Source organism: Falco cherrug, chromosome 10 (assembly GCF_023634085.1).
Source record: "Falco cherrug isolate bFalChe1 chromosome 10, bFalChe1.pri, whole genome shotgun sequence".
NCBI classification, from domain to species: Eukaryota; Metazoa; Chordata; class Aves; order Falconiformes; family Falconidae; genus Falco; species Falco cherrug.
The window spans coordinates 38,559,533-38,699,201 of record NC_073706.1 but is presented as its reverse complement, the minus strand read 5'-3'; the positions used below and the strand labels follow the sequence as shown (position 1 = coordinate 38,699,201).

The following is a 139,669-nucleotide window of genomic DNA, read 5'->3' as shown; positions in this document are numbered from 1 at the left end:
GTTAGGCCAAGCTGACTCTCTAAAGCTGTTAGAAGTGACAAATTAAGGGACCTCTCATCCAGGGAGTCAGCCTTGGGAATGATGGGGAACAAAGAATGGATGGGGAAAAGATCTCCGTTCTCTTCAGTGATGCAGAAAGAGCCTCTGGGTGAGGACGTTGTGGCCACAGGAGGAGACAAGCCGATAGAGTGCTGCGATCCGCAGAATGTTGGTTGGAAGTCGGGCAGAGGTAATTGTTGTGGGGGGAGATCGCGACCTCTGACTCAGATAGCCCCCCGAGAGAGGGCAAGGCCCCGCTTGGGGAGCATGGGGAGCTAGTAAAAAACCTCAGCAGTGCTGTCTGAGGGTGTGTGCTCGTTTGTATTAAAGCAAGCAACTTGTAACCCATCCTGTGCCTGACTGAAAATGCATGTGTAATGCGCTATGAGTGTGCAAGTGCTCTGCTGTCCATAGTGCGTGCCCTCGAGTAACTGGGTGAGCACGCTCAGAGGAAACATTCCCCCGTGCTCCCAGCACTGCCATAAAGAATGCCTGCCTTCTGAAACTTGCAAGCAAGGCTTAGAGGGTTTCTCTCCATGACCGACTTTATGGCATCATTCCCACCATACTGGAGAAAGCAAATCTTTTATTGTTTGGTGGTGAAAGCAGCTTGGGCAGTGTCACTGATGTGCAGCACTTTTTTAACCTCAGGTCTAAAGTGCCACCGGTCCCACCGTGGGGTACATCCTTCCTCAGGCTTTCACCAAACGGAAAGGATGCATCAAACCCACCCCACAAACACGTCCTGCACTTTTTTTATCTTTCCTGGAACGTGGGGACATGACCCTGCTGGGCCATCAGTGCCACCTGCCTGGGAGCCAAGATGGTGCCTTTGCATTCCAGTCTAAGAACTTACCTTCTTTTTTTCCTTTTCAGTGACTTTAGAGCCATCCTTAGGGAGGCTGGTTAAGCTGGTTTACTGCACAGCTGGTCGCCAGTGGAGGGAAATGGTATGCTCCGCTGTTGCCTTTGGTGTTTACTTGTTACTGTGTCGCTCATTTGAGGGATCTTCTCATGCCCCGGCAAGCAGAAGCTATCACTCCACTTTAGGCCTTGGTCTAATAGTCATGCAAAGCAATATTGAAAGTCATTCTGAGGTCTGGAACAGGCCCCAATATGCATTTTATAAAAGTGCTTCTTGGCTGCTGTTTCTCTTTGTATGGGTTTTTTTCCCATTTCCCCAGACTGCTGAAGCTCTGAAAGGCGCCGATGAGCTGCTCTCCCTCAGTTTGCTCCTTTGCCTTTGGGGAGTGCGGTTCATGTTTTCTTCATGGCTTTGCAGGGGAGAAAATCCATGAGTACACCACCTTGGTTTTTTCACCTAAGCTAATTTCAGAAACTGCCTCCTTTAACTTAAACATGAAACTCTTCTTCACCTCTTTGTGCACTTGTAGAAAAGCAGGGTGGGGTGGGGGGTGGGGGTGTCTTCAGGAAGTGCCTGCAAAAGAGCCTTTGGGAGATCCTGTCCCTTGACTCACATGTGGGGTAGTGAAGAGTCTGAGAAAGTCATGGGTGTTTTGGTGTTCACCTAAGCAGGTTTTCGTTTTGGTTTTTTTCTTTTTTCTTTTTTATCTTATGTAGCTTATGTCACCAGGTAGTGACAGCCTGGGGATGACAGGAGGGGACAGCAGGCAGTGGCAGTGTGGAGTGTGACCAGAGGGGACTGTAGGCAGGGACAGGCCTGGGGGTTACCGGAGGGGACAGCAGGCAGTGACAGCCTGGGTGGTGACAGGAGGGGACAGCAGGCCATGACAGCCTGGGAGGTGACAGGAGGGGACAGCAGGCCGTGAAAACCTGGGGATGACAGGAGGGGACAGCAGATTGGGACAGCATGGGGGTGACAGGAGGGGACAGCAGGCCATGACAGCCTGCGTAGTGACAGGAGGGGACAGCAGGCAGTGGCAGCATCGAGGGTGACAGGAGGGGACAGCAGGCCGTGACAGCCTGGGGGGTGACAGGGCACGGGGCGGTGACAGGCTGGGGGACAGCAGGGACACCGGCGGCCCAGGCGGGGCTGATGAAGGCCCCTCCCCCAGGGGCGCTGAGTGGCCCCCTGAGCCCCTCTGTCACAATGCGGAGCCGCCTGGGTTGCCATAGCGAGCAGCTTGGCCTGGCAGCGCTGGTGTGAGGAGGGAGCGGAGGCCGAGCCAGGGCCTGTCCCCATCGTCCTCCCACCGGGGCTGCGAGGAGGAGCCGGCGGGCTCAGCCCGCGCTGCTGGCCCCAGCCCCTCGGTGGGCCCTGACCTGCTGTGGGGGCCGCGAGGCCAGCTGCTGCGTGAGGTGCCATCGCGGAGCGGGCACCGCCTGGCCCCGGCCATGTCGTGTGTCCACTACAAGTTCTCCTCCAGGCTGAACTCCGATGTGGTCACCTTTCACGGCCCCCACATCTCCCTGCGCGACCTCAGGCGCCAGATCATGGGCCGCGAGAGGCTGAAGGCGACCCACTGCGACCTGCAGGTCACCAACGCCCAGACCATGGAAGGTGCGTGGGGGCGGCGGGTGCGGGGACCGGGGACCGGCCGGCTGGCGATGGCGCAGGCGGCCAGTGAGGCGGTTGGGCCACGGCCGGCAGCGGTGACTTGTGCTGGGGCCTCAGAGCTGCTCTTCCGTGGTTGTGCGCTGGCAGCTGCCGTCAGGGCTGTGTGCGCAGCCAGGCACAGCAGCGTACGGGGTCCGTGTGCGACACCGCACGTGGAAGAGGTTTGGTTTCTGGGAACCCTTCTAGGTAAAACGATAAGGGAATGTGGGACAATGCCTTGTCATCACAGACCTGCCAGATTTCTTTGAAAGCCGGCAGAGAAGGCTGAACGTGATAGAAAAGGAGTGGGTGGCTAATTTAAAGGGGAAAAAAAAGTGGGTTTGGTGACTGAAATTTGTCTTCAGCTACTTTTACTCCACCGCGTTGGAAAAGCGGTGCTTGGCTGCTGCAGAAACTGCTCAGTAGCAACGTTTTGGATCAAGAGTGTATCTGTGAGTGAGAATCTATGCAGACCCTGGAAAGCCATCTTGTAGACGAGTGTTCTGTCTAAAGTATACTTGGCATTTCTTGCTAATACAGCTTCTTTGCTGCACCATGCTACACATTCATTCAGATGCTATTGAGCATCATTTCTTCATTTCTTTCAAACGGTGCATTTTTGTCGTGGTACTGCGTGTTAAACGGTGTCAGGGCAGTACTGAAGTTTTATGGCAGATCAGTTATGGTGAATATACCTAGAAATGTTCTTAGAGAAACCCTAAGTTCTTTTGAATCTGAGAAATGGTGCTTGATTCTCAGAGACGGTAATGGTTTTGTATTACTTAGTGTGCTGTTTCAGTTTGGTAATCTACCGTCTGGCAAAGCTTGCATGTGATTAAAGACTTTGGAATATGACTTGTCAGAAATACAAAGACTTGGAAACCATCTCCATTCCTTAAACATTCAAATTTTATCGGTTGGGGTTTTTTTTCTTTTTTCCTGTGGTTCTGTGACATTCCCACAACAGTCTTGTCGTTACAATGTGTACTCATAGGATTTTTTCCTCTCCCTGTTTGATGTATTAAAACTTAAAACAGAATAACATGCCTGCTGCGGTAACTGTAACTTTGGCCCCAGCCTTTCAAGTGGTTGGACCTAAACACGCTGTTTACCTACAGATAGGTAAAGTAGGTTCAGGACAGTATCTGTGAGCAGACTTAACAGCACGGTGTTAGGGGTCTTGGGGGTGTTACGGGATCGCGTGTCATATACAGCAGTAGAGACAGACATGCAGGTAGAGGCAGACGTACAGGTTGTGACACAGATGCTTACTGGAACTTTTGTAAGGGTGTTTTCCCCGTGAAAATGCAAAAATTCCCCAGCGGTTGTCAGAGCAAAGCTAAGGAATACATTTCGGTGTCATTTATGTGTATGCCAGATTTTGGGGTTTTATACATAACCGTGACTTTCCGTTTTTATTGGACAGCATCTACGTGTTTAAAGTCACCTTCAGAAGATGAAGGAAAGAACTAGGCCTGGATGTCCTGCCTAAAGGGGGTTCTTGGAGATCCTCCCTGTGGAGATATGGTAGTGGGTTTTATAACTTTGTGCAGGAGTCCTGACTAAATGTTGGCATGATCTTGGAAAGACCCTTCAGTGAACCTTGAGTGAAGATGGCCAACTTGTTCAGAGTTTTCCGAGCCGCGTGATCACGGAAATCTCGTAATAGAAGCAATGCTAATAGAAGCTAAAAGTAAACAGGATTTTACACATCACTGGGGGGAAAAAAAAGAGATGGTGGACTCTTTTTGAAGATGGTGGGAAGGCAAAATGGATGGTTGGGATGTGTTTTAAAAGGTGGGAGGCGGGGTGGGGGTGTCCTCTTCCGTGCTCGCTATTATAGAGACATGTTCTAGGGTTTTGTAAGCTAACAGGAGCAAAAGCAATGAAAGTTAGATCAGGAAAGAGCCTCATGTTTTAGCAGACTCTGCTTTAGTGACTTTAGAGACCATTTTGCTGTTGGCATTGAAACGATTCAAAACAAATGGAAAAGATTTTGCTGCTTGTGTTTGACTATCAGACCTGAAGATTTCTGGAAAGGTACCGTGAGTGTGTGGACATGATAAAAGCATGACGCTGTGTGTAAAATGTTGCTTTTCTATCCGTAAAGGGTTCCCTGAAGTGCTATGTCATGACATATTAATATCACTCTTACGAACTGACTGATGCTTTCTCTGTATTGATGTTGTTTTCAGAATACACAGATGACAATGCCCTGATTCCAAGGCACTCATCGGTAACTGTTAGGAGAGTCCCTGTTAGAGGAGTTAAAGCTACCGGCAAGACAGACCTTGGGTAAGTAGCCGTAACGCGTTGTGTTCTTTGGGAGGGGTTTCAGTGTGTTCACCTTCTTTGTGCCTGTTGGGTTACGGAGGCATTCCGGTTGTCTCTTTCTTGTTAAAGCTGCTGTTAAATTGTGTTGTGACAGGGCAGATTTGAATGTATCTGTCCCAAAGCAGACTTAGATTTTTCAGCCCGCTGGGACGTGGCATTCAAAGTCCAACAGTGGTAGCTGTTCAGACGTTTGAATTGGGTTTGTTCTTGGGGTTGGTTTTTCTGAGAGTCAAGTTCTCCATCCTGTTTCCTCTATGCAGAGAGATTCCTTATTTTATGCTTTTGCTTGTATTGCTTTTAGAGTAAACGGAGAGACACATTGCAGTGTGAACTGGTAATTGGTTCCCATCTGCCAGCAGTCCGAGTCCCAGTGTTTGACTGCTTCCTTTGTTTGGGGGCGGGGGGGCAGGGTATTCTTACACCCCAGAGGGGTGGGGGTGGCGGGGCTGCATGCTGTCTCCAGAGGAAAGACTGAGAGTGGCCAGCTGGCAAACCGTGCGAACAAGAAGTTTCATTCTTAAGTGATTCCTATTAGTTTCCTAAAGACAATGCCTGTGTCGGGCAAGAGAAAAAGAGCAACGTCCTAAAGCGTATTGCCTTTTGTGCCAGGACGGTGAAGGAGCAGTTGATCTTTTCCAAACCTGAAGCTCAGAAAGCAGTTGGGCACATTCCCAAATGTTGGTAGTTACCTTTCTAAGTTTGATTTCACCCTAAGCTGCTCTCTGTGCTCCAGGTATTACTGCTGTATTCCTCAGATTTATGGAGGACAGAGATCTGATTACAATTGCAGATATTCAAATGTAAGCCTGACTACAGCATTGTTGCTGTCATCGATGTATTTGTCCAGTCCAGTTCTGTATCAGCTGCGTCAGCATGGTTTGAATGGTCATGTTTTCCAGCCTTCTTCAAGACAGACCTCTCCTCCACCATTAGTAGATATTATTGACTTGTGGTTATGCCGTGTCTTTCTAATGTTAGTTCTCAATAAATAAAGTATACCGGCGAGTTTCAGCGTGTCTCAAACAAACAGTACAGCAGCATCCTAGTACCCATGAAGCATCTGCAAGCAAACCCCCCTGAATTTATGTGGCTCTCCTGTAAGCTTTGGGCATATTAGTGCTTTCAGGCACTACCAAGAGTTTCTGGATGCCACAGCGCTGTGCTGCTAAGCATGGCCTTGTTTGGGGGGTTAATTTAGATCGGGATGCTTAGTGCTGTCTTGTCAATATAGCCTCCATTTCTGGTTGGATGACACCCTCTCCTGGTGTTGGAATGCTGCCCTAAAATGAGAAGCTAGGTGCCACTAGCATCAAAGATCCAAGAAGCACCTGCACGTGGGGATAAGGGATGAATGCCGCTGCTCTGCTAAAGTTGCAAATGGATCAGGCAGGTCAGCTTTCTATTCCTTCAGCTGGAACCATTGTGGAAACAACTGGTAGAGTTGTTAATGTTTGGGAATGGTGAATGCATGCTGTCATGGTGGAGAGGCCTTCAGGAATGCGTTAGTCACCTTGTAGTATCTTCCTCAAGGCAAGTGGATGAAGAAACCATGGTGTGGTAATCTAAAGCTTTTCCTCGCGCTTCCTCATCTTCAGGAGGTACGTGGCTGTACTTGCGAGCCTGGTGGTGGTGTAGCAGTGGCAGGAAGTATGAGCCTTTCTATTTGTGCAGGACTTGCACAGCAGCCTTTGGGTTGCCTCTGCTCGTGGGACGCTTTGGATGAGGTATGAATTGTTTGTTAACTAGATGGGCGGTTGCATGTTTGATTCATGAGTAGCATGCAGGTACAGACCAATGAGTATGTGGAATCTCGGCAAGGGCTTGCGTGTCATAAGTGTTCCCTAAAATATTGTAGCATGTTCAAGATGATCTTAAAGGAAGTTCTGGTAATCAAGACTTTTTTTCTTATTTTTTTAACACAGGCCTCCTCGATCTCAGAAAATCCTAGGAACTGCTTTCAGGTGATGTTTCTACTGCTATTTGTAGTCACTTTAGGCTAAGTATGGTAGGTACCTGAACACAGTGCTTGGGCTTCCACCAAGAAACACTTTTCTACAGACAACTGTTCTCGTTTTGTCAGAGGAGTGTAGAAACCAAAGTGCTCTATCTGGTACCTATTTGTGGTAGTGGGGCTATACAGATTGCCTGAAGGTGCCTTCGTATTTGGATGGCTGACTATTTAAGAACAGAAAAATGTAGCACAGTCTTCACAGTTTTGGTACTTAGAGAGCAGAAAGAAAATATCTGAGGACTTCTTCTTGCACTGCTGTATTCTGTATCTTAGAGTCATTGGGGGCAAAGAAGGAATGGGATTTTGGGTTTTATTTCAATTGCACTGAATGCACCAGGAGAGCACACTTTATGTATAGAAATAAATTTCCGTATTCATAAGACTACCAGTACACAATGTTTTGATGTTCAGGTTGTATAAACTGTTTTCCCTGCTTTATGTTGGTTACGAGTGCTTTATTTTAAGTTCTGATCATCTTTCTTTCTTCTTCTAGAAGTCGAACTGGGCCAGCGAGTAGAACATCAAAAGAGGTATGTAAAAACACAAGCTGAAACTTTTTTCTACATGCTGCACCTAAGTCTAAGAAATGTAGCCTTGTACTAATTTTTTAATATATATAAAATATATAAAATATATATGTTTTATATATAATATTTATAATATATATATCTCAAACATATTTTCCAGTGAAACATAGTGTATGCTGTAAATCCAATGTACTTGATTCAGCATAGTGAAAACTGAGCAATGCCAACATTTGCGCGGTTCTAATGTGAATAATGGTATTTGTGCCTAGTAACGCATTGCATTTCGTACTGAATAGGCTAGAATATTTCTTGTGTGACTGTGTGTTGTACCGATAATGTATGCTCATTTTTAGAGCTTGTAGGTTCAAGGTTTGCACCACTGAACTTGGTGCCACTCTTCAGTACGCCACCACTTTGAATTTACATTTGGAAAAGGGGCAGCATTTTTCTTCCGGTCAGAAAACACTGTTGTTCTGCTGCTAAGACATGAATAAGTAACTCGAGGAGACACTTGACTAGTAATGGCCTAGATCTCCACTTGGCCCTTGGGGGGTATGCTACGTGCAACGATGCATTTCAAAATAGCCCTCATAGTACAAACATTACTTTGTGGTGGTGGTTGGTTTTCATCTGTAAGTATAACTGCTTGTTCTTCACTAGAATGGAGTGAGGCATTACATGAGCTCTAGGTCACTGGATCTGATCACTTTGTAAGCTCTTAGGATAACTTAATCTAGAAATTCGTGAACTTGGGGTCTAATGAAAGTAAATGAAAGACAGCGCAAAAACTATACTGCATTCATGAATCATACTTGTGTGCATTTAGTAAATGATGAGCTATTAACTGATTAATTTATAAACTGCACTGACAATGTTTCCTGTAGTGACACTTCCTACTCAAATAAACGGAAATAATTTTTTTAGATCCTTTCGAGCTGCAAATGGACAGCTTCCTTAACCCTCCGTCTTTTAAGCAGTTGTGAGCATTTGACAAGGGTCCCCCTCTGAGGTATTCTGAGCAATAGGTTGATCTCAGGAGGGGTTGGTTGCTTTAGTTTCTTCTCATTAACAACGTAGGCATACTTAAGCTGTTTAAGGTTTGGACTTTGTTTTGAACAAGTATAAATTCCACTGGCTTGGAGGTGGCTCTTCCAGTGACACTCAGAGGATATAGCGCAGGCTTTCATACAGCAGTAGGGGTGAACTATTGCTCTGTTTTGATTGTAGAACTTGAGTATGTGTTTAATTTTTCTGAATAGATTGGCGACCCTTCCGCACCTCTTTCTCTGGCCCAGCTTATTAAGGTATGCTTAGATGTACTTGCTTGTGAAATCGTGTTAAAAAGAAAGGGGTGGGTGTGGGTGTGTATCCTTGTATTTTCAAACCTTACACTGTGCTCTCTAGCTGGATAACTGCTGTAATATGAGCAAAACATTAATTGTTAATAATTCAGAGTGTTTCTCCTAACTTTAAAATATTACTTTGATACTATCCTGTAGAGAGTAGTTCCCAGCTTGGGAAGATGGAAGGGGAGCACCTTATTGGCCTCAGTGTAATGCTGCAGTGTTACTCATCTGCAAGACACAAAGAAGCAGCACTTCAGAAGCTGTTTACCATTTTTCATACGTCCCGCTCATTGTTCATTGGAAACTAACACCATTTTTACAGCAGGATTTAATTGGCTGTAAGTCATGGACATTTCTAGGGCCTTTGCAACAGCCGGAACAGACGTGTTTCTGGAACATGGACAATTGCATGGCTGTTTTTGAATTTTTAGTCATTACAGTTACAGATCCATTCTTTGAATGGTGCGGGACTGCTTGAATTGTGGCATACAGATAGAGGACGACGCAACCTAATTTGTTTACATGCAGACTGTGAAAAGTGTGCAAGTGCACCTAATTGTTGATAGGACTGTGCCAGTGTTTATGCGAGGCACATCAGCAGACGTGACCGCCTGAAAGCATATTTTGTAATGGAACTGCTTGTATTTTGTGCTCAGCAACGTGTAACGTTGTCTCGGGAAACACTAGTGATTGCACTTGGTGAAGAGGCGTAGTGCTAGCCACAGAAGTGATTAAAAGCATAGTCTTTAAAGTTACAAAGACTAGAGAAGGCAGGGCCTAACGCAGAGGAGCTAGTTCTTTCCTCTGAAAATGAAGGCCAGAGCTCATGTCCAAGAGAAAGAAATCCTTCCCACTGGGAACGTCTTCCCTCGCTCGCTGCATTTATTTATTTTCTTAATAAATTTAATTGTGTTAATTAACATTTTGCGGCAGGGTGGGGGTGGGGGTGGAGGTGTGTGCAGAATTAGTTTGGGAAGCAGCCACCAAAAGACATTGGTCTCCCTCAGGGCTGTCCCTTGGTTCTGTAAAGTCATGTGAAATTTACTCTAAAATGTGGAAAACTGTCCAAGCTTTTGAGAAATTCAAAGATTTCAGAAATACGGAGATAGGTAACAAAGCAGCTCCGAACTGTTACCCTAGCCTCTTTAGTGCAGGCTGGCACAGGAGGCAATGTGTAGTAAGAACTTTTCTGCTTTGTTATGACTATGTATTGAATGCCATATTTGAATGGTGGTCTGTTCCTAGAAATGTGTTGTGGGTTTTGGATGTGTTTTGTAAACCATTTGGGTTCAGACAAATCAGTCAAGTGTCTATAAAAGTTCTCTGCAAATGTTACTGGAAATGATTTCATAGATGGAGATCTGGATTATGTTCCTGCGTATATGGAACAGCTAGATGAAATAACATGTGGAAACTAGTTGGTTGCTTTCGTGAGTGAATGCATGTAAAAAGGAAAACATGAGCAGTTGGTCTGTAGGATAGGTGCTTGAAGTTCCAAATAATTTACAGTCACCCCCTTTGACCCTGCTTGTATCTGGACTAGTGTGTAATAGAAACATTTGAAGAAGTACTGTGTAAAAAAACCCATCTGGCTTCCATAGTTCGAAGATCTAGTTCTGCGTAAGGTTTATATTACAATTTGCGTGTTAAAAGGACAGTGACAACTGGAAAAAAATTGTAGTTCAGTCACTTCCTATGAAGAAGCGAGTGGCGGTGGGGGAGGGGGCGGAACCATGCGGTTTGGACTGCCTACAGCACATGATGGTCAGATGTCTGCTGAAAAGAATCTTTTCTCTTGCTGAGGGATTATAGAAAGCTTGATTCCTTTTAATGCTTCTGGGTCTGAAGCTGAATTTCAGCAAGCAAAACCAACTGCCACGACTCTGAAGTTGTGTGTCCTTTTGACACTGCAGAATGTAAATACTGCTACTTGCACACATCTTTCTCAGTTAAATGTACCATGGCTAGCTTCTTTGACTAGTCTGGAGCTTAAAGACCAGCTTCAAAATGCTGGCTGGTGGGCTTTTTTCTACACATAGCTTCAGTCCGCTTGGACAAAACTTGGATTGGCTTCACAAGTCTTTATGTAAGGTACAAAGAGAGCCTATTTGTAGCCTAATGTGTGTGTCAAATAACCATTACCTGTTAAACAGACTGCCAACCTGGCTGAAGCCAATGCTTCCGAAGAGGATAAGATAAAGGCGATGATGATACAGTCCTGCCATGAATACGATCCATCCAAGTAAGTATCAAATGTGATCTTCAAAGGTTATGGAAAAAGTATGGAGATGTTTCTTTTAAGAAGAGAGACACATGCATAGCTTTTCCTTTTTTTCCCCAAACCTTCTAGTTACTTGAGGGAACCCTTGGATCTGCCTCCACCATCATCCAGTTGCTTTTGCTGTGGAAAACCTGGCCACTATGCCAAGAACTGCCCGGTAAATAGGGTAAGATTGGGGCAGGCCTCTGGTGTTACCGAGCTTTTAGGGTTTTTTACCTTGGCATTTATGTGACAAAGACATGAACACTCCCAGTAAGAATTGTTTCTCTCGGGGCGAAATGTTACATGGCAATGTTGCAAAGCCCTCCCAAATTCAAGGGAAACTTGGAATTCTAAATGTGAAACTTTTTTTTTCTCTAGGTCACAGACATTAAAGATGTCCATAGATCTTTCTCAGTGAACTTTCATAGATATTTGTATCTATTTCAATAGTACTGGAAATGTTCCTGGTTCTAACTCTTTCTAATGACAGTTCAAAGTTGTTGGTATTTCCTCTAAAAACAAGAGGTTTCTGTCGACCCCGTCTATTGAGTATCTGTCAGTTTTAACTACAGAAGCCTCTGGCTGAATATTCATGCCGTTTAACATCAGTCCCTGAATGTACGTGCAGGAGGGATGAATTCAGCCTTCCTATATAGATGTGAATGTAAGTTTCCATGGGGGCTGATTTGGAGACCCTGAATTAAGCTCTCACACGTTGCCCAGGGGCTTTGGAGGGGGAACAGGTTTGTGTCTCTGCTCTGAGCGGACGGTGAGCAAAGGGCTGTTTCACCCTGAAGGGTCCTGAAGTTAAGCCAAAGAATGACGACTGGGTTCAAAACTCTGCTCAAACCTGTGGTACGTCCTGGCTATGCTCGTCGGGGAAAGCAGGAGTTTGAGTCGAGCAGCCATTATGTTAGGTAAAAGGAGGGGATTAAAGGCTTTCGCTGCTTAAAATTATCTCTGAAACGTCATTTTAAGTGTGCGTCTGAAGAGGAGAGATGTCTGCATTTCTGTTCTCAACAGGACAAAAATGTGGAGCCTGTTTGCAGAATTAAAAGGAGCACCGGAATTCCAAGGAGTTTCCTGGTGGAGGTGAAGGATCCCAACACAAAAGGTGCCATGCTGACAAAGGCTGGGAAATACGCAATACCAACTATTAATGCGTAAGTATGGAATTAATCGGACCGACCAAAATGCGAATGAGAGCAACCATGCGTAAATGTCTGAGTGGCAATGCAGCCGAGGTGGCCAGCCTCTAATTACGAGGGAGGAAGCACTACCGTCGTATCTTAACCTTAAAATCTGCAATACTTTCCCATATTGAAATAGAGTAGTCCTACTGTTCATGCCCCGGGAAGCTGGCTGACCTTGGGGTATGCTAAGAACCTGTATTTCTGCAAGGCATTTCAGTAGTGTTTCCAGCTGGCATCATTCTCTCTGAATGCTCATTTTGCTTCTGGTTTATGTTTCAAAGGCTTCTTGCAAAATTTAACAAATAGCCCTTGGACTGAGATTTCCTCCTCCTCTGACTTTTAACAAATCTCATGTGTGAAACGGGCTGAAGTGTTCCTGTTGCTATAAACTAAGAAATTACTGCTGTGTGCTGACAGGAGTGGCTGTTGGAAAGTGCACTCGGTAGCACTTCCCTTTTTCTGTCATGGATCTCCTGTTGTAGAAGCTGTAGCACAGACTTCTTTCATTTACAAAATGAAATTACTTGGGGACGAACTTTACCCTGATCCAGCAATTTGCACTTACCCTCTGGCAAAGGAGAGGTGGGATTCCTTTCCCCTGCTCTCTAGCTGTCAAGCAATTATTTTTCTAGTCTGAGCTCATTTCGTAGTTGATCCAACGGATGGGAGAGTTCTGCAGAAGGAAAAATGTTCCCCCCTCCTTCTTCTTCTGATAGTGTGGCTCTAGAGAAGTCATTTAGCGTAAATGCCTACGTTGTAGAAAGCCTACGTGGAGTGAGAAGACTTCCATCTATTACCTTTGTTTGATAAAATCCAAAGCTTGGAAAATTTTTCCTTTCCCATCTTTCACTTTTTTCTTTTTCCTTCCCCACCTGCCCTCCAGGGAAGCTTATGCTAGAGAGAAAAAGGAAAAGCCACCCTTTTTACCAGAGGAGCCCTCCTCCTCCTCCGCAGACAGGCCTGTTCCAAACGAGTTGTTATGTCCCATTTGTAAAGATCCAGTGACGGATGCAGCGCTTATTCCATGCTGTGGAGCAAGTTATTGTGACGAATGTAAGTGCGTAATGTAATGTAAGGAGTAAACTCCCCTCCCGTGTTTTTTAATCCAAAACACCACATCAGATCTTCTGAAAGCAGGAATAGGAGATCACCTGTGCTACCAGGTCTATTTCATACTTCAGTACGCCCGGAGTAGGAAAGGCCTCTTCTCCGTAATGGGGGGGAAAAAAAAAAACAAACCCAAAGGCCAAAGAGCTTTTTTCCCTTTCTGTGTATCTAGTCAAATCTTCTTCACATGCGGAAGGTCGAGTACGAGAAGAGTGCATAATTGTGCAGGTGAATACAGTATTAGATATGGAATGCACGTAGTTTGTCCACAGCTCTTTCTCTCATACACAACTATAGAGCCAGCTCTGGTGACTGACTCTGGTCCGCCACAAACAGGCAGTCGGGCATTTAATCTACATTCTTTGCCACAGGAGTTGGTTAAACCTTCAAAACTCGAACCGACTCATGGCTTTTTGAGATGTGCTTTGTTCATTAGCCTTGATGTTGGTGGCTTCTTGCTGTACTCGGTAGTAGAAAAAAGACTAGTCCAAACATCAGGACACAGCCCACTCTATGGTCTTCAGCTGTTACAACAGGGAAATGTCAAAACTGTATAGCGATTTGCTGCATACTGGGCATTTTTTACACTTATGAACATTTATAGCTTCATGCTCTCCATTCAAGACCATATCCAGCCATTAATCGTCTGTGTGTTCTTATAATTGATGAGAACCCCAAAGATTTCCCTACTTTGGCTGAAACCTATTTTGACGCTTCTAATTACACACAGGTATTAGAACAGCTTTACTGGAATCGGAGGAACATACTTGCCCGGCGTGTCATCAGACAGGTGTTTCTCCTGACGCTTTAGTTGCCAACAACTTCCTGCGCCAGGTAACGTGGTGACTTTTTCATCAACTGTTTGTAAGGAAAGTCTGTTTGTAAAAAGCTGAAAGGGAGGAAATTATTGACATCTCCTTAAAGAAGGATAAACTGAATAAGGCTGCATTTACTTTTCAAATGCATTGTCTGTTGTTACAGAAGCTGACAACTCTTTAGAGATAATCAGGCAAACTCAGGTCAAACTTTTGTCTAAACACGCTTGCCTGCCTCTCAGATTCGCTGTTAACACTGAAGTCCTTTAACTACAGATACTCTGAGCTACCAGTCCTTAATAGCAGTGTTTCATGTGATGTGTTCCTATCTCTGTGTGCTGCTTTACTCTAGGCTTGATAGCATGTACAGGACTATACAAGTCATTTTACCCTGTGGAGGCTTTTCTTCATCTATTGTCATCATAATCTGACACTTTGATCTTTTTGTCCATGTTCTTCTGCCTCTAGGCTGTGAACAACTTCCACAATGGAACCGGCTACACAACAGGGCTCCATAAGGAGATTCAGCAGCAGCAGCGACAGCCGCCGTCACCGCCTGCACGACCACTTGTGACTGTGACACCTGCTGCTCAGGTGACTGCCACCAAACTTTCTAAATCTTCCTCTCTGTCAGTCAGCGGTCTGTTAAGTTTTATTTCAACATATGCTTTTGAAATACAGTATTTATTAGAGCTTATTTTCCAACTGTTTGCATTTATTCACAAGGGCTTTCCGGTTCCTGTAGCAAGACAACCGGCAGTACCATGTCTTCTGGGCCCCCAAGAGCAAAAAATACCCACACCTGGTGAGTGACCGTAACTTTAGAATTTCTTCTAAAAAAATTATCTTCAGATGAACTGAATGGGATTTATTTCTTTTTCCTCTCCCCACTCCAAAAGGTCATCCGATGAGAGCCAGTGCGGTTCGCTCAGCAGGTGGCAGACCAGGCTGGGGACTGTAAGTATTTCACAGAAATTCAGTCTCTGACGACTTGTAACCTGTTAAACCAGGCTGTAACACCTACATTACTTCTACAGTAGCTGATTTATAATGAAATGCGTATGCACAGATAGCTGTGGAGAATACAAGTGGCAATTCATTTTTAAGTGGCTCAGCTTGAGTTGGCTCTAACAAAGGGGATCTGTGCTTGCAGTAAAACGATTACAAATAAAACTCCAGTATGTGACCCAAAAGTAGACTCTGAAAAAGAAACGCTTTTGGAGGAAACCGTAAGTATATATCAAAATTAAACATAACGACAGGATGAGGTGCAAAGCCACCCTTTCGAATTACTTACTGGCTGGATAGGGCTGAAGAAACTGATTTCCCAATTGAAGTCAGCCTCCAACATTTGATTCTTAATGACTTAGTGATGGAGCAAATTGTTGGAAGAGTCAGTGCTGTTTTTTTATGACCATTTTGAATTTCTTTAGTCTAGTCATCTCAAATAGCCAAGCTGCTTTCTCTCCGTTGGAGAGAGAGGAATCTGTTTTTGCTGTTATTGCCCTACCAGTTAGTTCTTCCTTTTGGTATGTATTTGTTATGGATAGATTATAAGTGTGCATCGTGTTTATAAAATCTTAAAGATAAATCAAAAGAAAACACAGCAATCCGTCCCAGAGATACCTAAAATTCTCAGGTTCAGTAAGCAAGGAAAGAACAGTTCAGGGACAAGACCAGGCCAAACAGATCATCACGAGGCAACAACCTAGGAAGTTTGTGGGGAAGAACTGAAAGGAAGTTGGAGAGAAGCTTGGTTAATATCTGTGCAGTACTTTGAAGCTCGGAAGTGTGAAGTAGGAAGTGTATCGAGGAGTGGCAGAGGAGCCGTGGGCACCTGGCACCTGGGAGATAGGAGTCTCCTTTAAGCATGGGCAGCCTCTGCCCACAGTCACAAAGCTGAATGTAGGGGGAGAAGCCTGAGGCAACTACTTGGGGTGAGGATGTGGAAGGCAAGTGTGAGGATCCAGAAATGAGGGTAGGCTCAAATGGACAGGAAGCTGCCAGAAAAATGCTCAGGTTGAGAACAAGAAGGGCTCGCCACCGTGCTCCCGCTTCATTCACATTCCTCTTTAAAATCAGGGCAGAGTGTGACAGTGACACGCGAGTTTGGGTTTCTCTGGGAGTTCAAATGGAGGACATCCACGTAGCACACGTACCCAGAGGACTCAGGCCCCGACACTGCCATCATCAACAGCAGCCTCTGTACCTGTGCCGCCACCTCCCTTGCATCCTCCCCCACCCCAGGCGCTTCCTTTCCCGCTGGCGGTACCACCACCACCACTACCTCCTCAGTTTCCACCTGGTCAGCCTCCATCTGCTGGGTATACCCCCGCCCCGCTCCAGAATATCCCCCAGCTCCTGCAAACATGTCATCAGCCAACAGCACGGCCAGCGACTCATTCAAATACCCTCCCAGCGACACCAGCACTTTCTTTATAGAATCACAGGGTCATTTAGGTTTAGTTGGAAAAGACCTTTAAGATCATTGAGTCCAGCAGTTAACCTAAACCTACAAAGTCTGCCATTACAGCAGGTCCCTAAGCGCCACCTCTACATTTCTTTTAATACACCCAGGGATGGTGACCCAACCGCTTCCTTGGGCAGCCTGTTCCAACGCTTGACAAACCTTTTGGTGAAGGAATTTTCCCGAATATCCCATCTCAAGCTCCTGTGGCGCAACTTGAGGCCATTTCCTTTCCTCCTATCAATTGTTACCTGGGAAAAAAAGAGACCGACCCCCACCTCACTACAGCTGCCTCTCAGGTAGTTGCAGGGAGCAGTGAGGTCTCCCCTCAGCCTCCTTTTCCCCAGGTTAACCAACCCCAGTTCCCTCAGCTGCTCCTCACAGGACTTGTGCTCCAGAGCCTTCAGCAGCTTTGTTGCTCTTCTCTGGACACACTGCAGCACCTCAGTGTCTTTCTTGTAGTGAGGGGCCCAAAACCGAACCCAGTGTTGGAGGTGCAGCCTCACCAGGGCTGAGTACAGAGGGACAATCCCTTCCCTGGTCCTGCTGGCCACCGTATTTCAGGCAGAAGCCAGGATGCCGTTGGCCTCCCTTGTCTAGGGAGGAGTTTTACGGGAACAATGGAGACTTCAAAAGGAGTAAGTGTTTGGCTCCAGGAAGTTGCACGGGTTTGCGCTTTGGTATTTCGTTAGCACCTTGGACTGCAGTTACACTAAAGTGCATCTGGCAGAAGCAAAAATGGCATCGTGTTTTATCCAACAGACCTTTTCATTGCAGATGGTAAATGTGCAAAACTCAAGCAAGACAAATGGAGTTGTAGAACTTTCCCTGAATCCTGGGGGAATTCTAAACTCGTTTTGCTTGACTAGGATGTTCGTGTTTGGCATTACATGCAGTAAACATTTTCTCATCTTGGCCGTGTTTTGTATTTTGGTGTCTGTTTGGAATAAATATCCAACTATAATTGTAATAATGGTCAAACTGATTTTAACAGGGAAGAGAAAAAGCCCAGACCCGAAGTGTTCACAAACACTTCTTCTATGGAATTGGTGGCACGTGAGGAGTTTCAGGAGGAGCGCAGGCATTCATTTCCCAGGTAATTGCGTTGCATGTCCCTAACGGAGAAGCAGATTGTCTAGAAGAATCAGGAGGAGTTCCAGTCCACCTCTCTATCCTGAGGTGGGTTGGATGGTTCAAGGGACGAGCAGTGATGGGAGCTCCACATGTAGGTCACTAGCTCAAAGATGGCAGGGATTACAGGTGACTGATAGTTATAACTGGGCAGCAGTTGAGAAGGAACGGGTGTCTCTTTTGCCAAAGCTTCTCTGTAGTGACATCCTTCGCCTCCTGACAGCCCTGAGGAGGCTAGAAACTGGACAGGTGTGGATTCCTGTGCCTCCGTGCTCTGACTGTAACTGTTACCTCAAAGCACTTTGGAGGAGATACGTGAGAGGAATTGCCTTTGTTGCCTCTGTCGTCTAATCTCGCACAGACGGATTGCAACCTGGACTGCAAACTGGCGCCTTTTGCTCAGATTCTGCTGACATCCTTAAATTTTTCTTACAAATTAAAAGATCAGACTTGCGTAAGGAAATCTTAAGTTGGAGGAGGAATGAACATACGTGGAATAACTCGTGAAGAAAAATCTAAAGATAGCTGCTGTCTTCTGTCCTTAAAAAGCCCTTGGGCAGGAATCTGAAGAGCTCTCTGTAGTAATGCTGTCAGTATCTTTCCCAGAGTAGTGGCATTCCGTCAGCTTACTGGAGACTGAGTTTAGAAGCTTTTAGCTAGGATTTTTCTTGAAATGCAGTCACCGGCCTTGGTTGGAGCTAGAGGTATGTGCAGAATTTGGCTACCACTGGCTAGAAGTGGGGCATTTTGCATGCTGTACAAATTGCCAAATACGTAGTGAAGTTAAATAGACTAAGCTGGCATTTTCAAATGGAGCTTTACTGCCTCCAGGCTAAACCCTGCTTTCCTGACAGTTGATACTGCGCTGTAGCCATTAAGACTCACTTGTTTTGCATCTTACGGCAACAAGAGTGATGTGCGCTGCAGGTGGATGCTGGGTAGTGAGACATCTGCATGTCCATGTACCAGCAGAGACCAGTAGACACCCCTGAAATCCATCCATAGCTAGGGCAGTCCATGCGATAGAAGTGAGTAGGAACAGACTTACCCTTCCTGCGTGTTTTTACACTACCACAGCAGCAGCCGTTCTGGCTCGTAAGCAGAAACCTTTACACGCTGCCATGCTCTTCGGTTTGCAGCAGCAGTATATCAGCAGCTGAAAGAAGCTTTGACATAAGCGTATGGAGAGGAAAAAACCCCAAACCCAAACAAATTTGGGAGAAAAAAAAATGGTGTGAGTGACTGTTTTGAATTAACTTCATTCATTTCCTTTGTGTTGCGTTTTGTTCTTTAAGGTCCAGGTCTCCCTATGCCAGTTCTTCTCGCTCTAGAAGTTCGCATACCTACTGCAAGTCAAGATCAGGTCCTTCCCACCCTCGCTGCTGCTCTCAATCATCTAGTCATGCCCCCTCTCATTCCTACCCACGATCAGCACCATATCCAAGAAGAGGCAGAGAGAAGAGTCGGGGCTGTCATTCTAGGTCAAGGTCACGTGGTTATCCCCGCTCAAGGTCAAGGTCACATGGCTCTCCCCGCTCGTGCTAGTGGACTCACCCTTTCTCTCGTCTTCCCTTAACTGAACATTTTTGGAAAAAATACTGCAGATACAGAATTTAAATAAAAGCTATTTTATGAAGCATTACAAAAGATGACAGTGTGCACCGCGCCCGTTGCGACTGGACTGCGCCCTTTTTTCCTCTTGGCACTGGTTCTACCAGAGGAAGCCCCGTCAGACAGAGTGAATAAAAGCCAGTTACAAAAGGAACCATCATTAATACCATGCAGGAGTACAACAAGGACAACACTGCGACACCCTGAGATGTCCCCTTCCTGCGCTGTCCCTGCGGTGCAGGCAGCCAAGTGCCACTCGGCAGAGCCCCAGCATCTCCCCCAGGCTGCCTTGGGACAGGAGGGGACAGCAGGTGGGGACAGCCTGGGGGTGACAAGAGGGGACAGCTGGTAGTAACAGGCCTGGGGGGTGAAGGGAGAGACAGCTGGTGGGGACAGCCTGGTGGGTGACAGGAGGGGACAACTGTTGGGGACAGCCTGGGGGTGACGGGAAGGGTCAGCGGCTGGGGACAGCTTGGGGGTGACAGGAGGGGACAGCAGGCAGTAGCAGCATGGGAGTTGACAGGAGGGGACAGCAGGCCATGACAGCCTGGGGGGTGACAGGAGGGGACAGCAGGCTTTGACAGCCTGGGGGGTGACAGGAGGGGACAGCAAGCCGTGACAGCCTGGGGGGTGACAGGAGGGGACAGCAGGCCATGACAGCCTGCGTGGTGACAGGAGGGGACAGCAGGCAGTGGCAGCATCGAGGGTGACAGGAGGGGACAGCAGGCCGTGACAGCCTGGGGGGTGACAGGGCACGGGGCGGTGACAGGCTGGGGGACAGCAGGGACACCGGCGGCCCAGGCGGGGCTGATGAAGGCCCCTCCCCCAGGGGCGCTGAGTGGCCCCCTGAGCCCCTCTGTCACAATGCGGAGCCGCCTGGGTTGCCATAGCGAGCAGCTTGGCCTGGCAGCGCTGGTGCGAGGAGGGAGCGGAGGCCGAGCCAGGGCCTGTCCCCATCGTCCTCCCACCGGGGCTGCGAGGAGGAGCCGGCGGGCTCAGCCCGCGCTGCTGGCCCCAGCCCCTCGGTGGGCCCTGACCTGCTGTGGGGGCCGCGAGGCCAGCTGCTGCGTGAGGTGCCATCGCGGAGCGGGCACCGCCTGGCCCCGGCCATGTCGTGTGTCCACTACAAGTTCTCCTCCAGGCTGAACTCCGATGTGGTCACCTTTCACGGCCCCCACATCTCCCTGCGCGACCTCAGGCGCCAGATCATGGGCCGCGAGAGGCTGAAGGCGACCCACTGCGACCTGCAGGTCACCAACGCCCAGACCATGGAAGGTGCGTGGGGGCGGCGGGCGCGGGGACCGGGGACCGGCCGGCTGGCGATGGCGCAGGCGGCCAGTGGGGCGGTTGGGCCACGGCCGGCAGCGGTGACTTGTGCTGGGGCCTCAGAGCTGCTCTTCCGTGGTTGTGCGCTGGCAGCTGCCGTCAGGGCTGTGTGCGCAGCCAGGCACAGCAGCGTACGGGGTCCGTGTGCGACACCGCACGTGGAAGAGGTTTGGTTTCTGGGAACCCTTCTAGGTAAAACGATAAGGGAATGTGGGACAATGCCTTGTCATCACAGACCTGCCAGATTTCTTTGAAAGCCGGCAGAGAAGGCTGAACATGATAGAAAAGGAGTGGGTGGCTAATTTAAAGGGGAAAAAAAAGTGGGTTTGGTGACTGAAATTTGTCTTCAGCTACTTTTACTCCACCGCATTGGAAAAGCGGTGCTTGGCTGCTGCAGAAACTGCTCAGTAGCAACGTTTTGGATCAAGGGTGTATCTGTGACTGAGAATCTATGCAGACCCTGGAAAGCCATCTTGTAGACGAGTGTTCTGTCTAAAGTATACTTGGCATTTCTTGCTAATACAGCTTCTTTGCTGCACCATGCTACACATTCATTCAGATGCTATTGAGCATCATTTCTTCATTTCTTTCAAACGGTGCATTTTTGTCGTGGTACTGCGTGTTAAACGGTGTCAGGGCAGTACTGAAGTTTTATGGCAGATCAGTTATGGTGAATATACCTAGAAATGTTCTTAGAGAAACCCTAAGTTCTTTTGAATCTGAGAAATGGTGCTTGATTCTCAGAGACGGTAATGGTTTTGTATTACTTAGTGTGCTGTTTCAGTTTGGTAATCTACCGTCTGGCAAAGCTTGCATGTGATTAAAGACTTTGGAATATGACTTGTCAGAAATACAAAGACTTGGAAACCATCTCCATTCCTTAAACATTCAAATTTTATCGGTTGGGGTTTTTTTTCTTTTTTCCTGTGGTTCTGTGACATTCCCACAACAGTCTTGTCTTTACGATGTGTACTCATAGGATTTTTTCCTCTTCCTCTTTGATGTATTAAAACTTAAACAGAATAACATGCCTGCTGCGGTAACTGTAACTTTGGCCCCAGCCTTTCAAGTGGTTGGACCTAAAGACACTGTTTACCTACAGATAGGTAAAGTAGGTTCAGGAGAGTATCTGTGAGCAGACTTAACAGCACGGTGTTAGGGGTCTTGGGGGTGTTACGGGATCGCGTGTCATATACAGCAGTAGAGACAGACACGCAGGTAGAGGCAGACGTACAGGTTGTGACACAGATGCTTACTGGAACTTTTGTAAGGGTGTTTTCCCCGTGAAAATGCAAAAAATTCCCCAGCGGTTGTCAGAGCAAAGCTAAGGAATACATTTCGGTGTCATTTATGTGTATGCCAGATTTTGGGGTTTTATACATAACTGTGACTTTCCGTTTTTATTGGACAGCATCTACGTGCTTAAAGTCACCTTCAGAAGATGAAGGAAAGAACTAGGCCTGGATGCTCTGCCTAAAGGGGGTTCTTGGAGATCCTCCCTGTGGAGATATGGTAGTGGGTTTTATAACTTTGTGCAGGAGTCCTGACTAAATGTTGGCATGATCTTGGAAAGACCCTTCAGTGAACCTTGAGTGAAGATGGCCAACTTGTTCAGAGTTTTCCGAGCCGCGTGATCACGGAAATCTCGTAATAGAAGCAATGCTAATAGAAGCTAAAAGTAAACAGGATTTTACACATCACTGGGGGGAAAAAAAAGAGATGGTGGACTCTTTTTGAAGATGGTGGGAAGGCAAAATGGATGGTTGGGATGTGTTTTAAAAGGTGGGAGGCGGGGTGGGGGTGTCCTCTTCCGTGCTCGCTATTATAGAGACATGTTCTAGGGTTTTGTAAGCTAACAGGAGCAAAAGCAATGAAAGTTAGATCAGGAAAGAGCCTCATGTTTTAGCAGACTCTGCTTTAGTGACTTTAGAGACCATTTTGCTGTTGGCATTGAAACGATTCAAAACAAATGGAAAAGATTTTGCTGCTTGTGTTTGACTATCAGACCTGAAGATTTCTGGAAAGGTACCGTGAGTGTGTGGACATGATAAAAGCATGACGCTGTGTGTAAAATGTTGCTTTTCTATCCGTAAAGGGTTCCCTGAAGTGCTATGTCATGACATATTAATATCACCCTTACGAACTGACTGATGCTTTCTCTGTATTGATGTTGTTTTCAGAATACACAGATGACAATGCCCTGATTCCAAGGCACTCATCGGTAACTGTTAGGAGAGTCCCTGTTAGAGGAGTTAAAGCTACCGGCAAGACAGACCTTGGGTAAGTAGCCATAACGCGTTGTGTTCTTTGGGAGGGGTTTCAGTGTGTTCACCTTCTTTGTGGCTGTTGGTTTACGGAGGCATTCCGGTTGTCTCTTTCTTGTTAAAGCTGCTGTTAAATTGTGTTGTGACAGGGCAGATTTGAATGTATCTGTCCCAAAGCAGACTTAGATTTTTCAGCCCGCTGGGACGTGGCATTCAAAGTCCAACAGTGGTAGCTGTTCAGACGTTTGAATTGGGTTTGTTCTTGGGGTTGGTTTTTCTGAGAGTCAAGTTCTCCATCCTGTTTCCTCTATGCAGAGAGATTCCTTATTTTATGCTTTTGCTTGTATTGCTTTTAGAGTAAACGGAGAGACACATTGCAGTGTGAACTGGTAATTGGTTCCCATCTGCCAGCAGTCCGAGTCCCAGTGTTTGACTGCTTCCTTTGTTTGGGGGCGGGGGGGCAGGGTATTCTTACACCCCAGAGGGGTGGGGGTGGCGGGGCTGCATGCTGTCTCCAGAGGAAAGACTGAGAGTGGCCAGCTGGCAAACCGTGCGAACAAGAAGTTTCATTCTTAAGTGATTCCTATTAGTTTCCTAAAGACAATGCCTGTGTCGGGCAAGAGAAAAAGAGCAACGTCCTAAAGCGTATTGCCTTTTGTGCCAGGACGGTGAAGGAGCAGTTGATCTTTTCCAAACCTGAAGCTCAGAAAGCAGTTGGGCACATTCCCAAATGTTGGTAGTTACCTTTCTAAGTTTGATTTCACCCTAAGCTGCTCTCTGTGCTCCAGGTATTACTGCTGTATTCCTCAGATTTATGGAGGACAGAGATCTGATTACAATTGCAGATATTCAAATGTAAGCCTGACTACAGCATTGTTGCTGTCATCGATGTATTTGTCCAGTCCAGTTCTGTATCAGCTGCGTCAGCATGGTTTGAATGGTCATGTTTTCCAGCCTTCTTCAAGACAGACCTCTCCTCCACCATTAGTAGATATTATTGACTTGTGGTTATGCCGTGTCTTTCTAATGTTAGTTCTCAATAAATAAAGTATACTGGCGAGTTACAGCGTGTCTCTAAGACTTATCTCTAAGACTTAACCTTGAGACATAACCATAAGTCTTAACCTAAAGACCTAACCTTAAGACTTAACCCTAAGACTCAACCCTAAGACCTAATGGGTAGAAGCTCCTGATCTGGCTCCGGTCAATCTGGGATCATCACTGGGAACCACGGAACTTGGCCAGCACAAGGTCTGTGAGGTAGCAGGTTAAATGAGGCAGAGGAGAAGCCCACCACTCTGATGAGCTGGGTTCTTGGCACCAAGGTACCTCTGTGACATTTTCACTGTGCTGCAGTGTAAAGACGGCCTGTGATTTTCAAAAACTGAAGATCAGTCTTTAAAATGCAATTCCTTGGACAATAATAACATTGTGTCAGGTAAATACATACACCCCTCACCAATGGAGTTTTGGTTTTTTTCTTTGTACCTTTGCTGCTTCTGCAGAAGCCAGTAGTGCAGAGGGCTGAGGGTACAGCTACACAGAGTGGCTTCTGTTTTGTGAGCTCTAACTAGACGTGCAATGGACAGCCATTAAGATTGGGAAAGCTCACAAAAAGCTTAAAAACAGATAAACCACAACATTTCTTTCTTTTTTATAGAACTCCTTAGACTACTCCTTTTTTTATAAAAATGAGAAATCAGGGGTTAGTCATGCTTTGTATGCTATCTAAAGGCTTTAATCAGCAGTGCCTCCCCTGTCCATGCAGAGGAGGTCATGTCCATCTTTTTTCAGATTTTCTGTAGCTGGAAGAAGTGTTTTTGCCAGCCACCACAGACAAGTTTTCCTAAAAGGCATAATCTGTCCATTTAAGTGTTCCTTCAGCCTGATAATGATTTAAAAACTGTGCCTGCTGGTCTGAACCTGGATTTCATGTTCTAGTTCCCTCCTAACCAAATAAATAGAATGTTCTTTGCTGTAGATGCCCCATTGCAACGGGGTCTTCAGGAAGGGATTCTGCATCCAGCCCATCATAAATAATCACGCAGAATTCCAGAGAATATTTTAAGACCAACACGCTCTGCACTGATACACGTCTTCACCACTGTCATCTACAGTGGTGAAGATGACAATGAGGAGTACAATGAAGAGGAAGAGAACTGTAAACAGTTTTTTTCTCTTTTTTTGCAAGGAAGAAGAATGAGGGGCTTTTCAACGCTTGCAATGCACTGCGTGAACGATTTCTTAGAAAGAGCATTACAATTCTAGGAAAGACTTGTCAACAAGTTTTTTGAAATAGTTTCCTAATCTTCAAAATATTGGAGCTGGTAGTCACCAGCTGTGGCTGATGCACCATTTTCTGACTCCTGTGAAATGCCTAACTGTCTGTTTCCATAGTGGTATCATTCCCATACCTCCTTTTCCTTAAATAGAGTTTAAAATGGGGTCCACAAATCAGATGATGCGGTCCACAATTCAGATGGCCATCAAAGAGTCTTCAAAATTTCTCAAAATTCAGGTACTTCTTTTCTGGGAAACATACTCTTTGCGACTTTAACAGAACGTGTATGTGTATGTATGTGTAGGTATTTACAAAGAGGCATTTTGTAAAACATTAGTTAAAACGTTGACTGTCTCTCACTTAGAGGTGAGAGATTCCGGGGGAAGGAATGGATTGCACATTCCCAGCGAGTGAAAGCGAGAGAACACCCTGCTCCCGCGCGTTCCCTCCGTAAATGCCTGTGCTAGTTCTCAGGCGGCCCCAAGCTGCTTTTCACATCCCCCCTGCCCTTCAGGCTGGCTGGCAGGGCTGCCGGTTAGCGCTCCCTCACCGCCTTTCAGGCTGAGCACGCCTGTCAACAAGACAAACAGGAGGGCTTTGCTAACCTTAGTATCCTCAACGGAGACGGGGAAGGAGCACTCGCGTCACCAGCTCTGCTGGCAGGCATCACAGGGCAGCAGGTCTGCGCAGAGGTTTTGTGTCGAGCCCTCCCTGGGGACACGTTGATCCCAAAGGTTTCCTTTTGGGTGTCAAAGGGCGATTGTTTTGAAAAGGAGTGCTGAGGATGGTTTTGGAATCATTTAAGATCAACAAAGAGCAGCTTCTGAGTACGTGTTGGACCTGCAGTTCCACTGCACTTGGCAATAGCTGCTGTTAAGGACTCCTTTTCCTGGCCAGAAGCAGAGCTTGTGGGCAGACAAAAACCAACAGAAAATCCAGTACCAACAGAAAATTCTTAAATCCCTTGCTAAGGGATTATCAAAAGCTTGATTCCTTTTAGTGCTTCTGGGTCTGAAGCTGAATTTCAGCAAGCAAAAGCATCTGCCACAACTCTTAAGTTGTGTGTCCTTTTAATGCTGCAAAACATAACTAATGCTACTTGCATGCATCCCAGTTAAATGTACCGTGGCTAGCTTCTTCAACCAGTCTGGAGCTTAAAGGCCAGCTTCAAAATGCTGGTGGTGTGCTTTTTTCTACACATAGCTTCAGTCCGCTTGGAAGAAAACTGGATTGGTTAAACAAGTCTTTATGTAAGGTACAAAGAGAGCCTATTTGTAGCCTAACATGAGTGTCAAATAATCAGTACCTGTTAAACAGACTGACAACCTGGCTGAAGACAATGCTACCAAAGAGGATAAGGTACAGGCTATGATGGTACAGTCTTGCTGTGAATACAACCCAGTCAAGGAAGTGTCAGGTATGTTCCTTGAAGGTTATGGGAACATTGTAGAGATGTTTGTTTTAAGAAGAGAGATGCATGCATACCTTTTCCTTTTTTTTTTTTTCTTTTTCAAAAAACTTCTAGTTACATGAAAGACCCCTGGGATCCACCTCCACCATCTAACATTTGCTTTCGTTTTGGAAAACCTGGCCACCATAAGGTTAAGTCTTAGGTTGAAGTCTCATTGTTGAGACCTAGGCATAAGTCTTGGAGCTAAGTCTTAATGTTAGAGTCTTAGGGTTAAGTCCTAAGTTTAAGTCTCAGGGTTAATTCTTAAGTTTAAGCCTTACGGATTGAGTCCTAGGGTTAAGTCTTAAGTTTAAGTCTTAAGTTTAGGTCTAAGGGTTAAGCCTTAGGGTCGAGTCTTGGGGATAAGTCTCAGGGTTATGTCTTAGAGTTAAGTCTCAGTGTTAAGTCTTATGGATAAGACTTAGGGTTAATTTGTAGGGTTAAGTTTTAGTGTTAAGCCTTAGGGTTAAATCTTATTGTTAAGCCTTAAGGTTAATTCTTAGGGTTAAGTCTCAGGGTTAAGATTTAGGGTTAAGTCTTAAAGGTTAAATCTCACGGTTAAGTCTCAAGGTTAATTCTTAAGGTTAAATCTTATGGTTAAGTCTTAGGGTTAAGTATTAAGGTTAAAACTTAAGGTTAAATCTTAGGGTTAAGTTTAGGGTTAAGTCTTAGGGATAACTGTTAGGGTTAAGTCTTAGGGCTAAGTCTTAGGGTTAACTATTAGGGTTAAGACACAGGGTTAAGTCCCATGGTTATATCTTAGTGTTAAGTCTTAGGGTTAAATCTTACCTTTAAGTCTCAGGGTTAAGTCTTAAGGTTAAATCTTAATTTAAGTCTTAGTGTAAAGTCTCAGGGTTGAGTCTTAAGGTTAAGTCATAAGGTTAAATCTTAAGGTTAAGTCTTTGGTTTAAGTTTTACGGTTAAGTCATAGGGTTAAGTCTTATACTTTAAATCTCACGGTTAATTCTCAAGGTTAACTTATAAGGTTAAGTCTTAGGGTTAATTCTTGTAGTTAAGTCTGGGGATAAGTCTAAGGGTTAAGTCTCAAGGTTAAGTCAGGTTTAAGTCTCAGTGTTAAGTCTTAGGTTTAAGTTTTAGGGTTAAATATTAAGGTGAAGTCTTAAATGTAAGTGTTAGTGTTAAGTCTAAGGGTTAAGTCTTAAGGTTAAGTTTTAAATTTAACTCTTAAGGTTAAGTCTTAAGGTTAAATCTTAAGGTTAAGTCTTAGGGTTAAGTCTCAGGGTTAAGTCTTAAGGTTAAATCTTTAAGGTTAACTATTCAGGTTAATACTTACGGTTAAATCTTAAGGTAAAATCTTAAGGACAAGTTTTAGGGTTAAATCTTAGGGTTAACTCTCAGAGTTAAGACTTAACATTAAGTCTTAAGTTTGAGCCTTATGAATAAGTCTTAGGGCTAAGTCTGAACGGTGAGCCTTAGGGTTAAGTCTTAGGGTTCAGTATTAAGATTAAGTCTGAAGGTTAAGTCTTAGGGTTCACTCTTATGGTTCAGTCTTAGGGTTAAGTCTGAAGGCAAAATCTTAAAGGTTAAATCTCAGGGTTAAGTTTTGCGGTTAAGTCATAGGATTACATCTTATGGTAAAGTCTCACGGTTAAGTCTCATGGTTAACTCTTAAGGTTAAGTTTTAGGATTAAGTCTTAGGGATAAGTCTTAGGGTTAAGTCTCAGAGTTAAGTCTCAAGGATAAGTTCCAGGGTTATGTCTTAGGGTTAAGTCTCAGGGTTAAGTCTTAAGATTAAGTCCTAGGCTTAAGTCTTAAGTTTATGTCTTAAGGTTAAGTCTTGGGTTAAGTCATAGGGTTCAGACGTAGGGTTGAGTCTTAAGTTTCATCCTTTAAGGTTAACCCTTCACCTTAATTCTTAAGGTTAAATCTTAAGGTTAAGTTTTAGGGTTAAGTCTTAGGGTTAATTCTCAGGCTTAAGTCTTAAAGTTAAGTCTTAAGGTTGAGCCATAAGTATAAATCATAGGGTTAAGTCTTAAGGTTAAGTCTATAGGGTTAAGTCTTTAGTGTATATCTTATGGATTGAGACTCAGGGTTAAGTCTTTAGGTTAAGTCTTAAGTTTAAGTCTTATGGATGAGTCTTAGGGTTAAGTCAAAAGTTTAATTCTTAAGTTTAAGTGTTAGGGTTAACTCTTAGAGTTAAGTCTTGGGGATAAGTCTTAGGGTTAAGTCTTAAAGTTAAGTCTTAAGGTTGAGTCCTAGGGTTAAAACTTAATGTTAAGTCTTGGGTTCAGTATTAGGGTTAAGTTTTATGGTTAAGTCTTAGGGTTAAGTAGTCTTAAAGGTTATATCTCAGGGTTAAGTCTTAGGGTTAAGTTTTAAGGTTAGATCTTAGGGTTAAATCTTAGGATAGAGCCTTAAGGTTGAGTCTTAAGGTTAAATCTTAAAGATAAGCCTTAGGGTTAATTCTCAGGGTTAAGTCTAAACGTTATATCTTTAAGTTTGAGCCTTAAGGTTAGGTCTTAGGGTTAAATCTTAGGTTTAAGTCTTAAAGGTTGAGTCTTAGGGTTAAGTCTTAGGCATATAGTCTTAGGTCTCAGTCTTAAGGTTAAGTCTTAAATTAAAGTCTTAAGGTTACGTCCTAGGGTTAAGTCTTAGTGTTAAGTCTTAGGGTAAAGTCTTAACATTAAGTTTTAAATTTAAGTCTTAAGGTTAAGTCTCAGGGTTAAGTCTTAGGTTAATACTTAGTGGTAAGTCTTAGGGTTATGTTTTAAGGTTAAGTCTTAGGGTGAAGTCTCGGTGTTGAGTCTTAGGGTTAAGTCCTAAATTTAAGTCTTAGGGTTAAGACTTAGGGTTAAGTCTTAAGGTTGAGTCTTAGGGTTAAGTCTTAGGGTTACTATTATTACCGGGAACAGAGGTGTATTTCTCAAGTTCTTGCAACTTAGTCTTCTGCAAGATTGATCGATAGATAGATAGTCAGACGGACAGAAAAATTACGCAAGAGCTGCCGTAAATGGTTCAGAGATTTGTTTCCATCAGGGTAGGGCGCAGAACTTCCTACAGTGGTTATCTACTTCCTCAAGCGGCCAAGAACTCCATCGTGTTTGCCATCACTGCTACCAGTTGCTCTGTTCCTTGCTTCTTTGGGCAACTTTGGAGCCTTTGCTGTGGAAACAGGCTGGTGTGATGAAATTTAGCACATAGGAATACTTCATGGTTTGCTGGCTCTTCAGCAGGGGTTTCCTTCCTCCACTCCCTGCCCAGCTCCACCCCTGTTCTCTTCATTCCTCTGTCCCTCTCCTGTCCCTCTCCTGCCACCACACCGCCCCATCTCACCCCCCTCTGCTGCTCGAAATATTAAGGGAACTAGACCTGTATTGAAAAAAGTGGGGTTTCTCTTTCCTCTCCTGAGGATTTACCACCCAGAGCAGGCTCAGGTTCTGATCCTGCCAACTGCTCCCCAGCGCCTGGATGCTTGCTCTGGGAAACAAGGACAGCTGCTCTAATTCTTTTGCAGGCACAATCTTTCTTTAAATTCTAGTTGAAATGAAATAAAGAGCTGTCATCAGTCCCACCTGTGGCACAGAGAGACACCTGTGTTTCATGCACATGTCTGCACAGAAACACACACACAGGGAAAAAAGCCCAGAACCGCTTTGTGCAAGGAAGTACGTAAACTCTCCCTATCAGCATTGCTGCTTTGAGCAATTGAATTGTTCTACAGTCAACTGACAAGCCGACACGCTGCCCATCAAATGAGAACCAGAATGTATGCCATTTGCAAGATGGGGCAGCAATAAGCCTTCGACCACTTTCCAGCAAGATCATGTCAAGCAAGGCGGTGTATTCATGGATTTTCTCCTCTGCAAAGCCATGAAGAAAACATGAACCGCACTCCCCAAAGGCAAAGGAGCAAACTGAGGGAGAGCAGCTCATCGGCGCCTTTCAGAGCTTCAGCAGTCTGGGGAAATGGGAAAAAAACCCATACAAAGAGAAACAGCAGCCAAGAAGCACTTTTATAAAATGCATATTGGGGCCTGTTCCAGACCTCAGAATGACTTTCAATGTTGCTTTGCATGACTATTAGACCAAGGCCTAAAGTGGAGAGTGATAGCTTCTGCTTGCCGGGGCATGAGAAGATCACTCAAATGAGCGACACAGTAACAAGTAAACACCAAAGGCAACAGCGGAGCTTACCATTTCCCTCCACTGGCGACCAGCTGTGCAGTAAACCAGCTTAACCAGCCTCCCTAAGGATGGCTCTAAAGTCACTGAAAAGGAAAAAAAGAAGGTAAGTTCCTAGCCTGGAATGCAAAGGCACCATCTTGGCTCCCAGGCAGGTGGCACTGATGGCCCAGCAGGGTCATGTCCCCACGTTCCAGGAAAGATAAAAAAAGTGCAGTGTTGCCTTCACAGGCACACGGTGACCTGGGTCAGGAACGGCACGGCGGCCGACCCCTGGCCGCGCGGTCCATTAGCTCACAGACACCAATGTGGTGGATGGCAAATGGCGTTTATTGCTGAACGGCGTGACACTATATAGCCTAGGTTTACACTGTCACTTCCGTTTGCTTACATCATAAACTAAAGCTGTTGGCTACATGGAGGGGGGCCCTGTGTTTCCGTACAGCGCGAGATCTACCGGTCGCCAGGCCCTACCTAGCAACAGTGCAGGACGTGTTTGTGGGGTGGGTTTGATGCATCCTTTCCGTTTGGTGAAAGCCTGAGGAAGGATGTACCCCACGGTGGGACCGGTGGCACTTTAGACCTGAGGTTAAAAAAGTGCTGCACATCAGTGACACTGCCCAAGCTGCTTTCACCACCAAACAATAAAAGATTTGCTTTCTCCAGTATGGTGGGAATGATGCCATAAAGTCGGTCATGGAGAGAAACCCTCTAAGCCTTGCTTGCAAGTTTCAGAAGGCAGGCATTCTTTATGGCAGTGCTGGGAGCACGGGGGAATGTTTCCTCTGAGCGTGCTCACCCAGTTACTCGAGGGCACGCACTATGGACAGCAGAGCACTTGCACACTCATAGCGCATTACACATGCATTTTCAGTCAGGCACAGGATGGGTTACAAGTTTCTTGCTTTAATACAAATGAGCACACACCCTCAGACAGCACTGCTGAGGTTTTTTACTAGCTCCCCATGCTCCCCAAGCGGGGCCTTGCCCTCTCTCGGGGGGCTATCTGAGTCAGAGGTCGCGATCTCCCCCCACAACAATTACCTCTGCCCGACTTCCAACCAACATTCTGCGGATCGCAGCACTCTATCGGCTTGTCTCCTCCTGTGGCCACAACGTCCTCACCCAGAGGCTCTTTCTGCATCACTGAAGAGAACGGAGATCTTTTCCCCATCCATTCTTTGTTCCCCATCCTTCCCAAGGCTGACTCCCTGGATGAGAGGTCCCTTAATTTGTCACTTCTAACAGCTTTAGAGAGTCAGCTTGGCCTAACCTTTGTGCGCAGGTGTGTTTAACGTAGAGCTAAACACCAAATCAGTGTGGTAACTGGGGAGCTCAGACATCTTGTCCCTTTGCCGAGCCAGCAGCCTTCCCTTAACAGAATCCCTGGACATAAACGTATATACAGTGGAATCTATACGGTGGCATCAAACGTCCGCCCAGACACCACATCCGTCCCTAAAATCCTTCCCCCCAAACAACCCTGAAAGATTTCCCTTGACCCCCTCCTCCACCCTGGCTGTTCCTGAAGTCATCCCCCACCTCCACCTCCCCGCCCTGTCCCTAAAACCTTTTCCCCCAGACCCTGGTCCAGTCCTCCCCCGCCCTCGGTCCGTCCCTAAAATCCTTCCCCCAACCCCCCGGTTCTTCCCTAAAGGCCTCCATTAACCCCCCGTCCGTCCCTAAAACCCTTCCCCCAGGCCCCCCAATCTGTTCTCTAAATAACACACACCCTCAACCCCCCCCACGCCCCCACCCCCGGTTTATCAATACACACACACCCACCTCCCCCCACCCCCCACCCCCCCCACACCCACTCCCACAAACACACATCCTTGCCCCACCCCCACACACCCCGCTCCATCCCTAAACACCTTCATCCATTCCCACCCGTCCGTCCCTAAACCCCTTCCCCCCGCCCCCTCCCCTGCCCCCGTCCCTCTGTCCCTGGCACGGCCCAACTGCCCAGCACCACCAGACCACTCTGGCCCAAGCACCGTAAGGCAATGGTTCCCACCTGCCAATAGCAAGTCGAGGAACATTTTTTCTTCTTAAATAGAGAGAGTTTTACTTCATACGATGCCGACTACGCCAAATTATGTTTTGCTGACTGACTGGATACACAGCAAAGCTGAACTCTACATCAAATATAATCAAATCTATCAAATATATCAAATGATGGAATATATCAAACGCAGTTTCTTATATTACAATAAAAGAAAATAGCATGCAATATGATAAAAGGAACCAGTAGCAGTTACTGTGAGCAATATGATAAAAGAGCAACAGAAGCGAAGCATCCAATTGTTATTCCAAAGTGTTAACGTGCCTAAGGAAAGGAGACATCACCAATTCCCACCCCAATTCCCTTCGGCTGGGAGCCCCCTTGCAGCTGGTGCCAGGAGTCTCTCGGGAACTGGGAAATTCCCCTGGAGAAGGTGCCAGGAAGGAATTCTCTTGCTGCTTCCCACCGTGCATGGTAGCCATGTGAGGCACAGCGCAAGGGTTCTGCTCCCTGCTTTCTGTGGTGAGAAAATTGACACAGCACTTTAGAACTCATACAGAAGCAAAAAACATGGCTTGGGAAAGTGCAGGGCTGCTCCCCTGGAGAGGGTTCCAGGCAGGAATTCTCTTGCTGCTTCTCACCCTGCCCTGGCAGCCATTGAGGCACAGCACAAATGTGCTGCTCCCTGCTTTCTGTGCTGAGAAAACTGACCTCTTTTCAGTGGCAATAATGCACAGCCCAAAAAACTCACCTTGACAAAGTGCAGCAGTGCTCCCTGGAGAAGGTGCCAGGCAGGAATTCTCTTGCTGCTTCTCACCGTGCCCGGGCAGCCATGTGAGGCACAAAAGAAAATTTCTGCTCCCTGCTTTCTGTGGTCAGAAAACAGAACCATCACTTTTGAAATGGTGCAGAACCAAAAAAAAGTCACCTTGTCCAAGTGCAGCACAGCTCCCCTGGAGAAGGTGTGAGGAAGGAATTCTCTTGCTGCTTCTCACCCTGCCCTGGCAGCCATGTGAGGCACAGCACAAGAGTTCTGCTCCCTGCTTCCTGTGGTGAGAAAATCGACCAAAACCTTGTGCACTCATGCAGAACCAGAGCTCACCCTGTCAAAGTGCAGCACTGCTCCCCTGGAGAAGGGGCCATGAAGGAATTCTCTTGCTGTTTCTCACCGTGCCCGGGCAGCCATGTGAGGCGAAACACAAAAGTTTTGCTCCCTGCGTTCTGTGGTGAGAAAATGGACCTCTCACATTTGCAATCATGAAGAGCCAAAAAAACCCTCACTATGGGTAAGTGCAGCACGGCTCCCCTGGAGAAGGTGCCAGGCAGGAATTCTCTTGCTGCTTCTCGCCCTGCCCTGGCAGCCATGTGAGGCACAGCACAAATGTTCTGCTCCCTAATTTCTGTGGTGAGAAAATTAACCCCTCACCTTTTCAATCATATAGAGCCAAAAAACCCTCACCTTGACAAGTGCAGCACGGCTCCCCTGGAGAAGTGACAGGAAGGAATTCTCTTGCTGCTTCTCACCCTGCCCTGGCAGCCATGTGAGGCACAGCATAAAAGTGCTGCTCCCTGCTTTCTAAAGTCAGCAAAATTGACCGTTCACAGTTGTACTCATGTTGAGACAAGACTTTCTTACTCAAAAGCAAAACCCAAGAAGCCACGTAGCCTTGGGAACCCCCTTGTCCTTCCGTGTGTCTGGTGACTTCCCATGGCTCTTCCACAAGGCAGGACAGGTAATCATGAATTTGGAAGCCCACGTAAATTCAAGTACACTTAGTCCTCTGACAGTCACTACTTATGGGCCAGCGGTCCTCTCACCCCTCCACAGATCTGCCTGTTAGTCCTCTAGCAGTCATTCTCCATGGAGGGACCACAAGTCCTCCACACCTACCCACCAGCTCACCAGAAATGAGTCAGACCACGCCAGAAGTGACACTGCCTGACCTGCAGGAGATCTATTAGACCACTAACGATGGTTTCAAGACAGAAAAAACACCACCATCCACCAGCACAGCAGAAAAACAACGAGAAGAAACATCATACACAAACCAAAGGCACCCATCCAAACCCCACAAAGGCAAAACAGCTGAAAAAAGGCACTCTCCACAAAAAAACCCCACCACACAGATCACAAGATAAGATAAAAATGCCATAACCCCAGGAACACAGGGCCAACAAACACAGATTCTGTCCATAACAGTAACACACTTTGACACTAACTCGCTTGACCTCTGACATACTTGACCTTGTTGCCCCCAAACCACAGCACATCGTACCCCTAAGGCAAGACAAAACGGAGCACAAAGTCCCTGAAGATCTCCGCCAGGGCAAAAGCAAAGCACAGAGCCACACAGGAGGGTGGGGTTGGAAGGGACCCGTGGAGGTCCTCTGGGCCAAGCCCTCTGCTCCAGCACGCTCGCCTCGAGCAGGTTGCTGAGAACTGTGTGCCCTTGGCCTTTGAAGATCCCCAAGGACAGAGACTGCACAACCTCCTTGGGCAACCTCTGCCAGCATTTGATCGCCCCGAGGGGGAAAATTTGCCATTTCAGTCTCTCCTTTCACTGTACCACATTCCAGAACAGCCATGAGATGACAAGCTCAGGCTTGAAAGCCAGTGCTGTGGCTGGCCTGAAATTCTGTCCCCCTTTTTTTCATCCACTAGTAGCTAAAGGAGGACAAAGAAGGATTTCTTTCAAAGGAGAACTTCTCTTTTCCTCTGTCCTTCTTCTCTACCAGTGATCTGGATTCTGAGTGCTGTGCCACTGTCCTAATGGCTGGGATGGGGATACTTCTTGTAGGACAGGGAGGAGGTGACAGTGGAGATGATCAGGCTGGGGAAGCTGAAGGAAAACGCAAGCAACTGGAGTTGCCTGGAGCAAGAGTGGCCAGCTTCCGAGCTAGGTCACCTCGTGTCCTCAGCTCCCATGCAGGAGCTGAACCACACACATGGACTGCAAAGCAGTGTGACCCATAGAAAAAAGTTTGCTTGGCTCGGGATCGCCCAGGGGCATTTAACTGCAATTCCGCCCTTGTCAGCAGGAAGGAAACATGCCCTGCAAGCACACACTGAGGCACGACACCTTGCCCGGGGCTAAAGGGTACCTCAGGAGACCTACATGGGACCCCCCAGCACCTGGATTGCTGGCTGGAGGATGGGTAGGTCAAAGGACCCTGATGGGAGCCCTGCAGGCTCTCGTACATTGGACCAACGGGCACCTTCCCTTGTCATACAGAGCATCCTCTCGGATGCTCTGGACAGTTACTGGTAGATCTCTGGAGAAGAGCTTCTCCCCAGGCCTCTCCCATGGGCTTGCTCACCCCCGGAGCCCTTCCCAAGCACAGCCCCAGCAGGTGGATGCAACCGGCGTTGCAGGGAAGAACAAGCAGCAGGCACCACAGTCAGCACTGCGGGAAAGCTGGGACCCCAGACACCCACCCAGGCTCTCCAATCCCAGCCTGGCCCACAAGAGTGCCTTTATCTCCCTTTCCCAGAAGTGCTGAATTCCCCTTCCAGCATTAGCCACTGGACCCACGCTGCTTCTTGCTGCAGTGTACAACAGCCACAAGAGAATTTGCTAGATGTCTCTGATTTCCTGCATTTTTCCTGAACAGGGCGGGTGTGTAACTCTCTGAATCACTTCTATTTGAAGCAAGGCATTGCTTAGGGTCAACAGTGAAACGAGACACGGGCCATCAAAAGCTGACTACTTTTCCCCTTCTTTGCCATGGTCACGGCCTACCCCACAGACTCGCCCCTGGCCGTGTCGGCCACCGGCTGGGTGAAGGTCATGGCTAACAGGGCAGGGGCTCCTGTGTGGCGCTCATCCAGCCCTGATTGCCAAGGGTGAAGCCCTAGCACCCAGGTGGAATAAAGCCTTCCCAAGCAAGGGTGGTGCTCCAGGGGCACCACAATTCCTGCCGAAGCTCACCACACATTTCATTTCCCTGTGGCGCCTGGCAGGACACGAGCGGCTCTTGACTGCTGCTAGTCCCCCCGTCTTTTGGTAAAAATGGAAGTTTTTCCTCCTGCTGGGCCTGCTCCAGTTCCAGCGCCTTGGGGCCTGAGGCCTGGCACGGCCTGTGTGCCAGAGGCCTTCCGACCGCTAGGCCGGCCTCCACCAAGAGGAGTCTGCCTCAGGCCACAACGGTCATCTCTAGGAAAAACGGCTTCTTTTATCGAGCAGGACCCTGTCCAAACCCCAGGGCAAAGCGCTGGCCGCAGGCGCAGGGAGGTGGCCCTTGCCCCCTGCCCTGTCCTGCGCGGGGCTCCCCGGGGCGAGGCAGGCCCGGCCATACTGGAGAGGGCCCCAGCCCCGCCCCGCAGGCCCCGCCCACTTTCCGTTGGGCTCAGACCGTTGGTCACGGGGAGCCCACGGCCACCACAGGCAGCAGGGCAGAGCCGTGCTGGCACGCAGCGGCGCTGGCAGGAGGCAGCCTCTGGCCCAGCAGCGCTGCCACAGCACCAGCACCCCGCTTCCCAGCCTCGCCGTCGCCGGCTGGGCCCCCTCCTCGCTGCACGGCCAGGGCCCTCCTCTCCCGGGCAGGATGGGCCAGGCCAGCTGCTGCTGCGGCTCCAGGTGGGCTCCCCCCGGGCTCGGGGACACGCGGGCACAGCTGGGCCACGCAGCACTGGCGTTGCTCACGCCCGCCGCTCTCTGCTCTGCAGGGAGGCTCTCAGCGACGCCGAGCCGGTGCTGAGCGCGGACGTGCGGCTGACGCGGGGCCGCAAGAGGAGCGAGAGGCGCCTTCTGCTCCTCCACGAGGAACTGGTGGTCGCCAAGTTGCGGTAAGACCCTCAGAGCCCAGATCCTTGCCCCCAGCCCCGGCCCAGGGACACCCTGGCACCAGCCCCAGGCCCCGGCCCCTCGGTGCTGGAGGCACCAATGTCCGTCCCAAGGGCAGGTGGGGGACAGGGCTCTGCGCGTGGGGACCCAGCCCAAGGAGCCCCCCTCCAGCTCAGTGCCCGCCTCTGCTCTCTGCAGACACGGCACCAGCCTGCGCCCACAGCTCCGCCTGGCGCTGGACCAGCTGTGGGTGCTCAGCAGCGGGAAGGAGGCTGCGGGGCAGGATGGACAGGAGGAGGAGGAAGGCACCGATGAGGACAGCACCTCTGTCATCCTCGCCTGGCCCACCGGCTCCTGCATCGCCACTTTTGGGTGAGTCGTGGTCGGGCAGCAGAGGTTCCCAGCCGTGCCCACGCCATCCCATGAACACAGGCCTCTGCCTTGCGTGCAGAGCTGGGCAGGGAGCAGGCAGCCCGGTGGCAGGGAGGGAGGGATGTGGGATGTTTCCCCATCCTGCATCCCCTGGTCACCTTTTGGTCCCCAGAAGGGAAGGGCAAATGCAGCCGCTCAGGCAGGACAGAGCGACCCAGGGCTTGGACAGCACCTCTATCCTGCCCCACAGCACAGGGCTGTGCAGGCACCCACCTTTGCCCAGGGCTGGGGGCAGCAGGGCCTGACGCTCTCTCTCCTCTCTATCTGCAGATCCCAGGCACTGAAGGAGCTGTGGGTGGCCACGCTGCTGGGGTAAGCCGGGGGGATGCTCCAGGAGAAGCTGGATGGACGGGGGAACACAGCCCCCAGCTGGGGAAGGTGCCCCCGTGGCTGCAAGCAGCTCTCGGGCACAGCTGCCTGACAAGAGACAAGAGACGGCTTGGGGCTCACCCAGCTCTCTCCCTCTCCCTTCCCGGTGCACAGGACACCAGAAGGATGCAAGGGAGCCCGCGTCACCCATCTGACATCCATCAAGCTCCTGGAGAGGGAGCTGAGCCGCCGCCACGCCGTGAGTGTCTCTCTGCTCTGGGCCCTGTCCCCAAGCACTGCTCCTGCAGCCGAGCAGCAGAGCCATGGCTGCTCACCTTCTTCCCCTCCTTCTCTCCTGCCCAGTGGAGGACACTGCGCGCCAGGAGCCTGGAGAGGCTGATGGAGGCACAGGCAGAGGTGAGAATGGCTGCCTTGCACCTGCCTCTGGCTGCGCCGGGATGCGCAGGGACTGGGGTGAGCTTGTGCGGGAGGGACAGAGGGTCTGATGGTGCCACTCAGGGAGCAGAGAGTTTTGGGAAGCCAGCAGCACGCCAGCACGTTCTGACTGGTGACACTGGGAGGAACCCTGCCACATGGGGAAGAGAGCCCGGGAGGGCAGAGGGTCCCAGCTCTGCCGCGCTCAGGCTGCTGGTGGCCCTTTCTGCTGCGGGGCTGCTCTCCAAGCACAGCCCGATTCTTGGTTCTTGCAGGCTCATCCCAAGCAAGGGCCTGCGACGGCCCCATCTGCAAACGCAGGGGGACTTTGCCCCGCACCAGGTGAGTTTGGGAAAGCAAGGCAACCTCCTGCAATGCTGTGCTCACTTGTCCCGAGTGTCGCCATGCAGGTTGGGCAGCCCACGGAAGGATGTCACCTGGACGGACAAGGACAACTGCTGGGCAGTGCCTGCTGGATATGCTTCTGCGGGGACACGGAGCCTCTGCTGCTGCCCGCAGCTTGCAGGAGGGCAGGGCGAAGGCTGGCACAGGCTGACCCCGTGGCACGATGGCTCTCAAGAGCCTCTAAGTCAACACCGCCGAGCCACAGCCGTGGTTCCAGCTGCTGCCTCCCTGCCCATCCTGCCGCACCACACAGCACCGTGCTGCCGGCAGGGCAGCGCAGGGCAGGGCAGGCGCTGGGACCGCTGGCCTGGGGTCTCCATTGGTGGTGTCTTACTCTGTTTTCCTCTGCAGCAGGAGGGAGCAGCAGCGGGAGCAGCACCAGCAGGAGGAGGATGGGGCTGCCCTGGCCCTTCGCCCTGCGGCGCACCCCGGCCGCTGCCCAGGCGCCAGGGCAGGTGGGCTCCAGCTGCAGCAGGGTGCTCTTTGGGCAGCCCCTGGCAGCCCTCTGTGGGGAGGACAACACGCTGCCCCGGCCCATCCAGGTAAGCCAGCCTGGACAGACGGGGTCCCCAGCCCTCCCTCCGGCTGCTCTGGAGAGGGCCTGCGTGTCCCCAGCAGCTGCGGGGACAGGGCACTGGGCTCTGCACCCCCAGAACCTGCTTCTGGTCCCAGACCCTTTGTGGTGCTTAGGCAACCACGTCTGGGGCAGAGCTCTGGTCCTTGCCACCGCTTGGTTCTTCAGCCAAGCAAGTGGCCTCCTGCCTCTCCTGCAGGAGCTGCTGGCTGTCCTGCGCCAGCAAGGACCAGCAACGGAGGGGATATTCCGCAGAGCTGCCGGTGGGACAGAACTTCGGCAGCTGCGCGAGGCCCTGGACCGCGGCAAGGACATCGACGTAGGAAGCCAGCCTGCGCTGCTGCTGGCCGTCATCTTGAAGGTGAGCACTTCTGACGTGCAGCTGGAGGAGCTCCTGGCTGGCCTGCAGCGTTCAAAGGCTCACCTGCAGCCCTTGGCATTGCAGGACTTCCTGCGAAGCATCCCCACCAAGCTCCTCGTCGTCGACCTCTACGAGGACTGGATGGCAGCCATGGAGAGGGCCAGCAAGCAGGCCAAGGTGGAGGAGCTGAAAGTGTAAGTGTGGGCAGCAGCCTGCCTGGTGAGCAGGGACCGGGAGAGTTCTGGGACCTGCCTGCAAAGGCACGGGCTCCTCAGAAAGCTGTCTTTTCGGGCAGCTGCAAAGCTGTGCAACACGGCCGCTGGCTCCCACCCGCCTGGGGCCAGCTGCGGGGACGGCTGTGGGCACCCTCTGCTTCATCAGCCTTGTCTTCCTCTTCCCTCAGGGTGGCCAACAAGTTGCCTGCGGCCAACCTCCTCCTCCTGAAGCGGCTGATGGCCCTGCTGTTGCACTTCGGCCACAACGCAGCCACCAGCAGAATGAGCTGCAGCAACCTGGCCATCTGCGTCGGGCCCAACCTGCTGAGCCCACCCAACGAAGACCTGCTCCCGCTGCAGGCCATGCTGGCGGTGACCGAGAAGGTACGCCCTACCCAGCAGCCAGTGCTGCCTTCCCGGCCCATCGGAGCTTGGCTGTTGCGAGGTCCCTGGCTGCCTCCTCCCTTGGGCCAGTGCTGGTGGGCTGGGTGCCTGGAAGAGCAACCCCCAGCCGCAGCCGCCTGCGCAGACGAAGGGTCAGCAGTGGGAAAGGCTGCTTGACACGTCTGCAGGCACCTGGCTTGAGACCAAGGCTTTGATGTCTGCAGGTGAACGTGCTGGTGGAGTTCCTCATTGAAAACTGCGGGGACATCTTTGGGGAGGAGGTGGCCGGCCTCTCCCCTCCATCAGCCGAGGAGGTGCCAGCACCCATGGACCGGGGCACAGGTAGGAGGCGGGACTGAGGCTTGTCACAGACACTGGGGCTTGGGATGCCAGAAACCTCAACGCTGACGAGACAAGTGGTGTAGGGCTCGGCTGGGCTTTGCTTAGGTGTTCTTGACTTCCAAGAAGTCGCGCTGCTGCACGTGCTTTTGCTTTCCAGAGCTGCGGTGCGAAGAGCAAAGTGGCCCTGCAGGCACAGCAGAGACCCAGCGTCCGGCAAAAGCCTTTCTGGATGCAGCCGCCTCTCTGCTGGGCATCGACAGCGGAGCTGGGGGAGACACAGGGGCAGGGCCCAAAGCGGCAGAGGTACGGCAGCTCCACAGACGCTGGGGCAACATGTCTCAAGTGGGACAGTAATTTCCCAGGAGGCCAAGCAGCCGCTGGGCCTCCTCCTGGCAGCCGCTCTCTTGTGCCTTTGGGGTCCCTCCTCTTCCCCCAGAGTGGTGCGTGCTAAGGAAAACTGGAAAGGCTGTTTCTGGAATGCACTTCATTAAGTGTGATCTGCTTCATCAAACAAAACATACCTACAAAATACCCACAAAAGGACAGAAAGGAGTAGCTGCCACCTTGAGAGGGCTTTTGCTCAAATCCTACTCCGTCGCAGCTTCATCATCTAGGCTGCGTTGGCTGGACTGTGCAAAATGTGCACGATGCAAACCAGCATCTCCTCTGTAGAGCTCATACAGCAATTTGGCAGTCAGGCCCTCACTACCCCAGGCTGTCACTTGCCACCCGTTACCTCCCAAGTTTCTGGTTTAGGCACCTCCAGATTTGCCTCCAGGCACCCCCGAGGGCACGGCAGAGTCCCTGGCACGCCTGCCCCAACTGACCAGCCTGCCCCAGGAAACCAGGTAGGAAGAGCTCCCCTTGCCTGACCTGAGAGCTCGCTGCAGGGGCTTGGGGCTTTCCCCATCTCATCACGCTGTGGGATGGAAAGGTTTGCAGGCTCCCAGCAGGAGAAGGAAAAGTCAAGGAAAAGGAAGAGAAAAGAAGCCTGGGCAGAGGAGAGGGACAGCCAAGCACAAATAAAAAGGAGAAGAGAGGAAGCGATTTTGTGGACCCAAACCTGAGAAAATGCAGGAAGGTGCAGCACGTCAGGAAGGCCAGGTGCGTACCACGCGCTGCTGCCCATCTTTCCCAGCCCTGAACACGGCCCTAAGTCAGCCCAGCTGGCTGGCAAGGGCCGGCGAGGGCTGGTGCTGAGCAGGGTTTGGGATGAGCCCCACGGCAGCTCCCCGGGGGCTCCCCGTCGAGCCCTGCTGCGCGGCACAGGGGCACTGTCAGCATCCCTGCGCACGCACAGCTCCCTAGGGACATCACCCCTGGGGAGAAGGCACCGGAGCCGGCCTCGAGTGGAGGCCAGCAAGAGCTGTCCCTTCTGGGCCATGAGGAATTCCTCGGAAACAGCGTCCCCCAAAGAGGGGGGAACCAAATCCTGCCTCTTCCTGCCTCTGGGGGCTTATCAGAGCTTTCTGACTCTGTCGTTGCAGGTGCCGACTGATTTTCACCGGCTGAACAGCTGTGACTCCTGGGCCCCTGCAGCTGCTGTTGACAATAAAAGAATCTTTTCCCTCTCCTGACTGTGTCTGCCATAGGGTCTTGTGGAGTGGGGAGCGCTTGTGCTGGGGTGGACCCTCGGGGAGGAGATTGGGATGGTCCCTTGCCCCAGCACCCTTTCCAGCGGGCATCGGGGCTGAGCTGAGGGGCTTTAGGAGGAAAAGCAAAGCACAGAGCCACACAGGAGGGGGGGGTTGGAAGGGACCCGTGGAGGTCCTCTGGGCCAAGCCCTCTGCTCCAGCACGCTCACCTCGAGCAGGTTGCTGAGAACTGTGTGCCCTTGGCCTTTGAAGATCCCCAAGGACAGAGACTGCACAACCTCCTTGGGCAACCTCTGCCAGCATTTGATCGCCCCGAGGGGGAAAATTTGCCATTTCAGTCTCTCCTTTCACTGTACCACATTCCAGAACAGCCATGAGATGACCAGCTCAGGCTTGAAACCAAGTGCTGTGGCCAGCCTTCAGGGCCAGCAGGGACCGGGGGCGAGGGGAAGTGTTTTAGGGACGGGCCGTGGGGGCCGGAGGGAGGGATTTGAGGGACGGACGCCGAGGAAGGCCTCATCCCTGCAGAGATGGCTCAGGCCCAGGGCAGGGCTCTTCTCTGGGTGCCACGGGGTCGATTGCAAAGGACCAGGCCGCCCCACGCAGGGAGCAGGTGCGTGCCGGGGTGCCAGGGGCCCTGCCTGGCTGTTCCCAGCCCAGCCCCGGCTGGGGCCAGCCCTGCGCTGCAGCCCTGGGGCCGAGGCGCAAGGAGCCGGGCATTGCTGAGGGTGCTGCACCCTGCCGGGCCCCGCCGCCGGCTGCCGGCTGCCCTGGGCTGCCCCTCGCTCTCCCCAGCTCTGCCTGCTGCCAGCGCCGGGGGCACCGCCACGGGGCTTGCCCCCTGCCCACAGCTGCCCTGACCCACAGCTGCAGCTGTACGTGGTGCCCACATCGCACAGCTGGGGCGGGGGTGGCAGGTCTCTCTGGGGGCAGCCTGGGACTGGGGGCAAAGCCAAGCCCATCCCTCGCTTGTGATCTTTGTCCCCAGGGAGAGCCAGTGCAGACGTGTGCTGCGCTGGGGAGTGTCCCGCGGGGAGGTGACGGCCGACTGCAGAGCAGCACTGAGACCCGCGCGACAGCAACGGCAGCTGGTGGCCGCAGAGCAGCCCAGGGGAGCTGGTTCCCTCGACGGGCCCCAAAGCAGCCTTCCTCAGCCCCTGCTTTTGGTGACGTGTGGAGCAGCGCAGGGATGTCTCTCAGGCTTCCAGGCCTGAGGAGGCTTTCCTCCTCAGGGGCACTGTCAGAAATCCTGCTCCCAGGATTAAAGCACCCCTCCCCCCATGGATCCGAGGCTGTGTGTCCAGCCCCCTGGAGCTGGGTACAGGTGCCCTGAGCGGTCTCTCAGGGAGGATGGGGCCACCTGCCTGGTGGCTCTGACACAGAAATGATGAGCTGAAGCCCTGTGGTGGTGGAGGGCTGGCTCAAAGCCTCCGAGTGCCTCAGCCTCTCTGCCCAGGAGCGTTTATCTCAGGCCCTTTTCCAGGGTGTGAAGACGCATGGCGGTGTTGTCCTGGTGCCTCCATCTTGTTCTCTCTTGAAGGTTGTGATACTTGAAGTCAGGGAGCACCTGAAAGCCCTGGCGGAGATCTCCAGGGACTTTGTGTTCCATTTTGTGTTGCCTTAGGGCTACAGTGTGCTGGGGTTTGGTGGCAACAAGGTTATGGTATGCCAGAGGTCAAGCGAGTTAGTGTCAAAGTGTGCTATTGTTATGGACAGAATCTGTGTTTATTGGCCCTGCGTTCCTGGGGTTATGGCATTTTTATCTTATCTTGTGATCTGTGTGGTGGGGTTTTTTGTGGAGAGTGCCTTTTTCAGCTTTTTTTTCCTTTGTACAGTACGGATGGGTGCCTTTGGTTTGTGTACGAAGTTTCTTCTGGTGGTTTTTCTGCTGTGCTGGTGGATGGTGGTGTTTTTTCTGTCTTGAAACCATCGTTAGTGGTCTAATAGATCTCCTGCAGGTCAGGCAGTGTCACTTCTGGCGTGGTCTGACTCATTTCTGGTGAGCTGGTGGGTAGGTGTGGAGGACTTGTGGTCCCTCCATGGGGAATGACTGCTAGAGGACTAACAGGCAGATCTGTGGAGGGGTGAGAGGACCGCTGGCCCATAAGTAGTGACTGTCAGAGGACTAAGTGTACTTGAATTTACGCGGGCTTCCAAATTCGTGGTTATCTGTCCTGCCTTGTGGAAGAGCCATGGGAAGTCACCAGCCACACGGAAGGACAAGGGGGTTCCCAGGGGTACGTGGTTTCTTGGGTTTTGCTTTTGAGTAAGAAAGTCTTATCTCTACATCAGTGCAACTGTGGACAGTCAATTTTGCTGACTTTAGAAAGCAGGGAGTAGCACTTTTGTGCTGTGCCTCACATGGCTGCCCGGGCAGGGTGAGAAGCAGCAAGAGAATTCCTGCCTGGCACCTTCTCCAGGGGAGCTGTGCTGCACTTTGCTGAGGTGAGCCCTGGTTCTGCACGAGTGCAGAAGGTTTTGGTCAATGTTCTCACCACAGAAAGCAGGGAGCAGAACTTTAGTGCTGACTCACATGGCTGCCCGGGCAGGGTGAGAAGCAGCAAGAGAATTCCTTTCTGGCATGTTCTCCAGGGGGGCAGGGCTGCACTTTCCCAAGATGATTTTTATTGGCTCTTAACGACTGCAACTCTGAAGGGTCAATGTTCTCACCACAGAAAGCAGGGCGCAGCACTTTTCTGCTGTGCCTCACATGGCTGCCCGGGCAGGGTGAGAAGCAGCAAGAGAATTCCTGCCTGACACCTTCTCCAGGGGAGCAGCGCTGCACTTTGCTGAGGTGAGCTCTGGTTCTGCATGAGTGCAAAATGCTTGGGTCAAATTTCTTACCACTGAAAGCGGGGAGCAGAACTTTTGTGCTGTGCCTCACATGGCTGCCCGGGCAGGGTGAGAAGAGCAAGAGAATTCCTGCCTGGCACCTTCTCCAGGGGAGCTGTGCTGCACTTTCCCAAGATATATTTTTTCTTTTGGCTCTGCATGAGTGCAAAAACTTTGGGTCCATTTTCTCATCACAGAAAGCAGGGAGAAGAACTTTTGTGCTGTTCCTCACATGGCTGCAAGTGCAGGGTAGAGAACAGCAAGAGAATTTTTTCCTGGTACCTTCTTTATGGGAGGAGTGCTGTACTTTCCCAAGGTGATTTTTTGGGCTTTTAACCATTGCAACTCTGAAGGATCAATTTTATCACCACAGAAAGCAGAGATCAGAACTTTTGTGCTGTGCCTCACATGGCTGCCAGGGCAGGGTGAGAAGCAGCAAGAGAATTCCTGCCTGGCATCTTCTCCAGGTAAGCAGCGCTGCGCTTTAAGGTGATTATTTTTTTTCTGTGCATGATTGCCAATGAAAAGAGGTCAGTTTTCTTACCACAGGAAGCAGGGAGCAGAACTTTTGTGCTGTGCCTCACATGGCTGCCAGGGCAGGGCGAGAAGCAGCAAGAGAATTCCTGCCTGGCACCTTCTCCAGGGGAGCTGTGCTGCACTTTCCCAAGATATATTTTTTTCTTTTGGCTCTACAGGAGTGCACAAACTTTGGTTCCATTTTCTCACCACAGAAAGCAGGGAGCAGAACTTTTGTGCTGTGCCTCGCATGGCTGCCAGGGCAGGGTGAGAACAGCAAGAAAATTTTGTCCTGGTACCTTCTTTATGGGAGGAGTGCTGCACTTTCCCAAGGTGCCTTTTTTGGGCTCTTAACGGTTGCAGCTTTGAAGGGTCAGTTTTGCTCACCACAGGAAGCAGGGAGCAGAACTTTTGTGCTGTGCCTCACATGGCTGCCAGGGCAGGGTGAGAAGCAGCAAAAGAATTCTTTCCCGGCACCTTCTCCAGGGGGGAACAGTGCTGCACTTACGTCAAGGTCAGCTTTGGTTCTGCATGAGTGCAAAATTTTTGGGTCAATTTTATCACCACGCAAAGCAGGGAGCAGAACTTTAGTGCTGTGCCTCACATGGCTGCCAGGGCAGGGTGAGAAGCAGCAAGAGAATTCCTGCCTGGCACCTTCTCCAGGGGGACAGTGCAGCACTTTGCCAAGGTGACTCTTTGGGGCTCTGCATGATTGCCAATGTAAAGGCGTCCAATTTCTCACCACAGAGAGAAGGGTGCCGAACTTTTCTGCTGTGCCTGACGTGGCTGCAAGGACATGGTGAGAAGATCCCAGGTAGGAATTCTCTTGCTGTTTCCCACCGTGCCCTGGCAGCCATGTGAGGTACAGCACAAAAGTTCTGCTCCCTGCTTTCTGTGGTGAGAAAACAGACCCCTCACATTTGAAATCATGCAGAGCCAAAAAACCTCACCTTGGCAAAGTGCAGCGCTGCTCCCCTGGAGAAGGTGCCAGGCAGGAATTCTCTTGCTGCTTCTCACCCTGCCCTGGCAGCCATGTGAGGCACAGCACAAAAGCAGAGCAGTACATAGTAGTAGGTACTGGAGTAAAGGGAGCGTGGGGGAGGGGGCTGGAGCTTGGCACCCTGCTCTGGCACATGTGGGTTTCCTGAGACACGTCAGGAATTGTACCCCAGCCCTGGGTATATTTCCTCATTGCTTTTCTGAGGTGATGGTAGCTGTTGTGTCCTGGCGCAGCTGGTTCCCCTGCCCAGGGTTGGGGCGTTCATGCTCTGAACCCACAGTCGAGGTGCCCGAGCCGTCTGTGCCCTGAGCCTGGAGCAGAGGGGCAGTTGCAGTCTGTCCTTAATTTCTGGGGGGGGTGAAGGGCTCTCTGAGGTGGGGAAGATGGAGCTCCCCGTGCAGCAGCCAGGGGTGGTGGCTGGAGGTGGGCTGTGTTGCGGTTGCTGTTTTGTCCTGCCCCCACAGGAGAATGTGGCTGCTTTCTTAGTTCTGCTGCTTTCCTCCTAATGCAGGAGGCTGGTCCCTGCAGGCTCCAGGGAAGTGGGGCTGTGGAAGTGCCTAACTCTGGGGCTAGAGGGTAGGGGAAGCTGCTGGACTGGTATGGGGGCATGCAGACTGGAAGCCCTCTGGAAATAACTGGTGTGGGCATGATGAGCAGGATTAGTTTCAAGTGAAGTGAAATTACAGTTAGAAAATTGAAACAAATAATCCAGTTACTCTCAAGACCCAGTAATAAAGCACTGATACCCAGATTAGTGTTGTATCATCCCCATTAGATTTCTCTCTTAACGAATAGTTATTTCTGGCTTTCAATCCGAGCTCCAGCTGCAGCATGCCCTTGTGTCCGTAGGACCGTGCTGTTCTTTCATGTTCCCGGCAAGGACAAAAGGAAATGGCAACCCTGTTGTTCCCTGAAACTATGAAGGGCCTGGTACCGTGAACATGCGCAATGCTGTAGCTGTTTCGGGAGTAATGAGCTGAAAGTATTGCCTCGTTTGCAGGATGTGGGTCAAACTTGAGGGGAAGGGAATGGTGGTCTTTGCATAGAATGGTGTCTAGCTGTGTACAGCAAGTCCACATGAAGAAAAATGATGTGGAACAGGAGGAAGCAGGAGGGGGTAGGATCTGTGATTTTTTACTTATTGTCAGGATGTAAAATAATTTTAGGGTAGAGCTGGGTTTGAGGCCACTGGTCTTTCAAGTCCCAGAAAAAAAAAGAGGCGGGGACATCCATCTGTTCCTTGGTCCAGTTAGCCAGAAAGGGAGGGGAAACGATTTCTCGTCCAAAGTAGTGCTTAGTAAATGCTGTACATACTCACCTTTGACTTTTGTCGGTGCTTGAGACCCACTTTCTGGGGGTGTTTTCTTTCCCTTTCTTGCACACCCACTTTTTGAGAGACAGATGGGGAGGTTGTCAGCAGGCTGGTGATAGAAGAAGGATGGCCCATGGACCTGTCAAGCCATGCTGCCTGCAGGATAAGGATGCTTGAGAGGAACTGCCATTAGGATAGCCTGAAGTGGCCAAGCTGTCACATCTGTTGTATTTCTATTTGAGCTAATTGCTCATGCGACTTTAATGGTTTCATGCTTTTATTTCTGCTGCTACAGCTTTTCATGCCTGTAGGGAGCCTAGAGTTTGGGTGTTAGTAAGTGAAAAAAATAAGGCCCTCATTCTCCATGGAGAAAGGCTCTTGGGCATGGTAATTTCATGCCTGGAAGGAGTCATATTTGCTGGATAAGTTTTGTAACCTAACCAAATTAGCTTTGAGAAACCATAGTTGTTAATCAGAGTGTTGAACTCTATGGTCCCTTAGTTAAAAACATCACCAACCTCCTTGCACAAAGGATGGGCGTTTGGTTTGCAAAGTAGGAGAGCAGTCTGATTTTGATGCTTGGGGCAGCAGCGATCCCTGGGTTTAAGGTTGTTCATAATAGTCTGAGCACTTAGTAGGGTCAGGCACAAAGTCACATCGGGTCAGCTGTTTTTGCAAAATGAAGCAGTGAAGTGACATTGTTCCCACCAAAAAACTTTTAAAGAGTAATAAAGGACAGTTTGGGTATTAATAGAGATTTGGATAATAATTCCAGCAAATAGTTCCAAAATACATGGAAGAGGGGGAGAAGATGAGAAGTGGCCGCAGTCTTTGATGTGTGTTTGTGGCTTGTGGGACTGCGCCCACAGCAAAAGGCTGTTTTGGAGTGTTTGTTCTGGGCTTTTACTTCTATCAGTCTTAACTCTGCCACTGAAATATGGTCTAGTTATGAAACAGGGTGGGGATGCCGGCTGCTCTCCAGTTATGAAGGAGCCACAGCCCGGAGACACAGCTGTCTCCTTTGGGTCTGCCATGGAAGGGGATGCTGGGTTTTCCAAGTCCCGTTGCTGTTCCTTGCAGGTCAACTGAGGCATGGCCACTGGAAAGCCCCGCTGGTTCACGGGGTCCTCCAGGATGGCTGGTAGATTCCCGAGCCAAGTGGTAGTGCCTCGTAAGCCGAAGCTAGCCAGAGGGACAGAGAAGCCTGCAACTGTAAGTACCTGCTGCGGCCAGGTAGGAGCTGTGTAAGGCTGGAAACTGCCCCCGCGTCCTTCCTCTACCTGCCCCTCCTGTTGTCTGGCAGCACTGTGAAGCTGGACACCACCTCCCCGTCTCTCTGCTGCCATGCTTCTGTCGGAGGTGGTGACCATGGTGCGGTAGGGGATGGACTGTGTGCTGCTTCAGGGGAAGTCCAGAGTTGTGTCTGGATGTGCCACTGGAGCCATTTAAATGAACGTACCGGGCATTGCACCGGAATAGCTGAAGCGTGAGCGTGTGCTTCTCTCCGCCCCCTTTGTGTGGGCAGTAACGTTTTGTCACCTCGGGATGCTGGCCAGCGCTGCTCTGACCATACCTGCCCTCCAGGCAGCTGGGCACGTGGTGGGCTGCTCAAACTCTGCCTGAAGGTTTCGAGAGGTATGGCTGGTCCCAGATGGAACAGGTTCCAAAACAGTTGTTCTGTCCCGTATCCCGTGTGGAGCACAGATCCAGCGCTGCAGACAGCAGCGGAGTCAGGGCAATTCCTCCTCCCCATCCTCAGACAGCCCTTTGCTGACCAGAGCTCACTTGGCTGAAGATGACCTGGTGCTGAAGCTCTGTCGAGGAGATACCTTTGCATACTTCTGTGGAGGGGTCTCGGAGGCCCAAACAGAGAAAACAAGTGCTAATTCAAAAGAGATAACTAAAACTTGGAGCCATTCCTCTCCACCTCAGTCTTGGCACAACACTGATTTTCTGCTTTCCTGACTCACCCAGCAGTGACATCTCCACATGTGTGGTGGTTGTGAGCGTTGTGCAAGGGTGGAGTTAAGGGATTTCTGGTAACTCCTCCCAACCTTTTTCAAAGGTCACTGGCTCACTCCGGCCAAACTGGAAAGGAAACAAATGCCCGAAGAGCAAAACCCCCAACATGTCACATCAAATCACGAAGGAGAAGCTAACGGGACAAAGCTACTTGTTTGGAGCATGTGTATTGCGCTCTCTATCATTAATTTACTAATGGTAAATATTTCAACAGGTAGTTATGGGACTTCCAGGACTATCCTAGCGGCTATGATCACAAATTATTCATCGGTGGCTCTTGAAGAAGAAAAGCCTTTCTGAATAAAGGCAGTTCTGTAGCTCTTGCTGGTGTTTTGCATTTCAGCTGACTCCCTCTGCCCTCCTGAAGGAGATGTCTCTTACCACCAAGCAGAGGCTGGCCAGCACTCGGGAGATGCGGCGACCCCAGATTATCCAGATTCTAGACATGAGCGAAGCCTCCCATCGTAAGGTAGCCTTTTCTTGCCCTTTTCCTTGCTGTTTGATGTGACGTTTGAAGAGAGCGCGTGCTTGTGACAGGCTTGCCTCCAGCTTATCTAAATGCCTTGGTGACTAAGTCCTGTTGTTGTTTCAGACTGCTGCTGGTGTGGAGTTCCTTCTGCTGGGGGGAAAGGTAAAACATTTTTCCCCAGTGAGATGTTGAAGTCCTGACCTGCGCTAAGCCCATATAAACAACCTCTGTTGAAGTTGGTGGCTTTTGCTGGAGATGAGCTACTGCGGCTAAAGCATGATACTGGGGGAAGGCTGGGGCGGGCCACAAGGATGCAAGCTTGCAATTTCCCACCTTCCTGCTGAAATAGCCAGCCCTTGGTTTGGTGTAGTCTCTGTCGAACACTTGGGGTCATAGGATGCCCTCAGTGGTGGCAGCGTTGGCCTTTGAGGGCTGAGGGCCTACGGTAACTACTCAAGGTGTAGCTAAAGCAATTGCATGAATGCTTTGGGTTGGAACAACGAGTGGGACCCGTACAGGGTGTTAGATTTTTCAGGCTGCCAGGTACACAGGGGAATGGCCCTGGGCAGAGGGGAGTGGGTGTGCTTTATCTGGATCAATGTTTATTTACACGTGTGTTTAAAGCTGCTTTTCTTACAGATCTGCTTAGTATAACACACGTTCCAAAGGGGTAGATGACTGAGGTAGGCTGTTGAGTGGAAAACTGCCAGCGAGAGACCTGTAGCAAATTGGTTAAGGATTGCCCTAGACAGCGCGTGAGGTTGGGAACGCCTCGGACGAGCGCACACAGAACTGGCCGTGTGCTGTGGCCGCTGGCTTCAGCACGACCCTGACTCCTGTGGAGAAGCAGGAGACGTGCCTGTGTCTTGTGAGTGTGAAGAGTTCAGCTGGAAGGGGGGAGGCAGAGCAGGGAGGAGTTTTCTCAAAGTAACGCCTCGGCGCTGTAAGCATTTGCTGTTTCTGTATGTTTTCAGACCTGCTTCTGTAGTGGTATTAAAGAAAATGGCAATAATAGAATATAATGAAGCATCCATTTAAAGCTCGTGGGAAAAGGAGATGCCAAGTCCAGCTTTACTCAGATTGCCCAGTGATGCTGGGAAAGTACCTGGAACTTACCACCTCATCTGTCGCTTTCTTAACGGCGGTGTTCCTTTCTGGCCTGTCTTCTCTTCTTCCTGGTTTCTGGGCTGTGTGTCAAAAAAGAGATTTGAGGATGTGTTGGGCTCGGTCTCTGTGTCTCAATGTAAAGATGATCCCCAAATTGTTTCCCATGGGGTCTCCTGTAAATTCTTGGCTTTCCCTTGCTCCACGAGTGCTTACAGCTCTTGCAGTGAGTGCTCTGGAGCTGTGTGACCGTGTTAGCCCAGGGCTCTGCCGGAGGTAAGTGCTGCCTTGCCTGTTGGAGAAGGAGACCTGGAGAAACACCTGCCAAAAGAGCTGCTCGCTTGAGCCTGCTCTAGTGTGGCCCAGAAACTTTTGATCTGCTCAGAACACAGGTGGGTGAGCTTCTGTTCCCCTAGCGTGAGCTGGGCAGGCGTACTCACCAAGGGACTGTCCTTCGCTGGAGGCCAGTGTTGTATTCTCTCACCGATGAGTCTTTCTCCCCGCGGCTGAAACTCTCTGCTCTCTTTTGCATCTCCAGTTCTCGGCAGTTGCCCTGGAACAGAGCTTGTTCCGGCCTTTCCCATCAGAGGTGGTATTTCAGAGCTACGTCCCCGATGAGGTCTATGAAGTGCCACTGATTCTGAGGAACGTGGACAAGGTAAGTGCTGGGATGTGGAAGTTTAACCCTGTGCTGGAACTGGAGAGCAGTGTCATCCGTGCGGTGCACAGCACAGCCAGTCGCCTGCTGCAGCACAGCGCATCCAGAATAAAACGTCTCACCGCCTTTATTTTGCAAGACGGTGGAAATCTTGCCATGCTGAGGTTTCTCCCCCTGGTTTTGGCTGTGTGTTGGTGGTACCTAGCTGAAAGGAGCTTTTCTGGTCAGCACCTTTCCCCGTGGAAGCCCTGCACGGGTGGGAATGTTGGGGGCTGTACAGTTCTTCCCTGCCCTCGTGCTTTCCCTCGAGTGTGCACCGCGTCCTGGTGGCTCCGTGGTTAATCTCAGTTTCCACAGGGCACCTCTGCCTCTGGGTGAGCTGCACAGAGAGCTGAACGGGCTGTCAGAGCTCGGGGTGGGGTCTTCTCCACTTTATGCTGGAGTAAGTTATAATTAGTGGTAACAGCGCTTCAGGAAAGGTGTTTTGAAACAGCAGTGGAAGCAGGCTGATTTAGCAGCAGCAGCGGGAGGCCTTTAGGTGCCCCTTCAGGCTCCTGCTAAGCTTAATTGGGTTCTGCTCAGGTTTTCCTGAGACAACGTGATGCTCTGCTTCCCCTTTGGAGAGCCACGGCCTGTTTGGAGTAAAGTGCCCTCAAAGGTCTCCACCTTTACTTGAAAAAAACGATCATTTTGAGACTTCCCAAGAAAGTTGAGAATGGAAAAGTTGAAAAATGTCAGCAGTTTTGTTCCATTGTCAGGAGGGAAATTGGGACCTTTTGAACTTCAGCTGGGGAAACGTTTGCTGGAATGAGGCATGTGCCAAGGGCAAGCTGGTGGGAAAAGGCAGGAGGGAGGAAAGGAGCTGAGCTTGGTGTTCTCTCCCTGCGCACTTTCATACACGCAGGGGTTTCTCTTGATACATAGCAGTAAGTGCACGGGCAGTAGAGACAGGTCAGAAAGAGGGGTGTAATTAAGGATACTCTTCTGTAATGAAGAGGAAGGGGTATGCGTGAGGGCAGGGTGGGATGGGAAGATGGAAGTGTGCACAAGAGACGGTGAATTCGCCTCGTTTCCAAATTTCCCTGTTGGGGAGGGCAAACAGGTGGACAACAAAAAAAAGCTGTCGAGGCATATTGCAGGTGGAAGAACAGCAAGTCCAAGTATCTCCTGAGATAACAGGTTGTGACAGGGATATGGGTGAAAATGGAAGACCCTTTGGCAAGGAAGGATGCGGGTGTGCTCCCTCAGTTATTCCGGGAGAGTACTGCACCATTCCTGGTCTGGCATTTAACTTGGGAACATTGATAAGATGCAGCATGTGTGCCTGCACCCGGGGGATGCCACTGGTGTGATCTGCGCTGAATTTTGGGCAGTCTTTGCTGTAGGTATCCTCGTCCCTGATTAAAATGTGCCTCAGTCCTCACTTTCTCTCTTCCTACTCTCTGCTTCATTCCCACTGAGTCTTTGGCTTCACCTGCTCCATTATCCATGCAGCACTTCAAAATGTTTATCTTTGCCAAGTACCAGCCAACAGGCAAACAGTTAATTTGCTCTATTCATGCTTCCTCAAGTGGAAAAGATCATCTGCATTAACATTTCTGCCATTCCCAGTAAATGATAATAAACTTGTACTGTGTAAAGCTGCACCTTGGGATTTACGTGCCCTGTGAAGGGGGAGGCAATGTGTGAACTGTGGTTTTTTTCCCAAAACAATGTCGTTTTGAAGCTAGTTAGAGCTCAACCACTGGAGAGCATGGGTGTAAAAGTAAGATAAGCTCCAGGAAAATCTTTGGTATGTTTTAAATACAGAAAGACAGAGAGGATAATCCTGCGAGGGTGTTATATTCTAAATTGGTTGGCTTTTGGCGATGTCCTGGAGAAAAGCAACGTTGTGCTCCGTCTCAAGTTTTTCGTGCCAGTTTCCCACATTCCTCTGAATCATACCGAGTTACACTGCATGGTAGCCTGAAGTTGTCTGCCCCATAAAAATCCAGCTGACAGCAAAATATGTTCCGCATAGAGGCTCTGTAATCATGCAACTACAGAAGTGCTGTACTATATACTTCCTGCTCTTACCTGTGTTGTAAAAATTGCTTTTCTATTTTCAGGCTGTTCCTCAGCACCCTCAGATGTTCTGGGTGGCTTTTGCTGAAGGTCTGAGCCACACGTGCTCCCCTTCTAAGGGACATGGTGACCAAAATGCTTGTCTGCACTGTGAAGTTGGCTCCTGGAACTCGCTGCCCCAGGACATTGCTGGGTTCCAAGGGCGTTTGGAGAGTTCAGGACTGCCTTGGCCACGGGTTACCAGGCTCGGGTGGGTGGCGCAGAGTGAGCCTCCATTTTTTCCAAGCCTCATGTGGGGTTGTTGTTGATCCGTGAAGCTGCCCACCAGTCCAAATCACCTGCTTCAGACTTTGAGATTTGGCGCTCAGGGGTTGCTCTCTATGTGCTAGGAAAATGCCTGTGTGCTGTCTGTGTGCTGGTGGTGCCCCAGAGGGCAGAACCGTGCAGCAGGGTGCCTGCAGGGACTGCTGGGGGTGGGCAGGGGTCCCCAGGGATCTGGCTTGCCCGCGCTGGCAGCTGCCTGGCTACAGTCACAGGCAGCAGGAGCCTCCGGAGAGCAGAGGTTGGCTTTTAATAATGAAACCACCACCAGGCAGTGCCAGTCATGTATCTCGGGGCAGAAAATGCCTTTGAAGCCCCTAGTTGATAGGCACAGCCTGGGGGGTCGCCTGGCTTTCCATCACTTGGCCAGGTTGCTGGCTCTCATCCTCTGCATCAGCCTTTCCTTGTAGCATATTGTGCTTCTCCCTTGCTTCTTTCCAGCTCCCTTTGGATTTTCCCAGCCATCTCTCTGTTTCTGGGGTTGTCTCTTTGTCTTCCTGTGTTTCCTCCTTTTGCTCTTCATTTGCTGCTTTTATTCCCAGTAAGGCCACAGTATCTGTGGTCCCCTCTTGCTGGTCTGCCTACATGACTGTAGCACCGCAGCTTGACTGCCCCGCTCAAACCCAGCACGTTAAAGTGAATTTCTTCCTTCCGCCAGGATTGACACGTACTGTTTGGCGTTCAGATAATACATGCCCCTTCTAGGGGCATGTCTGCCTGGATGTGTACGGGCAGAAGCCAGCAGATTCTCTGGGCTTATTGAATACACGGGTGACTTGATTCAGATATTATACCGCCGTGCTGCTGGTGTCTTCCCTGCTTGGCCCTTCCTTCCTTGCCCTGCTGCCTCTGGCCTCGAGCTGTTTTGCCCAGGCAGAAGGGATTAATGTTCACTCTTATGTGTTACGTGCATGTACCTCCAGAGCTAAAAGTGCTTTGTGAAGGTGGTATCACCAGGCCTCTTCTCCTCCTGTTTCCACAAGCTGCAAGATCATACTTTCCTCTCTTTTCTGCAGGTTCCTGGGCTGGTGAAGGTCATCTTGGAGAGCTCACCTTATTTCAAGCTGATCAGCCACCATGCTGTGTGCCGCAAGGTACTGCCTGGCATGCTTGCGACTTTCCGCATCGTTTTCTCCCCTGATGAGAACAAGGTGAGATGGAGGTCCCGAGAGGTGTGTGCCTTCAGTGGGAGGTGAACCTGCGGGGCTGGGTTCAGAACAGGGCATCTGCTGTGGGTTTTGAGGCACTGTCCTGGTTTCGGTGGCATTGCACTGGATCTGCAGCTGGGGGAAACTTTTCCTGTGGTGAAGATGATGCTGTCATAGGCTGGAGGCTCTTCTATGCTTCAGACTGTGATTATCCTTTGGTGCTGGAACGTTTAATGCCATGTCTGTTGGCTTCAGGGATAAGAGTGCACTGTGTGGTGGGGTGGCCTCTCATGGTGTTGGTTTCTAGTATCTGACTATTGCTGCATAATTACGGGTTTGCTCTGATAATTATAAATACAAAAGCCTGTTTGCATAAATACAAACCTGTTGTTTGGAGGACCCAAAGCTGAGCCTGATCAGAGTGAGGACCACCACCTTTGAAAACTGGAGTTGCTTCTTGAATGCATATCGTGTTGGCCGCAGTAGTGAGACGGCGGAACGTTCTGTCTGAAGCCGGCACTTTTCTTGCACACCGGTCATAGCCCATGCCGTGCTGCGAGGTTTGCTCTAGGCTGTGGTCAGGCAGCCTGCAGCTGGTCACATCCTGGCTGGCAGCACCATGCGATGCCACCGCAGCAGGGACTGACGAGCTGTGCGTTCCCTCCCTGTGCTTTCCTGGGCGTTTTCAGGGGAAGGCGCACGTGGGACAGTAGGGAAATGGCAGGGAGGGGTGCTGGTAAGGTGTTTAGCCATCGCACCTCTCTACTCGATGTTAGGGGCTTAATTATGATGGAAAACGCTAGGGGAATGGCTAGATCCAGAGAGCTTTCCCCTTTCCCATCTGGCAACCAGTTCCCTGCCTCACCCTGGGCTGGAGCGAAGGTGATGCTTTTTCATACCCTCTGTGTTCCAGCCTTGCCGCTGTGCTGCCCCTGAGGATACTTGCCCACCTGTGCTCCAGCTGTGATTCTAGGGGAGAAGATGCGCTGTGCTCGTGGCAGGGAGCCAGCCTGGCCCAGACACGCTGAGCTCCAGATGTCTTTAACCAGCAGGAGGCTGGTGTGCTGCAGAGGACTGAGGCATCTGGAGCGCACACAGGAGTGAAGGGGCAGGTAGCATCTGCAGGCAGAGTGTTAGCCTGGAGCCTTTGGGCAGTCACGCTGGTGTGGCTGTGCCTGCGTGCATGGGGCTGTGGTTGCTGTGTCAGCTGGCACCTATTCCCTGCCCCGTGTGCCATGCTTTTGCTCGGAGGTTGGAACATCGGTGCTGTGGCCCTGGCAAGTCTGGCACTGTGCCGTGATGTGAAGGGGCGGCGGTGTTACCTGGAGGCTTGTTAACGCAAAAGGGTTTAGTACCTGGCATGGAAGGGAGGAAGCCCTGCAGGGGAACACAGACAGACAGGCTGACTCTTTACACCAGCACTCTGCTGCCTCTTGGCACAGTTCTTTGCGTGACTTTGTGGGTGATGCAAGGTGAGGGGGTCGCTCTGAGCCAGCTGGTGTTTCTGTGCCAGGCCAGAGGTGCAGGCTCTCTTTGGGCACAGCTGTTCTCTCATCTTCTGTTTGCTGCTTAGATGTAGTTGAACACCCTGTCCTATCCTCAAACAGCATGGCTGTAGCAAACTAGAGAGGAAATGCCCTGTGGTGCCTGGCTCCCCATGCTTGTGAAATGATCTGTTGCTTTGCGGAGGGACTGAGAAATTGTTTTACGTCATTCGTATGGAAGGTTAAAATGATGTTGGCTTAGGGCAGTTCTCCATACTGCCCAAGTGACATAAGAGCTTAATCTCACCGAGGTAGGCTTTGCAGGGGACACTGCTTCCTTTAAAATGTGATTGACTAGTATTCATGAGCATTCATTTTTGGGATGGAAGTAAATCGGTTCCCATGAAGGGCAAAGAGCTGCTCTTCAACTACAGAGAAGCAGCAGAGCAACACATGAACATCACCCCAAATAGAAGTAGGGTGAGGTAACTCCCAGGAACACTCATGTCCAGTACTTTGTCCCTTGTCTTGCCCTTGAACTGGTGAGTGTGTGGCATTAGGGAGCTGTGCCAGCGAGGTCCTCTGCACAGCTTGAGCGACACCCTGGCGGTTTCTGCCGACCTGGGTTTTGTGCTCCTTGCAGGGCATTGGGAGAGGGATGTGGGCTGCTTGGTGAGGAGCACATGGGGACTCTACAGCAGAACCAGAATGTTGTATAAATCGAACTTTTTGTCTCGTACTTGATGGAGTGTGAGTCAGGAAAGTGCCGGAGTGCTGTCGCTCAGCTAGAAATGCATCAGTAGCATGGTCAGGATGTGCAGAGCACCTTGAAAAGCCCTTAGCCAAGAGGCAGGCTTTGGGAGATGGTTCTGTAAAGCCACCTGTGTTGGGCTTGCAGTTGCTTGCCTGCAGAGTATCTGTGTGTTAGTTGTGGAAGGCTCAGGAGTGCTGCCTTTGAATAACTCCTACATCTCTGATACTGCATGATCCACAGGGACTGTGGGTAACCCAGTGAAGTGGGGTCTGGGTCTTCCTGATGAGGAGCCGGTTTGTGTCATTCTCTTGCTTTGAATCTGTTCTTCCCTGGCGTAAGTCTGACTTCAGTGAAGTCACTCCTGATTGAAAGGAGTAAAATTGTGCCTCAGCCCTAAGTAATAGGGCCATGTGAGTTGTTAGTGGCTGAAATGCCACGTAGCCCTTTCTTGGAAAATGAGCAGTTTCCTACTGTCTCGCAGTCATTTGGGAATGTGCCACGTGGTCAGACTGTCAGAAAAGGAATAGCTGACGCGCCTCTTGGTTTATTGGCACTCGTGTTATAAATGAACTGCTAATTTTTCTGCTGGGCAACATTTCCAGTTTGTTACTCTTGCTGCTTCTGATTTGCACGTTTCTGTTTTATGGCTCCATTGTACAGCGTGGGTGTTCTCGTGCCAGCCCCTGTTCCCGTGTGTTCTTGCGTTATGGTCTGACGGCCTCTGCTGAACTGGAAACCATTGTGGCACTGACCGGCAGATAAACAACAGACAGAAATACTTCCATTTGTGCGTCCTTCAGGCTTATTAGTAGTTTATTGTAAAGGAAGAAGGAAGCAAGAAGCACATAAAACCATAGCAGAGCTTATTCTGTGTTGTCCTCTTGCTCTTTTCACTGTAGCAGTGCACTGTTTTCAGGCAGTGCAAGTTCAGTCTGTGAGGTTTGTGAAATTCATTGCTGATGCTCAGTGGAGACTGAATTAATGCACATTGATTACTCTGAAATATGACAGGACAGTGAGTTATTGCATGACTGAAATGAAGTCCTTTAAAATTCAGCCCAGCCCTGCTAGATGTTTTGTTGTGCACAGAAGCTATTCCAAGAATACTTTTAAGATGACTCTTGTGAGGAGGAAAGGGGCAGAAGACCAAGGCAAATGGCGCGGCGCCACAGGAACCTGAAGCCAAGTGACTCATTTCAAAGACTCCTGCGAACCGGCGGCTGAGGGGGGCAGGCGCAGGGGCACCCCCTCTGCTGCGAACGGATCTTCATCCTCTGGTCTCTCCTCTGTTGTCACGGCCCTTATTTTCCAGCCTTTTTTTATATCAGGGTTTCAGCAGGAGCTTTCCCTGCTTGGCTTGCTGTGTTACCTCATGCTACAAGGATCTTTTCTTTGCAAGTTGGCTGCTGCAAGGAATTCAGTGAAGCATTTGGGATAGGTTATGCAGGGAAACTGACATCTGAGTTTGGGGTTCTGGGCAGTTAGGCTTGATATTGCTGCGACAGTAATTACTGTTAGCCTGAGTTTACAAAGAGCCTGAAACAACACCCAAGACGAGCAGCTGCTTCAGTCTCAGTGGGTGCCAGTTCAGACGCCAGTGGTGATACCTGGAAGGCCAGAGCTTGTAATTTACTGCTTGTCACAGGGGAGCACGAGAAGGGGAGCCATCGTACAACTGTCTGTATCTTCCGTGAAACTGAGAGGGGAGTTGTATGCAGGATGAAGTCGTATTTTCATGAAAACCTATAGCCTGAAGCTGTGTCTAAGCACAGCAAACTTTAAAGCATAGATGGGATGCAACCCCTCTGTCATCCAGGCACGTTTATTTAGAAACCTGGTCTTAAACAGTCTGCTAAGGGTTTGCAGTTGCGAAGCAGAACAACATTTTGAACTGGTCTCAACTGTGCCCCTAGGCTGCAAGCAAGTGCGTAGCAGGGTTAGTGCCCTGGTAACACGAGGCAGTGCTGAAGTAGAGACTTTGCAACCTGTTGCCCCCAAGGGAGGGCAATTCGGCTTTCAAAAGCTTAAGGGACCATGGGTTCACAGTGGCACAAACAGCCAGCTTCTGCCTAGCACCCCTCTTGCCTTGGGTTTCCCCCTGTTTGGGCTGGCGCTGCATTCAGCCTGGTGCAAGGTCCCACGTTGGTGGGGTGGTAGAGCGTGGCTGAAGGGTCAGCCCGCTCTGAAGTGCTGAGTCAAGCCTTGCACGGGATGCCATGTCCCACGGTGTCCCTGGAGAGGGGGCTTGGAGCATAATGTGCATCTGCATGAATGGCGAGAGGCATCTTTCTCTCTCAAGGTCGTGGTTGTCTCTGTGAAACCAAATCCTTGTTGCTTTAGCCTTGCCCTCAGGTCCCTGGAGAAATCCCTTGTGCATTGCTGTGCAGGTGGTCCCAGCGCCCCTCACCAGCAACGGAGCTGGGAAGGCTGCCTGTGCTTGCTTTTGGGGGAGGGGGGGATTTATTTCTTGGGCTCTTAATTGCATTGCTGTTGATCCATTTGCTCCTTAGCAATGACAACACCTTGACAATTACTTCCTTTTACTTGCTCCAAGTAGCTCCAGTTGTTGAAGTTCCTTTTTTCTTTATCCTCCTGCTGATCTGAACTTGCATCCTCCTCTGCCTACCTGGCACCTGGAAGAGGGAGCTAAGCAAATATGGCATGCCAAGACTTAATAAGGCAGGTAGCTTTCAATTGGCTTTGCAATGCCTTTGTTACAGTAGTGTGGCCAAAAGAACAACAACAACAAAAGCAAATAACATTCTTCATTTGCTAATGAGTTTCTGAGGATCGAAACAGTGCAGGACGTGAAGTAGCCAGGTAATAGGTGCTTTAAATTCATATGGGCTGCCCATAGCTTTTATTTTAGAGGGCTTAGGCTGCAAGATTGAGTACAAAATTGCTAACTCAGAACGACTTGCTGAAGATGAAACGCTTTCCTGAAATGCGGTATTAAATCATGCAGGTTGCTTGCTGCAGTTCCCTTCCTAGTATTTTACCTTCCAAATAGGAAAAGCAAAAGCCCTTCTGCAGTTTCTAGGGTGAATATTTGAGATGTCTAGAAAAGGAGATTATTCTTTTTGTCTTGGATGGGGCAGCATCTGTACTGACAAGCTTAAACCCCAGCTGAGCAGGTGGTAGGCGAGGTGCTGGGTGGTGGGTGAGGCGCTGGCTGTCAGCGCTTGCGTTAGAGCAATAGGTACGTGTCTGTGCCTGGGCTGGCTGCCTTAGGGCCCTTCCAGGAGGGGATGGGGACAGGAGCAGGAAATCCCAGCTGTGGGGGAGTCTGGATCGGTTCTGCTGAAGGGAGTTTGCTGCTGTATGCAATTCCTAAATCATTAAAATCCTAAAGCGCTTGCTGCTTCAACAGTGATAAAAATATCAAATTAATTAAAAGCACTGAGGAAAAAATCAGGGCAGCCAGTGAGTGACGAGAAGCAGAGTTTTTATCAGCTCATCCATAAGAGCGCTGCTGGGGGTAATGGCTCCTGGCCCTATGGCAGCAGATTTACCACTGATTTCAGTGGGGGCAAGGTGATAGTTCCAGCGCAGCGATGCCACGCCATACATCTGGAGACTGCTCTGCTCATCTCTACAGTAACATGATTTTGGTAATTTGATTTGCCTTCCTGCTGCTAAACGCCAGACAGCCGGGGCGCGGGGGGGATTGCCTGGCTCTGTTCTGCAGAAGGCAGTGGCTGGGACTGCACAGCCGGCTTTGCTCTGGTGGGGTGTCTGAGTGTCCCCCGTGTGCAGCTCCCGATGCCGCCTGCCTGGGGTGGGTGTGCTAACCAGGCACGCCGTCACTTGCTCCTCTAGAACAGACCTTACAGAGGGGTGTGATTACGGCATCAGCCAGAGCTGTCTCCTGTGCCCCCTGAGGCTGGGTGAGATGTAAAGGGAAACGGAGTTCAGACACAGGAAGAACTAACACCCTTTAATTCTAGCGCAGAGGTGGCATAGGCTGCTGAGGGCAGGGGTGGAACTGTTAGCACTTCTAGGTACTTGTGAAACCTCTCGCAAAAACAGTTTGGGTCTGGAGCTGAGCCAGCTCTGGTGTGGGGAGATGGATCAGGTGGCTTTTGAAGGGTGCGTGTCCCCAGCCTTGGCCCTATAACGCTGTGAGAAGGGGCAGGAAATACAGCCGTACCCTGCACTGCCCTGACGCTGCCGCAATTACCGTGTCCAGCTTGTGAAGTATTTCACCGAAGACTGACCATTGACTATGCATGTGGTGAAGTCCTTTTGAAAGTGTACCTGAGCATCCCCTGCCAAGCTTCAACGAGGTCGCCGCGTTGCTGGCACTGGAGTTAGTGCTGTGGCACAGCTGGGTTCTCAGTGGTGCTTCCAATAGTCTGCAGTGGCGATCGAAGCAGGTTGCGTTAGTGCTGTGATCCCTTGCATGAAGAGACTGTTCTGGTGTCTCAGAATCAAAGCATCAGATAATTGTGGTGCTGCCAGCTTGCTGCAAAAGCAGGTGAATCAATGGGGTTGTTTCTCCTTTGCAAGTTAACGACCCTGTGCAAGTCATGCTACTGGAATGAAAGCTCATGAAGGTAAAAAGTACTGTTGCGTTACTGAATGATACTGCTACAGCCATAGAAAACAGCAGTTTTCCTTCTGCCGTGGGGAAAGTACTAAAAGCATTGTGCTGAGATTGTTTCTTTCCCCGCAGGATTATTTCCACGAGCTCATCTGCATCACAGAAAGGGGAGAAGTTTGTTGTGCCTCTCCGAGCTATAGGTGCCCGAGCTATCCTGGACTTCCCCGACCAGGTGAACTTCTCAGCCTGTCCAGTCAAGTACAGCACCCAGAAAACACTGCTGGTTCGCAACATCGGTAACGGGGCGGCCCGCTACTGCATCAGCCCTCAGAGGTAGGGAGCTCATCTCTTTTTGTGCAAAACACTGTTGTGTGATAATACAGTTGGTAAACAGCGACAAAAAGGAGCCAGAGCGTGTGAGCTGCTGTACTGCTGCCGTGGCTGGAAATGGGCAGGGCACGTGGGGTTTGCTGTTGATTATAGTGTTTGAAGCATGGCGCAGCCTCTGCTAAAACCCTGCAAACTGCAGAGTGGAGTTTTATAGTGCAACGGTGTCTTCAGTGCACAGTCGTGCAAGACTGATTCTGTTAGATTGAACGAGCAAATGTAGGAAGGCAGCTGGACTGCCCTCGGGCTGTGTAAGATCCTGCGTGGCAGACGACAGCTCTAGGAGCTCAGTTCCTGAGGACCAAAGGCAGTGTTAAGAAATGGGCAAGCTCTGAGCTGGTGGAAGAGACATTTAAGAATTTATCATCAGCTTTACCAGCAGTTTGTCTATAGTAGCAAGTGCAATCAGAGATGATAGATCAAAGCAACTGGTATTGAGACCCTGACAAAAACCCTGTGGGGTCCAGAACCTGGTTTTCCAGTAGGTTTGATCTGGTCCCTGGGATCCACTGTTCTTCATTAGAATGAGCTCTTAAGTGGAGATGAGCTGGCAGCGGCTTCAAACCTGCACTTTAGCCCCAAAGCAGAATGCCGATGGGCGCACAGGCAAAAGGTGCAGCAAATGCCTGGTGCGTGGGTTGGGAGCCTTTTCTAGAGCTTTGTCTCTCTCAGATCTCCTGGAAAGTGCTCTAGCATGCTGTAGTAGCTACCAGCAACCCCCTTGATCTTCAGTACCTTCTGAAATGGTTGTGTGGCCCTATTGGCCAAATATACCCATTCCCTGGGAGGCCACAAGCACGTGGCATTTCGGCAGTCTCCTGGTCAAGCGCCTGATGTGTGCTGTGTCGTGGACAGCCTGTACTGTTCCTCTTGGTCTGAGAAGACAGTCACTGGTTTTCCAGTTTGCTGAACTGGAGAGGGTAATGCGTTTTGGAAACTGCACCTGCAAGGAAACCACTTCAGCTGGCTGGTAGTTAGCTCCGTGTTGCTTGGTCCCAGAGGTTTTGGTGTAGGAGCTGAGGTCCAGAATGCAGCAAAGACGTGCCATCTGCCTTAGTGCACCTGAGTTGCTTCGGTTTCTTCCCCAGGAAAACAGGGGTCAAGAGAAGGCTCTTTGCTCTTTCTCCTGGGAAATGCGAAGGTCCAAGAGGCTTCTACCAAAGCCTGGCAAGGCTGTCGAAGCAGGCTTCCAGGATGCTGTTCAAGCAGGCTGCTTCTTTTCACTGTGGAAATACGTAGGCAGGAACTTGTAAATCCCTGTACAGCTTCCCTCTGGGATTTCCAGATCTACTTGTCACCACCAAAACAAGTACCCAGTCGTGTGTAGCATCTCTTGGCAATGTCCTTGCCAACTGTTCTATCGCGTGATACGGCGTACGTTGAATCCTGCTTGATATGGATTTTATGCTGAACTTCACCAATTGAATGTTTCAGTCCTGACTTGCAACAAAGGGATGGGAAGCGTTACGAAAGCTTTATTTCAAACTACACAAGAAAGTACAATTCTGAATAACTGGATTGCGTGTGCGCAGAGATCAAAAGCTGGTAAGATTTCCCATGTCAGCCAAAGGCATCAGTCATCTCTTCCATTTCGTTATGAACTTTTGAAAGCCAGTCTGAAATTTCAAACTGATGATCTTTGAATATAAGCAGCGTTTTATTCTAATTAGGTCGCCCCCACTTTCATTCAGATTTCTTTTTTAAATACTCTGAGGTTCCTGTCTTTCTGCTCTTTTATTTTTTTTTGCTTTAAGTGTTCAGCGAAATGTCATAATGAATTCCTCATTGGGAACTTTCTTAAAGGTTGAGTTCCTCTAATGCCTGTGTGTCTACCATCTGCCTATATATATGCACAGATGTATAAGAAATAATATGAGAAATTTGGGGAACACGTGAAATGGAATTGGGCTGCTGGAGAAGATAAAATCCTAGAATAACTTTGGAAGAGACCTCTGGAGATCATGTGAGCAAACACAGTGCTCAAAGCAAGACCAGTGTCAAAGTTTGATCAGGTGTGCACTCAACACGAAAAGTAAGACCAAGTGATACCAGCCTTCGTCTTTCCTTCTCAAGGCTGTGCAAAGCCATTTATCCCAGCATCTCCCTGTATGTGCTGTGCTCCAGCCCCTAAGCTCCTCTTCTGTAGAAAGGCTTTCGTGCCCACCAGCCTGCACTGCCAGGGATTCTTCCATCCCAAATACAGGTTTTTGCATTTTCCATCCCTCGGCTGCATGCGGTTCTGCTGTGTCCCCTGAATAGCAGCCCAGCCCTCCAGTATCTCGACTGTACTCCCCCAAGCTTGTATCCTCCACTCAAAATCCGAGTGCTCCCCACTCTTGACCAGGTCACCACGTCCCCTTGCAGCCTGGGAGCAGAACAACCACGTTCTCCCTGTGCGATGAGGCCATGGTGTGCCAGGAGTGGTTTCTCCAGCCAGTGCTGGGGACTGCGCTGGGTGACAGTGGGTTCCCTGCTGCTTGTGCTGTGAGAAGTTGCTCAGGTGCCTGCCCCGAGGTCCCAGGTGAGCTCAGTGGCTCCAGCAGCCCCAGCAGAAAAGAACTGGCCTCCCAGCTGGCATGACAAGTTGGCTGGAGAGTCTCACCAATACACTGCTCCACAGGCGAGTAGGTCATTAGCTGTTAATTGTCTTTGAACAACTCTACTTACAGAGGCTTTCGCGGGAGAGACCGTTTTCCTCCTCATGTCAGGGGATTAATTTCCCTGCGTTAGAGGCTGTGACCAAGGCTGCATCATTATTAACGACAGGGGAAGTTTTTAGTTTAATGTCATTGCATTCTTTTGAATGACTCCCGTAATGATTGTTCAGCATCACAAACACTTAAACCTGTGCTTTGGACATTAATGCGTGATGTTTCCTGTCCTGGAGAGCTTAATGTGTAGATACGAGACGCAGTATTTAAGAGTTATGGCATAGGTGGTAGGAGTGCCAGCCTTACAGACTTACATTCAGGACTGTTTTAGTCTCTTCCTATTTAGTGGAGAACTGAAGCAGCTTTAGTGTGTGCTTAACTTTTGCTGAGTACGGATGTAGTGTTGTGTTAAAGCCAACATCAATATCACGTAATAGTTTTGTGTGCCGCTATGTGTAAGCATGCGTGCACGTGAGAGGGGGAGGAGGCTTAGTGGAGTAGAAGGGAATGAGAGATCAAAGTTTGCGGACCATCAGCTGGCCTCTGTGTCCTTCATTCTCTCTCTGCACAACTGAGACTTCTTAGTTGCTGCAACTTCTGTCTTCTGGCCTGGGCGAATTCAGGCTCTTGCCCCTTTGCAAGGCAGCTGCAGGCGCCACAGTTTCCTAGTCCAATGCGCCGCTCGTATCACTTCTCTCTGCCTCCTTTCTCAAAATTCCCTTGGCATCAAGTGTAACCTACCAGCTTTCACCTTCAGTGCATTTTTCAGCCCATCTCCAATGCTAACCTTTCCTCTCGGTCAGTACTGCGAGCTCTGCTCTTGCAGCGGGTCACTTCATAAGGACATTCCTTGCCTCTTACAACTTTATCTAAGGACTTGTATGGTGTATTTTACTCCACGGCAGAGCTCTCAAATGAATCCACGGGGCCAGTTCAGCATCCTTCTGCTGTTGCTTGTTCAGAACTCTCCCTTGCCGTGGTATCTACCAGAAAACATGGACACGTTTTGACTCCTCTTTCGTAAAGGGGGTGTGTGTGTGTGTGTGTGGGAACCCTGACACCAAAGCACTCCCCATTATGCAGCTTGGCTCTGTGCCTGTCCTCCCCCTGCATGTCCATACCCAGCTGTTCACTGCATAGTGTAGTAATAAAAAAAAATAACAATAGTATAAATATAAAAAGTCTTTTCCTGCCGTTCTCATTGTTAAGGCTGGTTAGTGAGTTTCTTCTCCACGGCATTCACGGAGATAAATGTCATTCCAGTACATTTCAGTTGAAAATGGTGCCTGGAAGCAGATCTCAGTGCAGCACTGCCTTTTCCTGACGTTACACTGTGCTGTGCTGTGCTATGGGTTAGAGAGGATCTGTCTGAGAAGGTCCATTTAGGAATGTCCCATTAAGCTCTGGAAGCTCAGGAAATGATCCTACATGGCACAGTGCCAGGAGCCGCCTTGCATCCCTCCCTGCAGTACCCATTATACTACATGGAGGTGTGGGGCTGGAGAGTTACCATGGGATGTACAGGGATGTGACAACAGAGCCTACGTGCAGGGAAAGAGGGAAAGAGAGAGCTTGTGAGATGCTGGCTCTGTGCAGGATTTTTTCAGTATGGAGATGGAGTCTTGGATGCTTTGACCTAACAGACTGTGTTTACTGGAGTGGTTACAGTGCTCGACTTTGGCTTTTATACCATTACCAAAAAATTACGTATGCCAAGATTAAGTGATCTTTGGGGTTTTTTTCCTGCGATAGGTCTTAGTTGACAGAGGGGGCAATTCAATCACCAGTAATTTTACTGTCGGTCTTGGGGTTGGAGGCAGCTTTTAATGAAATCAATTCTCACAAACTCAGATGATTTTATAATGCAAATTAAGGCACCAGAGGAGTAAAGGGGTTTTGGCTGTAGAAGAGAAACATACCATGGGACGAAGTATGTTGCAGCCTCGTTGCACGCTGCACTGACTAAACGTATGGTTCCAGGAGGAAAGGCAGCGCGGTAGTCGGGAAAGCCTGAGCCACAGAACTGTCAGCGTTGTTCACTTGTCAGTTGGTTGCTAAATTGTCAGGAGTATTTTGCCCGTGGTATCCTCATGGGATTTAACTTTTGCCCAGCTTGGGGAGCTGATGCCTGGTGAAAGCAAGCAAGATGTAAACGCCAAGGCAGATCACAATGAAATTGCTTACTAATCTGGTGTTGTTCCCTTTCTGAAGGGCAATTACGGGCAAGATCTCAGCAGGTTCTGCTGGGAAGGTCTCCCTCAGATTGGTGCGGCTAGATGAGTTTATACAAGCTGGGGATTGCAAGGCACCGTTGGGAGATCTGGACCTGTGAAAGTTTAGATGTTGTACAACAAAGCAAACGTACAAATGGACGTAGTTGAAAAGCATGTCAGAAGAAGAGCTATTAATAAACCTCCAAACCTTATCTTTCCTGTTTTGTCAGGAGCAGTAGTTATTCATTACAAGGGTAGATCTAACAGGACAAGAATTACCGTAAAGAACAGCTCACAATTAATGGCTAAAAGGCCAAAGTTGAGCCTGCCAGCTTCATCTGTTGGCAGTGGTTTTCATGTGGCTATTAGTGTGTCAGGGACGTTTCCTTAGCATCTCTTATCTGTAGGCTGCAGGGAACAGCTTAGTGATGTGGACTGAAGTTCAGAGTTCAGGTGAAGCACGGACCTTACATCCCTCTGGGTCTTGGAGAAGCAGGTCTACGTGAGGGATACCAAGCTCCTGCTACATCAGGAACCAAGTTGTCCTGTGGGTACAGCGTGGGGTGGGAGGCAGGAGGTGCGGTGTCTGACTTGTGCTCTGTTTCTCCGTCCTGAGAATGAGTCCTGACCTCGGTGGGATCCTCCTCTCTGGTAATTTGAAGATGTGAAGGTATCTACTTTCTCGGGCATCCCCTGAAGTCATCCTCAGGAGTGTCATTCCCATCCCAGCTATCTGAGGGCAGGGGTATGCAGACATGGGGATGGAGTAGGAAGGGCATGGGATGGGAGGTAGTGCTGAAGTGTGGCCCTTAACCGGCAGCTTTTCTGTTCTGGCAATGTTTCTGGTAAAAACAACAAACTAAAAGAGGTGGGGGGGAATTTTTCTGTGCCTTTCCCACAGCAGGCAGTGATCCCCGCCAAGCACCAGCAGAGCCCTGCCCAGTATAACCAGGCACAACCCCCAGCGCAGGTGCAGGGCCATGTAGAGCAGCCCGGTTCTGAGGCTGGCGGCGCCTTGGCTTTCCTCCTCCCTCTCAAAAGCCTCAGGTCCAGCACGTGAACATTGCGGGCCCAATGCTTCCCCATTAGTCACTGGCGATGTTCTTGCTAGTCGTGATGGGAGCAGGTCAGGCCTCCAATTGCATCAGTGTCTCCTTAACGAGCAGGAACTCCAGCAGTTTCATCAGCTGTCACTGCTTCCATGAGCGAAGCGAAGCTTGCGCATGGCTCCATTTTTTCTCATTATTTCTGTGGGCTGCACTCCCCAATCACTGTAAAACTCTGCAGAAAATATTTTTAAGGTGACAAATTGACCACCAGCAAAGCACTAAATCCAATAACTTTTGCTTTCTAAGTGAGGCTGTACAAGAGCCGCAAAGCCCAGCTGCTGTTATGCAGAAACATGTTGCATCTGACTTTTCCCTGAGCATTAAAGGACTGAATTATGTGTCTGTCAGCTGAGAGCTGTTTACCTGGCGACAAATCATAATTGCTCTTGTTAAATCTAAAGTACACCGACACATTTTCATACTATTTCCCACACATTGCACAGAATTTCTCTAGTAGGCCAAGCAAACAGTTACCAAGCCTGGATTACAACCCAGAGCCCCAGACTGCATTGCTTGTGAATACGCAGAAAACCTCCTGTTGAAGGTGCCTTGATATGCTCCTGCTAGCGGTGCTTCATTTAGCTAGAGATTTAATTGTTCAGGCTGTAAATGGGATACTCCTTTTGTGTCTTGTTTTCTTGTTTCTGTATCACTCTAATCTGCCTTTGCACTCGTACAGATTTTTCTTTGCTTAGAACAGCTTTCATTGAAATGCTGATAAAATGTGCCCTTTCTGAGGCAAAACCAGGATGCTTTCAAGGTAAAAAAAAAAAAAAAAGAAAGATAGATTAATTCTGCCATTAAAGTCTAATTATTCTCCGGTCATTCAAGAATAAACTTCTGTTCTCCCTGTCTGATTTCCAGGCTGTAATCTCACTGGGACAGGTATTGCCTTGACATTTGCATCTCTTGAGGTTTATAGGTGGCAGGAAAAGACGGATTCCTGAGGAACTCAGTGTCAAGTTGTGCATGCAAATAACTCTTGCCATCTCCGTGCCCTTCAAAAACCCTCCTCCGATCGTATCGCTAGCAGTCAGACTCTTGAGCCTTGCTGCAGAAAACTGGATGCAGGGTATGGGGGAGACGAGGTCATTTTATCGCTTAGGATCTTCTGAGGGCTGGAGCTCTTCAGGAGTTGGGTCGGTGGCTCAGTTCCTGGCCCTGTATGTTCTCTTTTTCTGCTGCTGACTGTGGTTTCTTGGCCCCTTGCTAATACAGGTGAGCTGGAGTGAGCTGGACGGCAGAAGGAACGTAGTCCCCAAAGGTCCCACAATAATCCTGATGTGCCTCTCCGTGTTGCAGCCCTTTCTCTGTTGATGCCTCTGCTGGGCCTCTTGGGATTGGCGATGCCATGCAAGTAACGGTGGACTTCCACCCAGAGAAGACTGGTGATTATTCCAGGCCCCTGACAGTTCACTATGACACAGGTAAGGTCTGGGCACTGCATGGTGCCCAGTCTCTGCGTCCTTCAAAACAGAGACCTTTCAAAGCAGAAAAATGTTAAGCTTGCTTTGCAGACTACTTCTAAAACCTTTTCTTTCAAAACCTCTGTATGTTTCGGTGCTTAAGTGAGCAGGTAAGGGGCAAAGGCTGCGTGTGCCCTCGTTCTGTGTGGCTGTGTGCCGGTCTCTCCCTGGGGGATGCTGGTGTCGGCTGGGTGCTCTCCACCCAGCACCCCCCATGACTGCCATCTGCCATCATTCCCTGTTGTCCCGGTCACCTTAATTGCCTCTCCAGGTGTATCTCCCCTGTCCCGGCTTTGCCTCAAAGAAAAGTGACAAATAGTTGGTGTTTAGGGGGCTTTTAAAGTGCATCCCCTCAAGCAGGAATGAGGTTTTTTGGAATCCGGTTTTGCTGGGAGTTGCTGAGTCGGAGGCGGGAGGAACCTTGATTCTCCGTTACGGTGTGCATATGCACGTGTGAAGCTTCATTCCTTGGCGGTGCTATGTTTGAAGCGCGACGTGGGAATGCGTGCCTCTGTCAGACTCGCTCCAATGCCGCTGTCTCTTACACATCTGTCCCCTGCACTGCTTCTACGTTGTTTTGCCGCAGAGCCTTGTTCTTTCTTTTTGCCTTCTCCCACAGCTCACGACATCAGGACTAATGCAGCCAGGACTTGAGGGCTCTTGGGATTTGGCAGGAAGAGCTCGCTGCCTCCCGAGATAGGTGTAACATTTATATTAGGCTAGGAGAAGCTGAGGTCAGGCCACAGAAACACCATCAGCTTTACGCTTCACTGAAGAGTAAGCGGGGAATATCTTTAGGAAAAGGCGCCATGTTAGAATGCTTCTGTCGGCCTTGGCTCAGCAGGGGTATGTTGTGGTGCCGAACGAGGCGCTTCCTCAGTTGCGTGAAGGCACTTGGCGTGTGTTTCCTCTCGCCTGAGAGGGAGGTTTGGTTTGTCCCTGTTCCTCAGCGTTGGTCCTTGGAAGTGTGGTGTCCTAACCGAGGGGATACTGTGTGCTGCTTTAGCCCGGCAAAGAGCATTTTAGTTGTCTTGGGTTTGTGGAAGTTACAAATGCTCCTGTATCTTCCAAACACTTATGTAGCCTCACGACTTATTTCAGCTTTGTCTAATGTTTTCCAGTTATTGACATATTCACGGAGAATGGTTGATGCTCACTCAGAGGAGCTTATTGTTTTGGGTAACAGTTTCTAGGACGGGTGACTGAAATATCAGCTAGGGAAGCACAAAAACGTGCCTTATTTGTATGCCTATACAGAATCTATAGGATAAAATTCAGAGGGCTAGAATTTCTCTGGGGCAGATGAGCAGTGACAGTGGAGATTAGGGCCGTAGGGTTTATACTTTGTGACGGAACAGAGTGAGCGAATAATTAGGGCCAGGATCTTCGTGGCTCGCTTTGAAAAACCTGAGAGTCTTGTTCTTACTGAAACAGCTGGTTCCCCCATAGTCAATCTTTGCAAAAGTGATTTGTGTGGGTAGGCCACGGGGATAAACTCTCTGCTGGCTCTGAGATGGGTGTTTTCCCAGGAACACGTGCAGCTCCCTGGGAGATGAACCCAGGATTTCATTCCTGCCTGCCAGTACAATGTTGCAGTTATTTTGAAATAAACTACGAATTGCGAAGGAGAGCAAGGGGATAATGAAGGGATTATCTCTCTAGCTTTGAAGCGTACAGGTAAGTGAAAGGCTGCTGAGATGAATTGCTAAAGTGAAGCAGAAACGTGTAATCAATCAGTCTTTCGAGGTGTGGTGCAGAGTTTATTGCAGGAGTAGTGCAGAGCACCAGACAGCGTTCCCTGACCTCGCGTGGCGAGCCCTGGCTAATGTGTCCGGCACCACGGCAGGCTCCCTGTGACGCGCGTACAGAAAGCAGCCGGGTTGCTCTTTCAGAGCCACCAACAGAGTGTTTATTAAGAAACAGAAGTGCTAAGAGCAAAACAGCAGTTTAAGGTGTTGGGAGGCGTTTCCCTCGCTTGGCTGTGTATCAGTACTGACTTGCTCGCAGGCAGCAGTCGTTCTCAATGGATCACACCCTTCTTAGGGTGACTTACGCAGGATCAGGTGAACATTGCTTAAATTTCTGCTGAAGCTGGGTCAGATCTGTCCCTAGCATTGCTTAAGCAAGCATGGAGCTCTTCCATGTGAACAAGTCACAATTTTTCCCTTAGCGTATGATTTGGTTGATTTAAATTGTGTGTCTTTTGGGCTGGTTAGGAGCACAGGTACTGTCCCCTGGATAGACTGTGTGTGTGGTGGCGGTTCTGTTGCTACAAATTTATGGATGAGTGTGGAGAAAATGTTTGCTGCTATGAGCGTAATGATTTACAATGAAAACTTGTCCTTCAGTGCTTTACATGCCTAAACTCCTCCTTTTCGCCTGTGTACATGTGTCTGGGTGTGAAAAATCCCAGCTCGTACTGAAATGAGGGTGACTTGGGATGTTCTGGGCTCCAGCATATCCCTGTCCAGCACCTTAACATCAGATTATGGTACTTGAAAGGGTTTCTGAAACCTGCGTGCGAAGCACTCGTACAGCTTTGGAAAAGGTTTCAATACCACTGAAAGTCCTGTCGGTCACTTGGCCTTTCCCAGATGACGTTCAGCCCACCCTGTGTGGACCGTGTGGATGTGGGAAAATAAGTTTATGGAGGTAAGTCCTAGTCTCAACCAATCCAGTATTCATAAAGTTTCGATATTCTTTCAGCTGTCAAGTCCTGCTCAAGTGAGATGATGCCCAAGCTGCTTGCCCTGAGTGCTGCTGATTGTACACCAAACCCAGTTTGCTGCAGTAACAACATTTATTGCAGCCTGGCAGCGTAGCACCAGCTTGGTGTGGGAAGGTGAGCTTTGCTCAGGGACACGTGGCTGAGGAGATGCATGACGGGTTCCCAGAGGTGTGCCAGAGGTGCAAAGCAAATCCACCAGTCCAATGCCATCCAAAACAATAACGTCTACGGCAGGTGCTCCATGCAGGTGAAGAAGGCTGCCAGAGACAGGAGGTGCCGGCGAGATGCTTGGAGTTGTGGAAGGAGAATTGCTTCTCTACTCAGAGCTCCCTAAATGCTGACTCACATTAGGCTCCTGTCTCCAACGAGTACTAGTATAGTATGATGGGTGGTCTTCAAGGTGTAGGACCAGATCCTGTGCCTGTATGTGGGTGCCTCCAGTGCCCACTGGCCCTTGTGGCAAGGCGCTACAACGCGCTTCTAGCCCAGGGGATCTGTGGTGCGGTATTGAAATTCCTCTGTGCAGTTTTTCCCCATCGGTTGCTGCATCCCTTGGCATCTCTTTGTCAGCACAGAAAACTTCAGTAATTAGCAAAGCACCACTGAGCTTGTGCGTGGCCGACGGACGCTATGTATTGAGATGCTTTTATTGCTGTCAGTAATAAAAGTAGTGATGCGGATGGCTCTCTTTCAGTAGCTCTGTGAGTCTAATGCAGAAGCAAAAGCCTGGGGCAGGATCTCACCCTCTTTGAGGGGGGAGATCAGAACCCATACCCATAGGAGTATTTTAGGAGACAGCACACCCAAGAGGAGGCAGCCCTCAAGCAGAACTGCCTATTCCATTACTCTTCTGTCTCCCCTTGGTTCAGAGCCCCAAAAAGCGGTTTCCCCAGAAGAGAGGTAACGTGTGTGGCTCAGGAGTAGTTCTCGGTGGTTTTAGTCCTGCTGGAAGCCTCCAGCCTTGTGCTAAAAGCCTGCTGAGGAACCGTCTAGGTGTTTGGCAGATGAATACCCTGTTTTCCCTCAACTTCCCACACAGCTTGCAGGAGGGCTGACAGCTGCTGAGCAGGAGCTGTGCTAAAGCAAATCTTGGCTTGTTTGCTGTGGATGGCAGACCCAGGCTCAGAGCATCCTTTGTGGTTCTGCACGCCCAGGGCACAGATGGGGGAGTTCAGCCTCGGCTCCTCAATTGCTTACTTCAAGGGCAGGTAGAAAGTGCGAGCAGGGTCTGATTCTGGCTCCGTGGTTGTTAATCAGAGTGAGTTTTCCTGCGCTGGCTCAGTTCCTGTCCCCGTAGGAAGTGGGTGAAGTCATGTCTCCCCTCCTGAGCCCTGGGCAGCAAAACTTGCTCTGTGCCAGATTCAGGTTATTCCTATATGGCAGGAGGGAGCAGCTAAATAGGCTTCTTCAGTGCAGCACGCTGGGAGCTGGAGACAATGTGGAGCAGAGCTTGCCTTGCCCTGGGTCAGGGAGGGGTCTGGCTGCCTTGTTCCCCCGCCGCTGAGCTTTGCTGCCTGGCCCTGGAAGCAGGGGGTCCCCAGCACCGTTTCCTCCCCATTGCTGCTTGCTAGGCGTGGGGCAAATGCCAGCAGCCTCGTAGAATCATAGAATGATGGAGGTTGGAAAAGACCTTGAAGATGACCAAGTCCAACTTAACCCCGGATTGCCAAGCCCACCACTAAACTGTGTCCCGAAGCACCACATCTGTGTGTTTGTCAAACGCGTCAGGGGTGGTGATTCCAGCCTGCAGCGTGGAGAAGCAAGCCCTGCCGGAGCCGTCTCCTCCCTGGCAGGCTCCCGCCAGCCCCCCAGTCCCGAAGGCTGGCCAGCAGCTGCTGCTTAGGCTGCCCGCACGCGGGGGGCTGCTGCAGGGGGGTTTGGTACTGAGCACCGGAGAGCTACTGGGATGTGTGGTTTGGGTTGGTCAGTAAGCGTGATGAGCTGGCCTCAGATCTTCCCCTTCCTCTAAGCCAGCACCGACACTTGCACGATAGACAAGATCTCCTTAGGGCAACGTAAGCATAAAAAATAATAACAAAAGAATTTCTTGGGTAGATCTGGAAGAACTGGCTGGGGATCACTGTATTTAGTGCGGCAGCAATGCTCAGGGTGGCAGGGGATGTCAGAAGAGGATCTGGGTCTTCTGCCCTACGCAGGATGGCCCGAGCCACTGCCCTGAGGTGCCTCTGCCCTTCTCGGTCTAACCACAGGCAGCTTCTCTGTGCTGCAGCAGCCTCTGGAGCTGTGAGTGATAACCGCCAGCTTGAGAAAGCACCGAGGTTTCATCACAAATGGGGGAAAATGAGGCATGAGATCACAGGAAAAACCAAGGCATATGAAACACGATTAATTAGGGAGCTGATGTGGAGCTCTTCAGTCACCTGTGGCACGACAGAGAGTTTGGTGTGGTGTGTTAGAGCCATTTGGGTTTGGTGAAGATGACGGTAACTACAGAACCGGGTGTGCTCGGCTGGCAGCAGGGCAAGCACAGCCTGTGCATCTCGGCCGCGGTGGGAAACTGTGGTAGGGGCTGCATCGCGTTGCAAATGGGCCGAGGGGAATTGTCAGGGGCGTTGCTGACTGCTCAGCTCCTGCACAGATCAGCATGGGGTTCCCAGCCGGGAATGTCGGTGTGTTGGGGTGCTGAATCCCTTTCTTCAGCTGAAATTGATGCTGGGCTTAGCTGGATCAGCTTACGTTGGTAAATGAGGCCACCTCTGCAAGGGCTTGGCGGTGTGTTAGTGGCCACTGTACACACGCAGGAAGCTCATTAAATCCCAGCCCTACGTGTTTATTGATGTTTGAGGCTGAACGAGTAACGGCAGCACGGATGTGCCATCACCTCTGGGCATCTCAGCTACTCGCAAGAGTAAAACATTACCTTGCTGTGATATTAGTCTGTGGTTTTGTGCAGACTTTGGAGAAGACAACCACCTCTGCATGCCTCTCTTCTCTTTCCTTTAAGAACCCCCTTTCTACCGAAGGTCCTGTCATCTTGCCAGGCTGGCACTGCCATCAGTAGCTTCCAGGAACTTGTTTGAAAACAAAATGAAAATCCTATTGGCTTAGCCTCTAGATCAAGCCTTTGTCTTTTCTCTCTGCAAACCCACGGATGGATGTGGATAGGCAGCAGGGTTTAGCTGAAGTTGAGCCCTTGCTGTGTTGCGTTTCACGTTCCTGAGATCACTCAGATTGCTGAGCCCTTGCGGTTTGTACTGACTCCAGCCAGAGCAGAGGAGGCTCAGGACTTGCCAAAAGTCTCGGTTTTGGCTGTTTTGTTCATCCCCAGAAGCAGACTTCCATGTGACGCCGCCTATCCCGTTCTTAGCCTGTGAAGGATTTCTGGAGAATGTAGTTTTCATCTCTTTGCAGGGCATCCTGGAGTGCAGCTTGTCTCTTCTATCATCAATGGAAATCACTAGTATGTTCTTAGGTGCCATGAACCCTGGATGCGTTTCGGGGCAGAACTGACCATTCATTAGTCTCCTTTCCTCGTGGATCAATCAGCGTTCGCTGAGAAGCAGAAGAGTAGCTTGAAGGGTGATTGATTTATGAAGTGGCGTATTAAGCATGTCTTTGCCAGGCAATCAGAAGGAAGGTTCCTGCCCTGTTTTTCCCCATGGGCCAAAAGCAGTGTTTCAGTGATCAGCAACCCCAGCGTATCATGGCTGTAGTACCAATAATGATTATATATAGCCCACGGCATCCTGGATATGCGGCAGCGCTGTCTTGTGTTATCCAACAGTTTCATTGTCCTTTCAGTCCATTCTGCGAGGCTCCTTCACACTGGGCAGCACAAAGGCTCTGTGCTGGCTCCCAGATATTCCTGCGCTGGAGTATTTCATCCCGTAAGAAAGCCAACAGCCCTTCCTAAGCACAGTGCGGAGGAGGTAATGGGGAATCCTTTGGGTGCTCCATTACAGGAGGATGCACAACAAGGAGCCTGGTGGAAAGCAAGGTGACTCCTAAGTGCAGGAGAGCCGTCTGAAGAGCCTGCGACCTGTCCCGTAGACGCTGTGGCTGGTCATTGCTCTCCATCTCCCTTTTCCTGCCCATCTGTTGTCTCACGGTGGCTTGCAGTGCTCTGGGGTAGCAGATCCTTTCCTTGCGATGGGCTGCATGGGCTCAGAGGGGGCTTTGCTGGGGGCTTTAGCTGTTGACAGCATCAGCTGTGGCAGCAGTGATGATTAGGGTGCCCTGAGCTTTGTTGTAGCCTGGGCAATGGTCCTGTAGAAACCCCTGTGCTGGCAGCAGTTATTTAATGGTGAGGTTTATAAACAAGCTGCTCCTAGGGCTGGAGTAACTAGCACGATGGTTTTAATGATGTCTGAAGGTAGCTCATGAGCACTGCCTCCGAGAAGCACTTAAAAATGACTGTCGCTGCCCTGTGTTTTGCTCTAGTGCTGGAAATACGAGCGTGGGGACTGACAGGTGGCCTTTGTCAGAGACCCAGCACACTTTGTAGGTGATGCCATTAGCTTCCTGACAGCAAAACAGCTCAGAGCAGCGCTCCTGACTCTGACCGAGGTAGCTCTGTGGGAGGTGCAGCCAAAAGCATATGGTGGGGAGGGCTGGATCCAGCCGCAGGGGACTCCTCTCGCTTTCCAGAGATCGTTAGCCTGGTGAAGTGACTCCCTTCTCCGGTGGTGAAGTGGTACCAGCAGACCTTTGCATGCTGTTTGAAAAACCAGAATATGCTGGTGATGGTGAGGCAGTTGGGTATCGTGATAGTAGCAGGAGCAAAAGAACTGCTCAAAGGGTCGATGTGGAGGTACAATGACACTTCTGAGTGAAGAGCTCGGCTTTCGTTGCTTGCTTGTATTTTCAGTGAAAAAGCAGCAGGACCTGTCTCTTTTAGAAGAGGTGAGAGCCAGGCATAGTTTTCTGACAAACTGGGCAAATTAACTTAAACTTGCTTTCCCTGTTACCCAAATATTCTGAACCTGACTGTCATGCACTCCTAAAAAGGTTTAAAATCCAAATTCAGCGAGGAGGGAGTTACAGGGATAGAGGGAGAATATTACGGTGAGGACGAAAGGCAGCAGAGTGCTGTTTTGTTTCTCTTCAGTCTAATCCATCTGGCTACCAGCTTCCTAATATTTAGAGCAGTAATCGATGGAGGAAGGTACTGGCTGTTGAATGCTGGGAACGCATTCTTCATAAAACCTGAAATTTGTTTTGAAATCTTGTTCAAGGGTTTGCTTAATATTCGGAAAGATATTTTAGCTCTTCTGTAAATTCCCTCTCCTCCTGCACAACAGGCCCCCCAGAGGACGACCCAGTGCTGGGTTTCTTACTTTCAGATAGTTAAAAGTTACCATGATGTGCTGAGATACCGGTGGCCATAGCCATGCAGATGGATGCTGGAATAAAACACGGTGGTGTTCCCGCTGTCTCAGAGAGCATCGCTCAGGAGTGCACAGCCCAAAGCACCTGCTCTACTGCTGTGTAAGAAGCCTCTCTTTTAATTTCAAGTTCAGGTGTTGCTTTGTTCAGGTTGCAGAGTGAGCTGTGTCCTGCTGTCTCTGGGAAATACGTCAAAAGCATGTAAGAATGAGAGAGCTGACAGCCTGTAATAAGATCATCGTGTTGTGTAAGTAACGATAGGGCAGGTACGTCTGGATTCAGTAAATGTGCTTTCATGGCAGCAAAGCATCCCAAAGCACAGACCCATGGACATTACCCCATCAGGTGAAATACCTAGGGCTACATTGCTGGTACAGTACAGAGATTGTTTTGTTGTTGTTTTTTTCTTTTCCTCCAGACTTATATAGTAAACCATCAAGAGTCTTAAATAAATGTCACATCTAATTTGGCACCCAGGCCGTGAAGCCTGCAGCTGCCCTGGGCCAACCCTGACAGCTCTGCTGTGTCGGTTTATCTGCCTGGCAGAAAGACCTGCTGCTCCCTCCTGACTCGCTGGCGTCTGCACGCTCTCGTCTGTACCGGGAGGTTTGTGGGTTTACACAGTCAGCACGATGCCAGATCCTTCTCTCTGTGGTAGAAGGTGCTCCGGCAAAGCCCTCCAGCCTTCAGAAGCGTCCTCGGTGCCTGCAGCCGGGAGTGTAAGTGCTCTCCAGGAGAGCAGCAGTAGGGGATGCTTAGCAAAGCGTGTAGAAGCAGGCAGTGCATATGCTTTCTCCCTCGTGGGCCTTGGAGGCAGCATTTTTCTGTGCTGGAGGCTTTATTCACGTCTTTGTTTAATCGCTTCTGATGGTTTTACCTTCCAAGCCTTTGTCCAGTTGCTTTGTGGATTTATAGCGATGAGCGCCTGTAGGCACCTATGGCAGTACGTTCCAAAGGAAGGAATATTCCTAGGAAAAGTACTAGAACTACTTTTCTCTCATTTTAACTAATACCATTTCAGGCCCTCAGGTTCCTGTTTTACAACAAATTGTGACAACTTTTTCCTCGTTCACTTTTTCCCAGGCCATTCATACTTCTACAAACCTACCTATCTCCTGTGTGGTTTCTAGGTTGAGGAATCCTGTTCAGTCTTCGTATAGAAGCTGCTCTGTACTTCGGAGAAGGGCAGAAAGAACAATTAAATTTCAAAGGCTTCAGGTTGGTTTTTAAGATCAGAACTATACCCATTATTTCAAGACCCACCTGGCCATGGGTTTAGACAGGGAGATCATGATAGTTTTCGTGGAGTTCATTTTGCAGTACTTTGTTGTCTCGTAGAGCATTTTTCATGTCATGTTTCAATGACCCCGAGTTGTACATGCTCAAAGCACTGTGCATGTCTCCCATTTCTTGGGTCCTGCTTCCTCTGCTTGCCAACGTACGCCGAGGATTCAGCGGAGGGGGGAGGCAGTGCTTATAAAGCACACCTGCCTCTGTAACGCTTCTGAACCTCAGTTATTTTTCTACGCTAAGTTGTCCGTTCCAGAAAGCAGGCTGTCCAGTCATTGGAGACGTCGCTGTTTCTCTCGCAACATAACTCATCTCTGGCCACGAATCCCTCCCACTCCTCCTGGGCTCCCTTAAGAGCAGAGAAGTTGAGGTTATACAGGCACGAAGGCTGAACTCTCCATGTGTGGAGGCGAAGGAATGGCTGCAGAGATCTGTTTAAAGGGTGATTCCTTCCCAACCTCCCTCCAAGAGAGGGGCTCTCTTTCTCCTGGCACGGCTGTGATTCGCCGCATTGTGTCTGCCTTAGGGTTTAAGGAGTCCGTGTAGGACACTGCCAGCTCTCCCCCATGCTGTTGCGTGGCCGCCTTGGAAAGGCAGGTCCATCCCCTGGCTGCCTTGCTGTAACCCGTGCAGCGAGGAGAAGGCTCTGCCTCGGCAGGGGGATGCTCTCCAGGGATGGCCGGGTCGCTGCCCTTCTCAGCTGGGGCTGGCTCTGAGGCTTTAAACACGCTCCACAGAAGTGCCATTTCGACGGAGAATGTCTCGTGTTTGTGGTTTGCTTCTCACCTGGAAACCCTCACCTGCAACAGGCAGAGTAGGCTCGGTGCTCAAGTTTGAGATGGTTGACTCCCAGGAGTTGCTTGGTTGGGAAGAATGAAGGTTTGGAAGCTCTGGCAGTGAGGGACGCTTTGGTGGGGGTCTCTTCTGGAGGGTGAAGTGCTGGCGGGTGCTCCAGCAAGACTCCAGGCGTTAATCGGCTGCTGTGTGCAGCCAGGGGCTCTCTCCTCTTCGGTCTGAGGTGGAAAGCAAAGGCGTGCTCGCTCGGGTTGTGGGACAGCTTGGGAATACTCGGTGCAGACTTGCACGCTCAGGCACAGGCACCGACAGGCTCCAGGCAGAAGAAATGGGCTTGCAGGGCTGTGATGGGCAGGTTGGCGTGGGCCGTGCCCCACCAGTCTCGTTCCGACCTGTCTGCACAGACACACAGCAAGTGAGGGTGCTGCTGCTCCAACACAGTGAAGTTCTCATCTGCGTCCCATCCTGCCGTGGGCTGTCACTTTGCTTGCCTCCCTCTTCTGCCTACATGCCCCAGGCACCTTGGCTTGTTGGCAACAAGGGATCAGGAGAGACACAACCCCGGTGGCGTGCTTGCAGGAGACTCTGGGCGAGCCGTGACCGAGGTGGGACTCCTGAGAGTCACCTGAACGACTCAGATGCAGAATTCCCTGGGACCCGAGTGGGATGGCAACCCAAAGGCCACCTGGGCACATCTGAAAAAGTCCCCCTGTAGACAGGGTCACCTTGGGGATAAATCTTCACAAGCCCACCCAGAAATAAGGTGCTTAAGGTGGTGTCCAGGACATCCTCGTGCTGTACACATGCAGCTATCAGGCTGTGATAAAGGTATTGATCTGTGGAACTGCTAATACAGCTAAAGGCTGTGACACTTCTGTTCCCTGTGGCTTCCTCTGTTCCTTGTACTCCCATCAGCAAGGGCAATGAGCAAAGTCTCGCTTTTGCTTTGTTCCAGGTGAAGATATTCACACAAGCCTTCATGGAGCCGCTGAAGATGTCAACATCAGGCTAGACAGGAACTCCTTGACAGCTGGGAAGACCTACATCACGCTGTCAAACCACAGATCCGTGGTCATCCACAATCGGAGTAAAGTCATAGCCCACTCCAGTGGAAGGCTTTTGTTAGTCAAGAAGAGGAGGATCAGGAGAAGCTGAGGTTCGTTGGGAAGATTCATTTCAGTAAGACAGGCTGCCCAAGGGTAAAACTAACGTACGGCCTCAGAGGGATGTTGGTGCTTTTTTGAATGGCGTAGGACAAGTAAACCATCCACGACACCAGGGTGTCCCCCCCTGGGCTTCAGGGTAATGGAGCTCAGTGCTTCCCATTCCGGTTCCATCCATGTTCCAGCTCATGTTTTGGGGAGGAAAGGCTGCATTTCCTCGGAGAGCAAATTCCCATCTGTGGGAGCCCTAAGTCAGTGAGGCCAGGTCCCTGGGCTCGCAGAGGGTCTGTGAGGCTGAGGAAGGTGTCGGCACTCCTTACCTGGGACTGCGTTGAGCGGTAGCACCTAACAGCTGCAGGCAGCGTACCTGCTGTGATATTCACTGCAGTTTCTTCCCCTCCAGCTTTGATAAGATGGCAACCTTCTTCAGCCTTCTTGTCCAGTAGTGCGCAGGGCAGGGTGCTTTGCTGGCCCCGAACGTTGAGGCCATCCGGCTGTAGGATGCTGAATTGCCTTGCGCTGTCCCGGCTTCCAGCACAGCGAGGTATCCCTGCCCCTTCTCCGGGGCTCGGAGAGTTCGGAGGTGGAGGGTTCTGCGGGGAAGGCAGGGCAGCACAGGACTTGGAAGTGCCTTTGGGCGTCAGCACCTGTGTCTTCGTGGTGCTGAGAGGTGGGGCAGGCTCTCCACAGGGTGTCTCTGAAGCTTTGAAATTCCATTTGGGGCAGCAGGGAAACACTTCTAGCCCAAGGGGATGCACTGGAAAAGACACTTAGAAGCTGGGGTGATTTAGGGAGTCCTTGTGTGCCTTCTCAGAGTTGAATGGCTGTAGGTGTATAGGAGTTAGTCTGAACCCAGAGCTGGTCAGGAAACTGCCTTCAGCTGGAGAACTTTTTGAGGGCTTCTGAGCAAATAAAGTTCAGTGTAATTAGGTCAGAAATGCCTTGAAGGCCAAAACTAGTTTTCCACTCTTCTCTGTTTTTAATTGCGCAGTGTGTGACTTCTGTGCAAGATCAGTGTGTTAACAGAAAAAGTCTCATGACCTTCTCTTAGTACGTCCCTGCGCCATTCTTTTAGCATCTCTTCCCACCTGCCTATCTCAGATGGGACCCTGAGTGATCCTCTCTCCCCTCAGAAGCAACCAGGCTTCCCCACAGTTAACTTCAACCCATTTTTTTCCAATGGCACTTGATCTTATGCCAGCTCGTGTTCTGTACTCTGAGCAGAGTGCTTTGTTCTTCCTTACTTGCAGTCTTAGGGGTGGTCATAGCTCCGAGGCCTCTGTGCTGCTGTAGCAGAAGCTTTTGAGATGTCAGAGCAGAGAGGACCTTTCCAATGGGAGGAGGCAGTTCAGCACCCTGCGCTTGGCTGTCACCCCAAAAGACCTGGATCATCACAAGGTCTACCCAGGGGTTTGCTCTGTCTCCCTCCTGCAGGACTTTCTGGGATTCAACAATGGAATTATTGTCTGTTGATGAAGGCTTAGTTGAGGGTTGCTCATCTCGGTGCCTGGAAGCCCCCCTCATGCACAGCGCTGTAGGTCAGCCGTGGAAAAACATTTCTCATGACACTCCACAGGGAGCAAGCCAAAGAAAGTATTTTTGGCACTGGTGACAGCATTTGCCCGAGGCTCTGTCTGCGTGCTGCTAGTAATGTCCATGGCTGTGTTTCCTTTCTAAATGCATTGGAATTTAGCTGGGTGGTGATTGCGGTCCTTTTTATACCACGTTGCCCTGATGTGCTGTGTATGGAGCCTTCCCCTCATCCCCCTTGAGTAGTCACCTGCTGGTCCTTGGTGGCCAGGGGACTGGAGCCTGAAGGGGGCACATCCACGTGCCAGCTGGGAAGCAAGTGCTCTGCAGCAGTGCTCCCTTCTCACCTCTCGGTTGCGAGCTTTAAACACTAGAATGATTGCTGCTACAACTACCGAGTGAGGGAGAGGTGACCTGTGTCAAAGCTCTGTGGAGAAGGCCAAAAAGAGAAAAATGTTGCAGTGGTTCAAGGCTGGATGTAAGGGTTTGCATTCAGAGATGCTGGTCCTGCCTTCGTTATTGGGTGATGCTAGGCAAAGTCCCTTCACCTCTCGGGGCCTCTGTCTTCATGCATATAAACCCATTAATTTCACTGAAGTGATGCAATGCCTGAAAGTCCGTGAGTTGGCTTTTCAAATGCTCTGGGATCCTCTGCTGGATGGCAGTGTAGGCGGTGGAGCAGATCTAGTTTGCTTATCCCTGCCAGTCCAAAAGGGAAGGTAAAAAAGAGTGATGCTGGTAACCTGCAGCTGAATCCCAGCTGCTCTCCCCTTGCCAGCGAAGCACTGCAGTGTGTGCTCCTTCATCTTCATCCATCTCCCCAGAGCACCTCTACGGGAGGAAAAGCCATCTGAGGGTGTTGGTGGGTTGTCCATTAGTCGTGGCAGTAGCTTTGAGCCAGGAGGCTCTCCTGAGGGCTGCTAGCTTTCAAAAACCTCCTCTTAGCTCGTGAGTGTGGCGTAAAACTACCTGCCGTGCCAGCGAACAAGTGATAACCTGATCTGCTTGGGACCCCGTGGCTTGGGGTCAGCCCCTTGCTGAGCTGCTCCTGCTGTTCCTCCCCCAGTGCGTGGCTGCTCCTGTGCTTACGCGACAGTCTCTGCAAATATGTTGTTTATTAAATGATCTGCTTGGTTTGTGTCTCCCCATGGCTGCAGGGGCTGTCTCAGGCTGCAGAAGCAGGAGGAGAATGAGAGGGATTCTTTTCTCAAGCAGCGTGCAATGGACCCCACGCTCCAAGAACGCCTTTCCCTTCTCTCCCGTGCCTTCCAGAACCAGAGGGCAAAGGTGCGAGAAGACTCTATGCTTTTCTCCAGTGATATTTTTGCCATTGAGCTGGTGGTAAGCAATAGCTGAGAACCTCTCTTCCTCCTCCTCCTCCTCCCTGAATGAGGTCACTTGGCAGATACCCGCGTCAGCGTCTTGATGTGCCGAGAGGGAAGACATGAGGTTTCTAGTGAGGCTGGGAGAGGTTGTTGCAAAAAGCGTTTCTAAACAGTGAGCTCCTGGCAGGCGGCGAGAGCCTGCCTAAAGCTGAGCTCTGCTGCAAGGGCTGTAAATTAAGGGCACTTCATAAGTGTCCTTACAGTGTTCAGGGGTACTGATTATTATATATAAGGGCAGGCTTTACACGTAGCGCATGGGGATTAACCATGGGCATTAGTTCACCTATTGAAGAATGAAAAGGTCCTCTATGGAAAGGAGGCCAAGTTCAGCCCGTTTAATCACGGAAAGACCAATCCCTTCATATAATCTGGATTTATACCATGTGTGACTCTCCCTCCCAGCATCGTCTGTGAGCCTGCATGCAAGGCTGGCAGCTTTAAACGAACTTTTTGAGTTTCACTGCAGACTTGGAGAAAACTTTTTGCTTTTGTGTTTGCGCAATCAAAACCTCATGTCCTTCAACGAAACAGAGCCCTGACTGAGTATTTGCATGGTCTGAGATGAAGAATGCCTGCTGCCTGAGCAATGCAAAATCCCTTCTCATCCTGTTGCAAACGCTAGAATAATCCAAGCCTCTTCTTTCTTTTATAGTAGGTGAAACTATTATTTTTTTTTTTTAAGGAAGGGGATCTTGTTCTCTTCTTGGTTACTCCTATAGCCCGAATGAGGCTGAGAGCCCCCCATGTGAGCACAGCTGCAGTTTCACACCACTGCAGCTGAGAGCAGCATGATGGGACCAAGAGCCTGTGTCAGAGCAGCAGGGGTATTGCAGAGAGCGGGAGCCGATCGCCTGAGCTGTGCCAGCTGGTTTTGGAGCATGTCGCAGGGCTCCTGCTTCATTACAACTGGGCTAGGTCTCCATAACGAGCTTAACCTGCTCTTGGGCTCCTGAAGTGCATTAGGGTGAGGTCCAGCAGCCTGGCTGCCCGCTGAGTCCTGGTGCTCCGTGTAGCGCTGTACGGACCCAGAGTGTAGCCTGGCCTCAAGTCTCGAGTGGAAACCTTTCCTGAATGGCTGTGTTGATGTTACAGTTTGCTTAGGACTGGGTGTAAGTGGGATACTACAGGAGTCGTTCCCCTCCTGGCTGGTTCAGCATTATCAGTCTTTAGATTTCCATTAATTCCATGATTTATGGACCAGTGGGTTTCACATTCATAGTTTTGCTGATGTCTGTCTTCCCCCCTGGCGTACGGGTGTCTTCACATCAAATGTTAGTCTTTTTTCCTATCAAATGTAAAATCTAAAAATCCACTGCTGCTGACTTCCACAACCTTCTCCCCGGTGAGAGTCCCGTAACTTGTAGCGTGGACAGAGACCCTTCTTGCAGCGCCGTGTAAATCTGCTGGAGGGGCCCCACCAGAGCTGGGACCTTGCTGCCTCGGACCTTCTGGCCAAAAGCGGCGGCTGCTCTTCTCACCTATCACCTGTGGTGCCTGGGAGCACCCTATAGAAAGAATCAAACCCTTGGAACAAGTGGCTGGAGGTTTCCAGAGGTTAGGAGGCCGCTGGAGGGACGATAGCCTTGGAAAGGCTCTCTGGGCAGGGTGGCTTTGCAGGGTTTGTGCAGCAGCTTTGCTGTGTAAGCGGGCCGTTAGCTGCCAGGGGTTGCTCTCAGTGGAAGCTGCAGCAGGCTGTTTCAGCCTGTATAAGGTTAACTTGCTGATGAAAATAATAAGAGAAAAGAGGAGGAGCGGTTTTGCAGTCAGCCTGTGACCATGAACGTTTTGAGCAGCCGTCCAAGCCTGTGGGAAACAAGCTGTTCTGTAACTCTGACTTCCTGAGTGCATCTCAAAGTTGATTTATTTTTGCAAAGACACATGGTATGTCAGCAGAAGCATCTGTGGTAGAAGCCCAGGTGGCTCTCAAAGGACAAAGTCCTTGCTTTTTGCTGCACCTTCCCCACCACAGCTTAGCTGTAAGTCACAGTACAGACACGTGGGAGCTGACTCCTTGGAAATGGAAACCAGAGGAAAGGGAGGAAAAGGATTTGTAATCATTGCTCTTACCTTGACAAGTCATCACTGTCTTGTCATTGCCTGGTAGCGACTCCTCAGTGCCACGTGTCAGCTCTGAGCCGATGGAGGTGGTCTTCAAGATGTGCAGGTTACGCAAGTGCTACTGCTGTTGGTGCAGAGGTTGGGCCAGGAGATAACAGCGATATTTGTTCCTGCAAACGTCCACCTCAGCTGAGGTGCCCAGCTGGTCCCCATCCAAATGAGAGGGGACTGCAGAGCACTCTGGTTTTTGGCAGAAGGCGCCATCTCCAGTGGGAGCTATGGTCCATCCCTCCGCTCGCTGTGGGTTCGGTTATTGATGGGAAGGGGCAGATACTGGCTTTGGCGCTGCCTTTTCCCTGAGTGCCCTGAACTAACAGGATGCACTTTGGGGAGTCACTTCAGTACTTGTGTTGCCAGCTCTGCCTTTGGGGGTTTTGGTGTGCTTTGAGCAGTGATTTCCTTTCCATGGATCACCTTCTCCCTCCACCAAACAAAGCAGGCCGACAGTTGGTGGTGCCCCACTTTCCAAGACCAGCTTTTTCCTTTTCAGGCTGGTGGAGGTTGAGGAGATTCGCATTATTTAGGGGCTGAGGGAGGGGAAATAGGATCTGCATCTATTTATGGTTGGTCTCCTTATTGAGGTCACTTCTGTAGCGGTGAGTCATGGTGTGCCGTCCCCTCGGGTATCACGTCGGCATATGCTGTAGCAAAGCCAGGGCACAACAGCAGGAGTTTTTGTGCTGGATCATCATACATCCACCGTCTGTATTTTATGCCACCTGCCAGCTGCAGCCTGCCTGAGGCTGACATTAAGCCAGAAGTGTTGCAGTATCGTGTTCACAGCACTGCATAGTTGCATTTCTGCCCTGGCAAGCATCCACGGTAGTTTTCCATGATCTGACTCCACTGCCATCTTACGGAGAATATGCTAGCCGCGGCAGACCGCTGGCTCCTGCCGTGTCCTAGGGCTGGTACGCCTATGTAGCAGTAGCCCGCAAGGGTGAGTAGTGAAGTGTATCCTTTTAACCAGCAATTCTTTCTTCCCCGTGGGGTAGCAGGAATGTGAGGAACCTTTCCAACAGCCTATTTTCATTTCCCAGGAGAAATAGGTCACAATATTTTCCAGTTTTATGGTCTGACATACAGCAGTAATGAAGGGAGAAATGGCAAAGGTTTCCCAAAACAGTCATGTCCTTCACAATTTTTTTTTAGCCACAGAATAGTAGAATAATGTGTAACTGATGATTTCTTCTTGCCCTCTCCCTTTGAGTCAAACAGTCTGGCGTGCAGCTTCACTGACAATACAGGGAAGCTGATTGTGGCCGTACTGCCTGAAGTTTCTGTCCAAATACGTTGAATCCTGGAGAATGGTGATTTCATGTCAGAAGCTCAAGAGGTTTGAGTCTGTTAACTGCTGGTGCAGGTTTTCTTGGGAGTGAGGATATGAGTGCAAGGCTCCATCAATAATGCTGCGTTAGGATTGTTGCAGAGAGCTGTGCGGGTGCATATGAATGGATGGGTTGTGTTGCTCGTCCGTAGGCTTGTCTCCTCTGATGCCTTAGAGCAGTCTCATCTGACTGTGCCTTGGGATCCAGCAGCACCCTGGATGTAGGGAGATATGTCCCTTACCAGGATCTTATTGCACCACTGACTGGCTTCCTGGAGCATGGCAGGACATCTGGTGAGTTATACAGCGTACAGAGAGATGCCAGCAACACTGCAGCGATCACCGTGGTCTCGGTGGTGTTGGGCAAATCATCCCGCTGGGGCCTCGGCCGCTGGGAATAACACCTGCAGGGACCCATCGCCACTCCCTCGCTGTTTGAAGATTTACGCTTGCAGGGTTCTCCCAGGTTCTTGCTGAAGCTGGATTTTTTTTGTGCAGCGGAAGTTCACCATTTTGGTGTTCGGTTTGGGTTATTTTGAGCCAGGATCACATTCTAGTGTCAGAGAAATGCCACGTGGGCACTGACCCAGCTCCGGTTCCGCTTCCGACAGCAGCGGTGATGCAGGAACGGGAGGAGGCCAGGACAACTAGGGCTTTGTGTCATGGGCAATGTCTCATACCCCCTGTGGAGACCTGCAGGCAGCTGGAGCAGATTGCAAAGCCCTGATATTCCTCTTCTGCCAGTTGTTGCCTGCAAGCAGAGGGAGGCTTGGACAGTGAGCCCTGGCCGGGGTAGCCAGCCCTGACGGGACCTTGCCTTTGTTTGTGAGCTGGTTTACGGATCTCTTCTGCAATGATGAAGGCAGGCATGGTTTTCTTTCTTTCTGTCTTTGTAACTAAGAATGGAAAAATCCATTTGACTTGCTAAATCTCTTCTGATCTGAGAAGACGTGTTCACATGGCTGTAGTGACACAGGGATATAAGGGAAGGTTTGGAAGGAAACCGTATCTTTTCTTTAGGTCAGCTGGCACTTCTGAAGAGATCCTTGATATGCCGAAGCCAGCCAGTTTAGGTCCTTTATTATAGCCCTAATTAAAAAAAAAAAAAAAAAAAAGGCAAGCCTTTACCGGGTGCTAGTTAAGGTAAGGGACTTAATTTTTTTCACAGCTGCTTCCAAAGTCTTACACATTTTGTAAGTGTTGTTTGCTCCTTGCTCGTCATTGATGCTCTAAATAAAGGCTTACAGGGCTGTGGTTGAAAACAAGAAATGTAACGTTTGAAGGTAAATGGTTTGTTGTCTCCTGTCTTAGGAGGGAGATGTCTGGCCAAATTCTTCAGTTGAAATTTACGTGATCTTCAAACCCCGAGAAGCCAGAGTGTATCAACAGTCTGCTGCGACATCTCAGGTACAGCTCCTTTCTCCTCCTCCTGCTACCCACAGCAAAGGCGAGGCACAAATACTCTTCCAGCCCAGTTGGTTCCCACGGAATTCCTAGGAAGAGCCGGTGGTCAGCAGGGCAGTGCCAGCACCTTCCTGCTGTCCCCGTGGCTCCCAGCTGGTCTGTGCAGAGCCAGGGCTTAGCGCGCCTGGCTCCGACCGCTGATCCCAGAGCAGCCAAAGCAGCGAGCTTTCATACCATGCATTCGTTGTGCTGCAAGGTGTTTGTAAAGGCAGAGAGGTACACAGCAGAAGAGCTTTGGTGGACGAGCACTAAGCCCCTATAGACCTCCAGGATGAGCCTTTATTACGTGGATGCACCATCGGGCTCCTGAGGCGGTAGGAGCTGAGTGAAACGTGCTCCCTGCCCCTGGGTCACCTCCCGCTCTCCAGGCGCTGCCAGACCGTAGTGGCTGAGCCCTGCTGAGCGCAGGGTGTCTGTGAACGTACCACACGTGTGCTGCTGTCCCTGCGTGGGAATCGTCACCTCGTGGCTCAAGCCTATGCTTCATCTGGGTCGCGTGTTACAGGGCTCGCTGTCCTCAGCAGGGTGAGCACCCTCCCCAGAAGTCAGAGTGCGAGCAGCCTGCTAGACAAGCTTTATGCTCCTCCCGGCTGACAGAAGTGCTGTCAGGTCTTTTTCTGGGAGCGGTTATCACTGACCCACCGAGTTACGCCGCCTTTGCCCTTACAGAGGTGATGGCCTTGCTGTGCTGGCACGGGGCAGGGAATGCCTGCAGCAAGCTCCGTGGTTCAGGTTACCTTGTCCTTCCTCTCCGTCCGTGTGGTGCTGCTTGAGGTGTTTTTCAGGAGTGGGAGGTCCCTGTCAGATTTCCATCCAGGGAACGCTCTGGTTTTCCCCATCTAAGAGGAAGGAGGTGCGAGGCCCGTGGTCCCCAGCAGCCAGGCTCCCGTTCTGGAGGGTGCTGAGATCACTAACCCAGCTGCTTCGAGCCATTCCTTACTGCTCCAAGCTGACAGATACAAAGGCCATGAAACAGCTTTTTATTGATACGGTAATTGCGCAGGGTTTACTTGGCAGATGCCACCTACAGTAATTAACCAGGGCTCGTGTTAACAAACCGCCTTCCTGGCCGCCAGCTGCAGTTGTTAGAGCTGTGGAAGGAAAGGGTTGATTTAAAAAGTTGCTCCCAAGGGAATCCTGGCTCAGCGCTGTGCTCCTGGCCCTGGGATTTTTGCTGTGGTGGTGGGGCTGTCCATCACTTTGCTGCAGGGATCTCCAGGGGTTGTGCCTGGAGAGCTTTTGTTGTTGTTGTGGCAGAGAAATAGGAAAATTACTTACATGCAACCTGGGAGTTACAGGAAACAGAGCTGGGCAAGCGATCGGTGTTTAGAAAGAGGAGCCTGCTCTGGAAAAACCCTCGTGGTCCCTCAGGAGATCTGAACTCTTCCATGGGCCCCTTGGGAGAGGACCTCAAGGAGGTCACCTACCCCCCATCCCTCACAAAACAGAGCTGAGCCGCTGTATCGTCAGGGTGGAGACTGTCCCAGGGTGCAAAAAGAGTTTAAAGAAGAAACCCGTGATCTTTAACTAGGGAGTCATTAATTTTGCTTCTTGACGACTCTGAGCAGTGTGACTGCCTTCCTCGTGCATTTGCATGCCAGTCACAGATCCCTTTGGAGGATGATTTGCAGACAGCGTGTGCCCCTTGCAGGGAATATTTAGTAGCTTTGCCCTAGTGCAGCACTGTGAAATTGCAGTTGGATCTCGAGCCCCACGGGGAAGTGGCTGGCCTCCATGTGTGTTTTTGCAGTTGCCTCCATAAATTGCTTAGCCGAACGCTTCTGGATCAGGTGATTTACAGAACTCATCAGCACTGTGCAACTTGCAAAGCCAGCGGTTAAGAAGTGGTTTGAAATTTGTTTTGTTTAAGCTCAAAATGAACTTTCTTAGTTATTCATGCAAATAAAGCCATGGCTCTTGAGTGCTGGAAGGAAGCACGTGGTGGGGGGGCTCAATCACCTAAAATTCTTTTTTTGTTGTTTTTTTCTGGATGTGGAAATGTACTGGGTTACATCTGATTTCTTCCAAAACCCATTTCTAAGCTGCTTTTGCAGGGAGAAGCAAAATCCTAAGTGCTGATCCCTCCTTCACTTGCCGTGTCCTACATCGTGTAAAACTGGATCTCTGTGTTGATGTGGTTGGATGAGAGTCACGTTCAAAACCAACCTCAAAACCTGGGGACGTTCCGTGGGCAAAAAGATGAGTGCCAGAAAGCAGCAGAAGTTAGGGACTTGGGAAACAGTTCTGTGCTGTTGGGCCACCCACACCCCTGTTTCTTTGAATGCCGAGTTGTAATCCCTCCATGATGTGCCAAGGTGTTAACCCGACTGAGATCCGAATTCTCACTCCACAGAACCAGGTGTGGCTTTGGGACTGAGGACAAGGAGGCTGCGGCCCCTCCATGCCCTGGTCCATGTGCTCTGGGACATGCTGTGGTGGGAGCATCACACGGTCCCAGCCCGGGGTACCCAGGCCTTGGCCAGCGGCTGGGTGCTCCTGGAAGCCCCAGCTGCTAGCGAGGAGCGGGACATACTCTCTTTTTTCTTTCTTTTTCTCTCGGCTGTCCTGAATGGTCTGTATTTTACTCTGCTCCTCCTCCTTTCAGGAGAGCACTCTCTGAGGTTCACCTGGAAGGAGAGAGCGTAAAACTCCCAGGGTTTCCTAAAGTTCCAGCATCAATGGTGGGGCAGAAGAAAGGATAGCTTCCGCAGACCTTCCAGGAGAGGCTGAGGGCCTGCTGCAGAAGGGAAAGAATGGCCACTGATTTTTTTTGATGATAGTGGCCGTGGGGCATGCCTCACCCATGATTATGGGCAAAACTTGTCCCTTGGAAATCTTTGTCATTTCCTAAGAGCTTTGATGGTTTAGAACATCAAGTTTTTAATGAAAATTAGGCCACATGTGATGCAAGATGGAAAAATCTTCTGAACAGCGAGCACCCAGTACTGCCTCTTTTCGGGTGTCTGTGCAATAGAAGTACACAGCCCTCTGATGCGTGCCTGAGCTGTGAAGTGTAACTCATCTCTGCTGTCAGCTGGGCTTCGGCTGGATCCACTGAAAAACCACTGAATTCAGCAAAAGCTCCCTAGCTCTTCCTTTCTGGCTTTGGATGTGATCAAACATCCCCGTGCCACGGTTGCAAGCCCAAAGTCAGGGATCACTGAAAAGGCTGTTCCAGGAGGGTTTTTTCCGAGTTGTGATCTAGTCACACGTGGGCTGCTCTTTGCAGTAAGAAGTTGGTTTGGACATTCCGGAATGACTAAGCAGCAGACTTTTATAAAAAAAGAAATCAACTTTCAGTCCCTAAGCTTTAGTTAATGGTGGGTGTCACACAAAAGGAGCTCAAAGGATAGAGGAATAGTTTTGCACAAAAGCCACAGTGACGGTTGTGTACAACTTCTGGGGCTATCTTCTGCTCCTTGTGCTACTCGCTTTCCGTACAAGAGTAGAATGGGATGGCAGTGTTACCGAAATCTCGGAATGAAGAACTTACCGACACCAATGTGATGTAGATAAGCAGACATTTCTTTATGGACGGCCGGGTGCGTGAGTGAGTCCCCTCACGATCGACGCACACCATGGTTCAAAATCATACACCTTGTATAGAACTCATTCATACATATTCATTAAATATCCATGCATAATCGTAAGATTTCCCATAAATCATTAACATACTCTCCTCTCGTACCCGATTCTGCGCAGTAAAGGTTAGAAAGGTCCAGTAATGGGTCTGGGGTACGATTTGGGTAGGTGGTATGTGAGTCGGTGGTCTCAATCTCCCCCTGCCGGAATTACCTGCCACTTGAGGTAACTGTTTCTTGGCCGGCAACTATGGGTTGCTTCACTCGACTCTTCCCAGTTCACATAAATTCTCATTTTGACATTTTAGTACATCCTCCTAGGTTACATATAAACAATCATCTCAAATCTTAAGTCTGTTATCTAAGTTCTAAACATTCCTACTAGGTGATTCTGACCAATTCCTCCGGCCTTGGTACGGGGCTGTACAGAGGGTTTTCTATAGCCGCTTTTTACTATAACTGTAAGTTTCATTAAAATATATTTTCTTATCCTCTTATATTTCTATTACATGATTGATTTTATAAAATCAAATAATCAATCAAATAAAGTCAATCTTAACTTATTAGCAAATCTATAACATTTCCCCATCCTCTTATATTTCTATTACATGATTGATTTTATAAAATCAAATAATCAATCAAATAAAGTCAATCAATCTTAACTTATTAGCAAATCTATAACATTTCCCCCCTTTGAAAGTGTTGAAAATCTTTATTTCAATACTTTCACATTATTTACATATCATTTGTTTCAACATATTTTGGTGGTGGGCTATACCTTGGTGGACTGGTTGGTACTTCTCTCATGATCATACGATTGATTGCAATTCTATTGGTAAACTGCTTCTTCAAACATGCATATACCAACATGATCATCAAAAAGACAATCAGTAACAGAAACAAAGTTTTGATTAGGGATTGTATCCAAGAGCTCAAGTTCCTTCCTAATTTGTTAAAAATTTTCCCTAACCAGTCTTCTGACATATCTTCTTGAATTGATTCTGTTTCTTTTTCAATTTTATCTAATAAATCCAAATCATGTTCCACATCTTGTGTGACATTTGAAATGGGGATGCAACAGTGGTCCAGTTTATCTTTGAGATATCCACATACTCCATGTTCTTTAAGTAGGAGCATATCTAGTGCCATTCTATTTTTTAAAGTCATTCTAGAGGTCGCCTGTAATTGTATATTCAATTCCTTAAACCCCTTTTTGGTAACGTTTGCTAATTTTTCCACTTGACCAGTTAACTTATAAAGCCATGCTCTGTTTCTATATGATGCTATAGGATTTAAAAGTGATTCAATTGCCCAGCCAATTTTCACTCCTGTAGATGGTTCATTCCAAGTACCATCATTTGTCTCAGATCTCTTTGTTCGTTTCAGTTCTAAATTTTCTAGAGATCCTCTAAACGGTGATTTCTTCCAAATCGGACACAATGTTGGCACGCCTAACGTTATTTGTTTCACTTTACCATCTAATGGTAGATGAGTTGTCCAGGTTCCATCACTCAATGCCCAAATTAAATGTCCTGGACTTTGAATAGTAGATTTTCTACAACTAAACATAATTCCTCTTCTGGGTATATAGGCGCTAGATAGATTGAGAGTATTCTTAAGACCTCGACAAAAACAACCATATTTTAAAGCGGCAGCCAAAGGAGGGATTCTTTGAATTATTAAGTCTGCATTGCTACAATCATACACTTTTTCACATTTCCACCATGGCACTATTTTATTCTCCTTTTCTCCCAATGAAGTTGATCTATCATTGACCCAGGGTAATACTGAAAACACTTTTCCATCCCAGGTAAAACACCAAGGAGTTTTTGCCATATACTGAAAATGGGAATATAAGGTCATAGACCAAACCGAATCCCAAACTATTTCCTTTTCCTGTAGGGTTCGATTCTTTTTCTCACATTTTGTCTCGGTTATCCATACACTGGTGTTTGTTGTAGCCATTTTAGGCTAGTAACACCATCCCTTGTTCCCTAAATCTCCATATAATCCCGGTTTAGCTACAAATCATCCTTTACATTCCCAAATGGTTGAATATACTGGTGATTCTTCCCCAACTTTAACCTTTTGCAATTCCCAAGTTTCCCTAGGTTCTTGTTTACAATCCATTGTCTCATTTTCATATTCTAATTTGGTCAGATTCATGGTTAAGATTCCCCATGGAATAGATTCACCTACTGCCCTCGGTATTGGTAAACAAGCAGTGATCTGCATAACATTTTGTAAATTGGCAAATCCTTTAATCAATCCTACCATCAAATTTTCCTCAGCCGTTTGTTTGGGAATTTCAATCACTTGTTCTGTCTCTATTTGTCTTTCATTCCTGTCCACCAAGTCAGCCCATGATCCTGCCAACACTACCAACCCAAATGGAATCCAAAGAACGATCATAACCTGATATGAAAAATTAGACATTTTTCAAAGTCAAATTTAAAGTCTTTGGGTCACGGTTGATAATCTTCCATGGAATAGGTGCTTTCTTCACTCGAGTATAATGGATCCAAGCATCCGATTCTGCTATCTTGATAGCCGTAAAAGTGGTTAACAGTACTTGGAAAGGTGCTTTCCAACGTTCCTGTAAAGGTTCAGAGGTCCAGGTCTTCACATAGACATAATCTCCTGGTTGGAAATCATGCACTGAATTTTCCAGGGATAAAGGTCTATTCCAAATTACTGCACTCCGAATTGCAGCCGGAGTTTTTCCTAGAGAAAGCAAATAGTTATATACATCCTGCTTTCCTTTTACATGTACGTTTGGATTTGGTTCTGGAGACTCATATGGTTTTCCATATAATAATTCATAAGGACTGAGTGAGGTTCCACTCTTTGGCTGTACCCTGATACGTAATAATGCCAATGGAAGCGCCTGAGGCCACTTTAGACTGGTTTCTTGACAAATTTTACTTATTTGTGGTTTCAAAGTTTGATTCATCCTTTCCACTTTCCCACTAGATTGGGGTCTCCAAGATAAATGTAGGTCACAATTAATACCCAATACTTTGCTAACACTTTGGACTACTTCAGCAACAAAGTGTGGACCTCTGTCAGAAGAAATTCCAATAGGAACTCCAAATCTCGGAATTATTTCTTGTAATAACCACTTCACCACTTCTTTTGCTTGTGTAGTGCGACAGGGAAGGGCTTCTGGCCATCCTGTAAAAGTATCAACCCCTACCAGGATGTACCGGTACCCATTTTGTCTGGGTAGCTCTGAAAAATCTACTTGCCAATCATCTCCAGGTTCTACACCAGATTTCAGTCTACCCATTTGAACCTTTTTCTTAATCATTGGATTATTTTTCAAACATACTTCACACTTTGCAGTTACCATTTTAGCTATTCCCAACATCTTAACTGATATTACTTGTTTTCGTAAAGATGTTACTAAGGCTTCTGCTCCCCAGTGACATTCCTGATGTCTCGTTTGAATTCTCTCTCTCATCACAAGAGGTGGAATTACTACCTGTCCATTAGGAGTTACCCACCATCCCGCTAAGTTTTTCTTAGCATTTAATAACGGACTCAATTTGTCATCTTCCTCTGAATATCTCGGGTTTTCCCTAGGAAGGGTTACTGTTTTAGAAGGAATTATTGCCATTTGCAATGCTTGTTTCTTTGCTACCTTTTTTGCTGTTCTATCAGCTAAATTATTCCCAGCTATTATTTTTGTATTCCCAATCTGGTGTGCCTTACAGTGCATGATTGCTACTTGATCTGGCTTTTGAACTGCTTGCAATAATCATAAAATTTCTGTTTGATGCTTAATGTTTGATCCTTGAGAGGACAATAACCCCCTCTCTTTCCACAAAGCTCCATGGACATGCACTACCCCAAAGGCATATTTTGAATCAGTCCAGATATTTACTTTCTTGTCTTTGCTTATCTCTAAGGCTCGAATTAAAGCGATGAGTTCCGCCTTTTGGGCTGATATGGTACTCGCCAATGCTCCTGCTTCTATAACTGTAGTCTCTGTTGTTACCGCATATCCGGCGTATCGGACTCCTTGTTCCATGAAGCTGCTTCCATCACTATACAGTTCCCAGTCTGGTCGCTCCAGTGGTACATCCTTCAGATCTTCACGACTGGAATAAACATACTCGATGGCAGCCAAGCAATCATGCTCCAGTCGTCCTTCTTCCTGTATGGAACTTAAAAATACTGCAGGATTTACCAGGTTAGTTGTCTTTAGAATCACATCATCCTGTTCAGTCAATACCACCTGGTACTTCATCATTTGGCTGGGAGACAGCCAGTGTCCCCCCTTCTGTTCTAGGACAGTTATCACCATGTGTGGGACATAGACTGTTATTGTTCTTCCCAAAGTCAATTTCCGAGCTTCTTGTATGAGCATCACTGTTGCTGCCACTGCTCAAAGGCAGTTTGGCCACCCTCTACTCACTGTGTCCAGTTGTTTAGAGAAATATCCGACTGGTCGTTTCCAGCTTCCTGTCCTCTGGGTTAACACGCCCAGTGCAAGGTGTTGCCTTTCATGAACAAACAACTGGAAATCTTTGGTTAGATCCGGCAGTCCCAAGGCAGGTGCAGACATTAAGGCACGTTTTAACTCTACAAAAGCCTTTTGTTGTTGTGGGCCCCATGCAAAGGGAGGGTTCTTTTGGGCCTCGTACAGGGGTTTAGCTATTAGCCCATAGTTCATGATCCAAAGGTGACACCACCCTCTCATTCCCAAAAATGCTCTGAGTTCATGAATATTTCTCGGCTCAGGTATACCACAAATAGCTTCTTTGCGATCTTTTCCTAATTGTCGTTGTCCTTTTGAAATCTCAAAGCCCAGATATATCACAGTCTGGCAGGCTGTCTGGGCTTTCTTCCTGGACACTTTGTATCCATTTAGTCCCAGGAAATTCAAGAGGTCGATAGTCACCTGTATACAGGTAAGTCTTTCTTCTGTAGCAATCAGTATGTCATCCACATATTGTAAAAGTAAATGCCCAGCTCTTGATTTATCCTGTTTCCACATTTCAAGTTCCTTTGCTAATTGATTTCCAAAGATAGTTGGACTGTTTTTAAATCCTTGGGGTAATCTAGTCCATGTCAACTGCATCTTTCGCCCGGTTTGAGGATTTTCCCATTCAAAAGCAAACAGTTTTCTGCTTTCTTTTTCCAAAGGTATACAAAAGAAAGCATCTTTTAAATCAAGCACTGTAAACCATTGATAAATGTCCCTTAATGCTGTTAACAGTGTATAAGGGTTTGCTACTACAGGATAAATGTCCTTAACTAGTTGATTTACTGCTCTCAAGTCTTGTACCAGCCTATATTCACCCGAGGGTTTTCTGACTGGTAAAATAGGAGTCTTATACTCAGATTCACATTCTTCCAAAATGTTATACTCCAAAAATTTATCACTCAATTTCTTCAATTCCTGTCTCACTTCCGGTTTGATTGGATATTGTTTAATTCTCACTGTTCCTGCGCCTTCCTTCAAATCTATTTTAACAGGCTCTGCTAGTTTCGATTTACCAGGAATATCTGTTTCCCATACAGTAGGGATCACTGCCAAATCCACCTCCGGTGGAATTTCTTGTTCCTTTACTCTTTCGTGTATCATCAAGATTTCTCCCGTTTTTGACTCGGGTATTTTCAAGAAAAGTTCTCCTTCATCAAAAACAATTTGTGCATTTAATTTAGACAACAAATCTCTTCCTAACAAGGGTATCGGACATTCTGGTACATACAAAAATTCATGTGTAATTATCTTATTTCCAAATTTCAAATCTAGGTGTTGTAGGAATGGCCTGGTTCTCTTCTTTCCCTGTTGCTCCTATTATATTGGCTGGTTTTGTTCCTATTTTTCCTTTACATGTATTTAATACCGAAAATGTCGCTCCTGTATCTACTAAAAATTTAACTTCTTTATCTCCCAGCTAAATTTTAACCAGAGGTTCAGCTGGGTTCCCCTCCGGTCCCCTTCAGTCGTCTAAAATCATTATCTTGGCAAGGTCGTGAGAAACACTCTTGTTTCTAGGGCAATCCTTTTTCCAATGTCCTTCCTCTCTACACAAAGCACACTGATTTACTCCTAAGGGGGTATTAAATTTCCGATGGCCACAGTGCATACAACCTCCCCTCCCATTAAATCCTCGTCCTCTTCCTCTGCCCCTTCCTCTGTCTACCGTTCCTGTCATTACTGCCAATAAATCTGTTCTCCTTGATTTTCTTTCTTCTCTTTCTCTGTTGTTATATACCCTCCATGCGACTTCCAGCATTGTATTCAAACTCCTTGAATTCTCTCCCTCCAGTTTCTGGAGTTTTTTCCTTATATCTGGTGCCGATTGCCCCATAAAAATCAAAGCCAGTTGCATTTGTGCTGCCTCTGTTTCCACTCTCAAATCAGTATGTTTTCTGGCAGCTTCCTTTAATCGTTCCCAAAATGCTGAGGGAGATTCATTTTTATCTTGTCTTACTTCATATAATTTAGACCAATTCAGAGATTTAGGCATGGCATGTCTAATCCCATATAAAACCCATTTCTGATACCGTCTCAGTCTTTCTCTATGTGTTACATTATTTGGATCCCACTGCGGATCCCCAGATGGAAAATTCTGTTCTATTGTTCCACCTGTAATTCCACTCATCACATCCAACTCTGCCTGAGCTTTACCAGCTTTTAATACCGTTTGCTTCTCTGTATCATCTAACACATTATCCAGGATCACCTGTAAATCATTCCAGTCTGGATTCTGTGTTCTAGTTATAGTATCTGCCACCTTGCCCACTTTTTCAGGATCTTCTCTATAATTTCCTGCTGCCTGCTTCCAAGTCATCAAATCCATAGCTGTAAAAGGTACTTTCACATAGACCGGTCCATCACTACCAACTCCCTGTCGCAGGGGAGCTATAGTCTGTGTCTGTTGCCGAGTTCTCCGTGAAACAGGAGTATGAATTACAATCTCCGATAATCTCTCTTCCACATCTCCTGTTCCACTGCTATCCGGTTCAATCGCCTGTTCTCGTGCCCTAGATTCTCGACCCTGATTCCTTTCTCTCCTAAGAGGGGATATATCTAATTCTGGTCCATCATCACTCTCAGTGACAATCTTTTTCTTTAAACAACCTTTCCCGATCTCACAAGTTGAGCAACACCTTTTTACTTTCTTGTTATCAGCAGTTACAGCCATCACAAAATTATCTCCATCAGTTAACTTGCATTCATCCTGCCAGTCTTTTCTCTGTCTCAGGTAAAAGAACAAATCCACATATGGCATTTCACTCCATTTCCCTTCCCTTTTACAGTATAACATTAACTGCAGAATAGTATTATAATTCAGTGTTCCATTTATGGGCCACTTTTCCTGATTTTCCAATGTATACAGAGGCCACCAATTATTACAATACTCAATCATCTGGCTTTTTGGCAAATCCTCATATAAATCTCCCCAATGTGCCAATGAACATCCCAATGGAGAATTTTTCGGGATTTTATCATTTACAGCAAGATTACGCATGCTTTTACTTTTAAACAACCGAGTTAACTTAGATGCCATGGTATAATCACTCACAGTACAATACACAATTATTCAACTCTGTCTCCCCGATCCGCGGATCCACGCTGCACACTCGCTTTCGTGCTTAATTGCACGTCTCACCCTTACAGCCACACTCACACTTTTCCACAATTGTTACTTTAAACAAAGACATAAAACACAATATTATACACTTCTTAATTTTCTTCTCGATACACAGACACAATAAACAATTCTGTATCAGAAGAAAAACCCCTCCTAACTTCTTGTTAGAGGCACTACCTTAGAGAACACTAGAGCATGTAGGTTCTCTTGTTTCCACTTTTGTCCAACCCTGCAATAGCTTTCGCTTATGTCTTATGGGCAGGCGCCTAGGCTTCCTCTTCCACAAGGATCCTTATAGTCCAACCCTGCGCAGCTCTCACCGCGTCTGACAGGCAGACTTACTCAGTGAGACTCAAACCCACTGGTGGGTCTCCAACCCACTCCTTACCATACACTTATTATAGTGGGACTCCTACCCACTTACTACAATTACAAGAAGAAGTGTCTTACCAAAATCCAGGGAACGTCGCGAAGAGCCTTACGGATCGGGGATCGATGGGTATCCCCGAGAAATCCTCGGTGCCGGCTGGAACCGATCAGGTCCCCGACTCCTCCGGTCTCCTTCAGCGAGGTCCCATCTGGGTCGCCAAAACTGTTACCGAAATCTCGGAATGAAGAACTTACCGACACCAATGTGATGTAGATAAGCAGACATTTCTTTATGGACGGCCGGGTGCGTGAGTGAGTCCCCTCACGATCGACGCACACCATGGTTCAAAATCATACACCTTGTATAGAACTCATTCATACATATTCATTAAATATCCATGCATAATCGTAAGATTTCCCATAAATCATTAACATACTCTCCTCTCGTACCCGATTCTGCGCAGTAAAGGTTAGAAAGGTCCGGAAATGGGTCTGGGGTACGATTTGGGTAGGTGGTATGTGAGTCGGTGGTCTCGATCTCCCCCTGCCGGAATTACCTGCCACTTGAGGTAACTGTTTCTTGGCCGGCAACTATGGGTTGCTTCACTCAACTCTTCCCAGTTCACATAAAATCTCATTTTGACATTTTAGTACATCCTCCTAGGTTACATATAAACAATCATCTCAAATCTTAAGTCTGTTATCTAAGTTCTAAACATTCCTACTAGGTGATTCTGACCAATTCCTCCGGCCTTGGTACGGGGCTGTACAGAGGATTTTCTATAGCCGCTTTTTACTATAACTGTAAGTTTCATTAAAATATATTTTCTTATCCTCTTATATTTCTATTACATGATTGATTTTATAAAATCAAATAATCAATCAAATAAAGTCAATCAATCTTAACTTATTAGCAAATCTATAACAGCAGGGGGACCTAAGCCAAAATCTGAGCTAGAATTCAGGCACTTTAGGCTGCTCCAGTGGTTCAAGAAAGGCTTCAGACTGAAAGATCCCGCACTATGCCATCTTAGCAGACTTAAGGAAGAAACTCAGCATCCTGGAGTTCAGCTGTAAGCCTTGTGGTCTCAGTTGCCTTTGCAGCAAGGGATATGTGTGTTAGCAGTACACTTAGAGCTTATCTGGTTTCAGTAGCGAGGAGGCTGGTTTTCCGTAACTGCTCAGTATGCTTCAGGTGGGGCGTCTTTACAAAGCTGAGCTCTTGGTTTGATGGTGGGAACAGGTGAGTGCTGCTCTCTGGAGACCGTAAAGCCCCGTCTTAACAAGGCGCTGCTGCAGGCGGTGAGCCCTGGAGCACCCCGGTACGGAGCCCTACGTTAGGCGCAGGTGGTGGCTGAGATGCTCTGCCTGCTTGAGGCAGCGCTCGGGTGCGCGTGTCGCTGTCAGCAGGCTGCTGGGGTATCGCTGTCAGCAGGCTGCTCTGCCTTGCTTGGGCTCATACTTCTCAGCTCCTGTGCGGTCGTCTCCGATTGCAGCGATACAGACAGCAGATTTTTCTCTCCGGCTCTGTTTTGTGAGCTTTGTGCCTTCTCTGAATGGATTTCAAAGCTCGTTTAAGTGCATGGGAAGGAATTCAGAAATCATGTTTTATATGCAGCATCACTTTCTGAGGGTGCAAACTGATCGCTAAGTTACAAACCAGCCCAAGGGCTCCGTCAGAAGTTAGAAACCAGCCGCAAAGTTGATGTGCTGAGGGAAGAGAAGGGTCCCGTATCTTCTCGCGGAGCATCTAGTGCTGGTGCCACCCAGCCCGGAGTCAGGGACTGGCTCTGAGGCTGCCTGGAAAATCCAGGCGAACCGAAGGAATTCTGTACTGACATGGCAACCTCTCCCCAGGCCGTGAGACCAGGCTGCCCCTGCGCATCAAAGGGAGCGGCATAGGGCCCCAGCTGCGCTTCAGCTTTGACCAGCTGGACATCGGGAAGGTTTTTGTTGCATCAGCCCCCAGCTACGAGGTGAGCAGTGGGGCTTGCTGGGGTTGGGGTGGATCCTGATGGCCCCTGGGGCAGCAGTGAGCTTTGTGCACCTGCTGGATTTCTGGCAACACAGGCAGTTATGTGCACGCATTATTTGATGTAAGTTAAATGTGGGAGTTTTTGCAGAATCTGGATAGTTTTGATGGGGTCTGAAAGGTGTGTATGTTGTCCACAAAGCCCCGATCCCTGCGTTTTGGCAACCTCCCTTTGAGACCAGCTGGGAGGCTTCATGCAGAAAATCCAGCCCTTGACACATGATAGCAACACCGGGTCAAAAAGGTCAGGATCCAGAGGCTTTTGTTTCAGCCCTAGATGCACTGCGCCCTGGTACCCTGGCGGTTAAAAAGCAGCTGGAACAAAGGTGTTGTGTTCCGACTCGAGTCCGTTGCAAACACCTTTCAGTGAAGCGCAACTTGCTGGCTCCTGGCGCCGGAGGGAAGCCGGGCAGCCTCCCCGCGCAGAGCTGCCCGCGCAGGCACCGGGAGCGCTGTCCCTGCTGAGCAGCCTCCTGCCACCCTTCAGACCTGGTGCCCCTCTGGCTCTATGAACAGAGCAGGGCAGTTCTGGAAATGAAGCAAAGGAGCTTTCTGGGTATTTGCCTCCCCCCGCCGATGGTGGCAAGTTTTCTCAAAAAAAAACCAACCAAAAAAACCCCCAAGATACAGCAACTGGAGGCGGTAGAAAATGAGGCAGTACATGGTGCCAGACACTTTCAAAAGCTTGACTGTTGCAGGGAAGGACACGTTAAGGTGTTTTCTTGCCAAAATATTGTGCACTGTATGTATGCATTTTTTAATGCTGATTCTTTATTGATTCTATATATATCAATGTGTTGGTTTCATTACTGGAGAAAATGTGAATAAGTAGATGATACTCCAAGTGCTGTATTAAGTAGCCAGACTGGAGGTAAACTTCAGTGTAGGATCCCTAAGTGCAATTTGTAATTAAGGTGTAAAACATATGAGTAGTTTCCAAGTTACCAGTGCAGAATTTGAATACAGGAATGTTTTCAACAGCAGCTGCAAAATTAAAAAAATAAGGGCTGTACCTCTGCTTCTGTCTCAGTTTTTCTGACAGGTTTTGCGAGGACAAAACTTAGGGAAAATAACTGCCAAGCAGGTAGATAAGTCCACAGAAATGGCCGGATTTCACCTGCAGCCTTCGGAAACTGTAGAGCTTTGCTTTGGGTAGGTTTGGTGACCACCAGTGTGCTGATACTCACAGGCAGGTGTGGGCATTTCTTGCTGAATCTCAGCAAATGCTGCAGGATTGTGTAGCTTGTTGGAACAGTAAATAATGGTAAATTAGTAGATGATGGCTGTGAATATTTATGAAAGAGATTCTTTAGAGCAGGTGGAGCTGCTATGCCCCTCACTCTCATCCTTTCTTGACATGTCTGGTTGAGCAAAGACAAAGAGACTCTCAGATCAAAGAAAAGAACAAAATGCGCCTCACTGACGTACCCTAGCAGAGTCGGGGAGTGCTGCTGAAGCTGGTTATGGGGCTGTCCCAAGGTATTTTCTACATCCAGTAAACTTGCTGGCTGTAACGGGAGCTGAATGTGTTTTGCCCTTGGCAGGACTGGGCTCATCTGGAGCGGGAGCAGTTAGGTGACGATTCGCTGTAATGCTGCGACCGCCCTTTGCTGCTCTTTGGGGCAGGTCTGCATCGCCTTGGTGATGCTGAGCACATCCTCAGCCCTGCAAGTCCAAGCGGACTGCTCTGTGTCAGTGGAATAAACCCAGAGTGACTCTGTTTATGTGAAGTTATCACTGGGGTTTTTTGCATGCAAAAACCCAAAGGCAGAAACTGTCCTGTTGTGTTTTCTTTGGCTTCAGCCAAGCAGCAGCACACAGCATCTTCTGCCTTTTGTAGAAGTTTAATTAGAAAACAAGTCAGCCTTCTGTAAGGAAAGAAGATTCCTCATGTATTTCCATTTTGCTTTCTTGCTGCTGCAGGTGATCCTGTTTAACAAAGGAGTCATTGATGCCCCCTCCAAGTTGGTCCTTCCAGCGACCGCTCTGGGCTCCTGCTTCTCCTTTCTCCCCCAGGAGGGCATCGTTTTACCAGATGTCCTCCAAGTCATCCAGATCTCCTTCAGTTCCACCGCCCTGGGGCAGTTCACAGAAGGATTCCGGTTCAGTGTGGATGGGTCCCCTGAGCCCGTGACCTTGACCGTCAGGTGAGGAGGGTTACAGGAGCCTGGGGGGTGCCTCCACAGTAATTCCCACTGCAGACTCCTCTCCTCGAGATGGCATCTGCCTCCTTGCTTTCTGTCTTGCCTTTGTTCCAAGGACCCCTGTCCAGCCCTTATCTCTCATTCTCCAGCCCCACAACTCAAGCTGTTTGTTTCAAATGCTTTTGAGATGCCCACCCACCGGGGCAAGCCGAGCCTCCCTCTTCAGGGGGGGTTGTGCACTGGATTTAGTTCTCCAGGGAGGGAAAAACTCCCAGTTCTTTTGAGTGGAGATGAGCTGGCTGGTGGGACATGGGGCTGCAGAGGAAGGAACAGCGGTGGGAGTGCAGGTGGTTCCTCTCCTACCTTGTGCTCCTTCCTGTTCTGCGAGGACCCCGATCTCCCTTCAGAAGCACTATTGGAAGATGTGGCTGTTGCCATAAAGACTGCCCTCTTCCCCCGTTCTCTTGCAAGCTGCACTGTTACCGGCTGTAGCGCACAGGGCTCTGGGCTGGCTGCTTGGCCGAGCCCTCTGGGCAGTCCTTCAGGTCTGACTTCCTTGAGCACAGCTCCTGTGTGCTCAACAGAAACGGCAGTTATTTCCCCCCTCGCTGCAAGGCTCACCCTTGGCAGTTTCCCAGTGTGAGACCCAGTTGTGGCTGGTTTGGAGGCAGTTTTCTGTTGTCTTTTGGCAAGTGCTATTACGGAAAGCATGTCTGCTCCCTTTGCTCCATCCAGAGTAGGATGCTGGGGCTTGGCAGGTTAAGTCTGATTACGTGAGGTCCTTGGAGAGGGAACCTCATTGCCAGAAGGGATTTGCTACCTAACTTGTTCTCAGGAACGGATTCAGCTCCAGGAATCGAGAATTAGCATGGGATTGAAACTCCTGAAAGTCAGATTTTGAGTGCTTTTTGATTGTGCAGTCAGAAGATGCCCAAACCATAGGTGATCACTCTTTGCTTGGAAACAGACCTGACGAGGTCCTGAACGCTTGTTCTTTTGCTCTTTAGAAAGGGATGCTGGAACTGGGACACCACGGGTGAGTGCAGGTCCCTCCTGCGGGAGGCTGGGGTCTGTTCATGTGTACGAGAGACCCGGTGGCAGTCCTGTGAATAAAACTAGGAGGCACGGGTCACTGTGCTCCTTGATCTGTATTTGTTTTTTTCACCAAGAGGCAGAGCTGGCATTGATTGGCATCAACCATGAAATGAATGAATGTTGTGCAGCTTCAAGTGCTGATTTCAGTGGATGTTGGTGAGTTTGGGAGTTTGGAACATCTCTGAATTTAGGGATGGGCGGGCTGGTGTGGTGGCTTCAGGACACTCATGTTTGGTGGTGCAAATAGTCTTGCTCTTGGATGTGTCAGCCGGTGCACTGGTGACAAGCTGATACTTTCCTCCAAGATTCCACCATCCACTGTGTAGAACTTGTGCTGCGTTTCTCAGTAGATGTCTGGGGCTCCTGTGGATTCGTGCCTCAAAATCCTGCACGCATAATGGTAGTGTGGAATAAGGTCTGAGGAAGATGTCCATCTAGCCCGTGGAAAGGCCAGTTCCAGCAAAGAGATACCAAAGCAGGGAACCTGTGGCTGAGAGGGCTAGTTACAATGAACCTGCTTCTGCATGGACAGCTCTGCCCGTCACATGACAGGTGGGGAAACTGAGGCACAGAGCCATCACTTGTTCAGGGTCCTTCACTGGGCCAGCAGCAACCTGGGGGTGTACCCTGCCTGCCCTGGTGCCCTGAGCCACCTCAGCAGCTGCCACCTGCTGACCACGTTGCTTTGGCTGCCCCTGTGCACAGGGATGCTGTGCCGAGCGCAGGGGTGACGGGTTGATTTGAAACCCACCGTGCTGCTGAGACCAGCTTCTATCCGTCCCGGTGGTAACGAAAGCCGAACACTTTGCAGTTCTTTTTAACCAAGCCAGTTCCTCCTCTGCCTTTGTCCTTACAGGGGCTGTGTCATCGGACCGACTTTCCCTTTCCATGTACCTTCCCTCCATTCGGCGACGTCTCCTTTGGTGAGTGTGCCCTGGGCTTGGACCGCTGGTGGGGAGGTCTGTGCCTTACTGAAATGAAGCGCTTTGGGAGCGTCTGTCACTTGTGTTCCTCCACAGCAGCCTTCAGGGTGTTAGAACCAGGGCTGCCGCTTGCTCAGGTGGTATTTTGCTGCCGTGAGATCAAACAGGACCAAAGGAATAGAAAGTCAGTATTTTCCTGGTGCCCTCAGAGCCTGCTCAGCCCCAACCTCCCAATCCTTGGCGGCAGAATGATGGTGAAAGCCCTTGTCCCAGAAGGGCCCAGGGGATGGGGCTGCAGGAGAAGGGAGTTGGAGCCACACGCTAGCCTGTGGCTGCTCAGGGTGAACGTTCCTGTTGCAAGGCGAGGACACCACTTACCCACTTGACCTTTAGTGTGAGCTGTTAATTTGTGCTGTGAGGGCTCCTCGTTATCACCTGCCCGGTAATAAGCCCAGGCAGTAGCTCGGCATTGGTTTGGGCAGTGATGTCTCCAGAGATGTGGGCTCCTTCTCCTTCCCCAGCCGAAGCACTGCTCCACTGACGGAGCCGGTGGCTGAGCACCCAGAGCATCTCCACTGAAATGCAGATTCTGATTCTCCATCTCGAGTCTCAGAGAAAAGGCTTTGTACTGAGATGATCTAAAGTTTACATGTGAAATCAATTGGGGATTGATTGAAGGGCCATGATCATTCTGTGCCCAGGATGCCTCTGTGGTTTCATGCGGTTCGTGGACTTTCTAGGAAATCTCAATACTTTCCCTGAGCCACTTCCCCCTCTCCCTGCATCACCACTCGGCCACTTCTCTGCTTCCTTTTGAATAAATAGACCCACAAGAAACGCACCGGCAGAAATGCGGTTGTGTAATAGGAGGTTCATCCTACTTTAATCTGATTTCATTAACAAGGCCTTTTCAGCTGAAGGCAGCTATTGTATTTTTGCTCCTTGTCACTGTGCTGCTGGCTGTTGTCTGCATCTGGTGACTTCGGTCCCATTTGGGGCTGTGCAGTGGGTCAGTCGGTGCATGTCCTTTCTGTGCCCCACCCCCGCCTCCCTGCCGGAGTAATTGCTGGCGGTGGGCAATGGTCACTGCTGCTGGGCACAGAGGAACTATCTGCTGTGTCTGCAGGTGGTTTTCCTCCCTGTCTTTATTCAAATAGCACTTGGTAAGCAGGGCATGGGAGGTGTCTTCTGGCAGAGCTGGTGTCCGCTCCAGACCAAGCTGCGGGCTGGTGTCCTGCCTCTGCAGAACAGCCACCCCCTCACCCAGTGTGGTTGTACCACTGGTTTTCCGTTGTGGAAAGCAAGTGTCAGAGCTGAAGTGATGTCAGGCTTTGTGGGCAGTAATCAAAGGCAGTGTGGATGTGATGTCCCCGTGTGTTAGGTAAGGTGAGACACAGTTCCTGCTCATTTCTAAGGAAGCATCAGGTTTGCCTGCAGTGAGGTGGGCCGAGTTGTCATGTGCTCAGTCTGGTTGCCCAGAAACAGGAGATGCCTTAAGGGTCCTGCCTAGAGAAACTGCATTAGAGTGCAATGCATCATGTTGTAGTGCCCGGTCTCATCCTTTCTTTTCCTTACATGACAATGCCCTACTTTCATATATTGAAAACTGGGGGAATGTTCATGGAGTTAATGGGGGATTTTACAGACTGAATTTTCAGAATAAATGCTCTGTCTGGGTGCACACTGATCAGTGAGAAAGAGTTGGGGCTGGTTTGGGGGCAGGTGAGAGAGCTCCTCACAGGTAGAGACAGCTCTTCAGCACCAACGGCACTGCCCATTGCCAAGGAAGCAAGCTGTGCCATCCATGGAAAAAGCAACTTCAGTCACAACTCACTCCTCCCTGAGCTTCTCCATTACCTCTCATTCACACTGAAAAGAGATAAACAACAAGCACCGGTCTATCCTAACAGGAGAGTCACACCAGGAATCACGGGATAGCCGGGGACTTGACTGATATTTGTCTCACCTTCCCAGGCTTTCCTCGCACCCTGCCGTGTCGCCTCACTAACACCTCCTTGGTTCCCATGACTTTCAACCTTCGCATCCCTGGCGAAGGCTCAGGACAGCGCAGCGTCACCAGTTTTGCTCAGATATCAGACAACACTTGCCCGTCCTGGAGAAAGGGAGCCCAACATCACATCAAGCCAACTGAATTCACCATAATGCCCTGCAAGGGGACCATCCGCTCCCAAGGAGCCCTGGGTATCCAGGTATGGCACGAGCCCGGCCATACGTGCTTCAGCAGGTGGAGCTGAAGCTTCACTGGTGCGCAGGAGGGCTGTAGTGCTGCTGGCTTTGGGCATAACGCAAGTAAGAGATCGGTGTTCGTGTTAGGTTTTTGTGAGCTGGGGTACTCTGGGGCGGAGCACCGTTTTGTTTCCAAAGTTGTAAGCCAAGGATCGTGTACCCTACGGTCAAGCACAGAAGCCATGCGTGTGTGTCTGAGCTGCTTAGAGCAATTTGATTTAAAGTGGGCCGAGGAAGGATGGGGACAGAAGGTGACTGTTAAAAGAAAGATGTCATTGCATAAAGCAGTTTGCTATTCTTCCCGGTCTTATCTTTCCTCTCGTGTGGAGCAGAATGGTTGCATCCACTGCAGCGAGGACTGGAAAAGCTCCAGCAGCCATGAGCTGCACAGCTGCTGCTGGGCCACGTTTTGCCCTCGGCTTCCCACTGTAAAGCTGGACTCATTCTGTGAAAGTCAACAGATTTCCTCTGGATTTATGCTGTTGTAGTCGAGAGTAAAAATTGGTCCCAGTGGCAAGTAGAACATGAATTGTGCTTTAATTTAGCTTACATATGCCCTGGTATGCAAGGCGTACTTAATAAATCGGATATCGCCAGAAGAGTTTTGTTACTCGGAAAGACAGTGGTCTACACGTGGACCAGCAGGAGAACTAAGGCAAAATATCGCTCCCTTTCCTGACCGTGGGTGAGAGCCAGAGGACACCATGCGTGGCTGATGGCTTCTGGCAGTGATTAAGTATCTGACGCTCTTCTCCTCTACCAGGTCACCCTGTGTTCCAACACGGTGGGGCGATACGAGCTGGCGCTGGTGGTGGGCGTGGATGGTGTTGGCCAGGAGGTGTTGGCGTGCCTCTCACAGCCAGGTACCGGCGCTTTCCTTGCAGCTGGCCACCTTTCCCCGCGTACCCATGCCCAGCACGCTGCCTGGCGTGGGGTGTCCTGGCTTCAGCTCCAAATGAGAAATGTTGCTTAACGAGCTAGTTCTGCCCAGCTCGCTGTGAGCACAGCCGTGCTTTGAAAGCAGCCCATGTTGAGAGGCACCTGTGCTCAGTGCTCAGGGCCATGCCTCTGTCTTTTTTTTTTTGGTTTATTTTATTTTTAAGGGAGCAGTGATTATATTCACTATTGGCCTGTTGTCTGGGACGTGAGGAGTAATGAATCTCCAAAGGACTGCCCCTGCTTCTCCCTGCAAGCGGTGGGCTTGTGCTGGGTTGGCCCAAAATGCAGCATTTGTTTGGAAGGCGGCGAGCAGCCTGCTGAAAGCTGGGGTCTGGCTCAGTTAGTGAAGGCGTGTGCAAATGGGAAAGGGGCTTACGGCAGGAGTGGTGAGGGGAAACTAGTCCTTGGTGTGGCAGGTGAGCTCAGGTTTCTCTGGTTCTCTTGAGCATGAACGTTCCCAGACTTAAGCCAAAAGCTGCAGCGTCGTTCAATGCCGTTGCGCCGCAGCGGGTGCCAGTTTAATGACGAGAGGGACGCAGTTGCTGGTGCTGTTCCCTCTCCCCGGCAGAGTCACCCACTGGGTGCCTGGGCTGCAATTTTGTAAAACGAGTGGGCATGGGAAGAGTCAGTGTGTGGGCTGGTGTGTGGAGGACCCAGGCAGCTGCAGGAGCTGGGAGAGGCTGGTCACCCACTGCGAGAGGCAGGCGGTGCTGGTGCCCTCCATCGCGGGGGCAAGCGGCTGAGGTTTCAGGCAGGGCGAGAGCGGTACGGGAGAGGAGGGAGTTGCTTTTACTGAGATGCGGGAGTCTTGTTTTCCTTGAGCTTTGGGGAGCGCTGGTCCTCAGCGGGAAGGCTCCCGCAGAGCTCGTGCCTTGCTGGGACTGTGGGAGGGTCCTTGCCGGCCTCCTGGGGCAAGGGAGGGGCAAAGCTTGATGAGAGAGCACTGGGGCAGGGCACTGGGCAGCCTCTGCCACGGGAGTCTGGGGCTGCCCCTCCTTTACAAGAGGCTGTTGAGTAAGAAGAAGTTAGAGGTGATCGATTGCCGTAGAGGTAGGAAATGTCTATCTGGCAGAGACAAATGCCTTGTGTCTGTTTCATGCTGTTTGGGGAGTAAACAACTTCTACATTCTCTCAGTGTCTCTAATTCCCTTTGGTCATCTCTTCACCCGGATGTGTCGTTCCTCCGCTGCACGTGCTCAGCCCTGTTCTGACATTTGGACGGTGCTTTCTGAAGTTCCCTTGCGAGTGGATGCTGACCCTTGTGAACGACAGCGATCTTCCAGGCTGCTATGGAGTCCTTCCTCAGGCTTGGCGTCGTGTTCGCCTCCTGCCCTCAAACGTCGTTATCGAGGGGTTTGTTAGGAAAAAAACGGGGTTTGGATAAGACCTTGCTGTTTTATATTCAAACCTAAAGTTTTGGAGAGAACGGGAAGCTACCTGAATATGAACTTCAGGAGCGGTTTGAACTCTTCAGAAAGCAGTTTCGGTTCTAGTCTTTGGGGTGCTTTCATGCAGGAGAACTTGGAGGGTTGTGAAAAGCTGCTGCAAGGAGGCCGCCAGCACCGGAGTGGGCGTTTGTGAGTGCAGCAGCTTTTGGACCCTGTGAGGATGCTAATTAGGCCCATACAAATCTTGCTCCTTGTGTTGTGCCTTTCTGCTTTCTCCTAGGGATTTTTAAAAATGTGGGTGAATTGCCGTTGTGGTGGATGTTAAGAAGCTTGGAGTTTCCTCAGAGGTCACTCTGAAGTTGTCTTTGATTCTGTCCCTTATAGGAGCACAAGGAGGATGCTGCTGTGTGGTACTCCAGCCCTGTGCCGTGTGGGATTATCCAGCCTCACAGCTCGGTAGAGATGCCGTTGACGCTGGAAGCCCAGGCGATAGGAAGGCAGGACACTGTGGCTAGTGTCTCAGTGTTTGGGAATGAAAGATCCCCGCTGGTGAGTGCTAGGCGAGATGCGTGCCTTTGTGTGACTCATCTTGTTGGGCATAAAGTGTACAGGGGTTCTGCCAGGGAAAAGGAGAACGTGACAATACGTGGCTGGTGCGGACACGGAAAGAAGGGATTCATGGCATAAGTAGCAGCTAATGCCTAGAGAAGGGTGGTGTCCTCTTAGGTGGAAATCTAAGTGTCTGAGATGGTGTTTAATTACGGACGTGTGAGGCGGGATAACAAGCCCAGTCTGAAACCCAGAGCAATTCCTGGGTCTCTCGCTCTCCTGCGTTACGAGATGAGCAGCAACCGCTGCTTCATTAGAACTCTTGTTCGGGAGCGCACGGGGACATCGCTGAATACCACTAAAGCAAGAGCGGTGTAAGAGACCGTGCTGAAATGATGATTTCTGTAAAGCTGGATTTAAGCTTTCCTGAAAGTCAGGTCCATCCCGCCTGAGAAATATCCATCATATCTCTTTGCCAAAAGCCCCAGCCAAAGACGCATGAGACTCCACACTGCTTGCATCTGGAGCACAAGCTTTTTTTTCTTTTCTTTTTTTTTCCCTACCAAGCTTGAAAAGGGGTGAGGCAAAGCATTCCTGGACTAAAGGCTCCTACAGGACATTTGCATTCAGGCATATACAGCAGCAACAACAAAGTGTAGGCAAGAGAACGTTGTATCTGGTGTCCTGGCTTCCACTGGCTGAAATCGAGAACAAATTTAGTTAATTAAACTTTAATTTAAAAGGATACTAACTTTTGAAGCAGCTGTTTTAAAATGTCTTGTCCTCTCTCTGAGCACGGAAGGGGATATCAGAGGATTCCCGAGAACGTGAAGCTTTCTGTAACAGAAAGGAAGGCTGACATTTTGAAAACAATTGCAGGGATATAAACTTTTTATAAACCGAATTGAAACGATGATGCCAAATCCCTTGGATGCCACTGGTCATCTCAACCCTGGCTGCTGGGGATGTGCATGTAAACCAGTCAACAGCAAGGCCAGGCAATGCAGGCTTTGCAGGGAAGTCTCACGTTTGACAAAACAGTTGCTTGCAAACAGAAGGCATGCTTCCCCGAAAGAGGAGGGTTTCTCCCCACTGGAATAACCAGTTGTTTAAATGTCAGCTGGATTTTGAACTACAGGTACCTTGAAAAGCTTTTACGCTTGGGCTAACAATTTATAAATTGAAAGTTGACCTTACCTTAATCTTTTCTGTTTGGACGTGAACGTGTCAATGTTTTGCCCAAAGGGCGAGCATTTCAGCTGGAGAAGCGTAGCTGTGCCTAAAGAAAGGACTAGATGCGTTGCATTTTCTATAGGTCTGTCTTCTGGTTGCAGTGCAGTTCCAGTAGTTCCCTGGTAGCTGACGCACCCAAAGCTTTCTGGGCTGGCAGAAGAGCTGGCTGTCTTGTTACGTGTCCTGCGCTGGTGGCAGATCCTACCCGTACGGCTGCAAGTCTGACCTTGGGAATCGCTGCAGTGTGTTCCAGTAGAACTTCAAAGCTCGTTCTTGCCTTAGGCTGGGGTGCCCAGTGTCGATGCCTGGTCTTTACCACCGTTTCAGGCAGAACGTGGTACAGATCTTTCATCCAGGCTGTGCAGAGTCCCTCCACAGCTCCGTTGTCGGGTATTTTGTTTGCAGGTGAACGCGTGCCAGCTCCAGTCTGGCGTGTGTCATCTGCATGAAGGAGCTGGTAAATCCCAGCGCTGGCGTTACTGGTGGCAGAGCTGCCATCGCTTGTTGCTGCCTTTCCCTGTGCCATGTTGCCTGTAACGCTGTTGCATGGCATTTTCCTTGTCCCTTTTAGAACCCTGTAGATGAAGGGGTAGCGTTTCTGAAGCCCTCTCCTTGGTGGTGAGGATGCGTGGTGTTAGTACACAGGCTGACAGAAGGCAGCTCTCCTGGGCATCCTCCAGATGTTGTTCCGCTCATCCCCAAAGGGCTCTGCCCTGCCTTTGCTGCTGCTGTCCCGCTGTCACCGGGAAGCTGAGCTGGCTGGCGAGGCGCAGCTCTTCCCTGCAGCTCCTCCTTCCCGGGAGCTTTGGGCAGCATCGCCCAGACATGCATCATCGTGCATGGCTTCAGTTCCTTATTTTGGAGGCCCCAGCCTTGGTAGGTGAGGTTTTTGGCTCTTAGTTGCACGCAGCAGTGCCCTGCCAAGGGATGAGCATTTCTGGATGCTGCTGCTTCTGGCTGAGTTGGGCTGGTGATTCTGACAGCGGTCAATACCACTTCCTTGAGCCAGACATCATTAAAGGTTTTACATCGTGGAAGCTGGTTTCTTTTTCGGTTAAATCGTACTCTGTGCCCTCCAGTGAATCCTACGGCGTCTGGTCAGTGTTGGGAGTTCTATGCATTCAGATCCTGTTGAAGTGTTGAGGTGTTTGGAACCAGTGAAATCCACCGCAAGAGTGGACAAATTCTCGTTGTTTTTAATGATGTGGGAAGGTGGTTTAGCAAAGGGATCTGTGTTCCTCCTCCAGTAGTCTGTGCCAGTTCTGCAAGGAGAAAGCTTTTGGTTCTGACTGTCAAGAGAAAAAACACCACTTGAATGATGTAATGAATAATTAATGCCTGTTATTCATGCCATACCAGGAATACACATAAGCACACATCAGAGGCCATAACTTGCACGATCTCTGCTCTGAAGAGCCTGCTTCGCTTCTGGCTTGTGCTGGTTTTCAGAGGTGCATTTTTGGGAATGTCAGAGAAGTAACTGTCCAAGTGTCGCTGTGCAGCAGCAGCGGTCAGGGAGGTTTGGGGCAAGGCTGAGCGGCAGAAGGAGCGGGAGCAGGCACAAGGCAGAGAAAGGAGAGCTAACTGTGGAGGAGGTCTGGAAAGGAGAGCGTGGGACCCAGGGTTTCTCTGTCCCCTGAGAACGGGAGCTTGTGGCTTTCAGATGGGGTCACTCCCGAGCCTGCACTTGCCCCAGGCCTTCTGTTTCAGCCTTGCAACACTGAAAACTTCCAACAGCCGTACTTATCGCCCAGTCGAGGAGGACACTTAGAGCCGTCTCATATTTTTTAACTTCCCCTGCTTTTCTTTTTTCTTTCCTACCTGCTTCCTGGAGCAGAATATCTGTTTAGTGAGCATTGGAGAAGAACGGGTTGTCTACGTGCATCTGAGTGAGATAAATTCCAGCAGTATTGAAGTTCTACAAGATGCGTCCAAAACTCTCCACCTCTCCAATCAGGCTGTCATCCCTGCTTCCTTCTGTGTAGAGATGGTAAGTATCTGTGGGACTATTTCCCAATGAAAATTGACTGGTCTGTAGCAGCCTGTGGCCTGATTTTTACATGCAACGTTCCCATATTGCTGTCTCGGAGAGAAAGCAAGATATTCCGTCCCAACGCAGCGAGAGGAGCCTGGCTCTGGGGGCAGTTTTAGCTGGGGCACCCCTCAGTAAAATAGACAGCTTGCATAGATGTTTGTGCAGAAATGAGTCTGGATCATCTTTACAAGTTTTCCCTCTGTTTTCTGGACGGTATTTAACGGAGAGTCGTGTCTTTGGAGCTCTGAGATCAAGAGGCCCCTGTGGCCCTTTGCTCCTGCACGGGCATGGATTTCCCGACGCTTTCCCCATTAGGTCTGCGTTTGCTTTGTGTCAGACTGCTGTTTGTGACAGAGTCTGGGGTGTGAAGTTTGTCCTCAGCCTGCCTGTGGTGAGGTGAGTTTCACACCTGCTGGGGGCCCAACCAGCTGTGGTGTTGCACAAAAATATAACGGTAAGGGTTGTGTAGCTACAGAGCGTGTGGGCTCCGTCGCGTTGCAGAGCATCTCCGGAGGCCAGCCGCAGGGAAAGGCCGTTGAACTGATGGAGGCTGCAGCTGACAAGCTGCGTGGCAGGAGGAGGTTGGGTCGCTGCCCTGGCAGGGGGGGGCAGGGCTGGTGCAGCCAGGGAGGGCTCCTGTGCGGACGCTGGGTGGGATGTGCCGCTCACTGGAGGTGGGATCTGTGAGGGGCTTAAAAACAGGGTTGGGAGGAGGTTTGTTCTGCTCCACGCTAGGTGGGCTGGATTTGTGGAGCTGGTTCACCCAGGCCTGGCTCTGTGGGCTTGGTTGGGTCTGCGGGTAAAGCATCAGGCAGCGTGCGAGAGGCCAGGCTCAGCCTCCTGGGCCAAGGGGGAGGGGGGCGAATTTCCTCCTTGCTGCTTTTCCAGCTGTTTGGGGGACAACAGTAACCTCCAAGTGGGGGAGGGATTCCCAGGGCAGCTTTCTTTGAATCCGCCATGAAAACCCGCTTTCCATCTGTGGCGAGAGCAAGCCACCAGGGATGGCTGGTACTGGTGTTGAAATGATGGGTTTGCATGCCTGTCGCAGGCAGTGACCCGCAGAGCTGTTCGGGTCCTGCTGTCCCGGTGCAATGCCTCCCTCCTCCCCGGGCAGCTCGCGGTGTAGCCGGGGGGCTTGCAGGGTACATCTGCCCCTCCGTTGCCTCAGGGCCCTAACCCATGGGACTGGGCAATAAAGCCTGTCGTGCTTCACCGCCATCTCTGCCAGTCCTGGGGCTGATCAGTCACTAGAGCAGTAACACGAGGCGGCTCAGGGACGGTTTCTTTCCCTGCAATAAAGACGGGCTCTGCTTGAGCAGTGGCTTGGACCAGATGATCTCCAGAGGTCTCGCCAGCCCCAGCCGCTCTGTGACTGTGTGTGTGATGATCCCCCCTGCTGACTCCACGGGGCTGAGTTCCCCCATGGTGCGCATCTCTGCTTTTCAGGGCAGCTGCTGCTCTCATGGAGACGTGCCAGGAGGCAGGTCCTGGGAACCTGCTCCATCAGCCGCTTCACCAAAGGCTCTTCAGACAGACTCCGGGCACGGTGCTGCTGAGGCTGCCTGATGGGAGCAGCGCGGGCATGGGCGAGATGTGCCCGAGCTGCGCCCTGGCCCTCAGCAGCTGCCTGCTCTGCCGCTCTTTTGCTGCCCCAGTTGAAGTTTTGCCCTTGGCTGCTTTACGCTGCCTGGCAGCTCCTTGACGGGAAGCAGAGGGGACTGAATAATTGTGGAGATAAAGCCTGAGATGCAGTCGGGTGTCAGGGTGACGTGCACGTGTCCACCTGAGAGCGGAGCAGGCTGCGCTGTGCCTTAGCCCAGCTGATGGGTGACACGGGCATCCTTCATTCCCCCGTGTCCCTGAACCCAAGCCTTGTGTCCTCTAAAGCGCCAAAGCCGCTGCTCTGATTCCTGCTTGGAGGTTGCTGCAGGGGGGTGAGCCGTCATTTCCCTGTCTCCCATTTGTTGGCCAATCTGCAAACGGTGGCTGTGAGGCTCAGAGATCATGGTCCCCAATTGAAAGGGCGAGTTATCGACTGAAATTTTCACAGGAGCGTTGCATCGGGAATGTTATGCAGACTGACGGACAGCCTGACAAACTGAATGAGGTTAATTTAAGGGGCGGCAACAGGGCAAACGAAAGGCTGGTGTCTTGTTTGAAACAGAAAAGGAAAATGCTGCAATGCAGGTGGCCGTGCTGCCACCCCGGTGGTACTCTTAACCCTCGAGTGATAATTGCTCTTCCTGTTAAGGCAAGCTTGCTGCTGGCTTTGTGGGAGACAAGATCATTACCTGAGCAAGCCAGCATGATTTGTGGTGAACTTCACTTTGGGATAGTGACTTCAGGAATTCCTTGCAGTCCCCCTCAGGCACCAGCTTCCCTGTACCCCTCTCCTCTCTGCTGGGTGAGTTGTGTCTGTTCTATTCTCAGTTGCAGGGAGCAGCAGGGAGGGAGTATCTCTGCCACCAGAAGAAAATAAGTAAAAACCCGCCAAATCTGTGTGTTGAGACGGGGCTTTTTGGGTTGGAAGAGGGGTGTAGGGACTGCATACCTGCGTCCTCGGTTGGCTTATCCCTGCTTGCCAGGGTGTCTGCAGATCTGCGACCCTTGGGACCAGTGTGTCGTCCTGTGCTCACACTGTCAAATCCTGTGTCTGTCGGGTGTGCTTTTCCCTGTCAGATTGCTTTCCCAGCTGCCAGGCAGCCCAGCGTGTTAGGGAATCCTCTGGATCCAGCAAGGGGAGGATTTGTGTCTGTCTTGGGTAAAAAAAGACTGGAGGAATGAGTCAACATGAAGGAGCTGTTGCAGCTTAGCTGGGGGCTGATGTAACCTGCTGACAAAAGTGGCTGTTTCTCCTCCTTGCTCCATTGTCATCTTCTTTTCCTGCCTCCCTAAGTGCCTGATTTTTGCCATATTGACAAGTGCCAAAGGCTTGTTATGGACTGATGGAAGTGTTTGCTCTCCCTGCAGAAAGGAAAAAGCATCATTCTTAGGTCATTTCCTACTTGTTCTTTGTCATGCTGTCTTCTCGGAGATGTTTTATGTGGCTGCTAAGGCTGACATCTCTTGGCATCACAGAAGGCAGCTGCATGTCACATCTCTGTGATCAGGAAAGAAGAGACAGGCCTAGGGTGTAAGTTTTCTTAATCAGTGGCAGCTTTTTTCTGCCTGCATAACCCCCGTGCTGGGTCTGTTATGTGCTGCCACAGGGCGCAAATGGTTTCCCAGCGCCTTGTAACGAGGGAGGAGGCAGAAGACCTTCCTTGGGATTTCCTCTTCTCATGACAGTCGTAATGCGGGGTCCTGTCTCCTTCAGCCTGGTCCCTGACCTCCCTGATCCAGAGCCCTGTGCTCCAGGTGAAGCTCGCTGCTGCCTGGTTTCCAGCAGCGGTCGTACAGCCAGCTGCTTCGTCTTCAGGAGGGTGCCTGGTGGCTCAGTGCAGATCCCCTTCGGCGTTCCCAGGGATGCGCTGCTGTCACATTCAACTGGAGCTGACCTTGCAGAAGAGACCAAGTTTTGTTTGTTTTTTAAAAAAAGAAAAAAAGCTGTAACTATTTGTCTTGTCACTGGGATTCACTTGCAGATAACTGATTTTTCAGGCAATGTATAAAGGCTCTTGGTCAGGTGTGGTGTAAGCAAGGGCAGAACACGCAGTTCCCATTCCCATACTGGCTTCTCCCCTCTAGCACACAATTTTTTTCATTTACTAATTTAATTGTTTATTACCTCAAGCCTTTGGCGACACTGCCTTTATTAACAAAACGGCCATATGGAGAGACAGCAAAACACGGAGGAGATAAACTTAAAAACAGTGCCGATGAGGGGATGCTGCTTTAGTGATTCTGTTCCTTGTTCTGGCTGACGGGCAATTCTGTTGCTCTCTGAGCAAACCGTGCAGGCTGGGGGCAGTGAAGGCTTTGAAGAGCATGTCAGCATTGACTGCAGTTCTCCCCAGCTGCTCTCACTGAAGTCGGAGCAGACTTGAATTGGCAAGAGGGTGGTTTTTAAATCTACTGCAAATTACCACCACCACCACCACCACCCCCGCCCCCCCAAAGCAGCTGAATAATTAGCCAGCGGGTCAGTGTTTGCTCCTAGTGAGACAGAGGCAGACAGTGCTGTGCCCTTCAAATGGTATCTGCAGTGCTATTTAGAAATTAGGGTTAAATTAACCTTCCAGGGTACGGGCAGCGCTAGCCCTGCATATGTGGCCTCTTCCAAGGTGAGCAGAACTTTTGAAGATGCGTAGGCTTAACTCTTTCCAGAGCTGTCCCACCAGAGCCTCATGGTGCTCCAACAGCTGACCTTTAGAATTAAACCCTTGGTTTGGGTTTAAAGGCTGTGCTGCTTATACAGCAGTACCAGTTTCTGATTTCCACCCAGTTTGGTTTTGCCAGAGCTGTAGGGAGCTTGTCATGTCGTGGCTGTTCTGGAATGTGGTACAGTGAAAGGAGAGACTGAAATGGCAAATTTTTCCCCCCAGGGCGGTCAAATGCTGGCAGAGGTTGCCCAAGGAGGTTGTGCAGTCTCTGTCCTTGGGGATCTTCAAAGGCCAAGGGCACACAGTTCTCAGCAACCTGCTCGAGGCGAGCGTGCTGGAGCAGAGGGCTTGGCCCAGAGGACCTCCACGGGTCCCTTCCAACCCCCCCCTCCTGTGTGGCTCTGTGCTTTGCTTTTCCTCCTAAAGCCCCTCAGCTCAGCCCCGATGCCCGCTGGAAAGGGTGCTGGGGCAAGGGACCATCCCAATCTCCTCCCCGAGGGTCCACCCCAGCACAAGCGCTCCCCACTCCACAAGACCCTATGGCAGACACAGTCAGGAGAGGGAAAAGATTCTTTTATTGTCAACAGCAGCTGCAGGGGCCCAGGAGTCACAGCTGTTCAGCCGGTGAAAATCAGTCGGCACCTGCAACGACAGAGTCAGAAAGCTCTGATAAGCCCCCAGAGGCAGGAAGAGGCAGGATTTGGTTCCCCCCTCTTTGGGGGACGCTGTTTCCGAGGAATTCCTCATGGCCCAGAAGGGACAGCTCTTGCTGGCCTCCACTCGAGGCCGGCTCCGGTGCCTTCTCCCCAGGGGTGATGTCCCTAGGGAGCTGTGCGTGCGCAGGGATGCTGACAGTGCCCCTGTGCCGCGCAGCAGGGCTCGACGGGGAGCCCCCGGGGAGCTGCCATGGGGCTCGTCCCAAACCCTGCTCAGCACCAGCCCTCGCCGGCCCTTGCCAGCCAGCTGGGCTGACTTAGGGCCGTGTTCAGGGCTGGGAAAGATGGGCAGCAGCGCGTGGTACGCACCTGGCCTTCCTGACGTGCTGCAGCTTCCTGCATTTTCTCAGGTTTGGGTCCACAAAATCACTTCCTCTCTTCTCCTTTTTATTTGTGCTTGGCTGTCCCTCTCCTCTGCCCAGGCTTCTTTTCTCTTCCTTTTCCTTGACTTTTCCTTCTCCTGCTGGGAGCCTGCAAACCTTTCCATCCCACAGCGTGATGAGATGGGGAAAGCCCCAAGCCCCTGCAGCGAGCTCTCAGGTCAGGCAAGGGGAGCTCTTCCTACCTGGTTTCCTGGGGCAGGCTGGTCAGTTGTGGCAGGCGTGCCAGGGACTCTGCCGTGCCCTCGGGGGTGCCTGGAGGCAAATCTGGAGGTGCCTAAACCAGAAACTTGGGAGGTAACAGGTGGCAAGTGACAGCCTGGGGTAGTGAGGGCCTGACTGCCAAATTGCTGTATGAGCTCTACAGAGGAGATGCTGGTTTGCATCGTGCACATTTTGCACAGTCCAGCCAACGCAGCCTAGACTTGATGAAGCTGCGACGGAGTAGGATTTGAGCAAAAGCCCTCTCAAGGTGGCAGCTACTCCTTTCTGTCCTTTTGTGGGTATTTTGTAGGTATGTTTTGTTTGATGAAGCAGATCACACTTAATGAAGTGCATTCCAGAAACAGCCTTTCCAGTTTTCCTTAGCACGCACCACTCTGGGGGGAGAGGAGGGACCCCAAAGGCACAAGAGAGCGGCTGCCAGGAGGAGGCCCAGCGGCTGCTTGGCCTCCTGGGAAATTACTGTCCCACTTGAGACATGTTGCCCCAGCGTCTGTGGAGCTGCCGTACCTCTGCCGCTTTGGGCCCTGCCCCTGTGTCTCCCCCAGCTCCGCTGTCGATGCCCAGCAGAGAGGCGGCTGCATCCAGAAAGGCTTTTGCCGGACGCTGGGTCTCTGCTGTGCCTGCAGGGCCACTTTGCTCTTCGCACCGCAGCTCTGGAAAGCAAAAGCACGTGCAGCAGCGCGACTTCTTGGAAGTCAAGAACACCTAAGCAAAGCCCAGCCGAGCCCTACACCACTTGTCTCGTCAGCGTTGAGGTTTCTGGCATCCCAAGCCCCAGTGTCTGTGACAAGCCTCAGTCCCGCCTCCTACCTGTGCCCCGGTCCATGGGTGCTGGCACCTCCTCGGCTGATGGAGGGGAGAGGCCGGCCACCTCCTCCCCAAAGATGTCCCCGCAGTTTTCAATGAGGAACTCCACCAGCACGTTCACCTGCAGACATCAAAGCCTTGGTCTCAAGCCAGGTGCCTGCAGACGTGTCAAGCAGCCTTTCCCACTGCTGACCCTTCGTCTGCGCAGGCGGCTGCGGCTGGGGGTTGCTCTTCCAGGCACCCAGCCCACCAGCACTGGCCCAAGGGAGGAGGCAGCCAGGGACCTCGCAACAGCCAAGCTCCGATGGGCCGGGAAGGCAGCACTGGCTGCTGGGTAGGGCGTACCTTCTCGGTCACCGCCAGCATGGCCTGCAGCGGGAGCAGGTCCTCGTTGGGTGGGCTCAGCAGGTTGGGCCCGACGCAGATGGCCAGGTTGCTGCAGCTCATTCTGCTGGTGGCTGCGTTGTGGCCGATGTGCTGCAGCAGGGCCATCAGCCGCTTCAGGAGGAGGAGGTTGGCCGCAGGCAACTTGTTGGCCACCCTGAGGGAAGAGGAAGACAAGGCTGATGAAGCAGAGGGTGCCCACAGCCGTCCCCGCAGCTGGCCCCAGGCGGGTGGGAGCCAGCGGCCGTGTTGCACAGCTTTGCAGCTGCCCGAAAAGACAGCTTTCTGAGGAGCCCGTGCCTTTGCAGGCAGGTCCCAGAACTCTCCCGGTCCCTGCTCACCAGGCAGGCTGCTGCCCACACTTACGCTTTCAGCTCCTCCACCTTGGCCTGCTTGCTGGCCCTCTCCATGGCTGCCATCCAGTCCTCGTAGAGGTCGACGACGAGGAGCTTGGTGGGGATGCTTCGCAGGAAGTCCTGCAATGCCAAGGGCTGCAGGTGAGCCTTTGAACGCTGCAGGCCAGCCAGGAGCTCCTCCAGCTGCACGTCAGAAGTGCTCACCTTCAAGATGACGGCCAGCAGCAGCGCAGGCTGGCTTCCTACGTCGATGTCCTTGCCGCGGTCCAGGGCCTCGCGCAGCTGCCGAAGTTCTGTCCCACCGGCAGCTCTGCGGAATATCCCCTCCGTTGCTGGTCCTTGCTGGCGCAGGACAGCCAGCAGCTCCTGCAGGAGAGGCAGGAGGCCACTTGCTTGGCTGAAGAACCAAGCGGTGGCAAGGACCAGAGCTCTGCCCCAGACGTGGTTGCCTAAGCACCACAAAAGGTCTGGGACCAGAAGCAGGTTCTGGGGGTGCAGAGCCCAGTGCCCTGTCCCCGCAGCTGCTGGGGACACGCAGGCCCTCTCCAGAGCAGCCGGAGGGAGGGCTGGGGACCCCGTCTGTCCAGGCTGGCTTACCTGGATGGGCCGGGGCAGCGTGTTGTCCTCCCCACAGAGGGCTGCCAGGGGCTGCCCAAAGAGCACCCTGCTGCAGCTGGAGCCCGCCTGCCCTGGCGCCTGGGCAGCGGCCGGGGTGCGCCGCAGGGCGAAGGGCCAGGGCAGCCCCATCCTCCTCCTGCTGGTGCTGCTCCCGCTGCTGCTCCCTCCTGCTGCAGAGGAAAACAGAGTAAGACACCACCAATGGAGACCCCAGGCCAGCGGTCCCAGCGCCTGCCCTGCCCTGCCCTGCGCTGCCCTGCCGGCAGCACGGTGCTGTGTGGTGCGGCAGGATGGGCAGGGAGGCAGCAGCTGGAACCGCGGCGTTGGCTCGGAGGTGTTGACTTAGAGGCTCTTGAGAGCCATCGTGCCACGGGGTCAGCCTGTGCCAGCCTTCGCCCTGCCCTCCTGCAAGCTGCGGGCAGCAGCAGAGGCTCCGTGTCCCCGCAGAAGCATATCCAGCAGGCACTGCCCAGCAGTTGTCCTTGTCCGTCCAGGTGACATCCTTCCGTGGGCTGCCCAACCTGCATGGCGACACTCGGGACAAGTGAGCACAGCATTGCAGGAGGTTGCCTTGCTTTCCCAAACTCACCTGGTGCGGGGCAAAGTCCCCCTGCGTTTGCAGATGGGGCCGTCGCAGGCCCTTGCTTGGGATGAGCCTGCAAGAACCAAGAATCGGGCTGTGCTTGGAGAGCAGCCCCGCAGCAGAAAGGGCCACCAGCAGCCTGAGCGCGGCAGAGCTGGGACCCTCTGCCCTCCCGGGCTCTCTTCCCCATGTGGCAGGGTTCCTCCCAGTGTCACCAGTCAGAACGTGCTGGCGTGCTGCTGGCTTCCCAAAACTCTCTGCTCCCTGAGTGGCACCATCAGACCCTCTGTCCCTCCCGCACAAGCTCACCCCAGTCCCTGCGCATCCCGGCGCAGCCAGAGGCAGGTGCAAGGCAGCCATTCTCACCTCTGCCTGTGCCTCCATCAGCCTCTCCAGGCTCCTGGTGCGCAGTGTCCTCCACTGGGCAGGAGAGAAGGAGGGGAAGAAGGTGAGCAGCCATGGCTCTGCTGCTCGGCTGCAGGAGCAGTGCTTGGGGACAGGTCCCAGAGCAGAGAGACACTCACGGCGTGGCGGCGGCTCAGCTCCCTCTCCAGGAGCTTGATGGATGTCAGATGGGTGACGCGGGCTCCCTTGCGTCCTTCTGGTGTCCTGTGCACCGGGAAGGGAGAGGGAGAGAGCTGGGTGAGCCCCAAGCCGTCTCTTGTCTCTTGTCAGGCAGCTGTGCCCGAGAGCTGCTCGCAGCCACGGGGGCACCTTCCCCAGCTGGGGGCTGTGTTCCCCCGTCCATCCAGCTTCTCCTGGAGCATCCCCCCGGCTTACCCCAGCAGCGTGGCCACCCACAGCTCCTTCAGTGCCTGGGATCTGCAGATAGAGAGGAGAGAGAGCGTCAGGCCGTGCTGCCCCCAGCCCTGGGCAAAGGTGGGTGCCTGCACAGCCCTGTGCTGTGGGGCAGGATAGAGGTGCTGTCCAAGCCCTGGGTCGCTCTGTCCTGCCTGAGCGGCTGCATTTGCCTTTCCCTTCTGGGGACCAAAAGGTGACCAGGGGATGCAGGATGGGGAAACATCCCACATCCCTCCCTCCCTGCCACCGGGCTGCCTGCTCCCTGCCCAGCTCTGCACGCAAGGCAGAGGCCTGTGTTCATGGGATGGCGTGGGCACGGCTGGGAACCTCTGCTGCCCGACCACGACTCACCCAAAAGTGGCGATGCAGGAGCCGGTGGGCCAGGCGAGGATGACAGAGGTGCTGTCCTCATCGGTGCCTTCCTCCTCCTCCTGTCCATCCTGCCCCGCAGCCTCCTTCCCGCTGCTGAGCACCCACAGCTGGTCCAGCGCCAGGCGGAGCTGTGGGCGCAGGCTGGTGCCGTGTCTGCAGAGAGCAGAGGCGGGCAGTGAGCTGGAGGGGGGCTCCTTGGGCTGGGTCCCCACGCGCAGAGCCCTGTCCCCCACCTGCCCTTGGGACGGACATTGGTGCCTCCAGCACCGAGGGGCCGGGGCCTGGGGCTGGTGCCAGGGTGTCCCTGGGCCGGGGCTGGGGGCAAGGATCTGGGCTCTGAGGGTCTTACCGCAACTTGGCGACCACCAGTTCCTCGTGGAGGAGCAGAAGGCGCCTCTCGCTCCTCTTGCGGCCCCGCGTCAGCCGCACGTCCGCGCTCAGCACCGGCTCGGCGTCGCTGAGAGCCTCCCTGCAGAGCAGAGAGCGGCGGGCGTGAGCAACGCCAGTGCTGCGTGGCCCAGCTGTGCCCGCGTGTCCCCGAGCCCGGGGGGAGCCCACCTGGAGCCGCAGCAGCAGCTGGCCTGGCCCATCCTGCCCGGGAGAGGAGGGCCCTGGCCGTGCAGCGAGGAGGGGGCCCAGCCGGCGACGGCGAGGCTGGGAAGCGGGGTGCTGGTGCTGTGGCAGCGCTGCTGGGCCAGAGGCTGCCTCCTGCCAGCGCCGCTGCGTGCCAGCACGGCTCTGCCCTGCTGCCTGTGGTGGCCGTGGGCTCCCCGTGACCAACGGTCTGAGCCCAACGGAAAGTGGGCGGGGCCTGCGGGGCGGGGCTGGGGCCCTCTCCAGTATGGCCGGGCCTGCCTCGCCCCGGGGAGCCCCGCGCAGGACAGGGCAGGGGGCAAGGGCCACCTCCCTGCGCCTGCGGCCAGCGCTTTGCCCTGGGGTTTGGACAGGGTCCTGCTCGATAAAAGAAGCCGTTTTTCCTAGAGGTGACCGTTGTGGCCTGAGGCAGACTCCTCTTGGTGGAGGCCGGCCTAGCGGTCGGAAGGCCTCTGGCACACAGGCCGTGCCAGGCCTCAGGCCCCAAGGCGCTGGAACTGGAGCAGGCCCAGCAGGAGGAAAAACTTCCATTTTTACCAAAAGACGGGGGGACTAGCAGCAGTCAAGAGCCGCTCGTGTCCTGCCAGGCGCCACAGGGAAATGAAATGTGTGGTGAGCTTCGGCAGGAATTGTGGTGCCCCTGGAGCACCACCCTTGCTTGGGAAGGCTTTATTCCACCTGGGTGCTAAGGCTTCACCCTTGGCAATCAGGGCTGGATGAGCGCCACACAGGAGCCCCTGCCCTGTTAGCCATGACCTTCACCCAGCCGGTGGCCGACACGGCCAGGGGCGAGTCTGTGGGGTAGGCCGTGACCATGGCAAAGAAGGGGAAAAGTAGTCAGCTTTTGATGGCCCGTGTCTCGTTTCACTGTTGACCCTAAGCAATGCCTTGCTTCAAACAGAAGTGATTCAGAGAGTTACACACCCGCCCTGTTCAGGAAAAATGCAGGAAATCAGAGACATCTAGCAAATTCTCTTGTGGCTGTTGTACACTGCAGCAAGAAGCAGCGTGGGTCCAGTGGCTAATGCTGGAAGGGGAATTCAGCACTTCTGGGAAAGGGAGATAAAGGCACTCTTGTGGGCCAGGCTGGGATTGGAGAGCCTGGGTGGGTGTCTGGGGTCCCAGCTTTCCCGCAGTGCTGACTGTGGTGCCTGCTGCTTGTTCTTCCCTGCAACGCCGGTTGCATCCACCTGCTGGGGCTGTGCTTGGGAAGGGCTCCGGGGGTGAGCAAGCCCATGGGAGAGGCCTGGGGAGAAGCTCTTCTCCAGAGATCTACCAGAAACTGTCCAGAGCATCCGAGAGGATGCTCTGTATGACAAGGGAAGGTGCCCGTTGGTCCAATGTATGAGAGCCTGCAGGGCTCCCATCAGGGTCCTTTGACCTACCCATCCTCCAGCCAGCAATCCAGGTGCTGGGGGGTCCCATGTAGGTCTCCTGAGGTACCCTTTAGCCCCGGGCAAGGTGTCGTGCCTCAGTGTGTGCTTGCAGGGCATGTTTCCTTCCTGCTGACAAGGGCGGAATTGCAGTTAAATGCCCCTGGGCGATCCCGAGCCAAGCAAACTTTTTTCTATGGGTCACACTGCTTTGCAGTCCATGTGTGTGGTTCAGCTCCTGCATGGGAGCTGAGGACACGAGGTGACCTAGCTCGGAAGCTGGCCACTCTTGCTCCAGGCAACTCCAGTTGCTTGCGTTTTCCTTCAGCTTCCCCAGCCTGATCATCTCCACTGTCACCTCCTCCCTGTCCTACAAGAAGTATCCCTATCCCAGCCATTAGGACAGTGGCACAGCACTCAGAATCCAGATCACTGGTAGAGAAGAAGGACAGAGGAAAAGAGAAGTTCTCCTTTGAAAGAAATCCTTCTTTGTCCTCCTTTAGCTACTAGTGGATGAAAAAAAGGGGGACAGAATTTCAGGCCAGCCACAGCACTGGCTTTCAAGCCTGAGCTTGTCATCTCATGGCTGTTCTGGAATGCGGTACAGTGAAAGGAGAGATAGAAATGGCAAATTTTCCCCCTCGGGGCGATCAAATGCTGGCAGAGGTTGCCCAAGGAGGTTGTGCAGTCTCTGTCCTTGGGGATCTTCAAAGGCCAAGGGCACACAGTTCTCAGCAACCTGCTCGAGGCGAGCGTGCTGGAGCAGAGGGCTTGGCCCAGAGGACCTCCACGGGTCCCTTCCAACCCCACCCTCCTGTGTGGCTCTGTGCTTTGCTTTTGCCCTGGCGGAGATCTTCAGGGACTTTGTGCTCCGTTTTGTCTTGCCTTAGGGGTACGATGTGCTGTGGTTTGGGGGCAACAAGGTCAAGTATGTCAGAGGTCAAGCGAGTTAGTGTCAAAGTGTGTTACTGTTATGGACAGAATCTGTGTTTGTTGGCCCTGTGTTCCTGGGGTTATGGCATTTTTATCTTATCTTGTGATCTGTGTGGTGGGTTTTTTTTGTGGAGAGTGCCTTTTTTCAGCTATTTTGCCTTTGTGGGGTTTGGATGGGTGCCTTTGGTTTGTGTATGATGTTTCTTCTCGTTGTTTTTCTGCTGTGCTGGTGGATGGTGGTGTTTTTTCTGTCTTGAAACCATCGTTAGTGGTCTAATAGATCTCCTGCAGGTCAGGCAGTGTCACTTCTGGCGTGGTCTGACTCATTTCTGGTGAGCTGGTGGGTAGGTGTGGAGGACTTGTGGTCCCTCCATGGAGAATGACTGCTAGAGGACTAACAGGCAGATCTGTGGAGGGGTGAGAGGACCGCTGGCCCATAAGTAGTGACTGTCAGAGGACTAAGTGTACGTGAATTTACGTGGGCTTCCAAATTCATGATTACCTGTCCTGCCTTGTGGAAGAGCCATGGGAAGTCACCAGCCACACGGAAGGACAAGGGGGTTCCCAGGGGTACGTGGTTTCTTGGGTTTTGCTTTTGAGTAAGAAAGTCTTGTCTCTACATCAGTGCAACTGTGAACGGTCAATTTTGCTAACTTTAGAAAGCAGGGAGTAGCACTTTTGTGCTGTGCCTCACATGGCTGCCAGGGCAGGGTGAGAAGCAGCAAGAGAATTCCTGCCTGGCACCTTCTCCAGGGGAGCCGTGCTGCACTTGTCAAGGTGAGGGTTTTTTGGCTCTATATGATTGAAAAGGTGAGGGGTTAATTTTCTCACCACAGAAATTAGGGAGCAGAACATTTGTGCTGTGCCTCACATGGCTGCCAGGGCAGGGCGAGAAGCAGCAAGAGAATTCCTGCCTGGCACCTTCTCCAGGGGAGCCGTGCTGCACTTACCCATAGTGAGGGTTTTTTTGGCTCTTCATGATTGCAAATGTGAGAGGTCCATTTTCTCACCACAGAACGCAGGGAGCAAAACTTTTGTGTTTCGCCTCACATGGCTGCCCGGGCACGGTGAGAAACAGCAAGAGAATTCCTTCATGGCCCCTTCTGCAGGGGAGCAGTGCTGCACTTTGACAGGGTGAGCTCTGGTTCTGCATGAGTGCACAAGGTTTTGGTCGATTTTCTCACCACAGGAAGCAGGGAGCAGAACTCTTGTGCTGTGCCTCACATGGCTGCCAGGGCAGGGTGAGAAGCAGCAAGAGAATTCCTTCCTCACACCTTCTCCAGGGGAGCTGTGCTGCACTTGGACAAGGTGACTTTTTTTTGGTTCTGCACCATTTCAAAAGTGATGGTTCTGTTTTCTGACCACAGAAAGCAGGGAGCAGAAATTTTCTTTTGTGCCTCACATGGCTGCCCGGGCACGGTGAGAAGCAGCAAGAGAATTCCTGCCTGGCACCTTCTCCAGGGAGCACTGCTGCACTTTGTCAAGGTGAGTTTTTTGGGCTGTGCATTATTGCCACTGAAAAGAGGTCAGTTTTCTCAGCACAGAAAGCAGGGAGCAGCACATTTGTGCTGTGCCTCAATGGCTGCCAGGGCAGGGTGAGAAGCAGCAAGAGAATTCCTGCCTGGAACCCTCTCCAGGGGAGCAGCCCTGCACTTTCCCAAGCCATGTTTTTTGCTTCTGTATGAGTTCTAAAGTGCTGTGTCAATTTTCTCACCACAGAAAGCAGGGAGCAGAACCCTTGCGCTGTGCCTCACATGGCTGCCATGCACGGTGGGAAGCAGCAAGAGAATTCCTTCCTGGCACCTTCTCCAGGGGAATTTCCCAGTTCCCGAGAGACTCCTGGCACCAGCTGCAAGGGGGCTCCCAGCCGAAGGGAATTGGGGTGGGAATTGGTGATGTCTCCTTTCCTTAGGCATGTTAACACTTTGGAATAACAATTGGATGTTTCGCTTCTGTTGCTCTTTTATCATATTGCTCACAGTAACTGCTACTGGTTCCTTTTATCATATTGCATGCTATTTTCTTTTATTGTAATATAAGAAACTGCGTTTGATATATTCCATCATTTGATATATTTGATAGATTTGATTATATTTGATGTAGAGTTCAGCTTTGCTGTGTATCCAGTCAGTCAGCAAAACATAATTTGGCGTAGTCGGCATCGTATGAAGTAAAACTCTCTCTATTTAAGAAGAAAAAATGTTCCTCGACTTGCTATTGGCAGGTGGGAACCATTGCCTTACGGTGTTTGGGCCAGAGTGGTCTGGTGGTGCTGGGCAGTTGGGCCGTGCCAGGGACAGAGGGACGGGGGCAGGGGAGGGGGCGGGGGGAAGGGGTTTAGGGACGGACGGGTGGGAATGGATGAAGGTGTTTAGGGATGGAGCGGGGTGTGTGGGGGTGGGGCAAGGATGTGTGTTTGTGGGAGTGGGTGTGGGGGGGGTGGGGGGTGGGGGGAGGTGGGTGTGTGTGTATTGATAAACCGGGGGTGGGGGCGTGGGGGGGGTTGAGGGTGTGTGTGTTATTTAGAGAACAGATTGGGGGGCCTGGGGGAAGGGTTTTAGGGACGGACGGGGGGTTGATGGAGGCCTTTAGGGAAGAACCGGGGGGTTGGGGGAAGGATTTTAGGGACGGGCCGAGGGTGGGGGAGGGCTGGACCAGGGTCTGGGGGAAAAGGTTTTAGGGACAGGGCGGGGAGGTGGAGGTGGGGGATGACTTCAGGAACAGCCAGGGTGGAGGAGGGGGTCAAGGGAAGTCTTTCAGGGTTGTTTGGGGGGAAGGATTTTAGGGACGGATGTGGTGTCTGGGCGGACGTTTGATGCCACCGTATAGATTCCACTGTATATACGTTTATGTCCAGGGATTCTGTTAAGGGAAGGCTGCTGGCTCGGCAAAGGGACAAGATGTCTGAGCTCCCCAGTTACCACACTGATTTGGTGTTTAGCTCTACGTTAAACACACCTGCGCACAAAGGTTAGGCCAAGCTGACTCTCTAAAGCTGTTAGAAGTGACAAATTAAGGGACCTCTCATCCAGGGAGTCAGCCTTGGGAAGGATGGGGAACAAAGAATGGATGGGGAAAAGATCTCCGTTCTCTTCAGTGATGCAGAAAGAGCCTCTGGGTGAGGACGTTGTGGCCACAGGAGGAGACAAGCCGATAGAGTGCTGCGATCCGCAGAATGTTGGTTGGAAGTCGGGCAGAGGTAATTGTTGTGGGGGGAGATCGCGACCTCTGACTCAGATAGCCCCCCGAGAGAGGGCAAGGCCCCGCTTGGGGAGCATGGGGAGCTAGTAAAAAACCTCAGCAGTGCTGTCTGAGGGTGTGTGCTCATTTGTATTAAAGCAAGAAACTTGTAACCCATCCTGTGCCTGACTGAAAATGCATGTGTAATGCGCTATGAGTGTGCAAGTGCTCTGCTGTCCATAGTGCGTGCCCTCGAGTAACTGGGTGAGCACGCTCAGAGGAAACATTCCCCCGTGCTCCCAGCACTGCCATAAAGAATGCCTGCCTTCTGAAACTTGCAAGCAAGGCTTAGAGGGTTTCTCTCCATGACCGACTTTATGGCATCATTCCCACCATACTGGAGAAAGCAAATCTTTTATTGTTTGGTGGTGAAAGCAGCTTGGGCAGTGTCACTGATGTGCAGCACTTTTTTAACCTCAGGTCTAAAGTGCCACCGGTCCCACCGTGGGGTACATGCTTCCTCAGGCTTTCACCAAACGGAAAGGATGCATCAAACCCACCCCACAAACACGTCCTGCACTTTTTTTATCTTTCCTGGAACGTGGGGACATGACCCTGCTGGGCCATCAGTGCCACCTGCCTGGGAGCCAAGATGGTGCCTTTGCATTCCAGGCTAGGAACTTACCTTCTTTTTTTCCTTTTCAGTGACTTTAGAGCCATCCTTAGGGAGGCTGGTTAAGCTGGTTTACTGCACAGCTGGTCGCCAGTGGAGGGAAATGGTAAGCTCCGCTGTTGCCTTTGGTGTTTACTTGTTACTGTGTCGCTCATTTGAGGGATCTTCTCATGCCCCGGCAAGCAGAAGCTATCACTCCACTTTAGGCCTTGGTCTAATAGTCATGCAAAGCAATATTGAAAGTCATTCTGAGGTCTGGAACAGGCCCCAATATGCATTTTATAAAAGTGCTTCTTGGCTGCTGTTTCTCTTTGTATGGGTTTTTTTCCCATTTCCCCAGACTGCTGAAGCTCTGAAAGGCGCCGATGAGCTGCTCTCCCTCAGTTTGCTCCTTTGCCTTTGGGGAGTGCGGTTCATGTTTTCTTCATGGCTTTGCAGAGGAGAAAATCCATGAGTACACCACCTTGGTTTTTTCACCTAAGCTAATTTCCGAAACTGCCTCCTTTAACTTAAACATGAAACTCTTCTTCACCTCTTTGTGCACTTGTAGAAAAGCAGGGTGGGGTGGGGGGTGGGGGTGTCTTCAGGAAGTGCCTGTAAAAGAGCCTTTGGGAGATCCTGTCCCTTGACTCCCATGTGGGGTAGTGAAGAGTCTGAGAAAGTCATGGGTGTTTTGGTGTTCACCTAAGCAGGTTTTCGTTTTGTTTTTTTTCTTTTTTATCTTATGTAGCTTATGTCACCAGGTAGTGACAGCCTGGGGATGACAGGAGGGGACAGCAGGCAGTGGCAGTGTGGAGTGTGACCAGAGGGGACTGTAGGCAGGGACAGGCCTGGGGGTTACCGGAGGGGACAGCAGGCAGTGACAGCCTGGGTGGTGACAGGAGGGGACAGCAGGCCATGACAGCCTGGGAGGTGACAGGAGGGGACAGCAGGCCGTGAAAACCTGGGGATGACAGGAGGGGACAGCAGATTGGGACAGCATGGGGGTGACAGGAGGGGACAGCAGGCCATGACAGCCTGCGTGGTGACAGGAGGGGACAGCAGGCAGTGGCAGCATCGAGGGTGACAGGAGGGGACAGCAGGCCGTGACAGCCTGGGGGGTGACAGGGCACGGGGCGGTGACAGGCTGGGGGACAGCAGGGACACCGGCGGCCCAGGCGGGGCTGATGAAGGCCCCTCCCCCAGGGGCGCTGAGTGGCCCCCTGAGCCCCTCTGTCACAATGCGGAGCCGCCTGGGTTGCCATAGCGAGCAGCTTGGCCTGGCAGCGCTGGTGCGAGGAGGGAGCGGAGGCCGAGCCAGGGCCTGTCCCCATCGTCCTCCCACCGGGGCTGCGAGGAGGAGCCGGCGGGCTCAGCCCGCGCTGCTGGCCCCAGCCCCTCGGTGGGCCCTGACCTGCTGTGGGGGCCGCGAGGCCAGCTGCTGCGTGAGGTGCCATCGCGGAGCGGGCACCGCCTGGCCCCGGCCATGTCGTGTGTCCACTACAAGTTCTCCTCCAGGCTGAACTCCGATGTGGTCACCTTTCACGGCCCCCACATCTCCCTGCGCGACCTCAGGCGCCAGATCATGGGCCGCGAGAGGCTGAAGGCGACCCACTGCGACCTGCAGGTCACCAACGCCCAGACCATGGAAGGTGCGTGGGGGCGGCGGGCGCGGGGACCGGGGACCGGCCGGCTGGCGATGGTGCAGGCGGCCAGTGAGGCGGTTGGGCCACGGCCGGCAGCGGTGACTTGTGCTGGGGCCTCAGAGCTGCTCTTCCGTGGTTGTGCGCTGGCAGCTGCCGTCAGGGCTGTGTGCGCAGCCAGGCACAGCAGCGTACGGGGTCCGTGTGCGACACCGCGCGTGGAAGAGGTTTGGTTTCTGGGAACCCTTCTAGCTAAAACGATAAGGGAATGTGGGACAATGCCTTGTCATCACAGACCTGCCAGATTTCTTTGAAAGCCGGCAGAGAAGGCTGAACGTGATAGAAAAGGAGTGGGTGGCTAATTTAAAGGGGAAAAAAAAGTGGGTTTGGTGACTGAAATTTGTCTTCAGCTACTTTTACTCCACCGCATTGGAAAAGCGGTGCTTGGCTGCTGCAGAAACTGCTCAGTAGCAACGTTTTGGATCAAGGGTGTATCTGTGAGTGAGAATCTATGCAGACCCTGGAAAGCCATCTTGTAGACGAGTGTTCTGTCTAAAGTATACTTGGCATTTCTTGCTAATACAGCTTCTTTGCTGCACCATGCTACACATTCATTCAGATGCTGTTGAGCATCATTTCTTCATTTCTTTCAAACGGTGCATTTTTGTCGTGGTACTGCGTGTTAAACGGTGTCAGGGCAGTACTGAAGTTTTATGGCAGATCAGTTATGGTGAATATACCTAGAAATGTTCTTAGAGAAACCCTAAGTTCTTTTGAATCTGAGAAATGGTGCTTGATTCTCAGAGACGGTAATGGTTTTGTATTACTTAGTGTGCTGTTTCAGTTTGGTAATCTACCGTCTGGCAAAGCTTGCATGTGATTAAAGACTTTGGAATATGACTTGTCAGAAATACAAAGACTTGGAAACCATCTCCATTCCTTAAACATTCAAATTTTATCGGTTGGGGGTTTTTTTCTTCTTTCTTGTGGTTCTGTGACATTCCCACAACAGTCTTGTCTTTACGATGTGTACTCGTAGGATTTTTTCCTCTTCCTCTTTGATGTATTAAAACTTAAACAGAATAACATGCCTGCTGCGGTAACTGTAACTTTGGCCCCAGCCTTTCAAGTGGTTGGACCTAAACACGCTGTTTACCTACAGATAGGTAAAGTAGGTTCAGGAGAGTATCTGTGAGCAGACTTAACAGCACGGTGTTAGGGGTCTTGGGGGTGTTACGGGATCGCGTGTCATATACAGCAGTAGAGACAAACATGCAGGTAGAGGCAGACGTACAGGTTGTGACACAGATGCTTACTGGAACTTTTGTAAGGGTGTTTTCCCCGTGAAAATGCAAAAATTCCCCAGCGGTTGTCAGAGCAAAGCTAAGGAATACATTTCGGTGTCATTTATGTGTATGCCAGATTTTGGGGTTTTATACATAACCGTGACTTTCCGTTTTTATTGAACAGCATCTACGTGCTTAAAGTCACCTTCAGAAGATGAAGGAAAGAACTAGGCCTGGATGCTCTGCCTAAAGGGGGTTCTTGGAGATCTTCCCTGTGGAGATATGGTAGTGGGTTTTATAACTTTGTGCAGGAGTCCTGACTAAATGTTGGCATGATCTTGGAAAGACCCTTCAGTGAACCTTGAGTGAAGATGGCCAACTTGTTCAGAGTTTTCCGAGCCGCGTGATCACGGAAATCTCGTAATAGAAGCAATGCTAATAGAAGCTAAAAGTAAACAGGATTTTACACATCACTGGGGGGAAAAAAAAGAGATGGTGGACTCTTTTTGAAGATGGTGGGAAGGCAAAATGGATGGTTGGGATGTGTTTTAAAAGGTGGGAGGCGGGGTGGGGGTGTCCTCTTCCGTGCTCGCTATTATAGAGACATGTTCTAGGGTTTTGTAAGCTAACAGGAGCAAAAGCAATGAAAGTTAGATCAGGAAAGAGCCTCATGTTTTAGCAGACTCTGCTTTAGTGACTTTAGAGACCATTTTGCTGTTGGCATTGAAACGATTCAAAACAAATGGAAAAGATTTTGCTGCTTGTGTTTGACTATCAGACCTGAAGATTTCTGGAAAGGTACCGTGAGTGTGTGGACATGATAAAAGCATGACGCTGTGTGTAAAATGTTGCTTTTCTATCCGTAAAGGGTTCCCTGAAGTGCTATGTCATGACATATTAATATCACTCTTACGAACTGACTGATGCTTTCTCTGTATTGATGTTGTTTTCAGAATACACAGATGACAATGCCCTGATTCCAAGGCACTCATCGGTAACTGTTAGGAGAGTCCCTGTTAGAGGAGTTAAAGCTACCGGCAAGACAGACCTTGGGTAAGTAGCCGTAACGCGTTGTGTTCTTTGGGAGGGGTTTCAGTGTGTTCACCTTCTTTGTGGCTGTTGGTTTACGGAGGCATTCCGGTTGTCTCTTTCTTGTTAAAGCTGCTGTTAAATTGTGTTGTGACAGGGCAGATTTGAATGTATCTGTCCCAAAGCAGACTTAGATTTTTCAGCCCGCTGGGACGTGGCATTCAAAGTCCAACAGTGGTAGCTGTTCAGACGTTTGAATTGGGTTTGTTCTTGGGGTTGGTTTTTCTGAGAGTCAAGTTCTCCATCCTGTTTCCTCTATGCAGAGAGATTCCTTATTTTATGCTTTTGCTTGTATTGCTTTTAGAGTAAACGGAGAGACACATTGCAGTGTGAACTGGTAATTGGTTCCCATCTGCCAGCAGTCCGAGTCCCAGTGTTTGACTGCTTCCTTTGTTTGGGGGCGGGGGGGCAGGGTATTCTTACACCCCAGAGGGGTGGGGGTGGCGGGGCTGCATGCTGTCTCCAGAGGAAAGACTGAGAGTGGCCAGCTGGCAAACCGTGCGAACAAGAAGTTTCATTCTTAAGTGATTCCTATTAGTTTCCTAAAGACAATGCCTGTGTCGGGCAAGAGAAAAAGAGCAACGTCCTAAAGCGTATTGCCTTTTGTGCCAGGACGGTGAAGGAGCAGTTGATCTTTTCCAAACCTGAAGCTCAGAAAGCAGTTGGGCACATTCCCAAATGTTGGTAGTTACCTTTCTAAGTTTGATTTCACCCTAAGCTGCTCTCTGTGCTCCAGGTATTACTGCTGTATTCCTCAGATTTATGGAGGACAGAGATCTGATTACAATTGCAGATATTCAAATGTAAGCCTGACTACAGCATTGTTGCTGTCATCGATGTATTTGTCCAGTCCAGTTCTGTATCAGCTGCGTCAGCATGGTTTGAATGGTCATGTTTTCCAGCCTTCTTCAAGACAGACCTCTCCTCCACCATTAGTAGATATTATTGACTTGTGGTTATGCCGTGTCTTTCTAATGTTAGTTCTCAATAAATAAAGTATACCGGCGAGTTTCAGCGTGTCTCAAACAAACAGTACAGCAGCATCCTAGTACCCATGAAGCATCTGCAAGCAAACCCCCCTGAATTTATGTGGCTCTCCTGTAAGCTTTGGGCATATTAGTGCTTTCAGGCACTACCAAGAGTTTCTGGATGCCACAGCACTGTGCTGCTAAGCATGGCCTTGTTTGGGGGGTTAATTTAGATCGGGATGCTTAGTGCTGTCTTGTCAATATAGCCTCCATTTCTGGTTGGATGACACCCTCTCCTGGTGTTGGAATGCTGCCCTAAAATGAGAAGCTAGGTGCCACTAGCATCAAAGATCCAAGAAGCACCTGCACGTGGGGATAAGGGATGAATGCCGCTGCTCTGCTAAAGTTGCAAATGGATCAGGCAGGTCAGCTTTCTATTCCTTCAGCTGGAACCATTGTGGAAACAACTGGTAGAGTTGTTAATGTTTGGGAATGGTGAATGCATGCTGTCATGGTGGAGAGGCCTTCAGGAATGCGTTAGTCACCTTGTAGTATCTTCCTCAAGGCAAGTGGATGAAGAAACCATGGTGTGGTAATCTAAAGCTTTTCCTCGCGCTTCCTCATCTTCAGGAGGTACGTGGCTGTACTTGCGAGCCTGGTGGTGGTGTAGCAGTGGCAGGAAGTATGAGCCTTTCTATTTGTGCAGGACTTGCACAGCAGCCTTTGGGTTGCCTCTGCTCGTGGGACGCTTTGGATGAGGTATGAATTGTTTGTTAACTAGATGGGCGGTTGCATGTTTGATTCATGAGTAGCATGCAGGTACAGACCAATGAGTATGTGGAATCTCGGCAAGGGCTTGCGTGTCATAAGTGTTCCCTAAAATATTGTAGCATGTTCAAGATGATCTTAAAGGAAGTTCTGGTAATCAAGACTTTTTTTCTTATTTTTTTAACACAGGCCTCCTCGATCTCAGAAAATCCTAGGAACTGCTTTCAGGTGATGTTTCTACTGCTATTTGTAGTCACTTTAGGCTAAGTATGGTAGGTACCTGAACACAGTGCTTGGGCTTCCACCAAGAAACACTTTTCTACAGACAACTGTTCTCGTTTTGTCAGAGGAGTGTAGAAACCAAAGTGCTCTATCTGGTACCTATTTGTGGTAGTGGGGCTATACAGATTGCCTGAAGGTGCCTTTGTATTTGGATGGCTGACTATTTAAGAACAGAAAAATGTAGCACAGTCTTCACAGTTTTGGTACTTAGAGAGCAGAAAGAAAATATCTGAGGACTTCTTCTTGCACTGCTGTATTCTGTATCTTAGAGTCATTGGGGGCAAAGAAGGAATGGGATTTTGGGTTTTATTTCAATTGCACTGAATGCACCAGGAGAGCACACTTTATGTATAGAAATAAATTTCCGTATTCATAAGACTACCAGTACACAATGTTTTGATGTTCAGGTTTTATAAACTGTTTTCCCTGCTTTATGTTGGTTACGAGTGCTTTATTTTAAGTTCTGATCATCTTTCTTTCTTCTTCTAGAAATCGAACTGGGCCAGTGAGTAGAACATCAAAAGAGGTATGTAAAAACACAAGCTGAAACTTTTTTCTACATGCTGCACCTAAGTCTAAGAAATGTAGCCTTGTACTAATTTTTTAATATATATAAAAATATATAAAATATATATGTTTTATATATAATATTTATAATATATATATCTCAAACATATTTTCCAGTGAAACATAGTGTATGCTGTAAATCCAATGTATTTGATTCAGCATAGTGAAAACTGAGCAATGCCAACATTTGCGCGGTTCTAATGTGAATAATGGTATTTGTGCCTAGTAACGCATTGCATTTCGTACTGAATAGGCTAGAATATTTCTTGTGTGACTGTGTGTTGTACCGATAATGTATGCTCATTTTTAGAGCTTGTAGGTTCAAGGTTTGCACCACTGAACTTGGTGCCACTCTTCAGTACGCCACCACTTTGAATTTACATTTGGAAAAGGGGCAGCATTTTTCTTCCGGTCAGAAAACACTGTTGTTCTGCTGCTAAGACATGAATAAGTAACTCGAGGAGACACTTGACTAGTAATGGCCTAGATCTCCACTTGGCCCTTGGGGGGTATGCTACGTGCAACGATGCATTTCAAAATAGCCCTCATAGTACAAACATTACTTTGTGGTGGTGGTTGGTTTTCATCTGTAAGTATAACTGCTTGTTCTTCACTAGAATGGAGTGAGGCATTACATGAGCTCTAGGTCACTGGATCTGATCACTTTGTAAGCTCTTAGGATAACTTAATCTAGAAATTCGTGAACTTGGGGTCTAATGAAAGTAAATGAAAGACAGCGCAAAAACTATACTGCATTCATGAATCATACTTGTGTGCATTTAGTAAATGATGAGCTATTAACTGATTAATTTATAA

The 139,669-nt window shown here is 50.2% G+C and overlaps 3 protein-coding genes, 1 long non-coding RNA gene and 1 pseudogene across 5 annotated transcripts; all 5 read left to right on the top strand.

Annotated features, from left to right (window-relative positions):
• Window positions 1–2,284: 2,284 nt before the first annotated feature.
• Window positions 2,285–7,453, top strand: LOC129737017 (E3 ubiquitin-protein ligase RBBP6-like). Its single transcript, XM_055723083.1, has 3 exons — window positions 2,285–2,521; window positions 4,753–4,852; window positions 7,396–7,453. The coding sequence occupies exons 1-3, from the start codon at window positions 2,356–2,358 to the stop codon at window positions 7,451–7,453; spliced, it is 324 nt and encodes a 107-aa protein (XP_055579058.1). The 5' UTR covers window positions 2,285–2,355.
• Window positions 7,454–8,951: 1,498 nt separating this feature from the next.
• Window positions 8,952–14,844, top strand: LOC129736965 (E3 ubiquitin-protein ligase RBBP6-like). The gene is made up of 8 exons (XM_055722586.1): window positions 8,952–8,981; window positions 10,929–11,017; window positions 11,126–11,222; window positions 12,062–12,201; window positions 13,115–13,284; window positions 14,069–14,172; window positions 14,622–14,782; window positions 14,835–14,844. Exons 1-8 carry the CDS (start codon window positions 8,952–8,954, stop codon window positions 14,842–14,844), a joined length of 801 nt encoding a protein of 266 aa, XP_055578561.1.
• A 33-nt stretch (window positions 14,845–14,877) lies between these two features.
• On the top strand, window positions 14,878–15,114 carry LOC129736971 (uncharacterized). 2 transcript variants are annotated; one of them, XR_008734212.1, is made up of 2 exons: window positions 14,878–14,958; window positions 15,068–15,114. It is a non-coding gene; the product is annotated as an uncharacterized LOC129736971 (long non-coding RNA). The 2 variants fall into 2 exon arrangements; XR_008734211.1 differs by having other exon boundaries at window positions 15,053–15,114.
• A 34,295-nt stretch (window positions 15,115–49,409) lies between these two features.
• LOC129736964 (hydrocephalus-inducing protein homolog) lies at window positions 49,410–117,716 on the top strand (annotated as a pseudogene).
• A 15,856-nt stretch (window positions 117,717–133,572) lies between these two features.
• LOC129737016 (E3 ubiquitin-protein ligase RBBP6-like) lies at window positions 133,573–138,833 on the top strand. Its single transcript, XM_055723080.1, has 3 exons — window positions 133,573–133,902; window positions 136,133–136,232; window positions 138,776–138,833. Exons 1-3 carry the CDS (start codon window positions 133,737–133,739, stop codon window positions 138,831–138,833), a joined length of 324 nt encoding a protein of 107 aa, XP_055579055.1. The 5' UTR covers window positions 133,573–133,736.
• Window positions 138,834–139,669: the final 836 nt, after the last annotated feature.

Excerpts from the sequence above, each read along its gene's own strand:
- LOC129736965 (XM_055722586.1), top strand. The coding sequence starts at position 8,952 with ATGGAAGGGGAGCACCTTATTGGCCTCAGT. Across the intron at positions 8,982-10,928 it reads AGCACCTTATTGGCCTCAGT|ACTGCCAACCTGGCTGAAGC; the intron begins GTAATGCTGCAG and ends CCTGTTAAACAG. Across the intron at positions 12,202-13,114 it reads GCAATACCAACTATTAATGC|GGAAGCTTATGCTAGAGAGA; the intron begins GTAAGTATGGAA and ends CCTGCCCTCCAG.
- LOC129737017 (XM_055723083.1), top strand. The coding sequence starts at position 2,356 with ATGTCGTGTGTCCACTACAAGTTCTCCTCCAGGCTGAACTCCGATGTG. Across the intron at positions 2,522-4,752 it reads CAACGCCCAGACCATGGAAG|AATACACAGATGACAATGCC; the intron begins GTGCGTGGGGGC and ends TGTTGTTTTCAG. Across the intron at positions 4,853-7,395 it reads ACCGGCAAGACAGACCTTGG|AAGTCGAACTGGGCCAGCGA; the intron begins GTAAGTAGCCGT and ends TTCTTCTTCTAG.
- LOC129737016 (XM_055723080.1), top strand. The coding sequence starts at position 133,737 with ATGTCGTGTGTCCACTACAAGTTCTCCTCCAGGCTGAACTCCGATGTG. Across the intron at positions 133,903-136,132 it reads CAACGCCCAGACCATGGAAG|AATACACAGATGACAATGCC; the intron begins GTGCGTGGGGGC and ends TGTTGTTTTCAG. Across the intron at positions 136,233-138,775 it reads ACCGGCAAGACAGACCTTGG|AAATCGAACTGGGCCAGTGA; the intron begins GTAAGTAGCCGT and ends TTCTTCTTCTAG.